Here is a 144,179-nt window from a genome sequence, read left to right as displayed (position 1 = left end):
TCTCTGATTGTGGACAACTCCTGTTTCTTTGATGGAGTACTTTCAGGTTTTATCAGACCCTCAATTATGTAACAATATCTAATAGTTATACTTCCTTATTGTAAAACTTCATATCTATGAATATTAAATTTCATCAGTCATATACTTTCCCAACTGTGAACTCTGTGGTCACGACCATCTCTAATGATTTTACTAGCATCCTAGTTTAGTCTTAGCATGAGATCCACATTTGCAGTAGCCTCATCCATATAAATATTACGTTTTGTGGCCACTAGCGGCCAGTATTGAGCCCCAAAGACCAGACACAACTACACAAAGACAGGCCCGGGTACAAATTAACTTATTTTATTCTCACACAGGTACCCTTGACAGGCTTCTACTGACTCAGCAGTGCACAATCCAACCTTTTTATTTCTTCACCTTCTCTCATCCCAGCCAATTGTTGTCCTTGTTCACCCATCTCCAACTCTCCGAGCAAATGGGATGGCTCTCTTTTAAACCTGAGCTAAGAGTACCTCTGGTGCTCAATCCATTGTCTCCTGAAGCACTTCCAGGTCAGGCTGAACACCCTTCATCTCAGAGCACTCCATGCCCAACAGGTTCTCCCCAACGGAAACCAACAGGGCAGCTCTATAAGGACCACAACTCCAATGCTGCCCTGTGGGTGACAATACCAGAGAGCTTGCTAAAAAAGATACTGACATAAAGTGTATTGGGGAACAACATCTCCATGCAAGGCAGTCTCCCACTACCACAGATTTCTGGTCTCCTGACCAGGAAAGGAACTGCTAACCATTTTGATCTGGCTGTGCCTTCCTCCAGTACGCCAGACTGAGTGCCTTCACTGTTGCAGTCGACCTCCATGCCCACCTCCTGGCTGGGTAGGGAACATCATACCTATCTTCCTGACCATCCTATACATTGGCTTCCTGGCCAGGCAAGGGAACAAGGTCCACCCCAGCTGGGATTCAGGGCCATCCACCACAGCTTATAATATTTAATTTTGTCTGATTACAGTCCATAAACAATTTTTCTACACCCAGTTTTTGCATTAGAGGGTTGTGGGGAGCAACATTTTACCTTAGAACATTAGAGCAGGACATGTAATGATGCCAAATATGAACTGCTGCTAAAGCCCATGTCACATTAAATGACTTTTCCAGTGATTTTCAGTTGTAGCTTTCATTTACATAATCCTAGCCAGTCAAAGGCAGTTGCTGTAAATCAATCGCCTAATGTGATACACCCAATGACTAAGGCAACTAGTCTGCCACTGGCTAGAATAAAATCAAACAGGTTTGCATTTCTTGTTAGTCTAAGGAGCAGGGTGTATATGTAAGAGAGCTGACAACCACTGAATGTTCTTCTAGAATTTGAGCGCAGAATGGAACAACGAGAAATAATGAACACACGTGTGTGTTTTCAACCTTGCAAACAGAAGAGAGGCTTGTCTTTCTGGTCTTGTGTTTTGCATAATAAAACTGAATGGAAAAAGGACAGAGACTGCAGCTGAACTTGCCACAGTTTTTAATCCATTGCACAACGCAAATCCCATCCGGCAGTACGCTATTGGCTGTTAGAAAAATAGACTAGCATTTCCATGCTGGAAAGTCAGAACCCGACTGGTAAAGTAGACATGCCCAGCGATTTACACTTGTGTAATTTTGATGTGGTACAGCGACGAGATCAGCAACTTGGGCCAGCAAATGTGACAGTCCCCACAACAAAATTGCTACATAATGTGATATCCGCTTAGCCAGACAATTTCTTCAGATTACTTTAGCCTTCTTTACACTGTTCATTGACACTGGGATAAATGGCCAAACACATTATTCTATTATTTATTGATAAAAATAAAATTCCAAAGAAGACACAAAATCTGTTAGGCTGTCACCTAACAAAAATACTGGTAAAATTGTCACTTTAATATTTTATTCTGACATTTAACACAAATTGGTATCCTTCAGAAATGAATTTTCTGCTGTTTGACCAGAATGTCATGCTGACTACTTATCTCCCATCTCTCTTCAGCTTCCTGGCTCCAAGTTATTTTAATTCCTGTTTGCCTTTTTCTGATTCTTCTGTTGCTGATACTGCTGTTCTGTGTTTACTACAGGAAAAAAGGTGAGTGGAGAAACGCATTTGGCCATATCTCACTGAGGGGAACTGTTTCTGCTCTACCGTATTCCTTTCTCAATGTAATAACTAAGTAGCAAATAAAAATAACACAGAAAAATATTTATAAATGTTCCACTGAGTCCAGTGGTTTTAATCATCAAAAGGCAGACAAAAATATGGACAAATAACAAGTTATGCGAAATCCTAACAAGGTGTAACACCAGGACACTCCCAGCAGAACTAAATTGAGCTCGCAAGCTGACTTAAGTAGGCAGGTGCCTGCCCTGAGTAACTAGCTCCCAAATGAGCACTAGAACACCACTGTACATATACAGTTAGGTCCATAAATATTTGGACAGAGACAACTTTTTTCTCATTTTGGTTCTGTACATTACCACAATGAATTTTAAATGAAACAACTCAGATGCAGTTGAAGTGCAGACTTTCAGCTTTAATTCAGTGGGTTGAACAAACGATTGCATAAAAATGTGAGGCAACTAAAGCATTTTTTAACACAATCCCTTTATTTCAGGGGCTCAAAAGTAATTGGACAATTGACTCAAAGGCTATTTGATGGGCAGGTGTGGTCAAGTCCAGGCTCTTAAAGTTGACAGAAACTATATATGCAAATAGCAGTGCAGCAAATATATTTAGATATCCTATAAATAATTCCTGAATAAATAACTACCAATGTCTATTTCACGTACCCTGTTAATTGGCTTTTGTTCAGCTTAGCATCCATAAGATCTTCATCTCTCTCAATGAAAAAGCAAAAAGTTCTTATTTTTGGACACAATCAAATGAAATAGAAGGGGAGGACAAAGGTAGATTTTCATTGAGTGTTCGGTGCGACTTTACTGTTATGTTCTGAAACAGCAATGGCAAATCTGCTCTGTTTAACTTCTTCCTACAGGGTGACAAAAACACTGTGGACTGTAGAGTACTAACAGAGTCACTTACAAACACCAGTAACAACCATGAACAGTCTCATCTCATCTCGTCACTACTACAAGTTTATATAGTTAACTCTAACCCAGAACAATGAATACAATTTTAAGTGAACAGTGCAATCACATCTATATTTTTACAAAGTAAACACTGATAGCTATTGTGGCTCAGATGTACACTTTAGAAGACAAGCCACACTGTTACTACAATGCATTTAAAATTAAATATGCGTCAAACCTCAGTCACAGCTACCACACCACAGTCATGAGCTCAGATAAAGTGATTTTATTTACAAAAGAAATTATAACAGGTTGTCCAGCACAGCACAGCACAGCACAATACAACCCCAACTCCCACAGTGAGGTGAGGAGGCCCATTTTATCCCGGACCCGATAGTACCTCTGGTGCCGGGACATTACACAAAGGAAGTACTTCCCGGTCTGGTGAAAGCTCCTCAAAGCAGGGATGACCCTTCTCTGCGGTTTCCCCTGGTGACACCCATAATACCCAGTTGGGCTGCCCATTAACAGCAACAATTTATTTTTTGCATAGCGCAAAATCACACAAGAAATACCGTAATGGACTTTAACAGGCCCATTTTTTTTGTTAGCCCCTCCTCCCCCAGCCTTGACTGCATAAGAAAACAAGAAACAACTCCCAAAAAAATCCCTTGTAGGGAAAAAATGAAAGAAATCTTGGAAAAGACAATTCAGAGAGAAATCCCTTTCCAGGTAGGTTGTGTGTGCACTGGGTGTCAAAAAATGGGGTCAATACAATACACAGAACAGAACAGATGTGAACCTCTTCACAGATACAGATGGCCAATCTATCATTATCTCCTCAGGGATACAATACAATAAATAGTAATATTACAACTACAATACAACACGCAGGAATAGATGATACACATTACACATTAGGATTTAGATTTGCTCAGAATCCTGGAGACCTTGGCCATCAAAGTGCCTCCCCCTATTGGCCATTCCATAGATGAGTCAGTGCTGGGCCAGCCAATCTGATGAAAGAACCTTTCTACCTGATCATTTCAGTGCTCCTTTATCAGAGATGACTTTTCCATAGGCAGGCAAACAACTTGGCAGTAGGGCAGTAGCCCCACATGTCACATTTGAATACAAAGAAGAGAAACAGAATAAGTGAGGGTTAGTAACATATATAAATATCATATTACGTCTGTTTTAGTGCTAATGGCTAATAACAGAGATGTAGTATGTACAGTTAATCAGCAGTTGTTAGTTTGTTTAAAGACAAGTAGTTCTCATCCATCAACTCCTTTCGTTCACAGAGAAACTTAATTTGGTCTAAAAGAAAGGTATAACGGTATCATCTATGTATGAGTGAAAATTAACATTATGTTTTCTAATGATAGATCCCAGTAGAAGTGGTAAAGTGAAAACAGTAAAGGACCAGTACCAAGCCCTGCGGGACACCATATTTCACGTCTGTGTATAATGATGAAGTACTGTCAGCACATTTCTGTATGTACTGGAATCGATTTGATAATTAAGAACGAAACCAGGCAAAGACATGATCTGTAACCCTAATGTCATTTTCCAGCCTGTGTAGTAAAATAGAACTGTCAACGGAGTCAAACACTTAAGTCTAAAAACATAATTACAGTGGAATTTCCTTCATCAGAGGATATCAGAATGTCGTTTACAACAGAATATGCAGTTTTCACTGTGATGCAGAGATCTGGGTTCATAAAGTTCAAAAGTAGTGTACTGCTAATGCCTGTTGGTATTTCACACTGTAGTTCTGAATTCTCATTTGTTAAATTAGCCACTCTTCTAAATAGTACATGAGAACTGCATTTCCCAAAATACCCTGTGGATATATGCATAGGAACTCTAGTCCAGCCATTTTATGGTCCCAGCCGGGAACAGAAACACCATTCACCTGAGCCAACACATCAGTCCAATGCCACCTCCCATTACAGCATCATTATAATTTTTAATATTTGCTAATAAGTCAAATGGCAATTTGCTCGCTGATACTAGCAACATATAGTCCGTCCCTGAAAACACACAAAGAATGTCTAATTTTAACTTAATGGATGACTAAAGATGTTTACTATTTTTTTTTTTTCATTATTTTAAACTCTTTTCATTTTCAATGGCAGGTTCACCTTGCATCAGGAGTAATAAGAGTGGGTAAGTCACTTTAAGAATTTTAAGAACATTCTATAAGATAAGATGCATTTTCTTTAATGATAATCAACCTTTGACTCACTGAGTAATCTTGAGTTATTCACTTAGCTCCATTTTTAGAAAGCACTTTTGGCAATATAATGTGCAGTGACTATAAAAAGTATTCAGCACTTTTCACAGTTTATTGTTTTAGAATACATGGCAGTGTCCATATGTGCAAATGTCATGGAGAGAGTCCTGTGCCATGACAGACTCAGGTCTGTCATGGCTGTCACCTATTAAATACTTAGGTTAGGGAATTACTTTGATTCTTGTATTTGTAGTGGTATATATGGGAAGCCGGTGTTTGGGATCCTCTCCGATCACATCACCAGTATGGTATATAACTTGATCATTTATACATTATTTTGATATATACAATATGTATGTGTATATAAATATATAAATAATATTCATATTAATTACTTTATACATTATTAATTATAAATGAAAACTGTGTTAGATATAGATATATAATTAATTAAAGATTCATAAATCATTAGTTAGATCTAAATAAATATCTAATTACACACTCAAAAAGGTTTCGGGCACCCACCCGTATAATTTCCCTGGCTGCAAATGGGTTTTGAAATAAGCACAGATGTGTATGGATTGGAGTCCGTAACTGAACTGGTCAAAAGGCTGTAAAAACTGCGGCTTTAAATGCCAAGACCGGAAGTGAAATTCTTCTGGGAGCTGGAACTGGAAGTGATGTCTTCAGGGTCGAATCAGACAGGTTTTCCTGTTTTTGGTCTGCAGAGATAACAGAAGAAAGTTTAGCGCACCCTGCCGCCCCCTGGCCTGCCATGTCATTACCATCACTTGGTCCATCCAGTTTCCTCCTACTTGCACGTGTGTGACAATACATAAAACATGATAATTCATATTCCATTATCCAGTTTCCATGCACAAAGGATGATAACACAATTAAGATGTATAATTAAAATAAGAAGTTTTGTTACAGAATCACAAGTGAACCTTGTAATAATTTGTTCGCGAATTAAATAAATAAGAATCATTAGCCAGATTCTCGAGCAGTGACTCGTTTGTGAATCAGAGTCGAGACTCGTGATTCAGGAAGTTTTTACACATGTGCTTTAAACATCTTACTAGAATCAGTGAAATGAAAGACGCTGAAGACATCACTCAGAACACCTAAGCACTACCATGGAGCTCAACTTAACCGAGTTATTCATGCTCAGGAATCGATTTATATAAATTAAGTGATTCACTGAAAAGAGTTATTCATAAAGAAAAAAATCATTCACAACTCGCCCATCACTATTATAAAGTAGACATCGTGATGCCTGGTATATTTCGAAAAGTATGTTAAGGATAGATCTGCCAGGCAAGAGGAAAAGAGGAAGGCCTAACAGAAGGTTTATGGATGTGGTGTGAGAGGACATGCAGGTGACGGGTGTAACAGAGAAAGATGCAGAGAATGGGAAAATATGGAACAAGATGATCCGCTGTGGCAACCCCAAGTGGGAGCAGCCAAAAAAAGAAGAAGACAACGACTATTATAAAGTACACATTGATTGCTTTTTGTTGCATTCATTAAACATATGGTTGTGTATGGAGCTCTCTGCGTGCAATCTTTGTAAAGAATAAATACAATATGTCTAGAAAAGCTGATTGGAACAGACTGTGAGGTAGCTAACACCAGAGTACACTTGTTCTGAAAACACAGCCCAGTTAAAAGACAACCAATGATAGCATTTCTAATTAGAAGTTTTGAATTCCCAAATGGGCGAGTCATACAATTTCAGTAACTACAGGTAGTCTAGAATGTTGTGTGCGGAACAGAAAAGGCCAAACGACTCTTGCTGCTGTTCACAGACAACGTTCACTTCATAATGAGCAGCACTTTACAGGCACACAGTTGCAGTTCGCTGACTTACAGACATTTTCTGACTACAAGATCATGACCAGGTGAAGTCGCTTATACACCGACCCTCAGTAAAAGGAATGATAATTACTGGGAGATATACATTGTCAACCAAACCGAGGTCAAAACCGAAAATCAAGCCAATACCTGACACACCAATCAAAATGAAAAATCAGAGGCAGGAGCAAAATTTCAATAACTGGGAAGACAAAAGCGAAAAATCTTTTCGAAAATCGATATTGTTTTACGGTTTTATCCGCAAAATTATTTAACAAGGAAAAGCCTGGCTTGACGTGTAAACTGTCGCACCTCTCTTGTCACAAGAGTCGCACACACTGTGGGATTCTGGGTAGTTCATTATGAGAACACTTCAGAAATGGCACAGCCCAAATGAAAACAAAAATGGTGTTGCAGCAACAGGTTAAAAAAATTACAACTTTGTCAGCTTACTTCCAGTTCAAAAACTAATGGTGAAATTATATTATTTGGGTCAAAACCCCCACTAAATCGATGTATAGATCAAGTTTAATAATGTAGGAATCACCACAAAAAAAATGATAAAACCTGACTATTTAGAATAGCTTGTTTGAAGCTGCAGGGTAAGGCAAATGTGAAGAGCAATGGAGCACCTTGGTGGCTTAAAGGTGGTGGTTTAAAGTCTGATGTTTAGTCATTAGGACAGAATAATCACAAAAAAGAAACAAAAAGGTTTGAGCAAAAGGTCTCAATCCACTGAAGTGAAAGAAATGAATCGACTTAGTGCGAAGACCTTAACAATATGTGGTGATGTTAATCAAGGTCTCAGCATTGCAAGGAGTTTGACAAAGCAGCCCCTTAAAACATGTCTAATGAGCAGCAACACATAAGCCAAAAGACCCCATGTGGAAGTGTGCTTCTTTATACACATTTCTCACCCTCAGAAGAAGGCTGGTGGGACACCAGGGTCACACAAATTTGATTATGCCGATGGCGTCTTCCTGACTGTTATTCTTATGATGTCTCTCTCCGTTGCGTTTTGATTCATGCCAAGTGTTTCTCATAGGGGAAGAGAGAATGAAATTCATGTGCCTGCTACGGGTGGAGAGCCATCTGAAGTGAATCAGTCGTCTGTCCAGAAGGAACTTCTCGATGAGGCTGGTGCGTGACTGATGTAATATCATAGGTATTATGGAAGACCTCCATTGAGGTGGAGTAAGAATCTAGATGAAGGCCATTAGGATGTGTGTCTCATAAATGGACATTCTAACTTTTTCAAATATTTATCATTTCATCAAAAGTAAACTAGAATTCTGTTTTGTAGCACAAAGTTTATTTTCTTATTGTTTGTTGTAATTGAATATGAATATAATGGAAACACTATATAATTTTCACCATCTGTGACTTTGTAGGAAAAAATGAAGAAGTCATCTACTCGGACATGGTAGATCTTCCCCAGAATAGCACCCAAGGTTAATTCACTTCTTCAAATTTTGTTTGTGTTGCTGATTTTTCTCTTGCCTAACACCTCTCTGTCTTTTACAGGAACACCACTGGTGAGCCCCACAACTTTGGTACTGTACTCTGAAGTTAGAGTTCCACAATGTTCAGGCTCAACCTACTGATTTCCCAGTTACCATAACCTGGAATGACAGGAGTTAATGGATGTTCACCAATGTAACCCATTACAAGTTCTTCTTAACATTCTATGGGATGCTGATAGATGCTCATTGGAGTATTTTTCTTTTCGAACATTACAGAATTAATCGTAGACAGAGGAAAAAAAATCCCTATTATTTTACACTAGGAACACGCAAGTGTACAAATGAAATTGGAGAATGGACCATGTATTATAACTCTGGACCAAGAAAAAAAGAATATTCCAGATTTGATAAAGCATTATTTTTTTTTTCATAAAATATTTTAAAAGTTTGCATTTTTTGCTTTTTTATGTGTTAGGATAACATTTGAATAAATCTGGTAGAGAATACTTTAGGGTTAGGAGTGAGATTATTACTATTCCCAGGTGGACAGAATGGGCTTGTCCTTATTGTATTATCGTGCAGTTTGTGAGAATCACCAGGTATGTTTATCAGGTTCATTAACTTCCACCCTTAAAGATTAACACACACACACACATAGTTATCCTATCCAGACAAAGTCTCGAGTGGTGCCAATTGCCAGTCACTCTGCAGTTATCTAAATTTTATCAGGCCGCTAGGTTACTTGCAGCTTTTAAAAACACAAAAAATATTAATTAAAAAAAACTGAGCTTTGTGACAACCCAATCAATACAACTCCTCCAAAAATTGACTTCATGAGCCCACACTGGCTAACCGGTGCCAAAGAAAAGTCTTACTTATTCCAATCGCGTATCTACAGATCGATTGACCAACCTCCTTCTGCAGCCAACGCCGCCCTTATGAAGAAGGTTCCACACCTCCATTCTACCAGCACTTACCTTGGGATCTACCACTTCCTATATGCGGAGAGAGTTGGGTACTTTTATTAACCCTTCAAACATAAACAAAATATAATATAACTAATCCGCACATAACCACAAAAGGAACAGAACACAACCTAACAAAACTCAAGGGTCATTAATGAAAAATAAAACAATAACAAACCTTTATCAATCAATCAAACTAAACTGATAATCCAAACTCCCCCTGTGGCTGTCTTTCTGCGCTCCAATGAACTCGATACCTTCACTGCTAATACATGAAGGCTGCCATCAGTAACGTGAAGCGGATCATCTGATCACTGTGGATCATCTGCTGGCTGCCCCTTGTGCTGTACTAGCAGCATGGTGAGTCTTGTGGAATTTTATTTGTGACAGTAATGACTCTAAAAAAACCTATAATCTATAAAGTATTTCTCAAAACTAAGATATAACCTTCTATATTTTATAGTCAAAGGCGGAAATGCTTACGTACTGGTAAGGCCTTGACTGGAGTACTGTGCTCAGTTTCCAAAAGACTCTACCTGTGGACCTCCAGAGCGCCACTTCACTGAAGAAGATGTCTCCTTATGTTATATGTTAGTGATACGCCTCGTTACACTATAATTAAGATTAGGGTTGGGGGAGGGTTATCTGACTCAATTCATGTAATCCAGGTGACAAAAACTGGCAATCCAATTAGCTGTCCAGCAGAACTACTGATTCATGGAGATGAAGAGGTCTGCTGCTGGATCCATCTCACAGTTTCGGTTTCTTGATGATATGATTTGCAATCGTCTTTATTATTTTCTGGGGTTTTTATTTACAGATAAAAACCCAAACCACCTCTTTTGGGTTTTTTTTTCAGCCCAATAAATACAATTATACTGTTTTTTTTTGTGATTTACTACCTGATTTAAAACTTAATCATTTTTTACCCTCATTTTCACTGCTATTTTGTTTTATTATCAAATGTCTCATTATGAGAGGCGAGTATGTGCCATTCGTATAGCAATTTCCCATGATTCATGTGCTCATCATGTGTGAAGGTATAAAGGTCACCACAGGACTTTCTTTTCTACCCAAGACTGGATAAAAACAGAGATTACATTCGATTCATTTACTGACTTTGTTATTCATCGCTGCCTTTCTGTGTGACTACTATTCTTATAGTTCATGTGTGGTCACTTTTCTTTGATCTTCTGGCATTGTCCTTGTCCTGATTTTTCTACAATTTTCTCTCAGTTTCTCTGACTCAGTCTGAATATTTCTCTAGTCAGTACACTGGGCTACAAAAAAGACAGAGCAGCACTAGAGAAAGTCCACAGAAGAGTGACTAGACAGACTCCGGCACTAAGAGGTATAAGCTATGAGCAGAGATCGAAGGAGCTCGGTCTTTTCAATTTAAGCAAAATAAGTTTAAGAGGTGAAATCAAGAACACGGAGACAACGTCAATGTCAAATTTATTTATATAGCACATTTAAAACAACATAGGAATGCTGTGGCCAAAGTGCTTTACAATAATAGAATAAAAGAAAAACATACAAATAACATGAATAACAAATAGAAATAAATGAACATAAATAAAAGTAATGTTACATAATGACAATGAGGAAACCATCAGTATTACTGAAGGTCATGGAATGCAAGTGAATAGAAATAAGTCTTTAATCTCGTTTTGCACAGTTCAATTGTAGTCGACTCCTTTATGTAATGAGGTAAAGCGAGGCGAGGAGCAGCAGCTGCAAAAGCCCTGTCCCCCTTAGTTTTACACTTAGTATGAAGGACAACAAGAGACAACTGACAGAGACAAAGTTGGAAACTCATTAAGGGGTAAATTTTGCAAACATTAGGAAGCTTTTCTTCACACAGAGAACTGTAGACGCATGAAATAAATGACCAAGTACCGTGGTGAACAGTAGGACTTTAGGGACCTGCAAAACTCAACTTGATGTTGTTTTGGAATAATTTGTTGGATAGGCAAGCTGGCAATCTTTGTTGGACTGAATGGTCTGTTCTCATGTTCTAAAAAGCTGAAACTCTGCAGAATATAGAAAATCCATCTCATATAATATATCTCACTATCTCTGCTTTCATCAAGTAGTTATACACCAAAGCTCTACTTTAGCTAAAGTTCTCTGTGCTTGGCTTCTCTCTACTTTGTTTTAAATATCAGACATCTTCCAGCGAAATTCTTCATTTAGGATAAACGTGCTGCTTCAGTGACATCTTGTCAGGAATGTTTCCAAAAAAAGGTTGACGCCTGTGTAATGGTATTTGAAGCAAGTTTTTTTTTTATTATTTATTCTTTTGGACAGCAGATCATTGGTTGTTCCCACAGTAATGTCTGTCTATTGTCTACTCGACACTTCTACAATTCCATTGATTTTGCATATCAAAACATTAGAGGGATGTTCAATTATAGATCGATAGACAGCTCTTTATTGCTTTGTCGCTTTTACAAAGGAACAATGAAATTGAAGGTGCAGTTGACTCAGTGTGAGGCATGAGTTAAAAAGACATGAAGAGAGAAAATAATAACAAACCGAATAGTAATAAAAGTACTTTACAAAATATACAAATTGCACAAATTGACTTAAGGTCTATATTGCACATTGGGAGAGAATGATAAGGAGCAGTTTTATTCTGAGTTCAGGGCCATGATTGCTTTTGGATAAAATCTGTTTTTAAGGCAGTTTGTCCTGGTTTTCATTGCTCTGTATCTCGTGCCCGATAGCAAAAGCTGGAAGAGGCAATGACTGGGATATGATGAATCCTTTGAAATGTTTATTGCTTTTTTTGCGGCATCGGGAGGCGTAGATTTGTTCCAGAGTGGGGAGGGTACAACCAATTGTTCTCTCTTCTGTCCTGATAGCCCTGTGGAGCGCTTTCCTTTCTGAGGAAGTGCAGCTGCCGCACCACACACACAGTTCATACGTGAGGACGCTCTCGATGGAACAGTGATAAAAGGCAAGGAGCAGATTTTTAGGGAGATGGTTCTTTCTGAGGATTCTCAGAAAATACAGTCTCTGCTGCGCCTTCTTCAGCAGCTCCTTGGTGTTGGCGCTCCAGGTCAGGTCATCCTCCAGCTCAATGCCCAGAAACCTGAACACCGGGACCCTCTTCACACAGACCCCGCCAATGATGAGTGGCTGGATGTCAGTTTTGTTTTTTCTAAAGTCAATAACATGCTCCTTCATTTTTGTGGTGTTGAGGAGCAGGTTACTGACTGTGCACCACTCTGACAGCCGCTCCACCTCGTCCCTGTATGCCAGCTCACCCTCCTTGCCAGAGATGAGTCAGACCACCGTCGTGTCATCCGCGAACTTTATGATCTTGTTGTTATGGTGAGAGGGGACACCGTCATATGTGTAAATGGAATCCATTCGTTAGTCCAAAACTGATTTGTCTTTAAATGTCTTAGAGAATAGCAGAAGCAACACAAGTGCTATTCAGACTGATTAGCTCTTTTTCATGCTGAAGCCAAAAGCAGAAATGAGACTGTTATTCAGCTGCCGTTGCACAACTTTCATGTCACAAGCATTTGACCAAGAATCCAATTACTGTCACTTTTTAAAAGGATCTTGTGACTATAAGAATTTCATCTTTTTTTTCTTTTTTTAGAAAAAACAAAACATGTTGACTAGTTCTCTATTTCCTACAACAGGAATGCATTTAATACATTCTTAAGGTCTGTGCTTGACCGACTTTATGGTGTCCTCCGTCACCTGTTCAGTTTATCCCTAAGGCTCCAGAAAGTGCCACTGCTGTATAAAATGTCCTTCATTATTCCTGTTCCAAAGAAGGCAGGAACCTCTTCACTCAATGACTACAGACCAGTGGCACTTCTCAGTTCTCACATCATGAAGACCTTTGAGACACTGGTCCTGGACTATATGGGTCCTCTTGCGGTAGACCACCTGAACCCGCTGCAGTATCCCTATTGGACAAAGATTGGAGTGGAGGATGCAGTTATCAGTCTGTATTCTATTCGGAGTATTTCTAGTTTCCAGCTTGGTGACTGCAACTCACATGACACCAAATGACATTTTATAGATTCCATTCTTACATTGTATTAACTTATTCATGGTAGAAGTGGATACAATGGGCGTCGTTAACATTGGTATTTAGCATCTATCACATTTAGGTCTTGACTGAGTAGAATGTGGAGGTACACATACAAGCGGGTTGGAATCCATTAAGAAATTAATAATACTATAGCAAAATAAATAGTTTGAATAATGACACTATTGAAAAAATCTGAATCTCCAGTATAAGATGTCTACTTTATAAAGCTGTGAGTTCAAACTTCTGACCCAAGCCTCAGTATCACAGGTTAAAGGAAGACATTTAGGTGGTTACCTCTGGACAGCAAAACCTACCAAAGCAAATTTGTTCAAAATAAATAAGCTGTTATAATTGAGCCAAGTTTCATTCCAAACAGCGTGATTTGGTTTTGAGTAAGCACGCCTGTTGACTCACATCCTGCTGTACACACACACACAAACAGATATTACTTCACAGTTGCAAAATTTGGTTCCTTTGAAAATGTGAAGTCAAGATAGTGACCATATGTGTTTCCCAATGTTGGTTCTACTGAACCCCAGAGATCCTTGAAAAAATTCAAGGGTTCTAATGACTCCAGAAGACACAGCACTGCAAAAAACAGACATAAGCCCATGCAGGGTTTTGATCTCATTCCCTTCATAATTGATTCCAAGTTCCATGTTAAAACCTGTTACAGAAACCAGACAAATTGATGATTCCTGATGTTTCCCATCAGATCCTGGAGACCTCCCTTCCAATCGGATGGTCTTGAATGCCTGTTTCTGAGGCACCCTCTGAAGTAACTGGAGCTGTTCTCGAGGTCTCTGCCCTAATGATGGCTTTTCCCCATGTACATAGTCATTTGGTGGGCTTCTGCTGTCTACAGCATGCGTCTGTCTTTGGCTCTCCACCTTTATTGCTCTATTCGATTGCTAGTGGGTTTCTCTTCAAGATAAAAGTAGAAGAGTAAAATAAATGTTTCAACATGACATGTAAACACTGAGTGAGGCATAAGCAAACTGCAGCACACTCACTGCGGTTTTCTCACTGAGATCACTGTGGTTTGTGGTTTCCTGAAAATCTAAAAGCCTTGACACAGAGGCTTAAGTTATACATTTTTTTTTCTGTAGTCTTCACTTCTGGTTAAGCTTAAGGGAAGGATGTAGCCTCTTGTGGTTTCCCTCATTGTTTTTAATACCCTTCTTGGTTTTAAGCTTATTAAAAAAAAATTCTCAGTAAAAGATTTGTTTTCTTTATTATAAAATGCTTTGCTGAAATAACAAATATTAATTATATGGAGATGACAATTAATGAGAGTCGCTGGTGTGTGGGGAGGCACGGCATCTCACAGTTCTAAAAACTCTAGTTCAAATTCTGCCCTGGCCACTGTCTATGTGGAGTTTACACGATTTCTCAATATTCATTTAGATTTTGTTGGAAATTCTAAATTACTGCAACATCTCGGAGATCAAAAGTTTAGCCTGCTTAGTGAATCTAATTCCGCTTGACCTGATTAGGTGCATCTTCATGAGTTTGTGTGTACCAAAAATGGATTTGGCATCCTCTGCAGTGTTGTTCCTGCCTTTTGCCTAATTATTCTAGGGTTTAGGGGGTGTAAGATAGCACGTCTGGAGTTGTGACAAAGACTTACCAAAATGAAGTGAGGTGCGTTTTCCGACTTTTTTTCTATCATCTTACTCAGTAGCGTGTGGTCAAGTGACCACCAGGGGGAAGTAACTTTGGGGACTTCAGAGGGTGCCTGAGAAACAGGCATTCAAGAGCATTGGACTGTAAGGGAGATCTCCAGGGCTTGATGGGAGTAGATAAACCAGAGTTAATGAGAGAGACACAGACAAAATGAAAGATTTATTAAAATAAAGTGTAAGAAAAAGTTTCAAAATGGTGTTATATGCTTTCTTTGGCACCCTTTACCTAATATCATGGGTACCTGTTATTACATACGTTTTACCTTAAAGATCTGTAGTCATTCATTGTTGTAAATGTAAAAAAATGAAGGATATCCAGAAGGGGCTGTGTAGATACTTTATAAAAATATGTTTTTCTTTAGACTACAAACAGCTTCTATCTTGTTGAGACTAATCAGGTCACATACTCAGTTTGAAGCTCTTAGTATGACCTTTTCATTTCCGCCTTTATACAGGTCACACTTGTCACAGCTGATTTTATCTTGTTCAGAGTGTCACTTTTTATAGGTTAGTGACAGCTTAGGAGAAGAGTAGTCAGAACTGAGTGGGTTTCATACACAGGAACTGGATACGCTGTTACCAAGAAACTCCAGTTTTACTTCCACTGATGGACTCAATTAACGTCTGCTGTCAATCAGCACAGAAATTATTTTTAGAGCACTAAAAAGGACCATAAACACATGGAATTAATCATCTTACCAAGTGGTGTAGTAGAAAGAAGTAGTTTAAGGACCTTCAAAATCTCAACTTGATGTTGTTTTAGAGAAACTGAGTGCATAAGACTGGCAAGCCTAGTTGGCCTGAATGGCCTGTGCTAAACACAGAACAGCAACAAAATAATAATAATCACAGCACAGCACAAAAATACTTATATTAAATAATCATTTAGTGCAAAATAAACATCAGAAAGAAACAATAACCCAGAGTATAAAAGGAACTGGATGAGTAGAATTATACAGAAAACCATTTCTCTCACAATATATCAGCATATTAACACAACATAAAATTAATCAATAATATTAGTAAAAGAACTACATTTTATTAAAAGCAAAAAACAGAAACTTATTGTGCATGTGAGAAGATCACTACTGCCATAAAAGGAGGGTGCAGCTTATTGTTGTTCTAACAAATATGAAGATCAATTAGGTACTGGAGCCTTCAGTCCTTTGAGCCTGGTTAAAAAATAAATAAATAAATAAATAAATAAAAACAGATTAGCTCATAAGTACAAACAGATAGATAGATATGACAGGCAGCACATAATAGATAGATAGATAGATAGATAAGGCACTATATCATAGATAGCGTTTCTTTGTTCGCAGGAGAAATTTGGGTTTTTACAGAAGTTCATTTAATAAACACATAAACAGATAGATATATAAATAAATAAATCTACTTCTTCTCCTCTTCAGCTTTTCACACTTTTATGTGGGGTTGATGTGCTTAATCAATCTTCTCCAAACAGCTCTGTCCTGCACCTCCTAAATAAATAAATGCGTAACTCTACTATATAATAAAGCACTAAGGTATGTGTGTCCAGTTCCTCTGAACAATCTGATTGGCCAGTTTAGCTTTGGTGACACAATCAGAAGTTGAAGTGCGACTGTGAGATGCACTAGGAGGAGTGAAAGCACATGAGCCTCACAGAGAGTTATCTTCAAAGGTGGCAAGTGTAAAAGTGGACAGGAAGTGAGAATGGCACCTTGAATATAATGACATGACCAGAACACGCTTCACACACAAGTGAATACAGAGGTAATGTACCGAAGGTACATGGGGAGAGATGCTAATAGCAATGACCACATGCTGGTTATTTATGCCATGATTAGTGCTCATAGCAGAGTCCAAATCCTGGTGTGGATATGCGCTGGCAAGCTTTACATGATTACTGCTATGAATACGTTCTGTATTTGTTTTTTTGTACTTTATTGTTAATCTTTTTTCAAGTCTGACCACTCATTTTGGGACTTTTTTTTAGCATCCGATTCTGATTAGAGCATTACTGTTGTGGTGTGAAATTTTGTACATAAGTTGATAAATATTTTGTATGTTTTTATTTGCAAGTGTTATATCATTGATAATAACAGCAATGGTTTGATGTTTACGGACCCCTCCGGCTTAGGACTGAGTCTTTGTAATTTTATGACAGGGGTCTGGGGAAGGGGCTTAAACCCAGTTTGGCAAGTGATTCTCTGCAGGACTCTCTCAATTAGCCACCACTCGGAGGCCAACTACCTAGCTGGCAAGCATCAGTTTAACAAATGGGGGGCAGGTGTGAAACCATTGTGTCACACCAGAATTCTATTGGTCTAAAGTTGCCTATCTGGTTTCAAATCAGAAGCCATTAAATACCATAAAGCCCTATTGGCTGTAGGGTTTGGACAGAGAATCTATAAATGTGCTTGCTTTACCCCTCCCTCTCTATCTATCTCTTTCTTACACCATCACCATAAAGATGCATCTCACACACCGTGGTCTGAAAAAGAAGATCAGCACGGCAGCCATATTGAGACAGGCCAATGGCCTGTTCTTAAGAAAGCTGACTAAAAATGTTGACTTAATTAAAGTAACTGCAAGTCTGTGTGCCGCCTGAAACTACATTTGTCAGGTTGTACGGTTGCCAGTGTTCACTTGTACTTTACTTATTGTTATTTTTGAATATTATGAATAATATTATTTAAAGTGTAACTTAATTCTTGATGTCTTTTACTCTACATAATTGCCTTAAGCTATAGGTGTAGAGGGGAAGGTGGGGAGACGTTATAAAGTACAATACCTTATAAGCAGTGGTAAGTCTATGAGATTTGAGGTATTCTGACAAAGGCTACACATTAAAAAATACAAAAGGGGAAAGTAGAGTAATATAGAGCCAAAATATTTACTTTAGGTTTTCTTAATTTATTTAGGAAGATTTCATCACCATTTTGGTTATTTTCACCACGCCATCTTTGTTCACCTTGTTGTGAGGAGTCTACACCATATTATTAAGGGTTTGTCTTCAGAGATTGTAACCTTTGGTGAGTTTAAAAGGTCTTCAATGGAAGTTCATCTTATCCAAGTTTACGGATTCAAAAACCATTTTGTGTTGATTGAGCTCTTTAAAATCATTTTTTTTAAAAAGCTTTTTTTTCTGGTTTCTACCTGTGCTTGATATTTTTTAAAATTTCAATTTGGCTTTAGTAATGATGTGGCAGGCTTTTTTTCAGTTCATTCAGTTTCGCTTTTCCAGGCTACTATCATAATCCTCTTGCTAGTTTTCACTAGCATAACAAATAATATGATTTTGTGCACAGAGAGTCTTATTTTATTATTTTCACTCCTAGCTGAAGATTTAATGTTTATTAGGTTTTGGGGCGCAGGTGATTTTGTCCATAAAAAAGCCCATTTGTCATGTTCTGTTTAATTTTTGGTTTAATAAACCAGCTTCTATCAGGGAAAACTGAATGAAAAGCACTTAAACTAACACACTAGGATGTGTAATGACAGCAAATGACAGATTACTGTTTAAGAATACACTCCTTAAAAGCAAAATGAAGCCTGCAACACTTCTACTTTCACCTTTCCTCCATAGTGATTTTATACGAAATATGGCTACTGAATTTACGGCACCATTTAACTGCTCCCAAATCTCTTAACCCTCAAAATATCTTCTAATGCTGACCCAAAGCTGTTCATTTCACCTCTTTTTGACATCCGTTTTTACCACCTTAATCATAGTAGCGATTATCCTAAGTTTTAGTAGAGATGACTGTTAGGCTATTTTTTTTTATAGGTTGCAAACAAATTTTAAAAATGTAGAAGAAACTCCATTAAAGTCAATGGAGGGTCAAAAGTGATGCCGAGGACATGGCAGTGTTTTAAACATTGTTTTGCTTTTTTTGTACAGTTAGGGCAACGTACTGAAAACATTCACATATCTAAGCTAAAAGATAACATTTTGGATGTTTTTTTCTTTTTTTAATTGTAAACAACAAACCACCCTAATTGCAATGACAAGTCCATCAAAGTACATGACGGGTCAAATCTGGCCCATTAGACATGGCAAGTAAACATTTTTTTTAAAACTGTACAAATGATGCTTTTTTTCCTGTTTATATGAGGAAAATGTAGAAAACATCACAAGGTTTTATCCTGAACAAATTCCATTTATTATGATTTCTTCTTCTTCTGGCTGCTCCCGTTAGGGGCTGATACAGCGGATCATCTTGTTCCATATCTTCAAGTCCTCTACATCTTGCTCTGTCATCCATTTAGTATGGTTTACTGATTTTAAGTAGAAAATGGAAATCTGTTTTGTTATCTACATGTTGATCTGGCAAAATTTTTCACCAGATACCCTTCCGTACTGACCCCTACTCTCTCTTCTGTTTCTTTTTCCGGTTTCTTTGTGGTGACGGCCTATGCCACCACCACCTACTCAAAGCATCATGATGCTCCAACATTGGTGGATTAAAAGCCAGAAGTCTACGTGACCATCATCATCAAGTCCTTCCATGAGAACCCTAAATCCAAAGAGGACTGTTTCCTTTATGTTAGGTAGAATGCCCAGAGGGGACTGGGCGGTCTCATGGTCTGGAATCCCTACAGATTTTATATTTTTCTCCAGCCGTCTGAGTTTTTTTTTGTTTTTTCTTTCCACCCTGGCCATCGGACCTTACACTTATTCTATGTTAGTTAATGTTGACTTATTTTATTTTCTTACTGTATCTTTTATTCTTCTATTCTTTATTATGTAAAGCACTTTGAGCTACATTTTTTGTATGAAAATGTGCTATATAAATAAATGTTGTTGGTGTTGTTGTTCCTGACGTAACCCTCTCCATTTATCCAGGGTTGGGACCGGCACAAAGAAACACACTTGGCTTACTGATTTGACCAAAACACACTGTAAGGGTTAATTACCTAATGCAGCACCACTCTGCACCCCTAAGCAGGAGTTAAATGGCAATCTGAGCAATTGAGATAAGTGACAGAACAAACCATTCAGCCCAGTAATCATCCCACTTTTGCAAGTTCAGATCTCTTTCTCAGCCTGGATGAGTTCAAAATATACGCACCATCGCCGGATTTATTTTGCTTAGTGCACTCTGACTCTGAGAAATGGTTCATCAGAATGACCAACAGGACTATCAGCAGAAGACCTGATAAGGCGAGTCGAACACCATTCTCTACCGAAAAATCCTCTAAAATAAAGGAGAGAGAGAGAGAGAAATTAGTTAATGGCATATAAGAGAGCAAATCCTTGTTAGAGAACAATTCAGCAGTCTATTCTTTCCAAAAGGACTTTCATTCAAAGAAGGTAAAGAAAATATTTACGTTGTGGCTTTGCAAGATGTTAAACTCAAAGCTCTTTTGCTTTGGTCCTCCCTGTGAATTTCTGTTGGTTGCTGGACTTGTAGTTGGCTGCTTGGTGGCTCATTGATTGTTAGCCGATTTACTTCATCTTTATGGAATTGTTTTCATAATGTAGAGATGTCAGTAAGCCATCATTCCTATTTACAGTTCATCACACTGTGTTACCCCACAGACTGGTGTTGGACCCAACTTTATCTATACCTTACTATTAGGAAATTTAACTTAAACATTAACATTAACATTCCTTCTGTCCTGACAACTTACAGCCAATCGTTAGTTATGTCATTAGCCATTTTAGTGAGTTGAAATAGTAATTGAGGGGGAAATCAGTTATCTTTAACTTCAGACATAAGAAGTTATATTAGGTGGCAGGAATTATGCAAACAGGAAAACCGGATGGCTCATAATTCAAAGAAATTAAAATTTGATTGAATCCACCAAACTAGATCTTAAGTAAATTAATGCAAGCAACTGTTAATTGTTACAGGAAATGTAAATGTTCTATCTGAATACACAATGAATGGCCTGAAAGTTGAAATTATGAGAAGGGACTGGGAGTCGTAGTGGACAGCAGACACTGCATAAAAGAGACTAAGAAAGCTAATGGGAGGTTAGCGTGATGTGAGCAGTACAAGTCAAGAAAGGTTATGCTTAATTCACACAACACAATAGTGACACTTCACCTGGAGTATTGTGTTTGGTTTTGGTTTTGGCTCTAACCTCTCTCTCTCTCTCTCTCTCTCATTTCTCCTAGGGCACAAAGCAGAAAATGGCCGACAGTGGGGTAACTCGCGTTGAAATCGTACTTGAGGAACTCCAAGCACTTGATGAACAGATTCAGAAACTCCTGTCCCGACGGAAATACCTGAGAAATCTGAAGGCCCGGCTGTTGGAAAAACCGTCCTCACCATCTGTAATCAGAGTAACATCAACCCCGCGTTGTGCCGACCTCACCCCCGCGTCTCGTAGAGCGGCGCGCTGCTGACCTCGGTGGATTTCAGCTATGCAGGCGGGGGTTCAAGGCCAGAGCACCTCCATCGGCACAGGCGAGCATTTTATCTCAGAACCGGTTTGACCCTCTCCGCGTCCCCATTTCGCCTTCAGCACCTGGTGATGTATTAGTGGTAGGTGATTCTATCGTTAGAAACCTTAATGTCGCATGCCCTAATGCAAAATCGTTTGTTTCTTGTTTTCCCGGTGCTCGTGTCCGAGATGTAATGAAACGTGCGCCAGCAGTCTACGAAACACAAGGAGAGGGCAGTTGGATCAATCGTCTTGCATGCCGGCGTAAACGATATAAGGCACCGACAATCCGAAATCCTGAAGGCTGACTTCGCAGCTTTGATTAAAGACACGAAGGAGAGGACCCCATCGGCAAAGATCTTCGTTTTCGGGTCCACTACCTCTCGTCAGACGATCCAACGAGTACTACAGTCGTCTGCTAGGGTTGAACAACTGGCTACAGGGTTTCTGCAAGAAGAAGGATGTCGGCTTCATCAACAATTGGAATCTCTTTTTGGAAAGGCGCGTCTCTTCAAGCGTGATGGCCTGCATCCGAACAGTTTCGGCGCCCGGGTCCTCTCCGAAAACATATCGAAGGTAATTCGTTTTTCTTGACTATCTATCTCTGCTCTTAACCCCTTCCGAAATAATACTGCTGTGCCAGGACATGATGAATGTTTAATAGAGTCTTCCGTTAAAGTGTACACCATTAATACTGTAATAAGCAATCTCAATGCACGTAGAAAACCTAGGAAATACGGCATAAACTCCAATAATCTAATTAAAATCACTATTTTAGAGGAACAATGTATTAAAACTATAAAACAGATCACAGATTAAACAAAAATACACAGAGCGCTAATAATAATAATTTAGTTCCTATTCCAAATAACAATAACGCACATAGTACTCATCTCTGCACCTCCAAACATTAAATATGGCACTATTAAATGTCAGAGCTTTAACTAACAAAACGTTTTTATCAACGATCTTATTAGTGATAAAAAATAGATCTTATTGCACTAAATGAAACATGGCTTGAATTCAGATGCGCGCAGTTTTAATCGAATCTGCCTCCGGATTACAGTTTTACTCATGCAAACCGCCAGGGAAAAGGGGCGGATTGGCTAACATTTACTCGAGCCGATTAAAATGTAAAGATGTCAGTTTTGGTAAGTTCAAGTCCTTTGAGTATCTCGCCGTTGTTATTCATGGAGATTCTCAAGTTCTAGTACTATCCGTGTATAGACCTCCTAAATATAACGCGTCATTTTTTGAGGAATTCTCTGACTTAATGTCAATTTTAATTACTAACTATGACACACTCCTAATAGTTGGCGACTTTAATTTTCATATAGATAATCAGTGTGATCTAAAAGTAAAAGAATTTATGAACCTCCTGGATTCTTTTGATTTGAGACAACTCATAAATCAGCCTACACATAAAGCAGGTCATACATTAGACTTAGTGATTACTAAAGGACTGAAAGTTGATATAAAACAGATCATTGATATTGGTCTATCAGACCATTTTCTTCTACTTTTTAATATAGAAATAATGATAAAAACACTCATGAGAAGCATATTGTTAAAAACGCTTCTTTGATTCGCAGCAGCTTTAAAACTTACAAACATTTTAAGCAATCAGTCCGTTTATAGTGCCAGCTATAATAGCGAGGACAATGTAAATAGTAAGGTGGAAAGATTTAATTCTAAAGTGAGAGCTGCTGTTGACATAGTTGCACCTGAAAAGACAGTGAAAAAATCTTCTAGCATTGTTATACCATGGAAGACCCAAAGAGTGTCTGATTTAAAGAGAACATGCCGTAGAGCTGAGCGTCAATGGAGGAAGACTAAACTTACTATCCACCACGAAATATTAAAAGTCAAAATAACAGAATACAATAACACTGTCCGTCTTGAGAGACGCTGCTATTTCTCAAGATTATAAATAACAATGCTAGTAATCCCAGAGTCTTATTTTCAACAATTGATCGCCTACTAAACCCAGGTAGCTCAAAGGAATGCCTCCTAAGTGCTTCCAGTGAAACCTGTGAGGCTGTCGCTGTATTTTCAATCAAAAATTAATGATATTAGAAATAACATAGTATATCTCCCCAACACTAAGGATCCTCCTAAACCCCAGCATCCTGTTATAAACAAATTAAACTCTTTCACTAGGATAGATTTACCTGATTTACAAAAAATAATCTCTCAATTAAAACCCTCCACCTCGTCCTTGACCCGATACCAACAAGGTTTTTCAAAGAAGTATCAGGCGTGCTAATTGATAATGTTCTGACATAGTAAATTCGTCACTAGATACTGGGGTCTTCCCAGACTGTCTTAAGACTGCTGTAGTTAAACCCCTACTTAAGAAACATAATCTTGACCCCTCAGCTCTTGAAAATTTTAGACCCATCTCTAACCTGCCTTCTTAAGTAAAGTTCTGAGAAGGCAGTCATTATGCAGTTAAATGACCACCTAAATAAACATGCTATTCTTGATAAATTTCAGTCAGGTTTTAGAACAAATCACAGCACAGAAACTGCACTCGTTAAAGTAGTAAATGACTTGCGGGTAAATGCAGACAGAGGCCATTTATCTGTTCTCATCCTCTTAGATCTGAGTGCTGCATTTGACACCATTGATCACAACATTCTTAGAAATCGCCTTAGTCAATGGGTGGGCCTCTCTGGCAGTGTCTTAAATTGGTTTGAATCCTACCTGACAGGGAGAAAATTTTTGTTAGTTGTGGGAATTACAACTCAAGACACATGATATCCAATATGGTGTTCCACAAGGCTCTATCCTGGGTCCGCTGTTATTCTCAATCTACATGCTTCCGTTAGGTCAGATTATCTCAGGGCACAACGTGAGCTACCACAGCTATGCTGATGACACACAGCTGTACTTATCAATAGCACCTGATGACCCGATTCTATTGATTCACTAACACAATGTCTGACTAGTATCTCAGAATGGATGAATAGTAATTTTCTCAAGTTAAATAAAGAGAAAACTGAAATTTTAGTGATCAGCAATAATGGATACAATGAGGCTATTAGAAATAAACTGGATACATTAGGATTAAAAGTCAAGACGGAGGTAAAAAGCTTAGGGGTGATTGTTGACTGTAATCTGAATTTTAAATCACATATTAATCAGATCATTAGGACAGCATTTTTCACTTAAGAAACATAAGTAAAGTTAGACCTCTTATATCACTGAAAGATGCTGAGAAATTAGTTCACGCGTTTGTTTTCAGTCGACTAGATTACTGTAACGCACTCCTCTCAGGACTACCCAAAAAGATATAAATCGTTTGCAACTAGTGCAGAATGCAGCTGCTAGAATCCTAACTAGGAAAAGAAAATCAGAACACATTTCTCCAGTTTTATGTCACTACACTGGTTACCTGTGTCATTCAGATTGACTTTAAAATTCTGCTTATGGTTTATAAAGCCTTAAATAATCTCGCCCCATCTTATATATCGGAATGTCTGACACCTTATATTCCAAATCGTAACCTCAGATCCTCAAATGAGTGTCTCCTTAGAATTCCAAGAACAAAACTTAAAAGAAGTGGTGAGGCTGGCCTTCTGCTGTTATGCACCTAAAATCTGGAATAGCCTGCCAATAGGAATTCGCCAGGCTGATACAGTAGAGCACTTTAAAACACTGCTGAAAACACATTACTTTAACATGGCCTTTTTATAACTTCATTTTAATCGTAATTTAACTTAATCCTGATACTCTGTATGTTCAATTCATCATAACAACTATTCATGGTGGCTCTAAAATCGGTACTGACCCCTACTCTCTTTTCTGTTTCTTTTTCCGGTTTCTTTGTGGTGGTGGCCTGGCCACCTCCACCTACTCAAAGCTTCATGATGCTCCAACAATGATGGACGGATTAAAAGGAAGAAGTCTACGTGACCATCATCATCATCAAGCCCTTCCGTGAGAACCCTAAATCCAAAGAGGACTGTTTCATTTATGTTAGGTAGAATGCCCAGAGGGGACTGGGCGGTCTCATGGTCTGGAATCCCTACAGATTTTATTTTTTCTCCAGCCGTCTGGAGTTTTTGTTTTTCTGTCCCCTGGCCATTGAACCTTACTCTTATTCGATGTTAATGTTGATTTATTTTGTTTTATAATTATGTCTTTCATTTTTCTATTCTTTAATATGTAAAGCACTTTGAGCTACTGTTTGTATGAAAATGTGCTATAGAAATAAATGTTGTTGTTGTTGTTGGTTTTGGTCTCCATATTACAAATGAAATGACAGCAGCGCCAGAGAAAGTCCAGAGAAGAGCAACTAGGTTGATTCCAGAACTGAGAGGTGTGAGCTATGAGGAGCTAAAGGAGTTTAACCTTTTCAGTTTAAAAAAAATGGAGATTAGAGAGACAAGATAGAAGTGTGTATAATTATGAAAGGAATTAGTCCAGTGGATCCCAACTGTTATTTTAAAATGGGTTCTACAAAAAGAACATTTTGCACAAATGTTTAAAAGTTTCGCTACGTGCAAAGAACCTGAGACACATGGAATAAATTAGTAAGTACAGTGGAACCTCGGAACCGAAGCAGTTTCCCCCATAGGATTGTATGTAAATACAATTAATCCGTTCCAGACCGTACAAACTGTATGTAAATATGTAAAAATATGTAAAGATTAAGCACAAATATAGTTAATTACACCATAGAATCCACAGTGTAATAGTAAACTAATGTAAAAACATTGAATAACACTGACACAAAACACCCAGGCTCCCTGATCAGCTACATGAGCAGGCTCGCTCGCGCTCTCTCTCTGTAGCACACACACCACCAAAGCCCCTCCCTCCCTCCCTCCCTCAGCTACAGGAGCAGGCTGGCTCACGCGCTCTCTCTCTCTGTGTAGCGCGAGCGCACAAACACACACACACACACACACACACACACACTTATCCTCCCCCCATCCCTTCCCTGTCAGCTGCCCTCTCTCTCTCTGCGCTTGCTCGCTCGCGCTCTCTAATCTCTCTGTAGCACATGCTCGCGCAGCATTTTTTTTAAAATGAGTTTTAAGCACAGCAGAAAAAAAGGAACAACAAATCCGAAGCGCTTGCAAAAACCAACTCACAAGCAAACAAAAAAGTAACATTGCAACAAATCACACGATGAAGTCCTCCATGTAAACAATTTTTTAAATTAGTTTTAAGCACAGGGAAAACCATGAACATTTGAAAAAAAAAGGCAAATCACAGCATGATCTGAAAAATTAACTTTTGAAAAATCAGTAAAACAAAAACTACTGTACAGTACATACAGTACCACCAAGAAAACTAACCTTGCATGAGTAAATGGGTGGAGAGGAGGTTACAGTTTTGAGGGAGAGTCCGGCTCCGCGATGGAGGGATGTTTTCTTTCAGGCATTTTCTCTGTTGTGCTTTCTTGGGTTTCTGGTGTTTTTAACCGTTTAGCTGGTGGATCAGACTTACTGAAATAGCGGTCTAATGTGACTTGCCTTTTCCTACGCATTAAAATTTTTCGGAAATGCGAGACGACATTGTCGTTCATCATGTTTATCACTCAGTTCGTAACCGCTTTGTCAGGGTGGTTCTTTTCAAAAAAATCCTGGCACTCGTTCCATTTTTCCATGATGGCTTTTATCGCATCACTTTTTATAACTGTCCTTTCCTCTTCTTCCCCGGAGGACTGCTCCTCGGTGAGCAACCTAAGCTGCTCCTGCTGGAGTGCAGCGAGTTCCTCCGTCGTCAGCTCCTCCTTGTGATCCAGGACCAGCTCCTCGATGTCCTCATTGTCCACTTCAAGACCCATGCTCTTGCCCATGGACACAATCTCATCCACAACAGGAGGCTCAAAGCTTTCTAAAACCTGTTCAGGAACGCATTCAGGCCAAAGTTTCTTCCAGGCGGAGATCAATGTGCGGTGTGTGACGTCTTCCCAGGCTTTATCAATGAGGCCGATGCAATGAACGATATTAAAATGGTTCTTCCAGAACTCTTTCAGGGTCAAAGACATCTCCTCGGTCACATTAAAACACCTGGTGAATAGTCCTTTGGTGTACAGTTTCTTGAAATTTGAAATAACCTGCTGGTCCATGGGCTGCAGAAGAGGAGTCGTGTTGGGGGGGAGGAACACGACCTTAATAAAGTTGTACTCCTCGACCATATCGTCAACCAAATTTGGCCACTTTCAGAATGCTCTCACCTACAATTATAAGCGTGGACCTTCAGAATGGAACTAGAAGGCTTTATGGAGATCATTCAAGGATCATATGGTTTTAATTGTGTGTGAAATAGTGATCCGTGCATATGTGCAGTTCAAATTACTTGGTAAAGAAGCCATACACAAAAAAGGGGAGAAAAAGGTTGAACTTTCTTTTAGGATTTGGTCAGATTTTTCCAGGGTCATCCTGTTGACAGTACTACTTAGTCATAAATGCTCTATAAGCATTCTCCTTAAGACTTTATTGGTTGGGGCTGAATGTTAAAGTTATAATTATATGTTAAAATTCTAATTTAGTGGGTGACAGTGAAATAATTATTCATTAAAATGGTTGATTAATGCCAGGAAACAAGAAGCAACAGCCCGTACCACTGAATTAATAGTCTCGAACATGCCCTTTGTGTCCTGTTATGTTTCATTTAGAGGCTAGTTATTGTCTTTCAGATTTTGTGCAAGATAATGCTGAACTTTAAAAGTTGCTCTGAACAAATTGCATCACCTTGCACTCTGATCTACTAACTTTCCTTCACTGAGCTGAGCTGATAAGTTTGTGGTTGACACTTCCTCTTCTACATACAGGTTGGGAGCATACGCTGCCACACTCAACACCCAAAGAACCACCTGAACCGGAACCCAAGAGTAGCAGGTGACACCTCAGCACCACACTGGAACAAAGTGAGGTTTTTTTTAAAGGTGGCTGAAGTGCCAATATCTTGCCACCAACCCCCAAGTTTTCCTTGTAAGTCAGCATTTCTCAACCTTCAAGTATTTGCGACCCGAGTTTTCATAACAGTTTTAATTGCGCCCCCCTAACATTTTTTTGAAATGTAGATGCATATTTTATTATACCTACTTAACTGTTATCGACATTTGTCTAACTCTATATTTATTGTTCTAGTATCAGACTGTAGTTTAAGTTAATTTGTTTTAGCTTCAAGTTTTCTTTTTTTCACATCTTCCTGCCCCCCCTTTTTGTTACTTTGTGCCCCCCTAGGGGGGCCCGCCCCACAGGTTGAGAACCACTGCTGTAAGTTGCAGGACCTGGATGCAGATTAAACGCCATAACCAGGAGGTATGTATGTACAGTGCAAACAAAATAAAACCTAATACATAAAAGAGAATCTAAAGAAATAAACAGATATTGGCGGAGCCGATTAGTGTATTGTATTCTTTTTTCCTTTCACTTCACTTTTGCTTAACTTCATTTTCTTCTTCACTAGTTTTTTTCTTTTTTGCCACACTTTTATCACTTTCATTCGCAGGGCGTTTCAATAGAAACCTGTCCAAGGAGCTTTGCTTCTTCCTCCCCTTTAGAATGTTTCTGAAATGAGTTTCTTTAAATAGCGCCGCTGCACAATTAGTTGCAACTTTTTCAGGGCGTTTCTTTTCAATAAAGTCCGAAACGTTTTCCTACATTGCCAACACTTCCTTTATCTCACTTGAAGAGATAACCTCCTCCGCGATACCAAACTCCTGCAGAACCTTTGTATGTTGCTGCGTCTGTAGTTCTGTCAACTCCTCTGTCATCAGTTCCTCGAAATTTGCGGCGACAAGCTCTTTGATGGCTCGTATCTTGAATCCAGGCAACTCAAGGCAAAAAAATGCAACCTAGTGATGGCTCGTATCTCAAAAATCTCCTATGTCGGGGCACTCAAGGTATCACTGTATTTATTTCCTAAGCTATTTCTTGTGCAACAACCTTCCAAATTGTAAGTAACGTCAAATACATTTTCCAAGTAAATGGCCAGAAGTTCATACCAAATATGTCTATTCTATCATCATCAACACTGTGATTACATTACCAGGCATAAGAAGTCAATAAAGATATGATGACACTACCCTCACTCAGCTAAAACAAAAAAAAAAAATCTCAGACCCATTTAATGGAATTTAAAGTTAAGTGAGATCAGACCATATCCCCAATACGGGGCTAGTTCTAGGTCTCACTCGTGCACACACCCACTCACGCTTTGCCAATGTGGCATTACGAATTAACTTAACAAAGAATTTTGAAGAAGAGGTAGGAAAGCTGGGGTAACCACAAATAAAACAAATAAATTAAAAAAACACAGAGAAAGGAAAGAATGTGCTTCATGTCATGTGCATGCACATTTGGGACAGCTGAGGGGTTCTAGTGACCGTAATTCTACCACCCCTCGAAGGGTTGGTGCCGTGGCCCAATGCCTCTCTCTTTCCCCCTCTGTGGACCAGATGACTGATGTCACTTCTGGTGTTGGTCCACCTGGACTCTCCTCTTATTGCCATAAGGATACAAAACCAGAAGCACCGCTATCTTTGACAGTTCTGTTCTGAACTTTGCATCTGCAAAGACGACTACGTAATAATTGTGTGTATTTTGCTTATTTTCTCAAGACCAGATATATGGGGTGGCCAGGCTGGTATTCCAGTTTTTTATTGTTGCCATCTGTTTCTCTGATGATGGACAACTACTGGGATGGGGTTTCAAACCCAGGATGATGGTTCCATGAGGCAGGAGTGCTAACAATTGTGCCAGCATGCCAACACAAATCAGAGGGAGGCAATCATCGTCCAAGTATTGACCTTTACTAACCAACTGTATTAAGTGTTTTAGTTTTCGAATTAGGCAACAATTTAACAACAGCACTTTTTGACTATGATTTTGGTTTGCGCTCTGGTTTTGGAAAAAGATAGGCCTCTGTTTTTTGACATTCCTAACTTTGTTTCTTTTCTTTCTTCTGTCATTGTCTGAATTTTGTCATTAATTCCCCCTGTGGTCTTTGTGTAATATATCTTGGTAGTATAGTTGACTCATGGTATCTTATGAAATTATAGGTTCTGGTTAAAGACCTGATAACATTCACTGAGAGAGATATGTGATAATGCATAACACAACACAAACAAAACTGTCAAAAGATGCATTTGAAAAAGCATGGCTTTTAGACATGTATGTCTCAACCAGGTTGTACCGATTTACCTTTGACATTATGGTCCTAAACTAAAACTACTAAAAAAATGTACCCATTAATCTTCTGAATAACTTTAAACATTTTTGGATCCTGGTGAACCACCAGACAACCCAGAATCAATGGATACAAGGCAAGGCATACTCGAGCACAGACACACTTATACCCGGCCATCACTGGTACGAGGGCAGAGACTCCAGGACCAATAAAATTACTACGCAGTGAAATTTTAGTGTCTTCAGCACATTTGGAAATGACTATTTTTATAATGGATGGACAATTTTTGACTTTATCACTGTTGTTTGGAAATGATACATCATTTGCCTGAATTTTACAGTGCTTTTTATGCTGAATTTTCAAAACCACTTAATTCAATCCAGGAGAAAAACGTCAGACCCAAAAACAAAGGCTAGAAGTGAGGAAGCCATTTTTGTCATAGAAAGGATTCATTCTCTGCTTCAAAATCCAGGCTGAAGACTCACAAATTCAGTCCAGTACACCCTGATTAGAGCTGCTGATTAGCTGTGGATACTGCATTTCTGTTTATCAGTCATTTGTACAGATATATAAGTAACTTAGTATTTATAAACCGTTATTCAGATTCCTTATTCATTTTGTTCCTCTTCTCAGTACCAGAATGTGGCAATTGGTGCCATTGCTGTATTGCCCGGTTGCTTTCCTGCATATGAAAATTCATCTCGGATAAAGGAGCATTGCAATAATCTGATGAAAAGATTCTCTCTCAGACTGGATGGCCAGCACAGACACCATAATGGAAAACCCAGCAGTGGGTAGGAGGCCAACTGGACGAGGTCTCCAAGACGCTGACTTTGTTTTGACATTTCTCTTTTATAATTTTAATCTCCACCATTGACAACTAGCAGTAGTTCATCAATTAATTAATGCACAGATATTGCTGGCTTCCATTTATGTTTATTCTGTTCTTAACTTGTTTTCTGTGTGTATTAACAAATCTGCATTTAGAAACTGCTCAAAAAAGTGAAAGGAACACTTTGAAAACACATCAGATCTCAATGGGGAAAAAAAATCATGCTGGATATCTATACCATTATGAACTGGGTGAGGAAAGGATGCCACATCGTTTGATGGAAATGAAAATTATCAACCTATAGAAGTCTGAGTTCAAAGACACCCCGAAAATCAAAGTGACAAAATTGATATGCCCCTCCACACCATCACTGACCCCCCACCAAACCAGTCATGCTGAACGATGTCACATGTGCTCAGGGTGAACCTGCTTTCATCTGTGAAAAGTACAGGGTGCCAGTGGTAGACATGCCAATTCTGGCATTCTATGACAAATGCCAATCGAGCTCCATGGTGACCACTAAAGGACGTCGGGTCCTCAGGCCAACCTCATTAAGTCTGTATCTGATTGTTTGGTCAGAGACATTCACACCGGTGGCCTGCCAGCCTGCTCGAGGTGATTTTGTAGGCTCTGGCAGTGCTTATCCTGTTCCTCTTTGCCCAAAGGAGCAGATACCAGTGGGTCCTGCTGATGGGTTAAGGGCCGTCTACGAGGGGCCGTGTTCAGCTCTCCAGTAGTAACTGCTTGTCTTCTGAAATCTCCTCCATGCCCTTGAGACTGTGCTGGGAGACACAGCAAACCTTCTGGCAATGGCACGTATTGATGTGCCTGCCATCCCGGAGAAGTTGGACTACCTGTGCCAGCTCTGTAGGGTCCAGGTATGGCCTCATGCTACCAGTGGTGACACTGACCGTAGCCAATTGCAAAACGAGTGAAAAACAGATGAGGAGGGAAAAATGTCAGTGGCCTGCACCTGATAAACCATTCCTGTTTTGGGGGGTCGTCTCATTGTTGCCCCTGTAGTTTACCAAAGCAGCTGAAACTGATGAACAAACCCCTCAGCGACTTCACTGACCAGATCAAGAGCCCACACGTGTCATTGTCTTGATGCGATACTCCAATTAAAAAGGGGTTCTTTATTATTTTTTTGAGCAGTATATGTGTCCCAGTGTATTTAGTAATTAGTGTCATCCAAATTGCACTGTAACTGAAAATTGTTCACAGCATTCTGCGCCTGCACTCATTGAAGAGTGTTCTACAAAAACATATATTGTAATTGATTCAAATTTTTACCTCTATCTAAAATGTTAAGACAAATTCAACCCAATTTAGTCACATTTCAGACAAACTCTTTGACTAAATTAGACAAGAGTTGGAGGAGCCCATAGCTCAAGAAGCCCTATTGGAAAAAAAAGATCTCTTAGAGTTCTGGTGAATTGGAGCAAAGCATCAAGACTTTCATTCTCATTCAACCTTTTGATTTATACCCATGTTTTACTTCTTTACTTCTAGTTTGGCAGGGATCTCTCCAACGCTATGCCTGTTCTTACCTTCCATTACAATCTCTATCTCAGTGCTGTATTCCTTTCGTCCTCCTGGTGACTCCACGGCACACATGTAATTCCCAGCGTGGCTTTTATCAAAGCTCTCAATCCTAAACTCAGTCGAGTCTCTACTACTCCACATAAGCACCTTGTCTTTAAAGAAGCTGATGGTGAGGTTTGAACCTGTGCTTTCATCTGGCATCCATGAGCAGTTGAGCCGGAGAGAGTCTCCCTTTTTCAAAATGCCTTCTATAGATGCTGTCAAAGTGACAGTCATGCCTAAAAAGACAGCATGACAAGAATTAGCGTGTGAGTTTGTAGTACTTCTGAGTGACAGACAAGGAAGAAATCCTCCACTCAACGACTGGTTCCTCATCAGTAACTTTATGCTGAATCAAACAAATTGTATTCAAGGACACTATACATCAACCCATTGAGATATTTGCATTAAATTCTATTCACATTTTCTCCTACTTAAAATTATTTTTAAATCGAAAATGAAAAAATCTCATAAAATTTGATTGCACTTTGGCTCAATTACTTCATTTAACATTTCACTTATCACTTCTGTTTTTATTATCCACACAGTTTAACAAATCATCAATAACTTAAAAATACTCTGTAACAATCCTCAATAAATTAAATATACACCGTTTGAGAGTGGCATTGTGCTAAGGACACCAACTTTGCATGGCAAAACTCCCCCCATCACCAAGCACCATTAGTGTTAGCTATTTGACTACTTATCAAATGGATTACATAACAAATTCCATTAGAACAAAGTGCTCAGAGCTCAAAAAACTATTTTGTTTTAATGGAATTTGCACAGAATGTGGTCATTCAGCATATGCGGTTGACAAAGCTGATGCTGGAATGAGAAACTTGAAGGGAACATCTTTTTTACTTTCTCGTATACGACATATAGGTAAAGTATTGAAATTCTCCAAAAATGTGATTTCAAGATTTTGATGAATCTTGACGTTTTAGACCTCCTCGATGGTACATGATAAATACTTGTAGTGATAAAATGCATTGTGTGTGTCACTCCAACAGATGGTGCATCACAAACATTACCACTGCTTTTCCGAATCCCATACTAAATGGTGTATAATAGAGACATACACATTACATTGCATGGAGCACTGCAAACAATAATGCAGAGATCTACGTTGATTATTTAGACTTCAACACGTCAGAAATGGGATAGCACAGACTAGTAGATAAATAAATAAGTAATAAATAACAGGTAAGTGAATAGATACTAATAATTTAAAGTAGATATAAATGAATAAATAATAAAAAATAAATAGTAAAAAAAACAGCAGTCGTAACAAGTGTAACTACATATAAATAAGCTACAAGAAGCAGAAGTGAGGGCTGGGGAGGCATCGTCTTATCCACATTAAGAGACAGATTGTCGCATCTTCATTCTGTAAGGTGACTCATCCCCATTGCTGATGAGACCTACCACTTTTATGTCAGGGCAAGTGTAAAAGGATATTATTTAACTTTAATTTGCCCCAAAATTCTTCTTTAAGTTATCTGTACTTAATTTCCCTTCTGATAACATTATTTAAAATATGTATTCTGCATTTTTCTTCTTTCCTTTAATCTTTGTCCCAGCTGCTACATTGCGTGCCAGTTCGTGTCAGGTTTGACTGAGCAGAAAGGTTGCAAACTGATTTAAGGCTGATTGTAATTTTTTTTCTCATCTTATTCAACCCCCTTTTGGATGCCCCTGAATAAAAGGCAATCGAACAGCAGTGGGACCACGTGATTATTAACACAACACAGAGTAGTGGCCATGTCACAAGTGCTAAAGCCAGGGACTGGATATACAAGACAATTATCATTGAGGCTGATGCCTTGCTTAGATCCCTCAAATGAGAGCCCCAATCTTTTATAGCAATCAGCAGCTGAACTACAGGACTGGCATCTGACATGAACAATATGGTTGTGCCCATGTCCGTCAATATTGTAAATGGGGGAACTTATTAAAAAACGGCAAACAAAATGGTGACACAATTTTATTGGAAAATCAACAGCAACATATTATCCATCCATCCATTTTCCATTATTCAAATAATTAAAGCAAATATTCCCAAAACTAAGTTAAATGATGCAACTCAATAATTAATGGGTTCCTGGCAAATCCAGCCATGTAAAGTGAAGAACATCTAGAATTTCTAAAGGCAACTGTCTAACCCAAGGCAAGTCAACCAGTGTATACAGTAAAATCAAACTATTCAGACCCCTTCTCTTTTTTTACATTATTTTATGTTGCCAGCAGTTAAATTTGTGTTCCGTTACATGAAAGAATACTCAATATCTCAGAATGACAAAATGAAAACAGGCTTTTAGGAGTTTTCCCAAATGTGTTAAATAATAAACTAAAATATCTCACTCACAAGTATTTACATTTGACATCCACCTGAAGCTAAGCCTGTTCAGGCCTGGCCAGTATTTGGATAGGAGGCCATTGAGGAAAAGCTTGGGTTGCTGCTGGAAGAGATATCTACAAGGTCAGCAGGGGGCGCTTACCACTTGCTATGAAAGTGGATCCCAATGTTCCAGGTCAGTGACAGGGGGACTCTGTGCTGTAAAAATGGTGCAGTCCTTTGGATGAGACTAAAAACCAAGGTCCTGACACTCTGTGGTCATAAAGATCCATTTATTTGAGGTATACATCAGCAGACCATAATGATAATATTATGAAAATACTTTTCGGTTCTGCATTCATTGTAGGTTGTGTCCTCACTGCTAGATTAAACAGATTTTAGTGATATATTTCACAGATTGGGTAGTGAGGGGGCATTGCCCCAAGCATATCATGCCCCCCTTGCATCACAGGCTCTGTGAGTGTTAGTTGTAATGATTGGAGCTCGGGAGATACAGAGTGGGGTAAAGATCTCTGAGTATTGTGGACTTGGAGTATAATTTCATCTCAGGGAGCAGCCATAATTTTGGCCTCAATAATCAGTTCAGCATAGTTGGCAGACACCTCCCTTACCCTCAAAAGCACTTAAAACAGCACTGCATCACTATGATCCAATAAAAAACTAGTTCAGTTTCTCCTTCTTCATGGACTTGAATTATTTCATTGAGTTTGATATTCCAAAACATTTACACCAACTCAAGGCAAAGTCAACTCTGTGGGGTTTGTTCATCCCTAGTGGTGACCTGGAAGAGCAGTGGCCATGTAGTTAAACAACAGTGTGGCGTGAGGAGAAGAATAAAGTAGTAGAAATGTAAGCTAACAAAACATGGATGAACTTGAGATCTGGAACATTAGCATCAGTACAGACTGAAACAGTCATTCTGTTACCTCTAGACCCTGAGGACATCACAGCCATCAGCTCTTAAAGAAAGAGAACCAACTTAGAGAAGCACCATTCGCAGATGGACTTTAGACCCTTTCTATATGCAGAAACACATTTCTAAGGTCTGTCATTTTGCATTTATGGAGAGCTGGAATGTGGAAGCAGATGTGCACTCACTGGCCAGTTTATTAGGTACACCTGTTCAACTGCTTGTTAGTACAAATCTCTAATCAATGAATCATATGACAGCAACTCAATGCATTTAGGCCTATAGACATTGTCAAGACAACCTGCTGAAGTTCATCATCAGAATGAGGAAGAAATGGGACTGAAGTGACTTTGAACGTGACATGGTTGTTGGCGCCAGACAGGATGGTCTGAGTATTTCAGAAACTGCTAAACTGCAGGGATTTTCACACACAACCATCTCTAGGGTTTACAGAGAATGGTCTGAAAAAGGGAAAATATCCAGTGAACAACAGTCTTCTGGCCGATCATGCATTGTTTATGCCAAAGGTCAGAGGAGAATGACCAAAGCTGAAAAAGGAAACAGTAAGTCGAATAACCCATCATTAGAAGTGAGGTACAGTATGCAGAAGAGCATCTCTGAACACACAACACATCAAACCTTGAATCAGATGGGCTACAGCAGTAGGAGACCACACCGGGTGACTCCTCTGTCAGCTAAGAACAGGCAAATGAGGCCACAATTCACATGGTCTCACTAAAATTGGACAACAGAAGATTGCAAAACACTATCTGGTCTGGAGAGTCTCGATTTCTCCTGCGACGTTCAGATGGTAAGGTCAACAACATGAAAGCATGGATCCATTCTACCTTGCATTAACGGTTCAGGCTGCTAGTGGTGGTATAATGGTGTGGGGGATATTTTCTTGTCATATTTTGAGCCCCTTAGTTCCAGCTGAATATCATGTAAATGCCACAGCCCACCTGAGTATTGTTGCTGACCATGCCCATCTGTTTATGACCACAGTGTCCCCATCTTCTGATGGCTCCTTCCAGCAGGATAACGTGCCATTTCATAAAGCTCAGATCATCTTGAACTGGTTTCTTGAACATAACAATGAGTTCACTGGACTCAAATGGCCTCCACAGGCACCAGATCTCAATCAAATAGAGCACCTTTGGGATGTGGAGGAACGGGAGAGTCGCATCATGGTTGTGCAGACGACAAATCTGCAGCAAGTGCTTGATATTATCATGTCAATGTAGACCACAATCCCTGAGGAATGTTTCCAGTACCTTTTTGAATCAATGCTATGAAAAATATGGCATTTCTGAAGGCAAAAGGGGGTCCAACCCGGTACTAAAAAGTTGTACCTAATAAAGTGGCCAGCGAGTGTATATATTAAGCATTAGTTCTTTTGGAGAACCTTTCATATATTTTGTTACTATTTTAAGGTAACTGTACTGCAACAATGATCCAAACCCAAACAAAAAATAAATTGTGCAGTCTCAAACACTTTTTTTTTTTATTTCCAAGGTAAGAGTAACTCATTTTGACTGCAATTGCTATCAGTCTTGAAAATAAAATTCAAAAATGCCTGGGCATTTAAAACATCATTTGGTATGAAGAGGAGAAGCACAAAGCAGCTGGCACATGAGCTAATAGTGAGGGGGATAAGCGTGAAATCGGGAATTGGAGTGTTGGCCTCAGAAGACACAGCAATAATCGTTTGGTTACCTGTAGACACCGAAGAGGACGTCACAGATGCAAGATCTGAAAGAAGAAGGAAAAATCTTAGATAAACTCAAAAATGATCTATGCACAACTTGGAGTGGGATTTCCGACTTTAAGTAACGTCTATCGGGGGCATAGGGGCAACTGCCATGCCCAATCCTGGAAAAAAGTGTAGAACATTAAAACATTAGAACACTCTAGAGGAGAATAGGCCATTCAGCCCAACAAAGCTCATCAGTCCTATCAACGTATTTATTCCAAAAAAACATCAAGTCAAGTTTTGAAAGTCCCTAAAGTCTTACTGTCTACCAGACTACTTGGTCGCTTGTTCCAAGTGTCTATTGTTCTTTGCGTAAAGAAAAACGTACATGTTTGTGCGAAATTTACCCTTAACAAGTTTCCAACTGTGTCCCCGTGTTCTTGATGAACTAATTTTAAAATAACAGTCTGGAAGGGTTTATATATGTACTCACTAGCCTCCTTAAGAACTCGAGGATAAATATGATCTGGTCCTGGGGCCTCATGCATAACGCCATGCATAGAATTCGCACTATAACATGACGTAAGCACAAAAGCCGAAATGTGTTTATGCACAGAAAAATCCAGATGCAGGAATCTGTGCGTACTCCATCTTCCACGTTCTTCTGCTCCATAAATCCCGGTCAGCGTGAAAAGTAACGCTTGTGCAAGTGACTTCTGTCCCGCCCCCAACACCTGCCAGAATTACGCATCTATGAATATGCAAATCAATATAAATCGCCCTTAAGCTCAGCCTTCTATGAAAAGACAATGGGAAAAGCACGGGGGAAAATAAGAATTTCAGCGAATACCAAGTTGAGGCAAGGAAAAACTTACTATTTGTTGGTTTAAACAGTGCTATAAACAACAAAAGGAAGCTGATCTCCTGACATAGTCGCAAAATAAAACAGAAGTTGTCACATATCAAAGTCGCGTGAAAAGGCGAGTTGTAGCCCACTGTCTGAGTGTCATATGAAAGCTTATTAGGGTACAACAAAAAAAAAAAAGGCACACAGTAGGAAAAAAGCATGAAATGTCAACTTCAATCTCGAAGTTAAATGACCACCTCAATAAACCTGCTATTCCTGATAAATTTCAGTCGGGTTTCAGAACAAATCACAGCACAGAAACTGCACTTGTTAAAGTAGTAAATGACTTGCAGGTAAATGCAGCCAGAGTCATTTATCTGTTCTCATCCTCTGAGTGCCGCATTTGATACCATTGATGACAATATTCTTAGAAATCGCCTTAGTCAATGGGTGGGCCCCTCTGGCAGTGTCCTAAATTCGTTTGAATCCTACCTGGCAGGGAGAAAATTATTTTTTAAATTGTGGTAATTACAACTCAAAGACACATGATATCCGATATGGTGTTCCACAAGGCTCTATCCTGGGTCCGCTGCTCTTCTCAATCTACATGCTTCCGTTAGGTCAGATTATCTCAGGTTACAACGTGAGCTACCACAGCTATGCTGATGACACACAGCTGTACTTATCAATAGCACCTGATGACCCTGACTCTGTTGTTTCACTAACACAATGTCTTACTTGTATTTCTGATTGGATGAATAGTCATTTTCTCAAGCTAAATAAAGAGAAAAATTTAGTGATTGGCAATAATGGATACAATGAGGTTATCAGAAATAAACTTGATGCATTAGGATTAAAAGTCAAGATGGAAGTAAAAAACCGGTAACTCTTGATTGTAACCAGAATTTTAAATCGCATATTCATCAGACCACAAGGACAGCATTTTTTCACTTAAGAAACATAGCAAACGTTAGACCTCTTATATCATTGAAAGATGCTGAGAAATTAGTTCACGCGTTTGTTTTCAGTCGACTAGATTACAGTAACGCACTCCTCTCAGGACTACCCAAAAAAGACATAAATCGTTTGCAACAAGTGCAGGATGCAGTTGCTAGAATCCTAAGTACGAAAAGAAAATCCGAACACATTTCTCCAATTCTGATGTCACTACACTGGTTACCTGTGTCTTTCAGAATTGATTTTAAAATTCTGCTTATGGTTTATAAAGCCTTAAATAATCTCGTTCCATCTTATATATCGGAATGTCTGACACCTTATATTCCAAATCGTAACCTTACATCCTCAAATGAGTGTCTCCTTAGAATTCCAAAAGCAAAACTTAAGTGGTGAGGTAGCCTTCTGCTGTTATGAACCTAAAATCTGGAATAGCCTGCCAATAGGAATTTGCCAGGCTAATACAGTGGAGCAATTTAAAACACTGCTGAAAACACATTACTGTAACATAACTTCACTTTAACTTAATCCTGATACTCTGTATGTTCAGTTCATCATAATAACTATTCATGGTGGCTCTAAAATCCGTTCTGATCCCTACTCTCTTTTCGGTTTCTTTTTCCAGTTTCTTTGTGGTGGTAGCCTGTGCCACCACAATCTACTCAAAGCATCATGATGCTCCAACAATGATGGATTATAAAAGCAAGAAATCTGTATAACCACCATCATCAAGTCCTTCCGTGAGAACCCTAAATACAAAGAGGACTGTTTCATTTACGCGAGGTAGAATGCCCAGAGGGGACTGGGAGGTCTCATGGTCTAGAATCCCTGACATTGAAGTAGAAATATAAATGAATTAAATCTTAGTTGTTAGTTTCAACAAAGGCCACCACCATCTCTATCACTTTCACCACATTAAACCATTCATTTTGTGTACACTTTGATAAAGAGAAGATAGTTTATGATATATATTGCGTATATATGCAATATGCATATTTTGATAGCAACACCAGGAATGCGCTACTGCTGATTCTGGTACGAGATGTTTGGAAGAAGTCTATTCTGATCTTTTGGTCACCTTGGGTCCAGGCATTATGTCCAAAGGTTTTAAGTGTGCCATTGTGATCCATGAGTGTTAACCTATGTTACATTATTTTACCTCAAGAATGGTAACTGAGCCCGTTGTTGTGACTTGAGTCCCAAAAGCTCTTTCAAGGGTAGGGTTTGGGATATCCTCAAAACTCGGACTAGATACTATGAGCCTTCAATATGAAAGTTCAATATGCCGGCCGACAGTGGCATCATACCACCGAAATAAGTACGTACATTGGTTTTGGTTAGCGCAGGAAAGCCGCCTACCAAATTTCGTGAAGATGGGGCCATAAATAAGAAAGTTCAACATGGCGGATATTGTCGACCATTACGTGTAGAATTTTGAAATGAAACCTGCTTAACTTTTGTAAGTAAGCTGTAAGGAATGAGCCTGCCAAATTTCAGCCTTCTACCTACACGGGAAGTTGGAGAATTAGTGATGAGTGAGTGAGTGACTTAGTGAGGGCTTTGCCTTTTATTATTATAGATGTACAACAATATACAGTGGTACCTCGGTATACGTCCTTAATCCGTTCCATATCCTTTGACTTATACCAAACAAAGAAATAAAGGGAAAATGATTAATCCATTCCCATGAAAAAAAATCCTATTGTTATTGGCATATTATACATTAATGGGGTTGTATAAAACAATTTAAACACTTCTTAATACTAAAATATATAAATACAAAAGCAATTAGATCAAATAAATGAAAATTCAACCTCAATTTACTTTTTAATAATGTCTTTGTTTTTCACAATCGTAGATACTGTCATTCTCACCATATGGTATGCAGCAGCCATGTCCCGGATACACGTGCTACCTTTATACTTTTCAACAATCAATTCAAATTTATGTGAAAATTCACATAGAGTTATAGCGCGGGTTGTTCATTAAATGCTAGCAACTGCTGTATTGACGCTCGTGGTCAGTCGTGGTTTGTCTCGAGAGAGGTAAACAAGGGTAGCGCGTGACTCGTATTCCAAACAAATGTCGTATAGCAAGCAAAATTTTTCGCGTCCGAACAGGACATATACCAAGTTGCACTTATTCCAAAGCGGACGTATACCGAGGTACCACTGTACATTTTTCCAAATACAGTCATGTCATCTTCTTCTGTAATATTGTCATAACTCTCCACATTCAAACCCTGAATTTCTTGCTACTCCAGCTGCTTTTAGGATCTTCCAGGATCGATGTCTGATGAATGGTTCGATGTGGTGAAGCAAAATGCCAACATACAAATGTATTCATGTTGCTTTTATATTCAAGCATGGCATATTCCCCAAAGTAATGATACGATACGTTTTAAAAGTCTCACATCTTCTGTGCCGTCTTTTTTTTTTTTTTGTACCTTCACAATACCATCAGAATGTACGGTGGCATATTTGAGCCACAGAGAAAAAATAAATAAATAAAATAAATAAGGACATAATTAAAATGTCTATTTTGTAATTAAAGTGGAAATTTTGGTTTTAAACTCGAAATGTCCAGTTTAACCTCGTAGTTTACTTTATCATGAAAGTAGACTGTCGTAAACGTCATCTTAAAACCGACCCAGTTGTTAATCAATTAGTCACTTCTGGGGCTTCCTCCTGACCTGACAATAGCGACAAGCAGCATCGTCACACAGCACACATTAAATTTATAACATTCCAGCTCTCTGCACGTTTACAATTCTTAGATTTATACTTGATATCACTTTCATGATGAAATGAATTAAAGTATGTATGTTACATTTTACAGATAAGTCATTAACTTTGTTTAAATACTGTAATAAATACTGTTAATAGTTACACATATGGGGGTGGCACAGTGGTAGAGCGGTAGCGCTGCTGTCTCGCAGGGAGTCACATCGCTGGTGATCCCTGCCTGGAGCTTGCACGTTTTCCTGGTGGGTTTCCACACTTTGCTCAGTTTTCCATCCAAAGACATGAAGGTTTGGGGATTTGGTGAAGCTACAATGACGCTAGTGTATGAGTGTGTGCTTGTGTTCACCTTGCGATGAGCTGATGCCCCGTCCAGGGATTTTGTTTCTGTATGGCGACCTATGCTTGCTGGAATGGGCACATCCCCGAATTGATGGATGTAATCATTAAACACCCTGTTCAGAGATATTGTGGCAAGGTGTCCTCGGAATTTAATGGATGTTTCTGGCACACGCGTTGCATCGCATGAAGTATAAACCTGGCCTTAGGCTCCTTACTTTTCAGTTAACGATCTTGACTAGGGGCTTATATTACAGAGCAGCCTGAAAATTATGCTAGGGCTTATTTTTGGTGTAGGTCTTATTTTCAGGGAAACACTGTAATAATAATAACAATAATAATAATAAATAATAATAATAATACATTTTATGTATATAGTGCCTTTCCCAAGCTCAGGGCACTTAAACGCTCTCCTCCCTAGCACATTTGAAATGAACCACCAGGAACTATGGAAGGCCCTCCAATAAATAGGGTGGAGGGCAGTTCCTGATGGTGATTGACAGATGGCCCCACCCCTTGAGGAACCACCCACAAAAGATATGAAATGTAATCAAATAAACGCAAAGAATAAAATACATAATAAACAAAAGAAACATTAATACAAAATTAGACAAATGGACAAAAAAGCACAACTTTGAACCCCAGCTAAGGGAGAAATGCTGACAGAAACAGGACAGCCCTGAACAGTCATGGCTGACACATGGAAGCAGAGTAAGTGAGCTAATAGGAAGAGGGACAAATGGAGTGGCTGCTAAAGGATATTAAAAGAGTGCTGGTGTGGTTCTTGTTTGGTGATGGTCAGTTTATGGCCACTGGTTACTATTTAAAGTTTAACTGTGTTAGGAAAGAATGAATCCCATGTTTGGCAATTGTATGTTCTTACTTTGCAACCAAAGAACGTGAAAGATGATATAAAAGCACCGACACATCTTAAGCTCAACTTATGGACAGATGAAAGACTGCTCTGTTCCTCATGCCTCCAGTACTCTCAAAGTGGTCAGAGCCGATTACCAGATGCCCCTCTACTGCATCGTGCTTGGCCAGGAGCTTCCTTCAACATATGATTTATTGGGAGTGTTAGCTGATAATAAAAGAAGCTAAAAAAGTGCATCCTTTCTTTAGTTTTACTTTCATTATTTCTTTATCTGAGAAATGCCACCCTGTCACTGGGGATGGATATATATTTCATGTTATTAAAAAACATTCAGAGTGCATACACCCCCTGCTGGATACATAAATATTTTTTATAAATTTGACCTCAAGAATGCAATCAAGATTTGCAGTTTAAGTCCCATTTTGAGCTGTTTTGGTGATTTTTTTTTAATGTACAAAATGTTGATCATTTACTCACTTGTTTAAGTTTAGTGTCTCAGAAATGTGTTCTGCATTGAGTTGGGCATGTGGGCACCATTACTATCTGCTTTCATGTACTGTATGTGCTGGCATGTGAAGCTGCAGTAATTTTTTTTTTTTAATCTCAGCCACCCAACTTAATCTTACAGTGTAGAATTCATTATTCTCTTCAGGTTTTCAATTTTCAGATTACAATGCAAGCTAACTGACTTGCTTAAAGACATACAGTGATTTTCAAGCAGAGACTACTGCTCAGAAAATAATACCAAGAATTTGGAGGAATAACAAGTGAGAAGAACATTAAGATGTAGTCTTGAAGATATGAGGACAAAGCAAACCTTGACATACACACTGGCCATAAAATCAAAGAGTAAATACAGAGAAATTTTCATTTCTGCTCTAAGATACAAAAAAAAATGTGAGATGTGAAAAATTTTAGCAAATCTGACCAAAGTGACATTGGCACAAGAAATGAGTGTGAGACTTGAACTTGGAGTGATGACGTCAGTGCAGACCCCTTACCTTACCTTTAAACAGTGCTGAGGATGTCACAGCAGTCAGCCCTGAAAATATTAAAAACAAAGAACGGACTTTAACTTTTCCTGTTCTCATTTATAGTTCCTTTCTGTTTGAGAGGACCCAACATCAGAGTTAATAGCAGTTGTCTTATAACAGGAGTTGGAGAGTGAAGAACACGGAGTAAAAACATGTACATTACAAAAGTCAAAAAGGAAAGTCAAAGTGAACTTTGTCATCTCAACCATAAACAAGTATACAGATAGACAAAATTGCGAAGCTAAAGGGTCCACAGTGTAACATGAAGTGCAAATAAAAATTTAAATTAAATTAAAAATAGAAATGAAATTAAAGTTTTCATTTAAAATTTAAATTAAAACACAAATAAGACAAGATTGATGCAATGTATGGTATTATGCAATCTAGACACATAGACAATAAATATGTAATATAATAAATAAATAGATATAGATAATACAGAAATTATCAGTGTATGATAGTTGTTTAAGACGTGTAAAAAATGTCAGAATGTTTCACAGCAGAAGAATATCAAAGAATGTCAAAGTGCAGTGTCAAAATACTTAAAGGTCAGTATGAGATTTTCAGTTCTTTTCTCCATGCACACTCATCTTTGCAGGAAAGTGGATTGCATGTATAAAAGTTCTGTTTTTAGAGGTGGTTGAGGCCGTGTGGAAGATCCCAAGGGGAAGCATGGTGTTAAGGAGTCTAACAACTTGGGGGTAAAATCTGTCCTGTAGCTCTGGCAGATCTGGCTCTGATGCTGCAGTATCTTCTATGAAAAGTCCATGTGAGGGGTGTAAGGGGTCCCGCACAATGCTGCAGGCCTTGGGGGTACTGCATTTGTAAAATATATCCTGTAGTGAAGGGAGAGGCACCCCAATAACGTTCTCTGCTGTCTTCACTATCCTTTACAGGCGCTTTGCAGACAGTGATGCAGCTGATTAGAACACTCTCAATGGTGCCTCCGTAGAACATGGTGAGGATGGAAGGGGGAAGACTTGCTCGCTTCAGCCGCCTCAGGAAGTGTAGTCACTGCTGGGCTATCTTGATTAGTGATAAGATGTTATGCATCCACGTTAGTTCCTCAGTTATGTGCACACCGAGGAACTTGATACTCCTAAGAGTCTCCACATCTAAACCGTTGATGCTGAGTGGGATGTGCGCAGGATATGATTTTCTGAAGTCCATGATTATCTCTTTGGTCTTGTCGACATTGAGAGATAGATTGTTGTCTTAACACCATGCAGACAGCCATTCCACCTCATGTCTGTATGCTGTTTCAACATCCCTGCTTATCAGTCCCAGCACCGTCATATCAACTACAAACTTGATGATGTGGTTGATGTTGTGCATGGCTGTGCAGTCGTGAGTCAGCAGGGTGAAGAGCTGTGGACTAAGCACGCAGCCCTGCGGTGCTCTAGTGCTAAGTGTGATGATGCTGGAAGTGTTGCAGCCCATCCGAACTGACTGGGGCCTCTCTGTCAAGAAGTCCAGGATCCAATTGCAGAGGGTGGTGTTCAGGCCAAACCTGCTCAGTTTTACACCCAGCTTTTGAGGGTTGATTGTGTTGAAGAAAACACAACATACCACTCTGATGTTTGATGCGTCATAATCACGAGATAGTATTACTTTAGAAGCAGGGGAAAGAAAAGAATGGAAAACTCTACAAAACTGTCACTTATAAAATGCACCAGATCTGCACAATTTTTACTCAAAGAATGCAACTTATTAGGATACAGAGAAAACAACAACAAAATAGGGACACAGTGGAAAGAAAAGCGTGAAATGTCAACTTTAATATCAAAATTTCCACTTTATTGCCAAAATAAACTACGTGATTAAAGTAGAACGTCATAAACTTCATCTTAAAATCTTTTAATTTACTAGTCTCAAATACCATTGTAACCAAAGTAGCATGTGCTCTGTGTGTGTGAATCACTACGTGCTTCTTAAAACGCACTCTTCCTCCAACAGGACAAAGAATCCATTACATTAGTGATATTACAGCTCTCTAAATAATTAACATACAGTACTAAGATGTATACAGTAGTTGATTTTCATGATGATAGGAATTAAAGCAAGTTATTAAACATAGGAACACAGTGGCGCAGTGATAGTGATGAGCTGGCACCCCGTCGACAAATTGTTCCTGCCCCCACAAGATGCTTGCTGCACTATGCGTGACCTTTAATGAAATAATTTATTGCAGCAGTACTGTTTCTTTCAAACATACTAAGCCCCGATTCCCATCCTTCCTTTTCTTTCTCCAAGTAACTAATCGCCACACATTCAGCTCTGTAATAGACGTAAAGCCATCTGCAAGCTTAAAACACTGATTTTTCAAAAATTTTAGGGAACATTGAAATATCTTCGTAGTACATGTTTAATTACCCTATCCATCCGGGGTTGTGCCAATCCCAGCAAGCATACAGCGCGAGGCAGGAACAATCCCTGAATGGGGCGCCAGCTCGTCACTAGCGCTGCAAAATCGTGTCCTCACATGTGTAATTATTAAAAATATAGATTTAAATGATGTTAAAATTTTCTGTATAATGTAATAAACATAGCTCGCTGCATTTCATCTTAAAAATTATATCAAGAGCTCTAAAAAGATAGCAATTGGAAATCTAAATCTTGTTCTTGAGATGAAACGGTTTCTGAACCGTGAGGTCCCTACAGGAAAGGCCCTGGAGCGTTTGCTGTATGGGAACAGGTCAAATAGACTGTGCGCATGGCTGAGGCAGCGTGTGCTTTATGCTATATACCAATAATTCTCTTTCTGATCAGCTGCTGTAGAGCTGTGATTCCACACTCAGATACAGTGGGATAAATACTCCAAGTGGTGCAGTGAGAGTAACAACGTTAAAGCAGCTATGAATAGTTTGGCCATTTCATGGACCGTTATATTGTTACAGGTTAAATACAATCATATGCTTTAAACTAATAAACAATATGCGGTTAATTTCAGTATATTTGATAAAGCTGCGTCAGGGAAGTGGATCTGAAAAAGGGAAACCACACTGGAACAGTAGCACTGCTTTGATGCTTGGTGCCACCAGTTTGCAAAACCAATCGGAGAATTAGTGTACGCCAGGGCTGGCGCGAAAATGTATATGGCTATTTGTTACATTTTAAAACGGTCCTCAAAACTTAAACTAAACTTAAACTGGCATACCAATTATGAATTTAACACTGTTACTGCCTGCTATTTTTGTATGTTTGCTACTACCCCTGTACTACCCCTTATTACTATTTGATTTTATCATCTTCTTTGTTTTTATATTTTATTAATGTTGTTTCATTTCATTGTAAGGTGACCTTGAATTTTAAGAAAGACACCTATTAAATACAATTTATTTTTATTATTCCAAAACCCTTATTCATCCTTCCACCTCTTTTCTGGTGTTTCACAACACCATGTCATTAATGAAAAGCCTGCAATGGGGGTAAGGATTGATCTTTTATCCCACAACTCCACACCCAAGAAAACAAGAAAAACAAAATATGAACACAACTCCAGTTCTTGAATCCTTACACTGCCTGCCAGTTAAGTTTAAGGCAGATTTCAAAATCCTCCTTTTAACACATTGAATAGCCAAGGTCCGGCTTACTTGTCTGAACTTATCATGACTTACAAACCAGAGCGCACATTAAGATCTCAAGATGCCGGTCTGCTTGTGATTCCAAGGATTGATAAAACAGTGGGAGGTTGAGCTTTTAGTTACCGGGCCCCTAAAATGTCGGCTGGTCTGCCTGCTACTATAAGAGATGCCCCTTCAGTCTCAGCTTTTAAATCCCGGCTGAAGACGCACTACTTCAGTTTAGCATATCCTGACTAAAGCTGCTGATTAACTGTACAGACTGCATCTCTGTTGGTCATTACCACTAAAACATGAGTAAAGTGATAGTTAATTTGTTACTAACCCTTACCTATTCTATTTCTCTTCTCAGTACTCAAATGTGGCACTTGGTACCACTGCCCACCTGCCAAGTTGTTTTTGCCTGCATAAGGTAAAGTCATTTCTGATGGAGAATTGCAGGAATCGTCGGGTAGAGGGGTCCTTTAATTGGATTGGCTGGCCCAGCACTGACTCAGCTGTGGAATGGCCAATAGGGGGAGGCAGCTTGATGGCTGAGGTCTCCAGGACTCAAAGTCAGAAACAGAAAGAAATCTAAATCATATTGTGATATCATCTACTGTTAAATTCTGCTTAATACTTGTAATATTTTTATTTTGCTATTAATCTGTATTGAGAATTACTTGTGTTTTGTTCTGTGTATTGTATCGACCTCCTTCTTTTTGACACCCACTGCAAGCCCAGCATACCTGGAAAATACATCTCTTTGAACTGCCCTTCCCAAGGTTTCTTCCATTTTTTCCCTACAAGGGTTTTTTTGGGAGTTTTTCCCCTCTTCTTAGAGTCAAGGCTGGGGGGCTGTCAAGAGGCAGGGCCTGTTAAAACCCATTGCAGCTTTTGAGCTATACAAAAAATGAATTGTATTATATCCATAATCAGACCAAAAGACACGAGTACAAAAGATCCCTGGTGCAGACCTCCTCTAACTGGGATCTTGTCTGTTGCCCCAACAGGGCTTTCAACCCGAATTCCAAAGATGTTAACTTTCCAGCCTTTAAGCCTGTTTATCTAATACCCTGCCATCTAACGTGAGACCAATTGATATTTGTCTTGCAAACATCATTAAAAACCACTTGCATTTTTTGTTGTCAAAGGGTTTATTTATAACAAGGATAGCTTCAAAGACTTGACAACTATGCATTCTGTTTAAAAATGTAAAGCTCTACTTACAGATGATGCAGTAAAACTCCCAGGTCTGCATCCTGCACCTTTTCTGAAGCAGAAGAGAACAGCTCAAATACAAAGCAGAATATAGAAATCTAAAACCAGAGCTGAAAATAAGCAGTCTTCCTGTTATCAGCGAGAAGCCACTTTGAAGATGTCCAAATCTGTGAAAGTCGTATCAAAGGTACTTGTCACACTCTTAATATAGTAAGATGCATGTCAGAATCTATCCAATTTGAAAGTTTTGGATTTTGACCAATGTGACATTAGGGTGCTCTTGTGACAACCCCTTGCACCTAGAAATCACACCAATGAGGTAAAAGAATTAATAAAAATGATTCATTTATTAAATAAAAATAAACTCAAGGGAGGGAAGATCACAGGGAGAACTCCAATGACAAATAAAGAAAGTCAACATTCTTAATTCTTCATCTCCTCTAGACCGAACTACAGGGTTTGGAATCCGGTCACTCTGGTCGAGTGACTCACCCACTTGCAGACTGAAGTAACAGACCCTTGGCACTCCCTCTCTCATTACCAGTCTTTGCCGTTCAGACTCTGGATCCAAGTACTCCCATCTTCTGAGTATTCACACACTTTCCTTCTCACTATTGATTTCTGACCACTACCAAAATACACCAGAATTAATATCTTTCTATTGTCACCCACGTGTGGATGGGAGGCAGCTAAAGGGTCTGAATGAGAGTAACTCCATGCCAGACCAGGGGATGGCAGAGTGCACTTACTCTTTTTCTGACTTCTCTGCAGACCATTTATGGGAAATCCCCCCCCTGGCCCTGACAACGTCACTTCCGGTCCCAGGGCCCACTGATGAAGTCACTTCCTCCACCCTCCTTTAAAGCTGCCATCTTTGTGCCAACATGGCAGTTCAGATGTGGACTCAAACCTGTACAATTCTGTACCAAAAAATTATCCATTGCAGCCAGGAACAATATATGGGTGGTTGCCCCAACCTTTTTTTTTGTGTGTGGCTCTGTCTTACTTATGACACCATATAACTTTTAAAATGTGTTAATAGTTAAACAATATATCTTAAAATATCAAGAAATATATCCTGAAAAATACATCTTAAAGTATGTCAAATTTCTTGTGTTTTCATATACTCATACATATTTTTCAAAATAAAAATTAAATATTGTATCTCAATATTTTCCAAACAAGTTCTCAGACGACTATATACCCTTGCTGAAATTTCAGTTCTCGCTGGTGTACAAGGCCGTACTCCAGGCCGGTTTTGTCGACATTTTTTCCACCTTAACCAAACTCTTCTAATTTACTAGGGTTCAACAGAAGTATTCAGATTCTTTAATGGAAGATGTCCACGTGGATCAAGCTTTTTTTTTTTTTTTTTTTAATTTTATAAAGCTTTTTGCAAGCTGACAAAACAGCTGTCATCTAGGAGTACAAAGTATAGTGGCAAAAACATCTGCTTCTGACCATTGATTGGCACTATAAAAGAAATAAAGGAAAGATATAATATTTATGTGTTGAACTGTACATTTTTTAACCATAAAATTGATGGTCATCTTATCTCAATTTTACAGCCCTGAGCCAACAACCTAAGCTTATTTACCTTAAAAGTTAAAAACAACTCTGGGCAGCAAACACCACACTTGGAACCAACAATATCTAAGTGAGGAACAAATTTATATTTACAATTATATTATACAAATACAATACTGTAAACATACTACATAAATACATACTGTCCAATTTAATAAAAGAATAAGTGTCTGTATATCTGTGTCTTGTTCCTGTTGCTATGTCTGTCATTCCAAGACAGCAAACATTTGTAGTAACAAAATGTTCTGTGCTTGTCATTCCAACAGGTGGCACATTGCACACTTTTGTAGTACTGCATTGTATTACATAGTGCTAAAAATGATCACAGACAGATATTGACCCTGACTGAACTATTCAGACTTCTTAGCATTTTCATTTACACCTGAGAGTCTACTTCAAGTCCATATTGCCCAATGTTCTGTTCTGCAGTGTGGTCAACTATGGCGTAACACCAGCACATGGGATATAAGACACCTAGATATACTGAAGGGAAGGGTATCTGCATTAGAGATCGGGATCTGGACTCAATGGAGACAGTGGCAGAAAAAACATCAAAAGTAGAGGCTATCATGAATAAGGTCTTCCAGTTTCCTTTTTCTCCAGGACATGTTCTCCTGCATGGCTTATTCCAACACAGAGGTGCTACTTCTACTCTTTGTTCCCTGCTTCCATCAAACTGTGTAATCACTCCTTCCATCTTCACCCTAGGCTGTTGTAAAAGGCACACGGTAGTGGAAATAATAAAGTATTAAATTTTTTTGGCCTCACTTCTTACCTTCAGGCATAATTTTCTGCCTTTACTGTTTTTCAAACTTTGTTTCATCAGGAGATGAAAGGGAAAATAATGGTCAAACAATGCTAAGGTCTGAGCAAAAAAGTCTTAAAGATCCAAAACCAAGAAAAAAAAAAAAAAAAAAAGGAAAACAAAAGAAACGCGAGCATCACACTATTTATTTTACTTACCCCAAGATGCAGAGAGCACTGCATTGTGATCTTTTATAGGCAAACTGACAGTTGTGGGGGTACAAAATCTGTAAATTTTGGATTATATTTTTATTATATTTTGTTCAAGACAACACAACAGATGAACTCAATACTTGCATGAACAGTTAAGATCAAAGGCAATCTGTTTTCCTAAATCACGGCACCAGCAATTCAGAAGACTTCCCAGGCTATTAATTACTTTAAAACCCGAGATCTGGAACAACAAGTTGCTAAACTGGTTTACAGCCTGGGGAAGGAAGAAATGCCAGTAGGTACTAAGCAACATCAAAAGTTTTTGTTTGTGAAAAACGGACATACTCAAGATTAAAGAATCTGAGCGAATCCATTCATCATATTGACAGCCAGCCAATCAGATGTATCTAACCGCGTAGAATTTTATAATAACTATGCTTCGTCTGAAGAGAGACAGAAGGTATGAAGACACCAGGGGTCTCATGTATAAACAGTGTGTATGCACAAACATGTTGTGCACTCCCATTTCCACTCTCAAATCACGATGTATAAAACCTAAACTTGGCGTGAAGCACACATTTTCACGCTAGCTCAAACCTTGGCATACGCAAGTTCTTAGCTCGGTTTTGCAAACTGGCGGCACCCAGCGTCAAAGCAGTGCTACTGTTCCAGTGCGGTTTCCCTTTCTTTTTTAGATCCACGTCCCTGAATCGGCTTTATCATATACACTGAAATGAACTGCATATTGTTTATTAGTTTAAGGCATCTGATTGTAATTAACCTGTAACATATAATGGTCCACAGAATGGCCAAACTACTCTAGATACCATAGCTGCTTTAGCGTTGTTACTCTCACTGCACCTTCTTTCAGCGGAGTTGCCACAGCGGATCATCTTTTTCCATATTACTTTCACTGCACAATTCAGAGTATTCATATCACTGTATCTGAGTGTGGAATCACAGCTCTTCAGCAGCTGATCGGAAAGAGAATGATCAGGATACAGCATCAAGCACATGCTGCCTCAGCCATGCTGTCTGTTGAACTGCCCTCATGCGACAAACATTTCAAAGCCTTTCCTGTATGGACCTCGCAGTTCAGAAACAGTTTCATCCCAAGAACTATAAACGCACTCAATTAGTCCATCATGTGCTCCTTGTAGAACTGTTTGCACTTATAAGTACAATTACCTCACTGTAAACTTGCGATACAGTTAGAATATTGCACAACATAAACCACTTTATAAAGCGCGTATTTACATATAATTATATTTTTAAGATGAAATGCAGCAAAATATATTCATTACATTATACAGATAAAATGTTATCATTTAAATAATCTATATTGTTAATAATTAAACATGTGAGAACACGGTGCTGCAGCGCTAGTGAGATGCTGGCACTCCATTCACGGATTGTTCCTGCCTCGCGCTGTATTCTTGCTGGGACTGGCATGGCACTGGAAGGATAGAATAATTAAACATGTACTACGAAGATATTTCAATGTTCCCTAAAAGTTTTGAAGAATCAGCGTTTTAAGTTTACAGATGGCTGAACGTCTATTACAGAGCTGATTGTGTGGCGATCGGTTACTTGGAGAAAGAACAGGAAGGACAGGAATTGGGGGTTAGTACGTTTGGACGAGACAGTACTGCTGCAGTAAATTATTTCATCGAAGGTCGCGCACAGTGCAACAAGCATCTTATGGGAGGCAGGAAAAATTTCTGGATGGGGCGCCAGCTCGTCACTATCATTGTGCCACCTTGTTTCCGCGTTTAATAACATGCTTTAACTATCATCATGAAAATGATACCAAGTATACATCTCAGTATTTTAATTATTCAGAGAGCTGTAATATCACAAATGTAATGGATTCGGTGTCCTGTCGGAGGAAGAGAAAGTCCGTTTAAGAAGCATGTAGTGATTCACACACAGAGCACATGCTACTTTACTTATGATGGTATTTGAGACTAGTAAATTAAAAGATTTTAAGATGAAGTTTATTACATTCTACTTTAATGACAAAATAAACTACGTGATTAAAGTGGAAATTTTGAGATTAAATTTGACATTGAGCTTTTTTCTCTCACTATCTCCCTATTTTTTTTTCTTTTGTCTGTACCCTAATAAGCTTTCATATGACACTCGGACGGTGGGCTACAACTCGCCTTTTCATGGCGACTTTGATATCTGACAACTTCTTTTTAATTTTGGGCACTGTGCGACTTTGTGAACTTGAGCTTTCGAGTTTCTCTGACACTGTCACTCGATCAACTTCCTTTTGTTGTTTATACCACTGTTTAAACAAATAGTAAGTTTTTCCTTGCCTCCACTTGATATTTGCTGAAAGTCTATTTTTCACCTGTGCTTTTGCCATTGCCTTTTCACAGAATGCTGAGCTTAAAGACTATTTATATTGATCTGCATATTCAAAGTGGCCTAATTCTGGGAGGAGTTGGGGTGGGGGCAGTAGGCGCGTGCGTTACTTTTCACACTGACCGGGATTTATGGAGCGGAAGAACGTGGAAGCTGGCATTTGCACAGATTTACGCATCTGGTTTTTTTTGTGCGTACACACATTGCCACATTTGTTCGTATGCCATGTTTTAGTGTGAATTCTACGCATGGCGTTATGCATGAGGCCCCAGGAGAAGAGTACAGAGTGACGTCAAAAAGAGGGCACCAGCAACGTGCAGCCATTTCCATCTGATCGTCAGAAAAGCATCTAATGAAAAACTACGAGTGCTTGATCACAAGCCACCTGCGACATTCATGCTTGTCATCATTTTATATATATATATATATATATATATATATATATATATATATATATATATTAATTATATTTGCAGCTGGAGATCCACAAAGGGAGAAAATGAATCACGTATCATAAAGTAGTTTTTATTCCTGAGCGGAATACACAACCTATCCAAAAGACAGCTCTCCACCACAGAACACAATATTCTCTCCAGAGGATTAAAATTCAACTACAAAGACGCATCTAACATGAACTTCCTAGGTGCCATGGAACACATCCTATTAACCGAAAAAGTACCGACAGAAAATGCACAAGAAATAAGGTGCAACGTCGCCAGCCAGCTACACACAGGACAACCGACCAAACAAAATTTCTACAAGTGAACAAAAAGCTCTACGATCGCTACAGAATGACAACAGCATCATCATCACACCAGCCGACAACGGAGGCGCAATTGTCTTAGTGTCAGAAAGCATTTCTTCCATAGCTGTGGTGTATTGTTCTTTGTCTAACACTTATCAACAGCTGACTAATGACCCAACGAAAACTACACTTAATAGAATAAACACTACTCTGAACAAACTCCGGAACAACAACCACCTGGATGCACAGAATTATTACAAAATGAAATCCAACGATGCTATCTGCCCTGAATTTCACGGACTCCTGAAAATACTTAAAACACCACTGAAATTCAGACCAGTGGTCAGCCTAATAGGCGGACCATCTCACAACTTGTCAAAAAGACTTTTCCAGTTACTCAAACATTTAAAGTTATGACTCAGAATATTCTGTGAACAGCGCTGAGTTGGCATTACAGTGCTTAAAAGATGTATCCGTCGCCGAGGATAAAATCATGGTCTCTTTTGACGTTGTGTCGCTATACGCCATGATACCGATTCATCTGGCTACAGAAACACTATTAATGAAACCACAGAGACAAGAACTAAACCGTCAATTAAAGACATAATGCACCTAATATTACTCTGCCAAAAAACTCACTTTCATTTCAATGGCAATACTACACTCAGAAAGAAGGCATGCCAATGGGATCGCCGTTATCAGGACTTCTAGCACAACTGGTAATGCAGCGATTTGAAAACGTGGCTCTCTCAGTGCACATCCAAAATTTGGATACGCTATGTAGACAACACATTTGTCATAATAAAAAATGATCAGCTGAATGAATTCTACAACCACATCAACTCAATATTTCCTGCAATCCTATTCACAATGGAGAAAGAAATTAACCGACACATCAGCTTCCTGGACATCTACAAGTGTTTACCGTAAAGAATGCCACGCAGACAAGATTACACCTCTCCAGCAACCACCCCGTATCTCATAAACGGAGCTGTGTTAAAACTCTATTCAGAAGAGTCCAAACCCATTGTAATACGAAGGAAACAAAAATGAAAGAGTGACGCTATCTCTTCCACCTTTTCACTTCAAACGGATACTCAAAAACATTCATTAATCGAAGCCTACACAGAAGACACCAAAAAACTCAGCAAACAATTGACTTGAATCAGAACCCCCACCCTGCCTGGCACTCACTCCCTTATCACCACAATGTGTCTGAAGGTGCAGCACGCATCCTGGCCAAGTCAGGTGTCAGAATAGCACACAACCCCACAAACAATCTGCGCACAGTCCTCTTTAATGCTAAAAACAAGAGATCGACAGCAGAAACACGAAACGCAGTGTACAGCATTCCAGGCAGTTTGTGCTCAGCGGTATACATTGGACAAACTTCAAAAATAATCGCAACACGTATACAGGAACACCGCAATGCCGTCAGAAGAAACGACTCACTATCTTTGATCTATATGCATACTAAATCAACAGGACATACATTTAATTGGGACAATGTACAAGTAAAATTTAAAGCCAATACTAAAAGTGCCAGAGAGCTGGCTGAATCCTGGTTATCAAATGGGAAGGCCATCAACAGACACTTGGACATAAATCCAGCATATGCAAACTTAAGAACTTATTCATAATAAACAAGACTTTACAGCCAATAACCCCCGCCACCCCTCGACAACCCGTAATTTATTGCTATATATTGCCTTTGATTCTTGTAAGTCTAAGCATTATCCTCTGATGAAGACCCCTGGCAGGGGTTGAAAGCTCAGGAATAAAAACTACTTTATGATACGCGATTCATTTTCTCACTTAGTGGATCTCCAGCTGCAAATATGCAAACCGTATCACAGACCTTCTCTTCCATATATATATATATATTTGGTTTATATTTTTTATGCTTTTCTCTACTGGTATTATTCATGTAATAAATAGAACGCTGCTTTTAAACTTTCTATACTTTGTCTTCATATTTAGAGTGATTGAGGTAACAAGGTGAATTTCTTTGAGCACCTGGAGCAGTGCTGAAGTGCCATATGATCCAAGCTGCAACGTTTATCGAGCTGCAGACAAAGAGCTCTGTCCAGTAATGAACTGTGCGTTAAAGTAAAACATTCACTGGTTGATAAATGGCCTATAGCCAGGGATGTTGAGTCTTTGTATGTTTGAATATATTCTTGGAGAGCAAAGGTAATATTTAGGTCTGAGATATATGTAAGACATTGCACATTGTTCGCGCCTATGATAAGCAAGTCTTTTGGAGTGCTAGGGAAAGCAGACTGTGCTTGTTATTCATACGGTACTTGTGTGGGTTAAAGTGCTAGGGAATAACGTGCCTGTTTGTACGTCTTTCATACTGTACTTTTATGGTTAGATATACGCATACACACAGACCCTATATATGTGTGTGTTAGTAAGACAGCAGACCACCCCAGTAACAAACTTGACAAGTACACTTACCCTTAAAGAGAATGGATAAAGGATAAGTAGAGGGAAATACTACGATAATACACTGACAAAATGCACACATGTAAAAACACTCAAATGGCAGCAAAAAGTGAAAGAAAGTAGCATTAAAGATAAAATAAAAATAAAAAATAGTCCAGATGTTTAAAAATATTCAAAAAGTCATGACAGTTTGTTAAAGGTTTATACTGCAGATGAAGTGCATTGCCAACTATGTACACCACTGGCATATTCACTTTGTGTAACAACAACATTTATTCCTATAGCACATTTTCATACAAACGTAGCTCAAAGTGCTTTACAGGATGAAGAAAGAGGGAAAAAAAAGACAAAATATTAAAAGTAGTGACCAGTTAAACCTCAACGCACAGGTTCCGAGGTGTTTATAAACCAAAACCATACGCAGTACATACTGAGCCATGACCGTGTCCTCCTCTCCACCCTGATGTTATGTTCCTGCCATTACAAATCCCTTTCTCAGTTTTTAGGATTCTGCTTTGGCTTGTGTGCTTCATGGTTAGTGCCCTGCATCATGGAACCACCCTTGGCCATCTGAAATCAACTGGTCTTTTTATCTTCCTTTATTAAACGTTGTTTTATTTCAACAAATTTTTCTCCATTTTTGCTTCAGTCGTTGCTATTCACTACCCAACTTCTCATTCCTTTATTCACAATTATCCACTTAGAGTGGCTTACAAATGTCTGATGAATTATAACAAATAAAGCAGATAATTAAACCTATGTGTTATAATGATTCTAGAATCTATTTTCCATTCATTAGCAATAATTACTATAATATGCAATGTATATGTATTTCCACTTGAGGGCAGTGTTACTCTAGCAATGCACACTGCTGTTTCAGGGAGTCTTCAGCTCACAGCGTCAGGAGACTCCGGTCGCCATCTGCGTGGACTCCGCTCAGTCACCTTCTGTCTGCATGGTTTTTTTTTTTTTTCTCTGCACCTTACTTTCAAAATACATTCAAGTTTAACTGAATTGCACTGATACAGCTTCTGGCTTCCTGGGAACTGAAGAGGAATAAGTGAGTTCAGTAAATAGATTTATGGGTAGGGAAAGAAGAGTTTTGAAAATAAAATGTGATATTAACTAGTGTATTTATTAATCTATCCAGTGCACGGTATAGTGCAAGGACACAAGATAAGATTGTGAGAAAATGCAGTGCCTATAAAAAAAAAAGTATTCATCCTGTTAAAGTTTCCCCCTTTTATTGTTGTTCAGGATTGAATCCTAGTGGATTTAATTTGGCGTTTAACACTTCAACAGAAAAAGAACTCTTTAATGTCAAAGTGAAAAGAGATCTCTGCAAAGTGGTCCAAATTAATGACAAATGATTTTTAACTCTCGTCCTTTGTGTGAGATGGATGCCTAAACCATCCTTGTGCTCCTGGTTATTTCCATATTTTTAAATATTTGAGATATTTCGAATTTTATTAATTTAAATGGAACTGCCCAAATGAATACTTACAACATGAAGAAAAAAAAAACAAAAGGGGATAAAGGCCCCAAAGAAAGCAAAAGCAAAAGAAATAATTAAAATAACTTGTGGATATAGCAGACCTTAACAGATAATGGCCAAGCTCACAGAGAGCTGGCTGCAGATGAAGGTGCTGATCAGCCAGGATCTACCAGTGAAGCATGCATTCTCCTCCCAGTAATGTTTTCACTTCCAGTCTCTATCCCACAAATCACTTTCTGAAAAGCAAACCCAAACCGGCGGAGAACCTTGTCCCTACCAGTCACCATTACAAACATCTCCTGTGCTTCTACCACCTTCATGCCATTTGACTATCCAACGCCATCAGAATATAGCATAGAAGACGATGCAAATGAGGCTATGGCGCTGAAGCCACTGATTATCATAGTCTGGGTGGATGTACAAAGTAGAATATACAGAAGAACTGTGGATCCGAAGGTTCATTCAAGCAATAACTTTGACGCCAAGTTGAAAAAAGATCTAGGAAAAATGGACAACACAGAAGAAGAAAAAAAAAAAAAATGAACAGATTTGAGGATAACTTATTGGCAAATGCAATGTTCAGCCATAAATCATCAATAGGACCCCTGAATACTATGGGATATTTCGTACACTGCTTGAAATCTGAAAATTTTAATTGTATTAAAGAAAATTATTGGCTGTACGTCACATTGCTGGGATGACCAGCTAGGGAGAAAGCAACACACCACGCCGTGGATTCCGATTGCTCTAGTCTCCTTCATTTGCACTCCCAGGCATATTAGCTTCATTTGTATTGTAATCACGCATCACCCCAACCCTAAACTATAGAAGCCCAGTGCCACATTTTCTTTTTCTAGTGCCATATTTGTAATGATATATGCAATAGTAATCTACTTGAAATCGTAAAACTCATACTGATGGCATGAAAACCCACCACTAACTGGTAAAGGTAAGACATGTGTGAAGAAAAGTAAAAAACGTGACTGAAAAGGCCAAGTGTTATGCCTCGGGGTAGTGACAGCTGCTATGTGTTCATCCAAATACAAAACAAAAAAAACAAACAGTTGTGTGAAAAAGTAAGTACACCCTGTGGAATAATAAAAATTTTAATCAATATATTAAATAATAGTTGAACAAAGAATCTTGGGCTGAGGACCTTTTGACCTAGGGAGGGGAAGAAGATTTTGTGACTATGCCTTAGTGCAATGAAATTTTTGTACTTAGATAAACAAGTCTAAAATGCTTTGATTATGATCTTTGTGCATTTGGGTGGATGGAAAATATGTTATTATGCAAACCAGCTTATGCTACGAAAAATGTATATGTATATATATATTTGCAAGTATAAGAGTTCTTTGTGTTAACTATATGAATGCATTAAGATTGTTAAAAGAGGAAAACCATTACCTGTATAATCATCTTAACAAAATAAGTATATTACTAGTTTGTATTGACAGGCTATGGATTAATTGTTTATTAATAAGACTTGCATATAAAAATTTAGTTTGTACGCAAAGCTGAAAAAACAAACTTGCAGCATTTCTGTCAAACTGCTGACCTTTTAGACTGTACTCAGGAAACTGTTAATCTTAACAAACATCTAGGATTGTAAAAACAACAGCAACAGACTTTTTTCACTTCATCTTTAGTAGTTGAACAAATGTGTTGTAATTTTTGGATATATAACAATCCCCCCAGAGAATTCTGTAACCTTGTCTCGTGATAGGCTCTCTCTGTAAGATGTTAAAAAGGAAACTCGCACCCCCCCAAAAAAGATTGAGTTATTGCTGGTGGCTGTCAGTGACACTAGCAGACAGGTCTGGAGTGGTCTCTCTGCCACCAAGAATAAAGAAATTGCTTTTTACTTTACATCTGCTGTCTGCCTGCTGAGTGCCACGAACCTTTGTCCACAACCCCATGGAAACCGTCGATTTCATCAACATATTTGAAGTGTCAACATTAGATCTTCATGCAAACAGGCCCTACAGATAAAGGTGATATACTTGAATAAAAACAAGAAAAATGGCCGTTTCAATTATTTACTCAACAAAATGATCAATTATCTCAGATGTCGACTCTCATATTTTGGACCACTCCTCCATGCAAAACTTTCAGTTGCAAGGGGTTTGTGGAATTTCTTGCGTGTCCTGTCCATTTCAAATCCCCTCACGACATTTCAAAGGGATTCAAATCAGGGCTTCGACTAGACCAGCCCATAACCCTCCATTTCTTTTTTCAGCCTTTTCCTTGGTGGATTTACACATTATACATATCAAGTCACCATTTTGTCATTACAGTAAGATGAAAAATTCTGTTTTAGTTATACAATACAGTTTACAGTTTATTTTTGTATAGCCCAAAATCACACAGGAAGTGCCGCAATGGGCTTTAACAGGCAGGTTATGTGTTCAACATTTCTTGCTTTGCATTTCATGTCATCCTAAATTTACTCAAATCACTGTAGATACAGAACACACATGAAATGTATGTATTCATAATAACAATATATTATTAAACCTATACAATTTCAAACAACTCACTGCCAGATAAAGCAACTTCAGCGTCTAAGTTGACTTCAGCTGCCTCCCTGGGTGGGATGAGTGAGCAGGCTGCCTGCTGCCAGTGCCGATCGACACATTTGCACGACAAAGATGCTGATGACGAGAGGTGTGAAAGAATTTAAGGAGGCCCGGGACTATGACTTTTTTGGTTGGCTTCAGGGATTCTAGTGTTAAAAGCACAATACACGATATCAAACAATCCAAAGTACAAAGTTAACAACAAAAGGCAATATTAAAAAGGTTTTAAGTCTAGATTTAAAAACAGAAAATGAGGTACATGCACAGAGCTCCAAAGGCAGGGCATTCCATAGCCGTGGCCCTGATACACTAACAACAACATTTATTTATATAGCACATTTTCATACAAACAGTAGCTCAAAGTGCTTTACATGATAAAGAATAGAAAAATAAAAGACAATAAGAAAACAAAATAAAACATTAATTAAAATTAAATAAGAGTAAGCTTCAATGGCCAGAGGGGACAGAGAAAACAAATAAAACTCCAGATCGCTGGAGAAAAAATAAAATCTGTAGGGATTCCAGACCATGAGAACGCCCAGTCCCCTCTGGGCATTCTACCTAACATAAAGAAACAGTCCTCTTTGGATTTAGGGTTCTCACGGAAGGGCTTGATGATGATGATGGTCACGTAGACTTCTGCCTTTTAATCTGTCCATCATTGTTGAAGCATCATGAAGCTTTGAGTAGATTGTGGTGGCGCAGGCCACCACCACAAAGAAACTGGAAAAACAGAAAAGAGAGTAGGGGTCAGTACGTATTTTAGAGCCACCATGAATAGTTATTACTTAACTAAAAGCCCTGTCACCCCACATTCTCTTCAAGGACACTTTAATGTGATGCATAATTCATAATTGACTTTATGACTAGAACCTGCCCAGACCCTGAGACAGCAAGCAACCCCAAACGAGTACATTTCCTCCACCATGCTTTACAGTTGGTATGAGGATCCTCTGCTGAAATGTTGTCTTCAGTTTTTGCTACATGTATCTACTGTTACTGTGATCCATCTTCCCCAGAACACATTGTTCCAGAAGGTTTAGTATTTGCAGAGATGTTCAATGGCAAACTGTGTTCTTGCTGTAATGTTCACTTTGGACAGCAAAGGCTTTTCATGGCACACCGTATGCTTGTCATATTTATGCACTATTTCCAATTGTAAATTAACTTTGACACCTGCTGTTACAAATGTTCCCTGCAGATCCAAAAACAATTGATGGATTCTTGGAGACTTAGTATTGAATGGCCAGCTCTTGGGATGAATATGTGTGAACAGCCAGTCCTGGTCAAATTAGCAGTTGTTTGAAATCTAAATCACTTATAGATGATTTTCCTATAAGTGGAATGATGGATTAAAAAAATATATGTATTTTTAAATCCCTTTCCAGACTTCCAGGCATCCACAACCTTCTTTCTGAGGGTCTTAGAGAGCGTTTTTGATCTTGGCATCAATAGCAAAGGCAACACCAGACCCTCGATATCTGCAGTTTAAACAAGACAGTCAGGTCCACGTGCAGTCTCCCTAAGGAGGTTCTAATCCTTGACACCTCATCTGGAACACCCGATTGCAATCTGGTGGGAAATGGAGAGGTGGACTTATTTTCCACTTGACAAATCTGCGTTTTTTTTTATTAATTTAGATAATCAGAATGAACACATCATGTCATTCAAAAAGTATATCACTTTATCCGTAGCCACTGTTTACATGAAGATCAAATGTTTGAAAGTTCAAATATGTTGAAAAAAGTTCATTAAGTGTACTTACTTTTTCACATTTTTGTAGCTTGCTTCTAGGGAATCCATTCCCGGGAATCCTGGGCTCCCGGGGATGACAGAGTACACAGGCATCTCACATGTAAACGGTTTTAGAATGACCTGCACTTATTTTTAATAAAGCTACCGCAATATGTTGACACCAATAAAAGACTAACCTTAACTACAAGCAGTTCATGCGGTCATAAAAAAGTACATGTATCTAGTTAGTTGCGGTAATAAGAGCATAGAAAGCACAACATGCCGAGCGTGCAGTCGTCCAGGCGAGAGTGCACCTTCGTGCAGAGTACACCAGCCGCTGAGAAAGCACGCTCTGCCTCCACTGAAGTAGGCGGCACAGTCATCAGATACTGATACAATTGTTCTAAACAGCACCCGCGCTTGCCGTTGCTCTGAAACACCGCCATTTCAGCTTTTACTGATGCATCTAGTTTATCGTTCTGTGATGGCAAGTTTCTTGGCACAGATAATGCGGATGCAACAGACTGATGCATTAGTTTCAAGTTGCTGTTCAAAGCTGTTGTCTGATGAAGTGCAGACTCCTCCCAGTCCACTGTGCTCAGTCTTAGTGGCAGCCGGGAGACTGACGACTGCTGCTGGTCTGTTGTTGACTGAATTAATGAGCAACACACTACACCGTGGGCCAAAAAAACTGTGCCTCTTATTTTCAACTATAACTGTTATTTCTTGATCGATTTTTACACGCTATATATGCAAGCTTGGCCGTTCCCATTTGTCCGGGAATCCCGGGCTCCCAGTAATCGGATTCCCTACTTGCTTCATACATAATTACATGCAAAATCAGTCAAACAGAAAAATGATTGGGTTTTACATGCTCGTTTGTATCTGCGGATTGTCGTAAGCTGACACCACTGTAACCCAAAATCTGTCTGTCTGTACTCATACTAGTCTGGGGTGGAGCTACCATAAGGACATGCTGGGTGCACCCCTATGGTCCCATGATGCCGAGGTCTAGTCTCCACACTTAGAAATCAAAAGGGGCGAACTAGTCCAGCTCAGGTCGATGAACCAAAAATCACAAGGACCCCCAAAGGTTTATGAGATGGTCGAGTGTCAGACTGCAGTCAACAAGAGGACAATTTGCTTGCTAAAATATTCAGGTCTCCATTAAAAGTGGGAATTACCACATTGCATTAAATGGCCAGGTGTAACACATGCTGCATTGTTTAAATTAAGATCAGCTCTTTAAGGAGCTCTGTTCTTAAAGTTGTTCATTAGCCTATGGGGGGGTCTTCATCTGGCCTTGGTATAAGTAGTAATAACACTATTACATGAACGGAGTTTGAAAAAAATTCTCACTTACACGTCTAACCCACATGCAATACGCCACCATTATTTGATGCCATGATAGACAAGAATACAGGAGAAGACATGTCATGCTATTTAAATGATTCAGTTGCGACTGGGAGGCTTTATGCACATACTTCATTACGATGTTGCAATCCACACCGTTGCTGATCAAGCTGAAGATATTGAAAAAAAGATTTCAGTTTAAAGTTAACAGCTGTTTAAAGAGTAGACTAAAAAGTGACAGTGTCTGGCTTTTGAAACTGACACTTGGCTTAGGACAGGATGTGGTTTCTTCAAGTCGGATATTTCTCTGGTTTTAAGTTCCACTTCTCTTTCACAAAATGCATGATGAAGCCACTACAACATGACTATGGCCTTTGAGCACCACTTTTTTTTTTTATTCCGAGTTTTACCTTTTTGAAGAAAGTAAGGTGAGCACCAAAGAATTAAATGATTAAAGTGTCACAGATTCAAAATCTGGACAGCTGGTGCCCCATCCATGGCTGGGGTCTAACTTGACCCTTTACTGCTAGGACAGGTAATGCCTTTCCATGGCCCTGTGTCCTGGAGTAGAAAATCTACATTAGAACACTCTAGACGAGAACAGGCTATTCAGCCCAACAAAGCTCATGAGTCCAGTCCACTTATTTATTCCAAAAAAACATTAAGTCGAGTTTTGAAAGTCCTCCAAGTCTTACTGTCTACCACGTTACTTGGTAGCTTAATCCATGTGTCTATGGTACTCTGTGTAAAGCAAAACTTCCTAATGTTTGTGCAAAATCATACCCTTAACAAGTTTCCAACTGTGTCCACGTGTTTTTCATGAACTAATTCTCAATCCACTGGACTAATTCCCTTCATAATTTTTAAACACTTCAATCATGTCACCTCTTAATCTTCTTTTGCTTAAAGGCTCAGCTCTCTTAATCTTTCCTCATAACTCAACCCCTGTAGCCCTGGAATCAGCCTAGTCGCTCTTCTCTGGACCTTGTCTTGTGCTGCTATGTCCTTTTTGTAGCCTGGAGACCAAAACTGCACACAGGACTCCAGATGAGGCCTCACCAGTGTGTTATAAAGGTTGAGCAGAACCTCCAGTGACTTGTACTCCACACATCAAGGCGCTATATAACCTGACACTCTGTTTGCCTTCTTAATGGCTTCTAAACACTTTCTGGAAGATGCTAGCTTTGAGTCCACTACGACTCCTAAATCCTTCTCATGAGGTGGACTCTCGATTTTCCGACCTCACATTTTTACTTCCTATGTGTAATACTTTACATTTATTTCATCGGCCACAAACCTGCCCAAGCCTTTCTGCTGTCCAAGTCCTTCTGTAACACTTTAATGGATTCCAAATTATCTGCCAATCTACCTATCTTGGTGTCATTTGCAAACTTAAGCAGCTTTACTTATATATTTCTATCTAAATTATTTATATGTATTAAAAACAGCAGCGGCCCCACCACTGCCCCCCGCTGGTCACCACTCTTGGCATTGGCCAATTCTGATGAAGTTCCTCGCATCATCACCCTCTGCTTCTTGTGTCTAAGCCAATTCTGCACCCATCTAAATACATGACCCTGAACTCCCACTTCAAACTGCAAAACGCTTATATTAAGTTTTGAATTATTTTGCTCAAACATAACAGAAGGGATTGTATTTAAAGGACTTTAGAGGCATTGCAAACATCCTCTCTCATACATTCTTCCAGTGTTGTACTAGGAAATTATAACCTTAGTACATCTGGTGTTAACTGGTTTACAACTTAATGGCGGAGAGAAAAGGTGGAAAGTTCACGCCACAGAGCCCCAGGACCACTTTCAATTAGTTTATAACAGATGGATGACACAGGACTAGAAGTTACAGAAATTAGTTTAAAGGTAGAGAAAGAACTACTTCAGACTGCTTCAAACTAGAACGTGGTGCCAGACAAGGATGCCCCTTGTCACCACTGCTTTTTGCAATCGCCACAGAGCTTATCGAAATGCTAATGAGATAAAAGGGGAATTATCAGAGGACGACTTGAACGGAAAAATTTCACTACAGTATGTAGATGATATGGTACTGTATATATCAGACCCACTAAATACTGTGCCTGCAGTCCTAACAGCACTAACAGAATTTCAAAAGATTTCTGGCCTCAGAATTAATTTGAATAAAAGTGTACTCTTTCCAGTGAGCTCTCCAGGACACAATATTAGATTGGACACCTTCTCTTTTATCATCGCAGATCAGTTTAAATACTGAGGGGTAAACATCACAAGAAATCATAAAGCACTTTAACAGAATTTTGCTGTCTGCTTGGAAAAACTGAAGCAAGACTTGCATAGATGGTCTACCCTTCATCTCATGTTAGTTGGACGATGAACACTGGCAGGATGAATATCCTCCCTAAGCTTGTTTTTCTATTTCAAAGCATTCCAATATACATCAACAAATTATTTAAGAAGTTAGGATTCAATTGTAACATCATTTATTTGGATTTCAAAACATCATACATATGCAGCTTTCGATGTCTGGAAAACATTCGGGATTCAATCACTTGGACAACGTCTTCCCATTCTACAAACAATTACACTCCAAATTCCTTCCAGCAAGAGATTTATTTCACTACCTTCAAATCAAAAACTTTGTTAAACAAAAAAATGCCCAACTTTCCTCACCTCCCACCTACTTCTACACCGGAAAAAATATTGATCAGTCTTGAGGACTCAGACACCATTTCTCTAACATATAAAAACATTTTAAAGTCCGTTCCTTTCAAAGATCCCAGAGTACATTGGAAAAAGGATCTCTCACTCAACATTTCGGAAAAGGAATGGAAGGCAGCAATGCACAGAATTCACTCGAGCTCCATATGTGCAAAGCATACAATTATTCAACTTAAAAATCATCTTTCGAGCGCGTCTGTCTCGTTTAAAATTGTCCAAAAATGTTTCCAGGGCAAGATCCAAGCTGCGAACATTGCAATCAAGCCTCACTGGGCCATATGTTCTGGGCGGCGAACACCAAATTAATATCATTTTGGACCAAAATCTTTAAATGCCTTTTAGACAGCCTTGGTGTCCCAATCCCTCCTAATCCACTAACAGCTGTGTTTGGTGGGTTACCAGATGGGCTTAAAGCGGAGAAGGAGAAAAAAAATGGTCATTGCCTTTACTACACTATTGGCACGGATACTTATTTTGCTGAACTGGAAGAATCCTAACTCGCATCTTTTCAGTCGTTGGGCAACTGATTGTAGCGGCTTTAAATTGGTTGCTGATGCTGTAAAGGAAGACAGACATACATACCGATATCCAGATTCTGCAACAACGTCATCCAACTACAAGACAAGCAGTAAGGGGCACAGTCAGCACACGCAGCGTCAGGTGCTTTCTCAGTCTCCTGCAAAAGCATCATCGAACTTTTTTTTTTTACATATACTGTATACACAAATAAAAATTTAACAAATATATATAAACAATAACAAAGGACAATAACGTTGCAACATACCTACAAGACAAGCAGTAAGGGGCACAGTCAGCACACGCAGCGTCAGCCGCTTTCTCAGTCTCCTATAGCAAGCCAAACAATATACTAATGAGGCTGGATCTCCGTTAAACCAAACACTTTTAAAATCCATTTCTTGTCGACCAAAAGTGACAACAGAACCTCAAGACACATCAATAATCATACGACGTGATGTTTCCATGCAGGTTCAGACAGAAAACACTAATTCAAAACTTGTCAGCTTACACGAGAGACGGAGAGTATTGAGAAGCACCTTACCTGCAGAAGCGCTATTGAACTTTTGCCAGGAGTCTGCTGTACACTGCATGTGCGTCCTGTGGGTGTGACATTAATTAAAGCCCCCGCTACACCAGGCAAACAGGAACTATATACAAAAGATACAATTTGATTGCATTCACATTAAACAAAATTCACAATATATAAAACAGAAGAATTTCAGTATAAAAAAAAGTTTTGAAAATGTTCACAAAAATACCGTATAAAGCATAATAAACTAACTCATCCACATGATGTTATATACTATTTGAATCTGGAAAAAAAAATGTAATTCTCACTTAGAGGATCTGTGCAAAAAATTTTTTAAAAACCTGGCAGGATATAATTAAAAATATTTTATAATAAGCATTTAAATTGAGGAAGCAGATTGTCTTCCCCTTTTACTTACTTATCTTTTCTACTATTAAAGTTTCACTGTGTTGGCCTAGCTTGCTTTCTCGTGGTGTTTTTTGGGAGGGTTTGATTTGATTTGAATCTAGTTTGGGAAAATTTGACTTGCTTGTATGAAATGTTTGATTATAATAAATTCAATAAAATGTTTAAAAAAAAAAAAAGCTAGAGAAAGGAGTGTGGCAGTACTTTAAAGATCGAACACTCTGATCAGGCAAAATGACATCATATGATGGGTATTCTGTATAAAGTGTGATGCACTTTTAAGAGCTCCAGCACTAAGATTACATTCGCATCACCAGGCTGAAGTGAGTCAAATCCAAATTTTTGCCTTAATGTGACACAAATTTGATGTTTTCAGGGCTGTGTGGACATAGAAATCTAATCTTTTCAAATCAGATTTAAAGTCACTTTCATATGTGATCCAGTGTTAGATGCGTCCGATTCATGGCTATGCAGCGTGAATGAGAACGGTCAAATTGGAATTCATGTGTTTTTTTTTTTACCTATAGGAATTGGCTCAATAATGCCATCAGCCAGCTCTGGTACTACGGCAAAACAGTGGAGAAGAGCTACAGCTGTGACAACAGACATGGTGTAATCAGAATATAAATTTAATGTCACTGTGCTCTGTGTAAATATTTTAAATCGGTTTTTCTTTTCTTTCTACATGCACAGCTGAGCCAGATTTAGTACAAAGGGGCTCAGCATTTAGAACTGCTAGGCCAAGCATAGGACAAGACAGACAAAGACAAATGGGCAATGTGCACCGTCTGTGTGACAGAGTCAGCATGATATTGTCAGTCAGTCATTGTCCAACCCGCTATATCCGAACACAGGGTCACGGGGGTCTGCTGGAGCCAATCCCAGCCAATACAGGGTGCAAGGCAGGAACAAACTCTGGACAGGGCACTAGCCCACCACAGGGCACACAGACACACCCACGCACTAGGGACAATTTAGGCAGCATGACATTGGATCTTCTTTGTCTTGTTTGGAATGGCATGATTTTACCTAAGAAAGGGCCTGCACATGGAGAAAAAAGTATAAAGCCTTGAAACATTGCCCAGTTTATATTCCTATCTGCAACTCTGCAATAAATCAACTGCACAACTGTCTTTCTCAACTAAGATCCTGGATGGCTAATAATTTTCTTGATCTGAATCAAAATAAAATGGAGGTGCTTATAGTGGGTCCATCAGCTAAAGCCCAAATTGCTCTTGGACTTCTCGGCTCTCTGTCTTTTGGAGACCTCAAGTCCTCAATCTTGGCGTTCTTTGACAGTAACCTCTCTTTTGAGAAAGAAGTTAATTCTGTAGTCAAGAGTTGCTTTTTCCAGCTTCGTCTATTAGGTAAGATCGAGCCTTTTTTATCTTCTAGGGATCTTGAGAAAGCTACTCGGGCTTTTATCTTCTCTCGCCTTGATTACTGCAACTCGCTGTATTCTGGGATTAGCAAATCTCTGATACCCAGGTTACAGTTGGTCCAGAATGCTGCCGCTCGCTTTCTGGTTGGGGCAAGCAAGTCCGAGTCTGTTTCTCCAATATTAGCTTCTTTACACTGACTGCCTGTCAGTTTTCGAATTGATTTTATAATCTTGTTGCTAGTTTTGAAATCTTTACATGGGCTCACTCCTGCCTATTTATCTGAATTGTGTGCTTTACACCAGCCATCCAGAGTGCTTAGATCTTCTGGTCAGGTGTCTCTTGTTGTCCCTCATGTCAAACTAAGGGGGACAGCTGTGGCACCTTATCTGTGGAACTCTTTACCTCATCACATATTTACATCTACAATTCAAAATGAGATTATCCATCATATCTTTCAGAACTCTGCTCATTAATCCGGCGGCGCCACGAGCAGGCAGTGGCTAAAAGCGCTCCGGGGAATTCAGTGTTTTTATACTGATTCTCGTCCGTTTTGTGTACTTTTCATTTTGTTTGTAAACAAGTAAGATGCGTATCACTTACGACAGAAATATCCTGCTTGAAATCGGAAGGAAATCCACAATTCCTCCGCCGAATCTGCCGTTGGAGATGTTACGGAGCCTGGGCGAGACAACAAAGCGCAGCTGGCCGAAGCGTAAGCGCTGTTCCCGGAAACAGAAGCGGGGCAAGCGTGCAGGCTTTAGCACGAGGCTAAAAGCTAACCCGGCCCGACCGGCACTTCCATCTGTCCTGCTCTCCAACGTCTGCTCGCTAGACAACAAAATGGACTTTGTGGCTCCAGCAATCAACCCAGCGTGAGATAAAGATGCTGCATTTTTATCTTCACGGAAACGTGGCTAAACGCGGACATCGCGGACTCGGCTATCCAGCTCAACGGGCTAGCATGCTATTGGGCCGACAGAGAAGCCTCTTTGTCCGGTAAGAGCCGCGGAGGCGGTTTGTGCATCTACATCAGTCTCTGGTGCACGAACTCTGCTGAAGTGAGTCGCCACTGCTCGCCACAGAGAGTTTCTAGCCGCAAAGAGCCGCCCGTTCTACCTGCCGAGAGAATTCTCCGTGGTGCTACTCGTAGCTGTTTACCTGCCGCCTAGCGCTAATGCTAACCTAGCATTAGCCGAACTGTACGAGGAAATCAACAAGCTCCAGACCGCGCACCCGGACGGCTTTTTCATCATTGCCGGCGACTTCAACCACGCATACCTGAAGGCAGTTCTCCCCAAATTCCATCAACATGTGGACTTTGCTACGAGGGGGGAGAACTGCCTGGACAAAGTTTACACCAACGTGTGTGGTGCCTACAAAGCAGCACTGCGCCCACACATCAACTCTTCCGACCACGCTGCAGTGATGCTGCGACCCGCATACTCGACGCTGCTGAAACGCACAAGACCTGCCAGGAAAACCATCCGAGTCTGGCCCAGTGGAGCGGTCTCAGCACTCCAGGACTGTTTTGAATGTACGGACTGGAATGTTTTTAGAGAGGCGGCGACGTATGATGGCTGTGTTAACCTGGACGAGTTTGTTATGCCGCATAAATCGTTAAATCATTATGTGATTTCTTACCGCTGTATCACTAAGGGAGGAATATCGCCTCGTTATAATATCTATTTAGGTTCAGGTTACTTAAGATGCCACAGTTGCAAAAGAACTTATTCCAACCAGGAAGCTAGTGCCCCCTGCTGGGTAGACCTCGTCCCACCATTGCTGTCTCCTTTTTTGTACCCACGCATCTCTTGGTCAAGCAGTACCAATAATAGACGCAGAAAGCCGTGTAGCTTTTTTTTCCCCCCCCTCTTGACCTAATCACGTACAGCTGATGAACTGTTTGCCACACTCCAGAGAAAAATGCAATGCTAATACGAGCTACTAGCGCATCTGTTTTTTTGACTTTAATACTATGAGTCATCTGACAAAGTTTGTTTTGATGCAAATGACTCATGCAAATGTATCAATGTGCACATGCATACCATTTCTGAGGACAGATGCATTCACATTACAGTCAGACACGACAGGTCACTTGTAATTATAAATGTGACCCATCAAGACAGAGAAAACCAATCTGAGCAAAATATCATAATTGAGCAACGAGGCTCATAATGTGAATGTAGCGATACGGTTCTATTCTGCAAAACTTTCTGCTGCAAATGTTTGCTTCTGGACATTGAGAGAAGGTGCTAGCGGCTGAGCTGTTACAATATATTGCTCGATGATTTTCTATTTAAGTTACGTTTGCATCTAAACTGGAGTAGATCTTCTTTAAAAGCTTTTTACAGTTTAGACTTGGGGATACATGTCTTTCATGAAAAGCAAATGTTAAATCTAACCACATTTCAACAAGCAGGCAAACCTGTTCTTACTTTTTGTTATGTGCCCACTACACTAAATGCCTAAAAATGTTCTCCCCGCCACAGCGACTCCACTGTCCAAAATGGACGACTGTTTTGCAGGCATTATGTACCACAAAAAAAAAGCTCCCCGTTTGTGGTGCAGCTGGCCCATGCAGGCTGCCACGTGTTGCCGACCGTGGGTTAGCAGCACCTGCATGGCAATACTGATTGCAAATCGGGACATTGCAGTGTAGGATTTTTGGGCTTTTTTTTTTTTTTATATATAAAAAGGGACAAATGATTTTCACTGAAAAAGTCGGAACACTTGGATAACCTGAAATCTGGGACTGCCACGGAAAATTCAGGAACGTTTGGGGAGCCGACATACCGTATTGCCATAAATTTGGGTAAAGAAATAAAACCCAATTTCTAAAAATAAATTCAAACACAAAAACGTAAAGTACAAGGAAGACATAAGAAAAAAATTATATACCCATTATACCCCAGTGTCTTTTTAGAGGACAGCTTCTCTCACGTTACTTAGTTGTAACTTTGATGTAAATAACTTTGTTAAAAATCAAATCTGGAACAATCATAGGAGGCCACTTTCTTTTTGCACACGTAGTGTTGTTATACACCTGCGCTGGTTGATTAGTTAGGTGCTTTTACCTAAGAAATTTCTTATTGAGCATTTTGACATTCATAATGCCGAGACAGACACTCAGAGGCCCCATTATTAGGTGTCAGATGATCTGTTAGTCCACGCCATTGAAAGGTCTTGCAGAAGTGGATTAAATAAATGGGATTTCCAAAAGTTTACAGAGGGGATGTCCATGGAATCGTTAGGGGATGTCCAGCAAGGAGCTAAGACTAGTTTTGCGGTTTATGAGGGGTGAGGCACAGACGATGCACAAATCTAAACAGGGTATAGGCCCATGGTGGGGTGTTCTGAGGATGCAGAGATATTCTTTAGTATAGCTTTCCATGAGATGGGGAAAACGGAGACTGAAAATAAGGGGAGAGGTCTGTCAGAAGCCTTATGCAGACTTTTGCAGATTGTGATGCCACTGGCTTAAAGTTCAAGCAGGAAAAGGAAGGAGATTGTTACCCAATTTCTCATGTGTTTATATTACAAGTTGCTCGCCCTACACCGGATGCTACTGGGGGACCCTCCGACTCCCCATAGCTTTAAGCTGGACAGATTTTTTGGAAATCTAAGGTTTTTTTTTTCCCCACCATCCCTACAATCTTTTTCATTGTGGTCGTAAAGTTTTTAAATTGCACACAAAGAGGACACGTTGTGCGTTAATCAGCAAATTGTGAAACATCCCATTTTTTTTTTGACAACTGCAGCTGGCACCAATTTCCTGAAAATGTGAATAGATTTTCTGCTACTTGTGTTCACTTTAACTTGAAGACCACTGAAGGATGCAGACCTATGGGCTTTTCTTGTTTCTGTGTAAGTACAGTAAGTCTTTATTTGGGATACTTCAAGGCGCATGTTACTTTTGCTAGTCATGAAGTGTATGGAGCTCTTAAGGGGGGCAGGTGGTTCAAATCTGATGGTCTTTAGATCGGTTGTCAAAAACAATCAATGGAACAAATGATACAGATGGCAAAGTGAAAAAAGCAGCCCTCAGATATGATACACTATTGCCAAACATTTGACAAGTAAGCACAAATGCAACTTTTTTTCGGCACAAATTTTGTCTGAATTCTTCAGGCTGTTGGATTAGCACTAAAATATTGACTTTGGTATCAATACCAGCTGGTACCAAAATGGATCAAAAGCATATAACCTGCCCAAGGTCTCACTCCATCCTCCATAGTGTGTAGCCCACCTCCCTGCCTTGACACTCAGCAGTTTGTGATGGCTCATGCCAGCAGCCCATGGCATCATCCCTTGGTGAGGCATCTAGTATTTTGTTGACCAAGAATGAACCAGTAGCAAGTGAGAGCTTCTAATAAGTGTATAAGTTTAATATGTCACTGTGCACTGTGCAAATATATTTTATAAATCTACTTTTATTTCTACTCACATACACAGTTGATACAGAGCCAGATTTAGCACAGGGACTTACCATTTTGAACAGCTAGGCAAGCATTATAAGATAAGACAAGACAGACAGACAACTGCGAAATGGGCAGTCAGAATGAGGACCATTGTATACTATTTGTGTGTCAAAGTCAGCATGAAACTTTATTGCCTTGTTTGGAATTTCATGATTCACCTAAGTGGGGGCCTGCACATGAAGAAAGAGTATAAAGCCTTGAAACATTTGCAGCAGTGCTACTATAAGTTAAAACTGCATCTCCCAGCAGTCCCTGCAGAGGCTCCGATTGGTTTTCTGTCTGGGGTGCAGGGGCTGTTGGGGTCAAAGGTGGTCAGAGTGGCTCTTAAAAGGAGGGCCGATGTCCAAAGAGAGGAGAGTGGTTTATTTTTTTTGTAAATCTGTGTTCCGTGTACCTGTCTGTCTGCCTTCTGTTGGATTAACTGTACTTAGTCGTTGTGTCCTGAATTGTTTCATTGTTGGGGCCTTCTGTCTACCTGGGTGCTGAGGACTGATATTGGATTCATGTCCTTCCAGCATGAAAAGGAGCGCTCCTGAATCGTCCACCCGTCTTCACCATTTTTAGGGACTACCGGTAGGACTGTTTTTTCATTTCCCTTTCAATCTTAACGGCATTGGACTGCTACAGATTTTGGTGAGCCGGGTAGGAGCCAGGGTGTTTTTTTTTTTTTTAACACGTTCCCTTCTAGTCAGATATCACTTGCACCCACACAGAAGTCATGTCTGTTGAAAGCGCAGTGCGGGATGAGGAGCTTGAGCCAAGTGTACCGCCGAGTGATATGCGTCCGACTCTTAGGTCACGTCACGCCACGTAACAGTCAGAGCCCCTCAAGGAGGAGTTGAGCCTGCTGGATACCCTGTGTCTCTAGTCCGGAGCAACCCGACACCTACGAGGAACGGGCTCTGCAAGACCCGACGCTGCGCCTAGAGCAGTTACACACGCGGGTTGATCACCTGCAGTTTTATCAATCGGGATGAAACCATCCATGACCTCATCGATGCCATGGCCGCCAGAGTTTCCGGCGAAGCTGATGTGAGGGTGCAGCGTCTTGAACAGTCCTTTGCACGGTGTGTGCAGTTCCTGGAAGCAAATATGAGAGAGGAGATCAGGAGGCAGGTGCAGGAGAGCAGGCGTGCCACCTTGCAGCCACTAAATAAGTCAACCTCCTCTACAAAGTCGACAAAGCTCGTGGGTGCACACTAAGGGGCCAGCTTAGGAAACTCCATCCACAGCACCGCAACGGACAAGGACAACTGTCCCCAGTCATTCCCCACTCCCGCTACAGGAGTCGACGGTCTTAGTGGCTGCGAGAAGGGTCACATGCATCAAGGACACATTGCAATCTCTCTTTACGCATGTCAGATCTCCACTTCAGGCACAATGCACACCATTTAGTTGCTGCCTGAGCTACTGTTCGCATTGAACACGCCGGTGCACGAGGTTACAGGTGAGACCCCTGCATTGTTCGCTTTAGGCAGACAAATGGTCCACTGGAAAGAATCAATCACAATCCACCCAAACAAGACACATCGATTCATGATCACTTACAAGCCTTACAGCAAATTACACAACAGGTGAAGGATGGTGAGGTCCCAGTCCAGACAGTCTATCATACAACCAGAGACATAAGCTTGTAAAATTCTCAGTTGGGGAGAAAGTCTGGCTCAGGATTCATCCCCTCTGCAAAGCATCAGATGAATTAATGGCTAAACTGGCTCCGAAGTTGTTTGGCCCGGCAACTGTTGTCCAACACAGTAGCTACTGTAAGTGTAACTCAGCATTCACTTATATGATGTTATTACAAGACATTTTATCAGAGGTTCTTAGTGATGTATAGAGTTATTGAATCTGTCAAACATTTGCTCCCATTGCATCAAGTGTGAAGTGTGCAGTCACTGCACTATAGCAGACCTCTCAGTGTATCTCTCCGTGTTTTGTACTTGCTTTTTGTTCATAAATCATGTAAAATTGTTTTCTTTGGTTTTCTTTTACTAGTTTTCAAGTAGTTATTCCTATAAAATGCTTTATAACATTTGCGAAAATTTCTTATTTTTGATCGTTATCGCCTTTGGAATCCAACTGGACACTAAAGCACTACCTGCATAGGAAATCCCAGGTGTGTGGCCAGCGCTGTTCATTTACAGCTAGGATGCGCTCCTATCAATGAGAACAGCTACCAGTTACTCCCCGTGTATTACTAATATACCGAACAAATTCAAATCTTTCAAACCCAGGAAGAAAGGAAAAAGGTGGACTACGAGTACATCTGAGACAGAGAAGTTTTAAAACACCTTTGCCAACCATCATCATGAGCAACGCACAGTCCTTGCGAAATAAACTGGACGAGCTGAGAGCATTTACGCGATACCTCCATGAGTACCGTGAAAGCTGTATGATGTGCTTTAAGGAGACCTGGTTTAAGAATACAGACTCAGATACAGCAGTCGAAGTAGATGGATTTGTTTGTGTACGGCAAGACAGAAATCCAGCTTCCGGTAAGCAGACGGGTGGTGGGGTCTGCCTTTACATTAACAAAAGGTGGTGCAGGAATATCACTGAAAAAGAGCACATCTGCACACCAAATATTGAACTACTCACCGTCGGACTTCGCCCATACTATGTACCACGGGAGTTTAATCAATTTGTGACAGTCGTTTACATTCTGCCGCATGCTGATGTGGAAGCTGCAGTTGAATTGATTCTTGAAACTGCTCATAAACTTGACGCCAAATCACCTGGTTCTTTCAAACTTGTGATGGGTGATTTGAATTTATGCAATCTGGAGTCAGTATTACCAAATCATCATCAGTATGTGAATATTAACACTAAAGAGGGCAAAACTCTGGACAAGTGCTATGGAAATGTCCCCGATGCCAGCATATCGCATCAGAGAGCAGCCCTGGGTGCATCTGACCACGTCGTTGTTCACCTACTCCCGAAGTACAAACAGAAACTGAAACAAGAAAAACCTGCCATGCGAATAACACAAAACTGGTGCAAGGACAGTGAAGAGGAACTGCAGGAATGCTTCTCCAGTACAAAGTGGGATGTGCTGACATCCTCACAGTCACTGAATGAGGCCACTTACACCGTCAGCGAATATATGAAATTGTGAGTCTATGATCATTAAGGAAAAAACTGAAGTTGTACCCAAACAGTAAGCCATGGATCACTAAAGAGGTTAAAGCATTACTATTGGAAAAGCAACATGCACATCAAGAAAGGATTAACAGGTTAAACAAACAAAATAAAAAGATGGGAAAAAAAAAAAAAATAAATCAAGAGGTGGTTTAATAACAATCCAAAGGAGGTCTGGAAGGGACTAAAAACAATTTTAGGACCGGCCGCTAAAAAGAATGTGAATTTTCCAGCTGACAAAGACCACAAGCTTTTAGCAGATGAACTGAATAACTTTTATGCCAGATTTGAAACAAGTGATTTCAGCACCCAAAATACAGAAATAAAGGAGATGCTTTATAAAAACACCAGGAATTCTGCTGTGATGGGGTTCAGTTTAACTGAAGTGTAGAAAGGCTTGCCACAGGCCAAAACAAACAGTTTTGTAATAAAATGGACAAAATTGAGCTGGTCTTGAGTAAAAACAAGGTCAGTTTTGGGAGAGATGCTGGATTTAGCATTTGGATTCTGGAAAGGTTTTAGCCCAGATTTTCTGGTAGCAGTTATAAAAAAAAAAAAAGAGAACACACAGGCAATGAAAAAATAGAAGAGTAGCGCTGGAAGACAGGAAAGGGAAAATAGTTATCCGTTTCCATTTTCTGGCCTTTTGTAATAGTGCAACTTCTATTGTAAGGTTTAATGGACTTTGGGTTGGTGCAGGTAATAAAAAGTGAAGGCAATTAGCAGAGTAAAATCCATGCAGAAGATTGGGTTAGCATTAACACATTGGAGCAGAATGGCAGCGTGGCCAAGCTGTTCCAACTGAATGCCTGGAAGCAAAGTTTGAGTGTTGGCACCAGGTTAACAACCAGGAAGATGAGATGGACAGAAACTGCTTTGTCACCTTCCATTTTGCAGACCTGCCTACATAGCAGAATGAAAAAAAGAAAGATAAAGAAAGACATGAAGAAGAACAGCAAGAAAAATACACTTACTGGGGTTTAAGTGAGTAACAAGTCCACAAGTCATGAAATAGGACTATTCACAATAGCTATAGTTTAAAAGGAAACGTTTGTTCATTACTGCAGCAAATTTATATTCCAAGGGGTGGAAACTGAACAAACCAGTTAGGAATGCCAAAATAAGGGGATTAATGTTGAAATGTAGATTCTGGGTATTAAGTGGGATAATTAATATAATTAATACTATTAAGGAAAATGTATACTAAGAAATTGGTGAACTTTCAGGAAAGCAGGTGCAGCTGGTATATTTGCAAGTCATATGGGCTCTGATGTTTAGGTATAGTCGAATTGGGAAAATACAGAAGCCCTGCTGAGGTTGTCAGCTGTGGTACAAGCAGAGGACCAGTGGGCCAATTCTGAACCGAGGTGTTTAGCACAACAAGTATGCATATGGTGAGCAAACAACTCTTGGGGTGGCCTACAGGGGGAATGATGAGAGTTGCATAGCTGTGATGTCAGCCTATACTGTTAAAGGCTGATGGCAGTCAAAGGTTACACCATAGGTAGGAAAGCACAAGAGGTAGCTAAGTCAACCCCAAATGTGCAAAGAGGGGCTACAAATGTTGGTTTGTGAACAGTTTATGCAATGGCACATGTACTCTCACTCGCACCTGTGGTATATGTTACCTTCCAAATTTTGATGTTAATTGTACAGCTGCATATGCTTAAACAGATAGTTTGGGACAGGGGTCTAAGTAGCAGTTAGACACAAAACCAGTACAGATGAAGAATTCCCACAATAGACTTAAATTTCAGTGGGCTAGTTTAGTGGAAGGTGCGTACTTGTCTCATTTTGAACCACCAGATCTGATGACATATATAGACTGCAGAAAGCTAAACAAACAGTTGAAGAAAGCCGGAGCAGATACAAGTCATCAGGAGCACTTCCAAGTTCTTCAGATTGTCTTTGAAATAAAGAAGATATGTAACGGACAAATGGTCACGGATAACTTAACACTGGGAGAGTAAATACTGCAAATTAAAGCACAAGTTATGCAACAGACTCTAAACAATTAAGACTGTTTATAAAGACATTGTACAAAACATTCATCGGGGTGGAGTGTTGATGTGAGATTTTGCATATAACTTGATAAATATTTTGTGTCTTTATTTGCAATTTACGACAGATGGGGGAAGGAAGTGCTTGACACAAATGTTTCTCTGCTAGAGTCTTTCAACCCCCGCAAGGAAGCCAGGTTAGCTTAACATATGGTCTTGGGGGGTGGCAGGTGTTAAGATGTACTATTTCCCCCATTGGTCTGAGGTATGGCTGTTTGGAATTGGCTTGTCTCAGAGGCCTTTAAGTACCATGATATCCTATTGGCTGTAGAGGTTGGATAGAAAACCCATAAATCTGTTTGCTTTATCTCACTCTCTCTCTCTCTTACTAACATCTGAAAGAAGCATCTCTTACTAACATCTGATGATTAAGACAACAAAATGAAGAGCACAGCTCAGCAGACATATTGAACAGGCTTGTGGCCTGTTCTAAAGAAAGCTGAGCACCAATGATGCCATAACTAGAGACGTTTTAACTAACTAACAAGTCTGTGTGCCGCCTGAAACTACACATCACCATTTAATCTGGTTGTATGATTGCCAATATTAAAAAGTACTTTGAATTTTGCTATTATTTATGAATATTAATACATTACTTTGTGTAACTTAACTCCTGCTTGTCTTTTTACTACATCTAATTGCCTGAGGTTATAGATATAGAAGGGAAAGTGGGGATAAGTTATATACAATAATACCTTAAACAGTGGTAAGTCTGTGGGATTAGGCATTATGACAAAGGCTAATTCTTAATAGGGCAAAGTAGAGCAATATATATTACTCTACCAAGATAAAATATGTCAGAGGACTATTTTTGGATTTTTCTTCATCGTTCAGTAGTATACTATACAGCCTCATATACTGATTGGAAAATTGAACAGTATGAATGTAAACCCATTTATTACACTATGGATTCAGAACTTTTTTAAACCGTTCACAGACAGTTAAAGTTCAGGACACTTTTTCAATAGTCATTCATTCAAACACAGGAAGTCTGCAGGGCTGTGTGTCTTATCACCATTACTGTTTACTGTGTACACAAGTGACTTGAGACAGAACAATGACTGCTGCTCACGGTAATTTATCGCGAGAATTGGAAAGTCTCGCCGTTATCTGTACCTGTCTTCAGTTCTTTTGAATCCGTTGTTTGTCAACTCTCAGGTCCTGTTCCAACTGTTATTGCTGTTATTTACCGCCCTCCAAAGTCTACTTCTGTTTTTATAAGTGATTTTACTGATCTGCTGACCCACTTGGCTACTGTTTCTCCTAATATAATACTACTGGGAGATTTCAACATTCATATGGACAATAGTAATCATCCTCTTACCAAAGACTTTTCATCTTGCCTCGATAGCTTGGATTTTAAACAATATGTAAACTTTCCCACTCATACTAAAGGTCATACTTTGACCTAGTTTGTTGCTCTGGACTTACTCCTCTCAACTGCAAAGCTGATGAACTGTTATTCTCTGATCATTTTCTTCTTTCTTTCAATGTCAAAATGACCTTTTCTATAACCAAGATCCCTCAAACCATTTCTTTTCGGAATATTAAGAAAATTAATCCTGATATCCTCTCTTCTGCTTTCTCTAGTCTTTTGCATTTTAATGACTTGTTCACCCAAGAGGATTTGGTTACCTATTATAACAATAGTCTCAATAGTATTTTAAATTCTGTTGCACCACTAAAAACCAAATCTGTATTATTCTCTCAGTCAGCACCTTGGTTTACATCTGAACTCAGGCTTCTGAAAGCAAAAGGTCGACGGCTTGAACGTCTCTATAAGAAAACTGGTCTTACTATCCATAAGGAAATGTTTAATAATCATGCTTTGTATTATAAGGAGTGTATTAACCTAACTAAATCTGCATATTACTCTACCATTATTCGTTCAAATGAGGATTCTCCCAAGTTACTGTTTTCACTGTTCAATTCTTCTTTCAGGTCACCAGATTTTTTACCTGCCCACCTCTACTCATCTTCCTTTTGTGATTCTCTAATGTTATTCTTCATTGAGAAAATTCACAAAATACACCAAGATCTGGCCTCTGATGTCTCTTGTAGTTTTCCCTTTGTAATCCCACTCCCATCACACTGTTTTTCTACTTTCCAACTTCCCTCTGTCACTGATATCTCAGATCTCATTTGTAAGTCAAAACCTTCTACTTGTCAGCTCGACCCCATTCCTACAGTTCTGGTTAAAGCTTGTTTACCCTCCTTGCTTTCCCTCATATCTGCTATCATTTATTCTTCACTTACCACTGGAACTGTTCCTACTTCTTTCAAAGTTGCTGCCATCACCCCAATATTGGAAAAAAAATGGATTTAGATCCCAATAATTTTCCAATTTACCATTCATTTCAAAAATTCTCGAAAAGATAGTTGTTGCACAGATCCACTCATATTTAACTAATAATAATCTGTATGAACGGTTCCAGTCTGGCTTTCGCCCCTTTCACAGCACTGAAACAGCACTTATAAAAATAACCAATGATCTCCTTATGGCAGCTGACTCCGGTTTACTTTCCATTCTTATTCTTTTGGATCCGAGTGCAGCTTTTGACACTATTTCTCACCCCATTCTACTTAGTAGGTTAGTCTCAATCGGTCTCTCTCATACTCCTCTAGCCTGGTTCAAAATCATACTTGTCTGATCGTACTCCGTTTATTCGATTGAAATCATTCACTTCTCAGTCCTTTCCTCTGGTCACTGGCGTCCCCCAGGGATCTGTCCTGGGGCCCCTTCTTTTCATTATCTACCTTCTCCCGCTTGGATATATTTTTCGTAAATATGATATTCAGTTTCACTGTTATGCTGATGACACCCAGCTTTATCTGTCAACCAAACCTGATTCTGCTCTCCCCCATCCTCCCTCACTCTGTTTAGTTGAACTAAATACTTGGTTCTCTTTTAACTTTCTGAAACTCAACAGCAATAAATCAGAACTTCTCCTGGTAGGCTCTAAATCAACATTATCCAGAACTAATAGTTTTTCTATTGTTATCAATAACTTGCCGGTCTCTGTTTCCCCATGTGTGAAAAGTTTGGGTGTCATCCTTGACAGTACTCTGTCTTTTAATTCACACATCAATAATGTCACTCGGTCTGCTTATTTCCAGTTGCGTAACATTAATCGTCTCCGTTCCTTTCTTACTCCACAGGCCACTGCCATTCTTGTTCACAGCCTTGTTACTTCTCGGCTTGACTATTGTAATTCACTTCTTTTTGGTCTTTCTCAAAAATCAATTCATAAGCTTCAACGTGTTCAGAACTCTGCTGCTCGTATTATCACCAGGACCCCTTCTATTCACTACATCACCCCTGTTCTCCAGAAGCTCCATTGGCTTCCGGTCAAATATCGCATTAATTTTAAAATACTTCTGTATACATTTAAGGCTGTTCATCATCTCTCTCCTCCATATCTCTCTGATTTGGTACAGATCATCATCCCATCTCGGTGTCTCAGATCCTCTTCTTCTCTTTCTCTCTCTGTCCCTGTCCGTCTTGCCACTATGGGGAGCAGGGCTTTCAGTTGCTCTGCTCCTCGACTTTGGAATTACCTACCTCCTGAAATAAGAAACATCACCTCTTTCTCTCTTTTTAAGTCTAGACTAAAAACTCACCTATTCAAAATAGCTTATCCCACATAACTTTCTCCATTTTCCTATCTTGGAACTGTCTTATGTTTTATGTTTTATGATCTTGTAAATTACCTGCTCTTTTGCCTGCTTTTTATTTTCTTACTTTTATTATTTTTACTGTGTACAGTGTCCTTGAGTGTTCTGAAAGGCGCTTTCAAATAAAATGTATTATTATTTATTATTATTATCATCAAGTATGCGGATGACACCAGGCTCATAGTGGCTTTCATCCTCCCCAGATATACACCTTATCTAAATCAAGTGGACTGGGTGGTAAACTGCTGCAATAAAAACTCACACTGAATGTAAAAAAGACCAAAGAAATGATATTTGATTTTAAGAGACAGAAATCTGTATGTTCACCTATTGTAGTTCTGGGAGAGGAGGTAGAAATAGTGACTGAATATAAATACTTAGGAACTTACCTAGATAACAATCTTAACTGGAATACAAATACAAAAAAAAAATTCATTCTCTAAATGCAACCAGCGCTTATTTCTGCTCCATGAACTCAATCTATTTAAAGTAGACAAGGACCTCATGTTGTCCTTTTATCGCAGTCTGATCCAGTCTGTGATCATGTTCAGTTTCATTGCCTGGTTTAATAGTCTGACAAACCAAAACTCAAAAAAGCTCCAGCAGATTACGAAGTATGCAGCTTAAGTTATTGAGGCTGATGGAGATATTGGACTAGTGTGTGTGTCAGAGGGCAATGTTAAAGAAACTGGAAATCTCAACTGATGACAGTCATCCATTACATGTTGAACTAAAGTTCAGTAAATCAGGAAGGATAGTCACTTTGAAAACCCACACAAATCGCTCCACAAAATCCTTTCTTACTAGTGCCTTACGACTTTTCAATAAGAAATATCGGAGATGATTAAGGTTTTGATATATATCCTGTAACCTTTTTTTGGTGTAAATATGTATTATCTAACTGCCTTACCTTAACCTTTCTTGTTTCCATTTGTCTGTTTTATTTCATTCTGTCTGTTATTAGATGCAACTGAGAAAGCAAATTATGTTTTCCTTGTGTAAACGTGACTAAATAAAGAAACCTCATCATTGGCACGATGGTGTAAAAGCCTTCCAATCACACTGCCTCACTGTCTACATTTCTGGATATCTAAAAGAGTTTTGGTGTCCATAATTACCGTGTTTCCTTTGGTTTTTGATTTTGCTTCATCTTTGACCTAAACTATGGTTTCCCCTTTGATTTAATGAAAAATATGCATTGTTTTCCTGGTTCTGATATTGAGCTTTGTTTACTTTCACTTCCTGGTCCTTCCGTCTCTCCATCAACAATCGCCAATAAATGTGGAGAGGTCCGTTTACAGATGAGCGTGTCATGGCAGTTCAACTCAGCAGACAGCTGTGAGGACAAGACCGACCCTCATGGAAATACCAGATCATAAAAGTACAAAAGATTCTCCAAAGAAAGTGTACATTGATATGGAAGCAAATCGGGGGTGTAATAAAAAAAAATAAATAAATAAAAAAATTCAAGCTTAAAATGGGGATTTTTTTTTATGCTTAGATTTTTGCTATTATATGAGAAAAATAATAAACTTAAGATGTAGGGTTGTTACAATGTTTAATAAAACCCAAAAGGATTAGCTTAGCATTTTTGATCAGAAAAAGTACATAAATATTTATTACTTTGGAGGCATGTGTTGTGTGTCAGGTACCTTCTCCTCTTTTGTTGATCAAACTATGGCGCCCCTACCACTTGCTTACCTTCCGTAGTGCTGTTGTATCAATACTGGCGTTTCAGTGGCATGACCTACTTGTACAAGAGGTGGCTGAAGTACCACTCGGATTTCTCCTGTTCACACATTCCAGTTTCAGGCTCTGTTTTTCTTTCTTTCAGGGTCATCTGCAGTATGGAGGCCAGCACAATTTGCAGGTAATACAGAGGTCTCCATTGTTTTTCTGATGTTCATTTCTCCCTCTTCTCTCTCCCCGACAGCTGTATTGAATTCTTGATGACTTTGTTTTAATTGCATTTCATGACGCTTTAGTCTCCTAAAAAAAGTAAATCCCTATCAGATACGCCATGGTAGCAACTCCTTAACCTAGTGATGAGTGAAATTGAAGATCAAGTTTGTTTTATATGCAATTTGCATTCACAAAGCACTACATTCACTAAATGGGGTTTTTGTTTTGGGTTGGAAAGCAGGGAACATTATACCCAGGGGACTCATTCACACTTCTACATTTACCTGCATTTGTTTTTTGGATTTTTTACATTCACTTGACACAGGTAATCCACAGCACCCAAGTAAGATCAATTAAATTCCAAGCCTCTCATTCAAATTACCATGGAGTAGCATAATTAACTTTATATATAAAAAAAAAAGTGATATATTGCATAATTTCTGCCACATGAAACATCAGAATGCACCATCATACACGTTACAGGATTTTCTCCACAGAATAATGCACTACACAGGACACCCGCCCGATTTAATTACCTAGCAACAACCTTTTCCTGTATCCTATTTTCAAGGCGGAAGATATTCTGCCACCATGGGCCACGGTGGATTGTACCATGCATCACTTTTGTTCCTGATGTGCATCTAAGAATATATTCACCAGGGTTGTTATCATAATTGGCAAACTGGGCATCATACTACAAGAACAAACCAGTGTCATGAGTTTTCTCCCAAATAAATTTGACAAGATTAATAATTCCTGACCAGATTTTTGGACTTGGAAACAATGGTTTTATAGTTTCTAGAACGTTTCCTGCCAAGTTCTCTATTTTTTGGTGCTCTATAGGAGTTAGATAGTGTTATTGTATATTTTTATTTTCATTTTGTTTCTGGAATGACCTCTTATTTTCCGTGGGTGCTGCCATTTAGGGGACTCTGTTGCCTATGCAACTTAGGGTTGCAGTCCTGTTTGTTGCCGTGATGTTTAAATACCTGGATGACACATCACCATTTATCTGCGATTTGGATAGTAAAACTTTATACCGGTCTCTTATATTGTTGCTCTGGAATTTTAGTTTTTTCCTTCAACAATCTTTAGTTTACATTGTTGTGTTGGCATTACTGTCAAGTTCGACTCTCGCTTGTAACTATTTTCTGTGTTTTGACTGAATCATTTCCTAGTCATGTGCATTCAAATGTTTTCTTAGTGTTCAGTTTGTTGGCAGTACACCCTGGTACAACCATAGCAAGTTTTATGGCCCAACACAATGTCTACACGAGACAGGAAATTATAGTTGTGATTTTTTTTTTCCCCTTCATGGACAGGTCAGTAGATCCTTACAGAATTAGCATATGAAAATGCTTCCAGACAAGAACTGAACACCTTTTCTGTCCGTTTCAGGTTTCTCTGCAAATTCAGTTTTTCAGAAGTTACTAGAGCACAGTGTTCATTTTTGAATTTCTCTTGGTCTTATGACCTCTATTTTTCACAAACCAACAGACAGCCGGACATATCTAAGATATGACAGTTTCCACCCAAAGCATATAGCCAGGCAATACATTACAATCGTGTTTGCTCAGACCCAATGGACCAAGACACACAACTGCAGAAACTCAGGATAAACTTCAAACAAGGATACACTCCCAAATCAACAGACCTACAAATCAGGAGAACTACGGCTACATCCAGAGAAAACCTTCTGGAATACAAAAGGTGCAGAAACCAAGAACCAGGTCCCAATAGTTGTAACTTATCATCCACATCTGGAAACACTTCGCAAAATTATGAAAGAGCTTCAACCCAGGGTATAGAAAGACAATAAGTTTGAAGGATATATTCCGAGAACCTCCCCTCCTTTTATACAGACAACCACCAAACCTCAAACTACTGATTGTCCGAAACTCTAAGTGTGGCTCATCAACAAGTGGCACATCTCCCTGCCTACAGAACAGATGTGGCACCTGTGCACATATATACACACACACGACAGGTCAGGTAGTTACACGCCATTGCCAGCAGGAGCATAAAATAAAGGGTCTGTTCACATGCAAATCTGCTAATGGTCTACGTAATCATGTGCATAAGCTGCCCCAACACTGGACTGTACCGTAGGGGGAAACTGGTCAGACACCGCGCCAGCGAATTAACTCACAGATTTCATATTAATCAGAACAGTGTTGATCTTCCGGTGGCAGCACACTTTAACAGTAATGGCCACAGCAAAAGTATAAAAGGGTCAACTGTGCTTATGGGTAATTTCAAGACCCAACAGGAGCAGAGAGAATGGGAATACAAACTTAAGCTTAAATTCAATACTCTACAAAATGGTCTGAATAGAGACAAGAGTTTTATGACCAGATATGTGATGGATTGACCAGCTGACTACATCAGTGGCCTATCTTACAGACAATGCACTTCAAAAAACCTTACAGGACTTTCTTCTAGTGATGGTTCTCTTATCTCTACATTTTATTAGTTTATTGTTCTCTTTAAGGGGTTAATTCATCTAAGGTTTATTAATTTTGTTAACATTTGAACAAAAAGGTTAAGATGAAAGGAAAAAAAAAAAAAAAATCACTTTCCTGTCCCAATATAAATTTGTGTTTTTCAGTTTGTTACCCCTTGCCTGATGAAGGGGCCTTAGCTGCCTCAAAAGCTTGCATTTGTAATCTATTTAGTTAGCCAATGAAATGTGTCACTTCACCCTACCTTTTCCTGTGTCTTGGTCTTCTTGAATGACTTTCTCAGGAGGCCATCATAAATAGGTTTTCATGTTGTGTTGTTGTTCAGTCTTCTGGTTGCTTCAGTGTGAACTGATGGAAAATTACATTAGGGAAGGAAAGAAGTCCCATGACTAAACTAAAAAATTGAAAATCTGTAAAATAGGTGACAAATGAAAATCTGCACTCCAGGAAACATTACGCTGCTCCTCCTGAGCCTTAAGATGAATTCTGCATGATAAGCAGATCTTCACATTCATGTTCAACTCTTCCCATTAAGAATGAAAAAATAAAAGCAATGATGAGCATTAACACGCGACTGCTGCTGCTATGAAAACCAGGTAAAGTTATTCCAGACAACAATTTAAAAGCAGTATGTGATTTAAATATACGAATGAAATGCATTTACTGTGAATAATAATAAATGTGTTGTCTCTTAAAAAAATAAAAAATAAAAAAACCAAAAAACAAATGAAGTCACCTTATAGGAACATGGAACAGAAAATGTGCGTATCAGCTTCTGCATAGCTCGGCTGGGTCTAACAATCTTACACAATTCATCGTAACCGAATATCGCAGTTTCCATTTAAACTTTATAATGGTGAAATGCTAATCTGTGAGAGGTACTCAGTTTTGTGAAAAATAACGGTTATCCAAACCAAGGCTAATAAGAAAAAAAATGCAACTCGTTCTTATTCCAGACACCCTCTATGCTCGATTTACATCGGTTACCCACAAATATTCTCGTGTTTGGCAGTACATCCCCAAAGTCTGTCCAAGATAACACATAGTAACCGATAGTAGCTACTATGTAGCAGTGTTAAAATATAAACTCATTCCAGTTATCAGTAGAACATCAGCAGTTAAGCAGATTCTCTTCACCTCAATTTTATTCTTTAATTCTGATCATTTTTCCTCTCTACAGAGAGACCAAAGGCAACCCTGCGTATGACAACTCAAGAGAAACTCTTTCACTTTGGGGACACAGTGAATCTGGAATGCAGAATTAAGAGTGGCCTTCCCAACTGGACATTTCGCTGGTTCTTTGGGAACCAGACAGAAAAAGGGAAACAGATCGAAGGCGAAACTGAAGACAATTACAATATTCCCTATGTAACGGAGTTGGACAGTGGAGTATACCGGTGTGATGCCTATGTAGCCGATTCTTATAATTCCTCACAAACCAGCAATGTGATCACACTGAGGATTCAGGGTGAGTGTGGGACTCTTGGAGGGTCAGCCGTGAAAAGTGGTTTAAGTAGTCAAGAAGTCCCCTGTAAAAAAGAGTCCCTTTGTGTTGGCCATGACCAGTTATATAGTTTGTCTTGTAAAAGTCAGATGGATTACTTTCATGCATACTGTACATGACATACAATTCTTTTGTACCCATTGATCAGGAATGGGATAGTTCCATCAATGATATTTTGCTGCCTTTTACGCACGGCTTAGTTTACTATGGCACATTTAAGTATCTAGGTGTGTTTCAATATGTATAGTTTGCTACTTCATATTAGTTATGTTAGGTCAGACAGTCAATTCCTAAGACTCACTATTTCAAAAAAACAAAAAAAAAGGGTCATGGAAACTGCTTAGCAATTCCAAGACAGATGAGTTACTTAGGACTGTGAGGTAAGGCATTACAGGTGATCCCGTCTCCACCTTCTACATACTTTGTTGCTGACTAACTACAATATGTCACCTGATAAACCACAACCTGTGGCAAAGTTCAGTTTGGGTGAAAAGACTCTTGTTTCCGATCAGATAATTCTTTGAAGTTTTTGTATACTTTCTTGAAGTGGCCCCAAGTTTTTCTTGGGGTTTTCAGATCTAATTCTGCATTTCAGTTTTTACGTCAAAAGCTCTTTCAGAAAAAAGAAAAAAAAAATAATAATTCACTTTATCTTTTGACACTGTTGTGTTTGCACAACAGGCGCTGCTATTTTGCAAATTTCATGTCATCCATTACTTAGGTAATGTTTCCTAAATTCACTGGCATGGTGCAACGATGATGTTATAGACATAACTATTTAAACGATTTGACCTTTTAAGTTCTAATTTAAATCAGAGATTTGATAAAAGCCAGTGAACTCCTTTTCAATTGTTTTTGTATTTTCTGGCTTTAAAAAGAACTGTTTAAGTTTTTACTATGGTTTGTTTTACTAGTTTTTATAATAAAAGATTGGATTGCCTTCTAGTTAACAGACTTGACGAGTCTCTAATGGTCCTTTTCAAAAATATTTGTGTGGCTTAGGCAGGACTTCCAAGCAAAGGTGACCTACTAATCCCCCAAGGTTTACCAGCGACTTGATTCCTTTTTTTGGTTTTTGTGCCCCAGAGATTCCACCTTGTGGTTGGTAAGACAAGATTTCTTGTGGTTTGTGTGTCTCAGCTTAGTTTTGAGGTACTTGGTACAATTTTTCATGGTGCCATTTAGTTAACACCCAAGATTCAAAGTGGCTGTGTTAAATTCTATTCTATGCTCAGTCCAGATGAGTGAGTTGCTCATGACTGGTGGAACAAGCTGCCCACCTTCATTGAAACTGACGACTCCTTGTTTGGTGAATTTCTCTAACTGAAAAGGATTTTGTTAGGTTCTTGTAACCAAGGAGGTGTAATCAGCTAGCATTTTGTTCCAAGCTCTTCTGTTTCTTTCTAATTTATTAACTATCAGACGGTTCAGATTTATTCAGTAATTCTATTTTTTTTTATTTTCTTTTTGGGCAGAAAGACCAAACGCCATCTTGATACTCAGAAATCAAACGAACCTCATCTCAATTGGAGACACAGTGACTCTGGACTGCAGCATTGATGGCGGGTTTACAGGGTGGCAGTATCGCTGGTACAAATTTGGTTCAAACAATGATTGGGAAAAGTTTATAGAATCCAGTGGATCCACCTACACAATCAAATCTATAAGTCACGCTGACAATGGAGAGTATCTGTGCGATGCCATAAATGAGACCCCACCTTGTGGTTCACAGGCCAGCAATACCATCACAGTGAACGTCAAGGATGTTGGGGGTGAGTATGTCATTTCATAAGCCTTAAGAGAAAGCAGTGGCCCCTCAATATTAAGTGCAGACTGAGAGGAGACAAAAATGAAGGGGAAACAAAAACAAACTTAGGATTTTAGTATTGCTTGTTTCTTTATATTTTGTTTATCCTTAGCCTTATTTTCTCATTTCCATTTTAGTTTATTAAAATTAGGGATGCACGATAATATTGGGTTAATATCTGTATTGGCAGGTAATGGGTTAACATTTTCATCGGCCCGATGGCAAGATTTGACTAATAATTCAAACCGATATTTGATGACGCATTCATGATGTTCATTTAAGCAAAAATGAGCTATTTTGCGAAAACGTCAGCCGTGTGGAGGTTTTACAAAGTAACTGAAAGCAGCATAAAATATGCTATTTCTAATACTTGTTTGACCAATGTCTTACGTGGAGGGACCAAAGTGTAAAATTTCAAAAATACCAACTTAATTTCACATCTGAAGACACACCATCCTGACAAATGTGCAGAATCCCTCACAGCAAAAGAGGAGTCCTGTGCCACCACACACAAAATCAAAAACTGTAGTTGCTCAGCCTGTTTATCAGGTTATTGGGGGAAAAAAAAACAAAAAAAACAGATATATAGCCCCTAAAGCTAAAAGAATTATTGCAAAGGTGATGGATTTTGTTGTTCTGGACGATTAGTCATTATCTATTATAGAAGATATGGGAAATTGAAGACTGGTTGAGTATCGTGAGCTCCAATACTGGATACCCAGTCATTGTTATTTCACTGACATAGTGTATCCACAATTGTTATACAAATCAATGCTACATTTCTCTGTAACTCTCATCCAAACAGATCAAGTCTCATTTTTCTTCTTGTATCTTATAAATTTGTATATTGGCATCTCCAGATAAATACATAGGCATTATTGAATATCAGCATCAGCCCAGAATTTCCTTATAGGTGCATCTCTTACTAAAAGTGCATTTAATTATAATGATTTCATTCAATTTATTTCCCACCAAGTTATCACAATGCCATTCAGGTAAGGTTTACGTATGGCCATCGCAAATGTGTTATCAATCGGTTATCTACGACATGATCCAACATTTTGTGACGTTTTCACACTGCTGTTATACAAGATGGTGGTTCCCTGCTGTTATGATGTATAAAATCTGTACATTTTGGTTTCCATTAGAATTTGTTTGAGACAAGACAACAAATGAAGTGAGACAAATCAAAGCAGGTTCTCTTCCCTTACACCTTTACTTTTATAACAGTTGTTCACAGCTTAGTGCAAATTTGGTATTACAGCCTGGGAAAGGAGACTGAGCTGATACCTCAGGCTATTGATTACTTTATGGATGGACATCTTGGACAAAAATTGGGTTTACGGCCTGGGAAAAGGAAAACTGAGGCAATATCCAAGAACTTTAACCTGGGGAATTAATTCAACCATTTTGACAGCCAGCCAATCAGGTGCATGTGTTGTGAAACCAAGGCATGACATTTCATGATAAATATGCCTTGTTGGAGACAGAAGAGAAGAAGGAGAAGAAAGTACAGAAGGAGAAGAGGAGGAACGGACGAAGACGGCACTAGTCGTTACAAAGGCATCATGAATATCGATTGCTAAATCAAATGCCTCCCTGGGACATTCATCCTTGTCATCTAGCTTTTTCTAAAGACTATACAGTATATATATATTCAAACTTTCCTATCAGTACCTATTTTCTAGTATTCTTTGTTCCAGTGGTATTATTTTGTAATAAATACCATGCTGCTTTTAACTTTCTATGCTTTGTCTTAATGTCTAGGGTGATTAAATTAATAAGTTAGATTTCTTGGAGCACCTAGTGTAGCCAGATTTTTTGCCATTATATCTGTGCTGCAAGGTTTATAAGGCAGAGCATGACAGCGCCACTCAATAGAAGGGACAGTACGAGAAGAAGGTATTTTTGGCTAATAAATGGCCTATAGTTAAGAGTGCTGAGTCTTTGTATGCTTAAATGTATTCTTGTAGACCAAAAGTAATATTTAGGTCTGAGATATCACTAAAACATCGTATGTTGTCCGTGCCAATAATAAGTAAGTCTCTTGAAGTGCTGAGTGACAGGCTGTCATTCCTATAGCACTTGTGTGGTTTAAAGTGCCAAGGGTTAATCAGCGTGTGTGTGTCATTCATGGGGCACTGTTGTGAATAGGGTATGTGTGTATGTGTATAGCTACGTATGTGTGTGTTCATCTTAAAGTGCAACAGTAGACCAACCCGATAAATGAACTTGACGAGAACACTTACCCTTGAGAAAACAGGTAAAGGGTAAGTAGAGGGAAATACTACGATAATACACCTGCTATCCTTTCTCTAGTTCTTTATTTTTCTCGAATGTTGGTAGCAGAGAGAAAACTAATAGGTGCTTTCTCAAATATTTAGCATTAGGACTTTTGCTTGATTGTTGGACCACAATTTGTGCTTTCATTTGGGTTTAGACAGATGGTTATGGTTTAGCCAAGGTTCTTTCCTTGGCTGTGTTTTTTTTTTATAGTATTTTGTTGCTTTTAATTCATTTTCTATCTATTAGTAACTTAGTGTGTATTAGTAATGTTAGTCTTTTGGTGTCTTGCACTTTAAGTTAGAGCATTTAGACTACATTCAGCCACCTTCGGTTTTTAATCACATTGTTATGTTGTAGCCTTATGCTAAATTTAAATTTATTTTTCCGCTCATCAAGTAACTCTCAGTTCCACAAAATGACAAATAAAAAAAAAAAAAAAAAAGATTTTAAGAACGTTTGCAATTTCTCATTGTCACAAGTATTTAGACCCTTTACTCAGTACTTTGTTGAAGCTCCTTTGGCGGCAGTTCCAGCCTGGAGTTTTCTTGGCTTTAATGCAACAAGCTTCTCAAACCTGGAATTGGGGATTTTCTACCATTTTTTCTGTGCAGCTCAAGCTCTGTCAGCAGACGGTCGATTGGGTTCAAGTCTGGGCTTTGAAGGACATTCAAAGAGTTAACCCCAAGCTTCTTGGGTGTTGCCTTTGATTAGTGTCCTGTCTTAAGGTAAACCTTTGGCCCACTCGGAGGTCCGGAGTGGTCTGTAGCAGATTTTCTTTATGGATATCTCTATACTCGGCTCGGTCCAGCTTTTTCTCGACCCTGTTTAGTCTTCCAGTCCCTGCCACTGAAACAAACATGATGCTGCCAACACTATGTTTCATCACAGGAATGGTATTGATTAGCAGTGCCTGGTTTTCAACAAATGTGACTCTTAGAATTGAGACCAAACAGTACGGTCTTTGTTTCATCAGACCAGAGAATCTTCTTTCTCATAGTACCAGAGTCCTTTAGGTTCAAACCCAAAACAAGTTTGTGTTGTCTCACCACTCTACAATAAAACCCAGATTAGTGAGGTGTTGCAGCACTTGGTTGTCCTTCTGGGCAGTTATTTCATCTTCACAAAGGTTTTTTGGAGCTCTGCCAGAGGAACTATTAGGTTCTTGATCACCTCTCTTATCGAAGACCCATTTCCCCTAGTTACTCAGTTTGGGTAGGTGGCCTGCTCTAGGAGATGTCATGATTGTTCTTACATTTAAGAATTCTGAAGGCCACTGTGCTCTTGGGAACGTTCAATGCAGCAGCAATTTTTTGTAGCCTTCCCCAGATCTGTGCCTTGACACAATCTGGTCTCTAAGCTCTGCGAGAAATGATTTTGGTTTTTGCTCAACTGTGGAACTTTCTATAGACAGGTATGCGGCTTACCTAATCATGAACACTTAATTCTTATTGACCATAGGTAGAATCCCAACAAGGTGATTGACAGAATGGGATGGACCTGCATCAAATTTCACGTGTCATAGCAACTAATCTTAATATTTAAGTCAATATTTCATATTTAAAAAAAATGTGCATACATTCTTGAAATGCTGTTTATGCTTTGTTATTGAGTGATGTTTGAGGAGGGAAAAATTCATTCAAAAAATCTTTATCAAAAGGCAGCAATATAACAATATGTGGAAAAAAAGCAAAGGGGTCTGAATGCCTCCTGAAGGTACTATTATTACTTGTAGTGTGTATGGCAAGTGGTGGGACTGGACCACTTACTGCTGCTGCAGCACTAGACTCATCCCTAATGCAATTTAAGGGAAAGCAGCCGATAAAGGACTTGCCTTGGCATTTGAAAGACCTCCCCAGTTTTTTCAAACTACACTTTTGTAATTATTTGTGAATTTCCAAGCTTTTTGACATCTCTCATATAATTCTTACATTTGATAATCTCCAGCTTATTTTAGTCTACCCTATTTAGTTCAATTGATTTTTACTTGTGTCCCTGTTCTAAATGCAGAAACTTTTCTTTCATTTATCCAGTAAAGTTAACAAGATCAACAAACAAGATTTTTGTGGGTAAAGAAAGACTCAACATCAAAGACCTAAACATAATCCTGCCATGAAACTAACTAAGGATAAAATCCTAAACAAAACTAAAAACATTTATATAAAAAAAAAAAAAAAAATACACATAAACAAAGGAAAGATTTGCTTGTTAAAAACCCCAAAAAGTAGAATAACCAGAGGCTAAGCTGCCATCTTTATATATGCTGGTAGTGATGATGTCAGCAGTCACAAGTGTGGGGTCATATGACCAAAAACAGTCGATCAAGCCACAACAAAGATGGCCACCAAACTGAAACATGACCTCACCAAAATGGCAGCTGGCTGACGTCTCGATCACAAAAATATAAATAACAGTCATAAACACAAAATAACAGATGAAACTGATTAAAAAATATATAGACGATGTGAGGGAAAATATTTCAAGAAAACGATTAAAAAAAAATTTTTAATTGAAAATGAGTGCATATTATTGAATTTATTAAAATTAAATAACATTCCATACAAGCAAGTCAAGTTTTACTAAATTAGGTTCGAAAACAAATCAACCCCCACCCATGAGAAACTGAGCTAGGCTAACAGAGTAAAACTTTAATAGTAGGAAAGATAAGTACATAAATAAATAAATAAATAAATACAATAAAAAAGGGAAGAGAATCTGTTTCCTCAATTTAAATGCTTATTTTAAAATGTTATTGATCAGATCCTCACAGGTTTTGAAAAAGTTTTGTACAGATCCTCTATTGATTTTTTCTCAGATAATATATAACATCAGTTACCCACTGACTTAAAAGAGGAGAGTTAGAATTTTTTCAGTTGAGCAAGATAAGTCTACGTGCCAATAGCGTAGAAAAGGCAATTACAATTTGTTTGTCCATCTCCACTTTAAGCCTCTCTGTGAGGCCACCAAACACAGCTGTTAGTGGGTTAGGATGGATTGTGACTCCAAGGCTGTCTGAGAGGCATTTAAAGATTTTGGTCCAAAATGATGTTAATTTGGTGCACATCCAGAACATTGTGGCCCCAAATGAGGCTGGAACTTGATTGCAACGTTTGCTGGTTGGATCTCGCCCTGGAAACACTTTGGACAATTTTAAACGAGACAGATGTGCTCGATATATAATTTCAAGTTGAATGATTGTATGCTTTGTGCATATGGAGCTTGAATGAATTCTGTGCATTGCTGGCCTTCAACTCCTTTTCTGGGATGTTGAGTGAGAGATCCTTTTCCCACTGTACTCTGGGATCTTTGAAAGGGAGAGACTGTAGAAAGTTTTTATAAATTACAGAAATGCTGTCAGAGTTCTCGAGACTGATCGATATTTCTTCTGGAATAAAGGTTGGTGGGAGGTGAGGGAATTGGGCAGGTTCTGTTTAACAAAGTGTCAAATTTGAAGGTAGTGAAAGAAATGTGTTGCTGGAAAGTTAAATTTAGAGTGTAATTGTTCATAGGATGTAAAGACATTGTCTATGTACAGATCTCTAAGTGATTTAATCCCAGATGTTTTCCAGACATTAAAAACTGCATACGTTTGAGAGGGTGGAAACATATTATTGATTTAATCGAGATAAAACAGCATACAGACTACCTTCCTGTCCAAGGTTGTTTCTAATGTTCATGATTAAAGTTAAAATTGAGCTTCTGAATTGAAGATACTACTCTCTGTAGTCATTTGTTCGTGGTTAAAGTTTCAGGAAAATTATGAATGGATTTGGTTCTTAATAAATCATCTAACAGTGGCCCATTGGGAAAGTTAACAAAAATGGTAATTTTCAAAAACAAGCATTGCAGCATATGATATGACAGGCAGAACGTTGCAGATAGGACAGTTCTGTCTGGTGCTTGCAATACAAGTGTTGTCATGGCTGGGACTTTCCTAGAGAATGTCTTGTTTATGCTGAGTCCCTTGTAGGGGCATTAAGCAGGGTACCAGCCTGATAGAGAAGGACAAGTAACATCTGGGAAGAAGCAGAATGTATCATTCCAGGATGCTAGAAGATGGAGATACTGTTATCAGGCTTGCCTGAACCTTGCTGAATAAAATTGAGTAAGGACAATGAAGAAATGTCAGATGTGATAGTAATTTCTGGCTTCAAGAGGACATAAGATCTCAGAAGAGAAAATAAGGGGCTATCTGTCTTCAAAAAGAGCACAAGCACTAGAAGACATGCATTTTAGATACTATATGAACTTTGTAGACTATTGCAAGACTCAGGGGTGCAGGGGCACAAACAGCTGCTGAAAGGAGTTGTAGTGTGGTGGCCAAAGAGGAGACAGACGTTTGTCCCAACTACTGAAGTGATTTCAGTGCTTGCCTAAAAGTGACCTCAAGATGATCAGATGAAGAAAGGCAAGGGTATTGAAAGAGTAAAAAGAGAGGTGGAAGGTGAAGAGGTAAGTGCTTTTACGTGCTGGAGAAGTGGGTGAACCTCACCAGCAGATATGCCGGATTTTAAGACATTGGTCACAAATTGAGTACTGTCATGCTTTGACTTATGTCTCCATTTGGAACCGGCCATTTTTCTAATTATCAAATTAGCTGTATGTCAGTCACAAGGAATGCAGGTCGTTGCTATTGAAGCTGTTTGGGTCTGGTGGGGATCCCTGTTATCCATTTTCAACTGCTGGTACAGAGTAGTACAAACCGATCTTCCAGTCTCTGTGTAAGGCACTGTTTTTCAACCACTGGTCATGCCACTGGTGGGCTGGAGGTAGCTATCGTCGGTTCACAAGTGGGTCGCCTAAGCCAGTGTTTCTCAGCCTTTGGGTTGTGACCTGGGTGGCCGCCAGTAGGTTGCTGGTTGTCGTCACTGGTTCACAAATGGGCCACAATGGGCCTTCTAAGTGATTGGCAGAGGTGTATGATGTTTCGGCATTTCTAAGTGAGATTGTTTTAACCAGAGGGAAACCTCCGCTGATGCTCATTTAACTAAGGAGACTGTTTGCAATTGCTGCTAGTGGGTCATCTTTGAAAGTAAAAAGGCAAAACTGGGTTGTGAGGCCATAAATGTTGAGAAACACTAGTATAAGGGAAAGTGGTATGGGCTAGATGCAAAAGAATTAGCTACGTGGAGCAGCATTGATCAAACCAAACCTTAAAGAGCCCTCCAAGTGTCAGAAGACATATGAGACCCTGTGAAATAGCAATAATAATAGCAAAAGATGTATTACTGTGGATGGTTTTGGTGACTCCTATGGCCCTCAGCCATAAGAAAGAAAAGCCTTAACATGGTCAGTCATAACTAAGTGCATTACTGTACATCAGGGTTTTTATTGACTGTTTGTGAAACTGTGGACAAATTGACCTTCAGTTTCTTGAAACACCTCAGATATGCATAAATACAAGAGGAATTTTCTTCCTGATAATGTTTTCACATGCCTTTCTTTAACTGTTACAATATATCTGTAATACTGATACCATGTGTCGTGGATGGTAACCAGTGAATGAGCTGTTATTTGGAAGGACTTCTGAAAAATGAACAAGGGGTCATGAAGGACTTCAGTTCAGCTCAAAAATTCATTCTCAATTCGTTGCATTGTCCTTTCATTCATGAGAGGATTTTTCCAGAAATGGTTTATTTAACAATATTTCAGCAACAAATATATATGTTTGGGACTTTGTGAATATGCAACTGGATCTGTGTCATATTGATTATAGGACTTGCTACTTAAACAGATGATTGGCATGGTTTTCTGTTGTTCAGTGTTGGTTACCATTGATGCATATTCCATCAGGAATTTTGTTATCTCTGTTCTCTACAAAAACATGAGATTGATCATTTTTCTTTACTATTGCTACAATCAAAACAGAAAAAGTAACATAAAAAAATTATCATTTTTTGGGTGGTTTATTACTTTAATGGAAGGCTTGGTCTACAACAGTAAATATTTTAGCAGTTTTCTTCAAAGGGAATGTAAGGGTCAACTTGTATTTTTAAAAGATGATTACTTAATTTACAGTCTGCTGGCCATCCATCTTTCCTTTCATTGCCTGATCTTCTTTTTCCAGTACAGGATAATGCTTTCTCAAGGTTTGTTCTGCTAATTGAAAATTACTGACTCTTCTTTCTCTATAATTTCAGTGAGTTATACTACAGTGAATGGGATTCGATATGGAATATCAAGCCTGGTGCTAATTGTCCTGCTGATCATTCTGATTGAGTGTTTCTGGCACAAACTTCACTCCATCTGCAGACCTACGGAGGACGTGTGTTCTCCTGGACCACAGGATTCAGATATCTATCTCAACATGTGAATGAAACTGAGACGAGAGCCTGCTTCAACTGTTCCTGTTTATTTTAAACAAAATGTAGAAAAAGAAAGTCCAAAATGCAGGGCTACATGTGAAGGAGCTAAGCAAAAAAAATCCCACCCCCTAGTTTATAGTCTAGTGTCCTATACTTACTAACATTAGAATTTATCTTTCTGGTAACCTTTTTTTAATTAGTAAGTCACACTCATTACACTTTAAAACATTCCTACAATAAAACAAGAAGAAATATAGAAACAGTAAAGTAAAAGGAGTATCTTGGAAGCATTCACTTTCTAAATGTTTACATTTTGGACACATTAGATCAGGGGTTCCCAATACGCGATCGCGATTGACCGGTAGATCGCAAAGGTAGTGCAGGTAGATCGCGTTGCATTTAAAAAAATAATTTTTTAAACATTAGTCTATCATATATCCTTCATATAGCATTTGCCACTTCATTGGCATACAAGGCGGCCAGTCTGAGATCTCTTTTCTTCTAACAAACTGGTCATCCCGCACACACGATCAAACGCGTAAGCTACTGCAAAACCCTGGCTGTGTTCTAGTTAGCCTTCCAATTTATATCGACTAAAGAAGGGATTTTAAAAAGAAATAGTTTGTGGAGGGTATGGGCTGGATGTGGAATTGGAAGAGGATTTTTTTTTCACAATGTCACAATCGAAGTGCATTTGTTTGAAGTCCGAGGTTCGATCCCCAATGAGGGGTGCAGTGGAGTGTGCACGCCTGATGAGCCCAAAATAGGGCAAAACACATGTCACGTACTCTTTGCGTTATTTGACAGTTAACTATGTAACATTCTATGATCTGCTTCTCGCAACTGAGCGGGCACCCGTGGCGGATGTCTGACGACTTTCAGAAAAACCACACACGTTACCTGGTAGGTAACCACCCATACAATCAGATTTTGATACAGACTTCAGACTTCGAATGTTTTATATATATATACTGTATATATATATATATATATATATATATATATATATATATATATATATAGTTTGTAATGTAGGTAGATCATTTCGACCTGGTCATTTTAAATGTAGCTCGTAAGCCGAAAAAGTGTGGCCACCCCTGCATTAGATCATCAGGAGATGATTAATTATGGCCTGTTTCATATAAAAATGATTCCTTTTCTGTGACTGTCAAGGGTGTTGCGCCAATAAAGACATAAGATTCGGAAAACACATTCACAACTCCAAATAATATTTTTATTTATCTTTTAAAAGAGAAACATTGCTACTTGTTCTTTTCAGCATGAGATTTTTATAGGTTTATACAGAAATATTGTCTTTCTACACTTTGACTGCTAAATATAAATTAACTCGTTCATTGGTAATCTATAGAGAGATTTTCTTGTAAATCATAATCAGGGCCAAATATGAGCATACAGTAATTATGGATAACAAATGTAATTAGAGGAGAGGGAGCATCTGAAATAAGAATGAAAGTGTGTCATCACAGAACAGAATGTTTCACTTTCAGTTTGTAGCGGTTGTGAGGATACTAAAATTCACACTGAAGACGGTGAGTTATTTAGTTTATTACATGAACCCTAGAAACACACCCACCCTTGATCTGTCAAGTACACTCCCAAACGCAGAGACACTTATAAGCAGCTCAATAAACCAACAAATAGTAATGAATATATTAATCAAGTACTAAAAAAAAACAATATTACAAAGAACATGTACACAAAAGCTCTTTCCAGTTCCACAATGGTGATAATCATTAAAAAAACCAAAAACAATTAACAGTAGCCACAAAGTCTAGCACAGTCCAGTACAGCAGGAGCAGATGATGATGAATGTGAGAAATGGAATCCCTGTGACTGGCCCTCTGAAAGAAATGTAAAGTTTTGTCCTACCAGTTTCCCGTTGCAGCCTTAGGACTGGAAGTGATTGGGAGAACTCACCAAACGAAGACAAAGCCAACCAAGATGAATTCACTCCGACAAGTAGGCATAGGACAGTACATACATCCAGACAAAATTGTAATCCAATTTAGTTGTAGTTTGTAATCCAATAGCGTGTGTGATGAGTAGAAACAAAAGTGACAGATAATCACAATCCCCTCACCATCTTTTTGGTTCCTTTTTAAAGAGCCTGTCTGATTAATCTTCTTCCCAGCAACCACTGAAATCTTCCAATCTGCCCAATAGTGTTATACTGCCGGGGCTGCTGGGAGATGTAGTCTATCATAAGTAGCGCTACCACAAGTTTGTTTTTTATTAGCTACGTTTTGGATAACGTTTATTTTTCACAAAATAATTTACATGTGCAGAACCAGAACCATCTGAATATCTCTGAATGATTAGCCCTTATCACGACGAAGTTCAAATGGACAATGCAACATTCAATTGTAACAAATAGTGCAAGATTTACATTGTCAGACCTGGCAAAGTCATTGTGCAGCTGGAGTGTACAAAGAATTTTCTGTTTCATGACGTAACTCAAATAAATTCTTTTCGGAGACGAAATACATTTTTATTGCTATGTTTGCTTCATAACAAAATGTAATCTAATTTAGCAAAATTAAAAATACACCCTGAATTTACATTGGAGTCAGGAACAAATTTACATATTTTCACAGTGGCAGTCAATGTTAAAAGAGAAGTGTAAAGTCCAATATGTTGAACTGCCTGGCCTTCTTCTTCATTATATTTATGGTGACTCATCTACCAGAGGAAGGCCTCCAACTGTGCTGGAGTGTGAGGTGGATATGATAAGAATGACTTCTACCACACAAACTCATCTTCCATTACTCCACTCTCAATATATCTCTCACTCTTAAACATCTTTTACACAGTTCTTATGACACAACATATTCCACAGTTTCTGGTGGCGCACAAACATCACAATTTCAATTACTATGTTCTCTATAATAACTGAACTAATGTGTCCCACCTTTACATTCACCTCTGACTTCTTTTGCAGGAATATCACAATTTTGATCCACTAAAAGACCCAACGTGAGTCTCCGTCCAAGCAAACTGAACCACTATTACGATTCATATCTAACCACACAACACTGAACATGTGTCCAGCAGCAAATCATGATGACAGAAGTGAGTGGAATTCAGACTCTGTAGCACTGATTTTGAATTTATTCTCCAATTTGACTTCCTCTAGCAACTGCACTCCTATCATTAATGGAGTCACCACAGCTGTATGTACTGCTTGGTCCCAAAGTTACATAAAACAATGAGATACAGCTACTCGGCAGGTCACACTAGCAAGTGAAGCACTCATCATGTGATATCTCCTTGGAGCAGGGATTGGTGGGTATGTCCACTTCACCTTGCTAATTGGCTACTGGAAGGGAGGGTATTTAGGAGTCAACCTTCTGCTGAGAGTGGCTTATGCATTTAAATGCACAATGAAACCAATAATGAAGATCATATGATCTTCATAAAAGCAAATGTTTCTTTAATCAATACTGTAAGCATTCTAGGAAGTTATGTGGGTGAGTTTCATAAAATAACAAATACATACCCAGGAATCATAATGAAACAAAACTCTACTGGCCCCTATGGGTCACAGTGAAGTGGGACTCTTCTGGGCAGGCTGGTGAATGTTATGTTCTGTCCTGCCTTTTGTGGAGCTTTTTGGAAGCCTCACACCATTTTTGCTGTGTTTGTGACTGGTAATCACAACAAGCATGTTACAGAGAGACATGCTGCCAGTATAAAGATTCAGCAAGCCCTTGATGCCATGACTTACTACATTTTATTTTTTCTTCTGGGTGATTCAAAGATGATGATGATGATGATATACTTTAGTAAATGCTAATCAATTGCAAAACATATCACCATGTTACATAAAAGAAAACTCATTTAGTAAAAGCATGTAATAAAACATCATTTTGCGGTATGAAATTATGTATGTAAGTTGATAAATTTGTTGTGTCTTTATTTGTGACTCAGATAAATCAATTTATATTTGTGTTAATTCATTGATAAGAACAGCAATGGCTTGATGTTTAAGAACCCGCAGTCTTTAGGACTGAGTGAAGAATTTTATGACAGGGTCGGGAGAAGTGCCTATGACCAGTTTGGCAAGTGATTCTCTGCAGGACTCTCTTGGTCAACCTTCACAGGAAAGCCAAAGTACCTAGCTGGCAAGCATCAGCTCAAGAAACAGTTTTGGGAAAGGTATTGTGTGCCCCCACTGGTCTGAAGTATGGCTGTTTGGGATTGGATTGAATCAGATGTCATTCTGTAGCACAATGCTGTATTGGTGTAAGGATTTAGACAACAAATTGTTTTACCACTCCCTCTCTCTTAGGCCGGAGTTATACTTCATGCGACGCGATGCATGCTGCAGCGGACGCTCCTGCTACGCAAGCGTTGTAGTGTTTATACTTGCGCGCGTACTTTATGTAAATCTGGAGGAATCCACCAGGTGGCAGTGTGAGATATTATCACGGTGAGAACATGTTCGGCTTCTCTGTGTTGTGAATTGCCTAAAACACCTACTAAATTCCGATAACACCTTACCGCAATATCTCTGAAAAGGATGTTTATTGATTAAATCCATAAATCCAGGGATGTATGTGTCCATTCCAGGAAGCATTGGGCACGAGTGAGAAACAGTCCCTTGACGAGGCCTCAGCTCATCGCAAGGTGAATACAAGCATACACATACACTAGTGTCATTTTAGCGGCACCAAATCCCCAAATCTGCATATCTTTGGAAGGAAACCGGAGCACATTTTGGAATACAAGCAGGAAATACCAGCAACATAACTCCCTGCGAGACAGCAGTGCTATCGCTCCGCCACCGTGACACCCCCATGTGTGTAATTATTCCCCCATGTGTGTATTTATTAACAGTATTCATTATTTAAACGAAATTATATGTAAAATGTAACATGCACATTTTAATGAATTTCATCATGAAAGTGATATCAAGTATAAATCTAAAGATTCTAAATGTGCAGAGAGTTGGAATATCATACATTTAATTTGTTCTGTTTGGCGATCTATTGCTGCTTTCTGCTGCTGAAGCAAAATGCCGACATACAGATGCATTCGTGGTGCTTTTATATTCAAGCGTCGCATATTCCCGATCGTAATGACACGATATATTTTAAAAGTCTCACATACCATCTTTTGTGCCGTCTATTTTTTATTGTTTTACTTTACCTGCCGTCAGGTCCAAGAAGCTCGTAGCGATTAAAAACAGGGATGACGCTTACGACCGTCTGCTTTAATGATAAAGTAAACTACGAGGTTAAAGTGGACATTTCGAGATTAAAGCCGAAATTTCCACTTTAATCACAAAATACACGTTTTCACCGTGTCCTTTATTTTTTTCTCAGTGGCTCAAATACAACGCTATACATTATGTTGCTGTTGTTAAGTTGCAAAAATTAAAACATAAAAAAGACATATATAAATGACACGATACATTTTAAAAGTCTCACATACCATCTTTTGTGCCGTCTATTTTTTTTTTTGCAACTTCACATCGGCTACATAATGTATAGCGCTGTACTTGAACCATTCGTCAAACAGCAAAATGCGCACATCGATCCCCGTAGGATCTCCATAGAGGCTTGCTGTCACATGTAGATAGTAAACAGAGACTCTGATGTCACGTTCCGACTTTTACCACACTGCGCCCCCCGACTTTTTGCTGGTACTGCAACTCGCGCACGCGTCGTGTTAATTTCTGAGGACCTGCTCAGAGGACGCGTGAAATGAACACTGGGAACGCGTAGCAGCCATGATGCGGGCGCGTACGCATTCTGAGCGTGAAGTATAAATGAGCCCTTACACCATCATGATGGAGGAGCATCTCACACACCATGGACTGAAAAGAAGACCACGCTGAGAAGCACAACTCAGCAGCCATATTGAGACAGGCATGCGGCCTGTTCTGAAGAAAGCAGACCACAAATGAGGACTTAACTAGAGACATTTTAAGTAACTAACAAGTCAGTGTGCTGCCTGAAACCACACATCAGCATTTATCAGGTTGTATGGTTGCCAATATTTACTTGTACTTTGCTTATTGTTATTATTTATGAATATTATCAATAATACATTATTTTAAGTTTAACTTGACTCCTGCTTATCTTTTACTCTGTGTAATTACCCGAGGTTATAAATGTAGAAGGGAAGGTGGGGAGAAGTTATAAAGTACAATACCTTATAAACAGTGCTAAATCTATGGGATTTGAGGCATTCTGACAAAGGCTACACCAGGGGTGCCCATTACGTCAATCGATCGACCGGTAGATTGCAAAGGTAGTGCAGGTAGATCACGTTGCATTCCAAAAAAAAAATTTTAAACGTTAGTCTATCATATATCCTCCCTATGGCATTTGCCATTTGATTGACATACAGGGCGGCAGTCTGAGATCTCTTTTCTTCAAACACACTGGTCATCGCGCGAGTTACTGCAAAACTCCGGCTGTATTCTAGTTAGCCTTCCAATTTATATCGACTAAAGAAGTGATTTAAAAAAAAATGTTTGGGGAGGTTATTGGCTGGATGTGGAATTGGAAGAGGATTTTTTTCTCTCACAATGTCACAATCGAAGTGCGTTTGTCTGATCTGTCAATCTATCATTGCTATTCCATGTGAAAATGTGGAAAAGGCACTTTAGAACTGATCATAAAAACTACGAAACTGACTTTCTTCCAAAAAGCGATCTGAGAAAGAGAAAGAAGAGGGAACTAAAATCGCAGATAATCAGACAGCCGTCATTTTTTACTTGATTCAAAAGCTCCTTGACTGCATTATTTGGCTCTACTTACTTATGCGAGTCAGCCTTTTCCCACATGACGATTATTAAATGCAACTAGAGTAGTGGCCATAAATGTATTGAATTGTTATTGTCCCATAAAGGTTATTCAGTTATGCAAGGTACAACAACATATATTTTATGTATAAAGTATACTCAATATATATATATATAGCATTTTTAATTTAGATAGATCATTTCGACCTGGTTATTTTAAAAGTAGCTTGCAAGCTGAAAAAGTGTGGGCACCCCTGGGCTACACAATAAAGAATACAAAAGGAGAAAGTAGAGCAATATAGAGCTCTACCAAGACAAAACACACATTTAATGAAAATTCAAAACATGTCTGTTTAGTTTATTTTTATACACAATAGCAATATATACTGAAGTCAGGTGCAAGCGTTTTCACTGATTTACAAACACAATATAGCCATTGAAAAACAAATAAATCAAAGCATATAAGAATTCATTTTTAAATGGATAGCAATTGCAAGTAGGAGAAAGGCTGAATTTACTTATAAGACTGGACTTTTGGGTTCTACAATGAAGTGCAAATAATATGTTTAAACAAATTCACATCCATTTAATTGTTAATTGTGTAGCTGCAGTCACTTGCATACAAGAGTATTCATCCTGTTCCACCGTCGCGATAGGCCGCTGTCATGAAATCTTGACTTTGAAAGCATAAGGGTGCAGATCATGAGCTTGATATTCCAGGAGTCCCATGTGAAGCCAGAGTCCTTACATCTGGTAAATTAAAGAGAGTCAGAGGTAAAGGACCATTAGTAGCTGGGACTATTACAGTGGTCCTGCAAGACCAGGGCTGAGTAGTTCTGGTTCTGAAATGTCATGAAGGCTGCTGGATTTCTTCCTTTCTTAATGTAATGTAAATGTTATTGTTGATAAAGCTACTCCTTTAACCCCTGGAAAAATGAGCCAATTACGTGCAATTTGTGTTATGTTAATGTTATTATGTGTAATAGAAACAAATAAACACCAAAACATCAACATAAATACAGGAGGGAAGGTATGTCTGGTGTCCAGTGCTGTAACGATGGAGCTATGTTTTGAAATAGTCACCAACACACAACCCGACGTCACAATCGGAGTAGATGATGCGTGTTTCAATGCAGATGTTCTTATATTTTTGCTGATTCTTGCACAAGAGAGATTCCATTTTCAGTGCCTGATCCAAACGATCGATGCTGCCTATTGGGTTATTATAGGCTGTCACAGTGCAAAGCATTCTGACTTCAACATTTTCCAATGACACAAACATTGACAGTTGCTGCATTGTGAACAACAATTAGGGGCCTAATATGTATCTTGTCCTTCCACTTGATTACAATCATTTTACCCTTTTTCTACCCGGAGAATTCACTGAATTCACCAGGCATATCAAGGCGGTTTGATCAAGCAGTGCCGTATGCATATCCGTGTCAACGTCTGATAACCAAGTCCTATTTAGTTAGTCCAGATTCAGTTTGTTCTAAAATTGGCTTTACATTGTTTCAAGGTTCCTCCCCACTCATGAATACCGATGAATTACCATAGAGTGGCAAAACACATAGAAGTATTTGTGATTGGTTTGCAGTATGATGTTATTTTATCCACTAGATGGCAGTAGCATACTGTCCCAAGTGCTGTATGGTTTAACTCTGTACATGTGAGCAATGCAGCTTAACCTGAAAGAATTCCAAGCCTGAGAGACACTTGCAGTTAATGCCAATGAGGTTAATCAGAAGACTCACTCTAGTTTGCTGTCTGCCTTCCAGGAAATTAATAATAATCTGACTTTTATTTGTCTTTAGAACATTAGAATGCTCTAGACGAGAACAGGCCATTCAGCCCAACAGAGCTTGCCAATCCTATCTACTTATTTCTTCAAAAAAAATTCAAGTCGAGTTTTGAAAGTCCCTAAAGTCTTACTGTTTACCACACTACTTGGTTGCTTATTCCAATTGTCCATCGTTCTTTGTGTAAAGAAAAACTTTCTAATGTTTGTACGAAATTTACCCTTAACAAATTTCCAGCTGTGTCCCTGTGTTGATGAACTCATTTTAAAATAGCCATCTCGATCCACTGGACTAATTCACTTCATAATTTTAAACATTTCAATCAGGTCTCCTCTTAATCTTATTTTGCTTAAACTGTAAAGGCTCAGCTCTTTTAATCTATCCTCATAACTCAACCCCTGTAGCCCTGGAATCAGCCTCGTCGCTCTTCTCTGGACCTTTTCTAGTGCTGCTATGTCCTTTTGTAGCCTGGAAACCAAAACTTCAGACAGGACTCCAGATGAGGCCTCACCAGTGTGTTATAAATGTTGAGCAGAACCTCCTTGGACTTGTTCTCCACGCATTGTGCTATATAACCTAACATTCTGTTTGCCTTCTTTAAGATCTAGAAAAACAAATATTACTGTTCTTTCTTTTAGCACACAGGAGTCTATTCATTTTCTACTTTTTGTGCCTGATTTTGATTTAGTTGCTTGTAAATATATTTAATGAATAACTGAAAAATGCACTTTGTGTCACTTTCCTCTCTATGTGTCATTGCCATGTCGTCAAAACTATTAGCAGGGGTCATTATCAAAAAAGTCAAACCGATCTGTCGTCAAACCAAGAATGTCACACGAAATTTAAAGACTGAAATGCTTAAAGAAACAAATGTATTCGGAAATGCTGTAACAGAAACAATCTTCCACCTAAACACTATACTTTTACATTTACATTTATGTTTTGAGCGAGGAATTCCTGTGCTGACCTTTATAGGTTTGCACAGATAACGCCATGTGTTGCACACTCCCATATGATTATGGGACTAATTATCTTAGCAACGTTTGACGCAATCATTAAAAAATGGCAGTGCCCATAAATAAAATAACAGACACTACAAATCTGTACAGTAGCTAGCTAAAAATAAACCTCAAAATTAGATTTATTGGTTAAAAAGTATATTCATCTATCCATCCATCCATTATCCAACCCGCTATATCCTAACTACAGTGTCACGGGGGTCTGCTGGAGCCAATCCCAGCCAACACAGGGCGCAAGGCAGGAAATAAACCCCGGGCAGGGCGCCAGACCACCACAGGGCACGCATACTCACACACACACACACACCAAGCACACACTAGGGACAATTTAGGATCGCCAATCCACCAAACCTGCATGTCTTTGGACTGTGGGAGGGAACCGGCAACAACAAAAACAATTTAACTGTACAGATATCCCCAAAAACCCCTGGAGAGAAATATTTATGAACAACAATTTTGGTAACACTTTAGTTTAGGTACTGCAAAAATGCGTCTATTATGCATTTACTGTTATGTAATGTTGCAAAGTATCAGTAGATAGATTACCCATCTCTGGCATATTTACATGATGGTAGAATTACTTATTAACATGAAGGATTCACATGTTTTATAATAAATTAGCTGTGTAAGCCCGTGCTGTAAAAAGCCCAGGGTCCTACAAACTATTGAAATCGTCAGAAAAAAAAATGAAATGTAGAGATGTCATTGTAATTGAAAGGAACTACTCTGGGAGTCCCTCTCCTAGGAGAATCTGTTTTGCCGATATGCTCGCCTCGCTTGTGCATTAGTGGTGGGAAGGTAAAAGTAAAAAGGATACCATTTTGCCGATGCTAGCAGCTAAGCGACTTTGTCTTTCTTCGGAGTTTATATTTTGCAGACGTGCTAGCCTCACTTGTGTTATTAGTGGCTAATCAAGTTTTCTGTTTCCTTGGAGGTGGATCTCTTATCCTGACTCCACCTCTCACTTCCGGGCGGGACAGACAGATAGACACACTTCCACGCGTAGACGTTTATATAAAAGATATATAAGATCAAGAGCAACGCGTCTCAGTTAAGCCACCTCAGACCACTCCAAAGTGAAGTTTTGTTAGTAGGTCACATCGCAGAGATGAATAAACACTTTACTGATGTTTTCTAAGTGTTGTAATGTCCCAAAGAAGCCTCTGTTAATGTCTTGTTACATAAGACTAAATGAGAAATAGATGCATTTTTGCTGTACCTAAACTAAAGTGTTAAACGATTGTTATGACATTTTGACCAAATCCTTAGTTTGTTCAGTCGCCAAGCAGATGGCAGTGCAATGAACCTGCCAGATCAGTTCAGGAGAGTCATGCCAGAAAAACCTCATGATTATGCATTAGCACTGCTCTGGCCAGGTCATATAAAATTGTCCCTAAGTTAAAAAAACATTCCTAATACACTACAGTTTGCGTTAGATGTTACATATTATGTGCCTCCAGCTCACTAAGTTTATGTACATGAAGGCAATGACTGAAAATTACAGGAGGAGTCGTCTAATGTGACATGGCCTTTCATTGCTTTTAATGAAAGATTTTGAAAATAAAAAGAAAACAAATGTTGGTGAATTGATGGGTTTTAGTCTATCTTAGCCTGCTTGGTTGACAGAATATCTAATGAAACTTGTTAAGGGTAAATTTCGCACAAACATTAGGAAGTTTTTCTTTACACAAAGAACGATAGACACTTGGAATAAGCTACCAAGTAGTGTGGTAGACAGTAAGACGTTAGGGACTTTCAAAACTCGACTTGATGTTTTCTTGGAGGAAACAAGTGGATAGGATTGGCAAGCTTTGTTGGGCTGAATGGCCTGTTCTCGTCTAGAGTGTTCTAATGAATATGTACACTTAAAACACACGAATTGGTTTTCTAATTAAGACATTCATTTCTTTTAACAAAAGCCTGCTGTGACTGCGGCCATTCAGGACCAGGATTGCCCACCTCTGTGACAGACCAAGAATCAAAGCACTGGGAGCCTTCATGCTTTTGGTGGCTGCCTCTATGCAAGATGGGGAATAACAAAATATCTTTACAGAAGGTCTCTCCCTCTCCCCCCTATTTTTAATATTTATTATTTTACAATTATGAATGGTTTTAATGTTATTAATTACTAATGTGAAGATGTGGCCGCTGGCTTGTTACTATAAATTTTTGAATGGATTTGTAAATTAAATTGAGGAGATTCTTCCGTCAACGCAGAATGAAGTGTCATCTCTCCTCAACTGTGAATTTGAGACACAGTCACAGGACGTTCCTAAAGGATCTGCTGGCTACCTACATCTGTAAAACCTGAAGATGTAAGAGACTCTGCAGAGCATAAAGTGGTTTATAGTAAATATTCCTGTATTCACCTGGTAGCACTAAAATCACTGCCGTCTAAGGCATTTCTGTACACCCTATTGGTGGAGCAGCTCGACTGAAGATGGAAAGGACAATGATCAGGTGTGAGGATAAAAGTAAGGTGGAAAGTATTCAAACCTGACCTGACTCCATATAACGAGAAGTGTTTGATTACATTTATATGAGTTGTATGTACTGTTTACATCTCATGATGGGTCACAGTGAGTACAGGTCCTGTGACATTTTGGGTACTGCAGAGAGCTGGCCTAAACGCCTCTTATTTCTGATGTTATTTTAATTCTGGAATACAGTGGAACCTCGGTTTGCGAGCATAATTCGTTCCGGAAATGTGCTCGCAATCCAAAACACTCAGTATATCAAAGCGAATTTCCCCATAAGAAATAATGGAAATTCAGATGATTCGTTCCACAACCCAAAACTATTCATATAAAAAGGATTAATACAAAATATAACGTAAAATACATAATACAAATTAACCTGCAATTTACCTTTAAAAAGAATCATGGCTGGTGTGAGTTTCTAAACTCATGTGGAATTCCACCCAACGGGACGACACGCTGAAGAGTGTCCCAAAGCAATCGCAGTCTCCCAGCGCTGTAGCAGTTCGCCGTATAAGCGCATCCAAAAAGATCAAGGAACATTATAAAGATCCCGTTGCAATAATTAACAGCGCTGTTGCTGTTTCAAACTGAATAAACTGGTGTTTATTCAGCTGGTGTGAGTCTAGTACTGAGACTCAGCTTTGTGTTTTGGGGAGCAAGATGAGGACTCGCACTTCACAGCACACACGCAGTCACAATGCTGTAGTAAACAGAGAGAAGATAAGAAGAGAGAGAGAAGCGCTGTAAATAGAGAGAAGCGAGATAAGAAGAGAGAGAGAAATAAGGAGAGAGAGAAAAGACGATGAGGGAGCGAGCAAGATAAGGAGAGAGAGAAAAAGAGGCACTGGGCGAGCGAGCGAGAGAGAGAAAAAGACACGATAAGGAGAGAGAGAGAAAAAAAAGACGCACCGATAAGAGAGAGAGAAAAGACACGATGAGCAAGCGGCGAGCAAGATAAGGAGAGAGAGAAAAAGACGACGGGCGATGAGCGAGAGAAAAAGACGCGAGCAAGATAAGGAGAGAGAGAGAGACCAACCACCATCAGCTCAGTTGTGATCACATGACGCTCAGCAGACAAAGTGTATCCATACTACTCGTATTGCAAGACATCGCTCGTTTATCAAGTCAAAATTTATTAAAAATTTTTGCTCGTCTTGCAAAACACTCGTAAACCAAGTTACTCGTAAACCGAGGTTCCACTGTAGTTCCATTCGATGGATTGGAAAAAGCAGGAGCAGGATTGAACATTTATGTGGATAAGCAACAGTGAAAATGGGAACAGAGTACAATTAAAATTAAATGTGGACTGAATTTGGCCACATCACTGCCCAGGAACATAAGTAATATCATCCTTGCTAATTCTGCAACAGACATGATTCACTCTGTTACCAATATGTTGATGATGAATCATTCTGAATTCTGGTGACTTCAAACAAGGGAGCAAGCGTTTATTAGTCATATTCCATTTGTGGACACTACAAGCTGGAGCTGCTATATTCAAATGTTACTTACTTTTAATATAAACCTGTGGTATAATCTGGACAGGCCTGACCATCTTACTGCCATTTACGAGCCTGTTATTGGCAGCAGCAGCAGCGCCAGAGGTTCTTATGTGTGTTTGGGAGGTGCGTTTGTTTTTATTTCAGTAAATATATACCAGCTGTGCTACATGTCTAAGACAAGTCGAGATCTAAATAATGAACGTAAACCTCAGTGTTGACGTTTGCAAGCAATACTTATGTCTCTGTACATGCTATTTGGATTGGGATTCATAAAAGCAGTGTTAAAATGTATGATGCTCAGTCTGCTGGAATGCCAAATGCAGTGCACTTTATTACTCAAAATGGTAGTGATACGCCATCTTTTGGAATGACAGAGACAGAGAAACCCAATGGAAACACAGATACACAGACACTTGTCCTTTAATATATTTAGTAGCAGTGCTAACCATCTAAGACAGGTTGAAATCTAAATAATCAACATAGACCTCGGCATTAAAGTTTGCTGTGCACCATGCAATACCTGTGTCTCTGTTATATTTTATTTACGATGGGATTCAATAAAGCAATGTTAAGTTGAAATGAAATTGATTTATTTACTTAAAACGTATGGATACGCCATCTATTGGAATGGCAGAGACAAAGCAACTGGACGGACACAGATAGACACACAGACACTTATCCTTTTATTAAGCAGAATATATATTATATATACAGTATAAGTGGGTTGGAAAATGACTTAACTGTGCTATATGTCTATGACGGGTTTAAATCTAAGTAATCAATGCAGATCTCAGCATTAACATTTGCAGTGCACCATCTATTGCAATGCCCTTTTTTAATGCATATTGGATTAAAATTCATTACATCTGTCATTCCAACAGATGGCACGTCATAAACATCTCTATAATAAAATGCATTACTTTAAATGTTTGTAATGCACTATCTATAGGAATGACAAATGCAAAGCATATATGTCTGTTGTACATCAACTGGAATGGGATTTGTAAAAGCAGTGTTAATCTTTGTGATGTGCCATCTGTTGGATTGACAAATGCAATGCACTTTATTGCTACAAATGTTTGTGATGCATCTGTTACAATGATATACACATAGCAACCAGGTGGCAACACAGATACACCGACACATAACCTTTTGTACAGTATACTGTATATACTGGCTCTGCTATATACTGTATATACTGGCTCTGCTAAGTAATCAACATAGACTTCAGCATTAATGTTTGCAGTGCACCATGCAATACCCATGTCTCTGTTAGATAGCATTTGCTATTGGATTTATAACAGCAGTGTTAATGTTTGTGATGCCAACTATTGAAATGACAGATGCAATGCCTTTTATTACTGAAAACATTTGTGATATGCCATCTGTTGGAGTGAAAAACACAATGCATTTTTTTACAAAAAATGTATGTAATGCGCCATGACTTGAAATGATAGAGACACAGAAACTGGATGGACACTTAGGCAGACACACGGACACTTATTCTTTTATACAGGTATTTTTGAGCTGCAGCAAATTTGAATTTCCCCCTAAGGACAAATAAAGTATCAACTATCTACTAAAATCCATTACCCTGTTGTGTCTTGGAAGAACTGTAGCATAAAGGGCACTGGTATCACTTTCACGATGGCCACCTGTGGAAATCAGAATGGTATATAATAATTACAGCAAGAAAACATCAAGTGAGGATACAGAAAACAAAATCACGTTCCTTTGAATTTCGGTAATAACTTCAGTAAAAAGACCTCTCGATATCCTTTTGTTTCTAACAGGGCAAGATAAAGGGACAACATTAGAAAAGGAGACCACTTTACTGCTTAACTGGGATTAAATGTACTCTTCGCACTTATTGATCTGACTGACACATACTGTACTACCAGACTGGGACACAATGAGTCTTAGAAGTGTAGATACGAACCTGGAAAGACTCGGACCTCGGAGTAGATTGACGCAGGGCTGGTCTCCGTATGATGTTTGCCTGTGAAACAAAAAAGACAGCTGTAAAGTGGGTGAAAATTAGCACCTCAGACAAAAAAATAAAATAAAATGAAGGCACACACCTTTATTATTCCTTGTGGAAAAGTCCAGTAGTTCAGAATATGTGACATCTGAATGATCAGCTGAAATATAATGAATGTACATTACATTTTATTCTGAACTTCTGTCAACATGCCACAAAATAAGTAAGGTTATAATTTTAGAGTATGTTGATTGAGTTTATTTTGTCACTATGCATATTTTTGTGTGTTGTGTGTTGTGTTATTTAACTGGCAACTTTACATTGTTCTTAATATCCAAAATGCCTTCTTCATCACAATGTCACAAAGAGAGTGGTCAGGTAACTGATTTGTGTTCATGTGGGCTCAGGTTTCTTATTCTCCCACTAAGAATGGAGGCCGAAATGACACAAAGGCAATACTGTGAGCTCTTAATGATTTTTTGAAGCCAAATTTGTCAGGAGTATTTTTTTTTTTAATCATTTTTGTTTCTTATTGTTTTGGATTTTTTTCACAGTTTTGTAAATGATGTCATCATGGTTACCCGACACACACAAGTACCGTGGGTGAAGCCATCACTGAAGTCCTATAAAAAATGGTGACTAACACTTTGAAAAAAAATAAAGGAAAGACTTTTGTTACAAAACTGGCACTCATCACACACACACAAAAACATAAAATAGGAAAGAAAGAAAGAGCAACACTCTTGTTTCATTTTGTGACTTAAGAATTTAGTCATTTTAACATGTTGTGATGAAGCCTCATTTTTGTATTCTTAGATACACCACTATGTTATTTTCGTTTGATGTTTCCGTAATGTTTTGCTTCTTTTCAGTGAACACAGCTGTATTGTTTATGGCCACTATGACCAGTGCAGATCACATGAAGCATTTAGAATATAAGAACATCGGAAATGAGAAATTTGACAAAAGAAAGAAGACCATTCAGTCCATCAAGCCCATTTGTTTAACTAATAGCTAAGTTGTCCTAATATCATCTCTAGATACTTCTCAGAGGTTGTCAAGTTTTCTGCTTCGACTTCATGACTTAATCAATTGTTCTAAATTCCAACAAATCCTTGTATAAAGAAGTGTTTCCTGCCTTCAGTCCTAAATATACCTCCCTTTAATCTCCATTGGTGTCCTCAAGTATGAAATTCACTGTTAGGTTGAAAGAATGCTGCTGGATCTTTTTTATTGATGCCTTTTGAGAATTTTGAACACCAGGACCAAGGCCCCAGAGCAGGCTCTTCTGCTCAAGACTAAACAGTTTTGAACTTATTTTGTCAGAGTACAACATGTCCTTAAGTCTTGGGATTCGCTTAACTGCTTTTGTCTGAATGGTTTCAATATCTTTCTTGTAGTGTAGTGACCAGAAATGCACAAAATACTCGAGATGCAGTCTAAGTAGTGCATTATATAGTCTAAACGTAACGCCCCTCAACAATTTTTACAATGTAACATTTGCTGTGTCACCTAGGAACTCCCAGTTAGATTTAATGTTAATAGGACACATATGGTTTGTGAAGTGTTGTTGCAGGTTGTGTAAGCAATAGACTTTTCTCCGCTATGTTTATCCCCACACACCTCCTCTGAATGTCACCACCATGAATGAATGAATTTTGACAGTGTTTCTATAATGGGGCTCATCCCAACATATCAGATGGTTGTCATGGACTGGTTTTTAAAGTCACTTAGATAGGCTTAGATGATGAAAGTTTTGTGTCAACATAAACCCCTAAATCCTTCTGAAAGGTTGCTCCCTGTAGGACTCCCATCTTGTATCTATTATTGATGTTCCTTTTGGCCATGTGTAGCTTCTTCAAGTCCTTTCAAATTCATTTTGCTGCCTCCGCAATGTCTGCCATTCCTCCAATTTCAGTATCCTTTGCAAATTCCACAAGTTTACTAACTCTACCAGATTATCAGTGTCTTTACGGTAAATCAGAAAAAGTATCAGTACCAGGACAGACCCCCAGAGGGACACCACTGAAGACCTCCTTCTCCTGTTATCTCCACTCTTTGTGTTCTGCCAGTTAACCAACTTGAGATACATTTTTGTAGGTTACCTCTGATGCCTACAATTTCTAGTTTCAGAATTAATCTTTGGTGTGGAATTGAGTCAAAGGCTTTTAGAAACTCTTAAATAAATTATGATGTATGCCTTCCTTTTGTCAACTATTGCAGTCACCTGTTCAAGAAAATCTAAAAGATTGCCTTGATAAGATTTTCCTCTCGTTAACACATGCTGGCTGTTATTACATGTTATTTTCATATATCTGTCACCCCTATATAAGATGGAGGCACAGGAATATGAACATCCAAAAATGTAGCATTTGCTTATTTCCAAATGATTGTGATTTATTTTTTCTTCTAAACTTTGTAGTTTTTTTCACTTACTGTGGATTCTTGACTGGCACTCATTTTTTATTGGGCTTTCACAATCATTCTTAATTCCTGGTAATGACTTTGCTTGTATTTTTGGCTGTTCTTTTGTATTTGTTCTTTGCTTTTCTTCTTTGGTTCATCTGCCATTTTGTCCTTTTGAGGACCACACTGTTTTTCATTAAGGTACTATAGCATCTTGTCATCTGAGAACTGAATACATTGTAAAAAACAAAGAATAAAATTGATAGAGGGAAGAATTCTACTGATATTTTACAGACTTTTTGTCTGTTTATTTGACTTTGCATATTGTTTTGTATTTTGCATTTTGTTGATTATTTTTGGTTTTCCCGACTCCGACCTGTTAATAGACTATGAGTTTGTCAGATTCTTGTGTCACCACTACTTCCCAATCTTTGTTTTAGCCTGAAAATAATTATAATATTAATTAATAATAATAATTTATTAATCCTCTTGGGATTAATAAAGTATCTGTCTAAAAATGCACTTCCTTGCTAGGTTAAAAATTAAGTATGATTTCTCTGTATAACACCACTCTGTGCTAATAAGAATTTAAGAAATCTGACAAACGAGAGGAGACCATTCAGTCCATCAAGCCCTTTTAACTAATAGCTACGCTGTCCCAACATCTCTTCCAGAGTCTTCTTAAAGGTTGTCAAGGCTTCTGCTTCTATTCCATGTCTTAGTAGTTTGGTTCAGAGTCCTACAACTCCTTGCTTCAGTCCTAAATGCACTTCCCATTATGTTCCACTGATATCTTTTGAGCGTGTGATTCAACCTTATGGTGAAAGAATGTTGCTGGATCTACTTTATCAATGCCTGTGAGGATTTTACATACCTGGATTAAGTCTGCATGTGGTCTCCTCTGCTCGGGACCCCTCAGGTTTAATTCTCTGAGTCTGTCACAGTAGGACATGTCTTGAAGTTCCATGATGCACTTGGTTGCTCTTCTCTGCACCACTTCAAATGCTGCTATGTCTTTCTTGTATCATGATGACCAGAACACTCTAGATGAGGTCTTGCTAGTACTTGAATAGGACATGGCTCAACTTAAATTCAACAGTTTTTATGATGATTAACCTATGATTTTATTTGTATTTTAACTGCCTCTATGCATTGCTTAGTCGATGAAAATGTTGCATCAACATAAACTCCTAAGTCATTTTCAGAGGTTGCTTCCTGTAGCTCAGTGTGTCCCATTTTGTATTTATAATTGATGGTTCTGTTTTGCCCACATGTAGCACTTTTCTACATTAAACTGCATTTTACAAATGTTCACCCAGTTCTGAAGCTTGTTCATGACTTTTTGACTTCTTTTTGCTGCCTCCTCAATGACTACCATCCCTCAATTCTAGTCTGATCTGTATAATCCCTTGGAAGAAAGATTTAAATAACATTTTGAATGCATCAGGTCCCTTTATTTTTAAGCTTTGCTGTTTTTTTCTGTGCTGTTGCTTTGCCATTTTACTTATATTTTAGGCACTTTACTCTTATGTTAGTGTTTCTCGCTTTTCTTTCTGTGTTCCAGTTGCCACTATTATGTTTTCGTTTTGCTCTTAGGTTATAAGTTTAAAACTAAGTACCCTTTCACTTCTGACTATATGGGGCAACTGATAAAAGCAAGTCCTTGCAGACTCAACCATAAATATATTATACCTCACTGGAAGGAGACAGAATTTTTAATGAAAGGGACCATAAAAAGAGACCTTAACTTTAATCTGTCCAAAGCTCATTACTGGGACATCAGTCCTACCTTTTAACTAAACTCAAAAACCACATATAAATTGGACTCGGAAAGCAGTTTGCAAAGATCAGCATACTAAAGCCAAACTAAAGAATTGCACTCCCTAATTGTGAAGTACATAACCCAACTTTGAATGATAAGAAGTGCATTGCATTAATCTGTAAACTGTAACGTTAATGACATCACACAGCACTCACTCCCGGAGAGTCTTTGGTAACAAAACCATAGCAAAAGTAAACAAAATGGTGGCACCCATAAAAAAACTAAAGCCGCTGCAGTAAGACGTTATCCTAAATACATTTTAATAATTGTTTAAGTAACAAATTGAATTCTACATGTATTCAAACCCACAAAAGGGGGAACTTAGAGCAAACATGACACAGGGGAAGGACAGAAAAGCATTTAAAATAAATTCAAGAGAACAGAATTTAGTTCTTTGTTTTAAGTAATTAACATGTCAGGTTTTTTGTTTTAATATCACATACTGATTTCTTTGATTGTCTCTGTAATATTGATCAAAATTGTTGGCCATTCCTTGGCATGTTATGTGCATATAGGTATTTTCTTTTTCATGAGCCGCTAAATAAGAAATTCTCATTCAGGCAATCTTCTAGTACATAATGCCACTGATATTCACTTTTAGATATCAAATATATTACATATGAGTGTGTCTTAGTTAAATGCTCTAATATGACTTTTCTTGTGTTACCCTCAGTCCAGCTTATATTTTTGACTTTTTGGATTTCTGCACTGTTTGTCCCAGCTAGGACACCTTTTCCAGTTCAACTAGACTCACTTTCACAAAAATACTCACTTTCTTTTTCTGTTACTCCGAAGTTATCCATCTGTATATCAGAATCCTCCTTTTTGGGGAAACTAGCTTCTCTTCTATGTCCTGTTGCCCTAAAAATTACCAAAATACAAAATATGGTATACTCAGAATGCTCTTTGTATTTAGTTTGTACCTTTAAATTCAAGAAGAATCTGACAACATTGCAAAGTACTCTAAGCTGCATATGCTGTAGGGCTTGGGCTTTAGGTTCACACATTTTAAAGCCGTCACAGGCATCACATTTAGAGATGCCTCTGATAGGCTTGTTTGAAAATCAAATTAAGTAGCAAAATATTTGGCTAAAAGTAATGTAATTGTGTCATAGGTAGGATCAGATACAAAAGAATAGGGAGCAACAGCAAGGCTTCAACAATCCCAATAATACCCCCTGAGCATTAGAGGGTGATGTTGGTAATTCTGTCTTCTCTTAAACGTCAGCCATCTGAACACTAATGTCAGAGGGGGGACATTTTTGTACACTGTGTCATTCCATTTCTCTCTTAGGAAAAGAAACATGCAAATATTACATTTAAAGCCCAGCAGATGAACAGGCAATAGGCACCCATTGTTGGCAGTGGGGATGAGAAGTTAAAAGGCTGTCTGCAGATTGTAGGTATTTGCTGGATTGCATAGGAGTCACCATTTTGAAGTTTATGGCTGATTGAGATTTGCAAACAATACCACGTGTGATAACAGAACTGCTGCATCCTTGGAGGATCCTGGATAATCCAGTTACTGATTGTGTCAGGATTGTTTGTGTAAGTATCAGCTGTCTTGCAAAGGAGTCGCCGCTTTGAAGTCTTGCCTTGGAGGATTTCTGGATTTACCTGACTTGGCAATTAACATTTTTGACAATATTGATTTCTAAACAGCAGATCTGTACTCATTCATGGTTGGTAACAATACATTTTGTTAACTCGTGTTTTCATTATTTGTTAAACCCAGGAAATTTAGCTGTGCCACTTGTTTAATCTGGTTGTCCAGGACTGATAATTGCAGGGACTGAGGGAGATTTAAGCCCTGACCAGGAGAAGGCAAGAGAGGAGGTGGACGATCCTCTGAGAGCACTGCCAAGACACTCGGACAGAGCACAGAGGCTCGCAGGCTGACAAGGGTACGTGGCTGGCACGACGTGAGGCACAAGTACGGCAATACCCCCAGGGAGGAAGAGACAGCTCTACAAGGAGACGCCGGTTGTGGGTCCAGCGAGAGAGGGAAGCCGCATGAAAGGACCGAGCAAAGCTGGCAGACAAGAAATAAGGCGTGCCTAATTCACAGCAATACAAGGAGCCCAGAGTGGAAAAAAAGGAACAGCGAAGAGACGCCAACAGGGATTCCATGATTCTCTTGGAAACGAGTGTCTGGTGAACAGAGTGCATCCGTGGACAGTTGAACAATTAAGTGTTGGGGTAACACTGAGAACAAACAGGACTTTGCACCACTACAGGTTGTATTATCCAATTCATGTTTTTAATGGACTTTTAGTGTGTGGACTGTGGGCTTTCTTTTCTAAGATAAGAAATTTTCTTCATGATACTGTTAGATTTGGTTTATGTTCATTTATCTTTTTCATGTACTTATTATTGTCTAGTGTAATAGAAGTTACTTCCTGAAATTGCTGTTGTGTCTTTCATTGTGTGTTTACTCACCGCCCAATTTAAAGAAACCTGTGTGCTATCATTGGTAAATTTCAGGAGTTCCCAGTCTCTTAATAAAACTGGGTGGCATAGTCGAATATTTGGATGGTGTCTAGATAGATTGCCTGTAAGTGTGACCTGACACCTCTTACACTAACATCACTTCTTCTACTGTTAACCAAGAAGTTTCGCCAGCATTCAGTTGTGGAACCTGCGTTCAAGAATACACTACTGGCTCTTCAATATTAAATCATTGTGTTATTTTCTAATTATGAAGACTTGTATGGCCATTGACTGTTACTGTTATTTTATTTCATCATTATACAGGGCATACTCTAATGGTACCCAAACTCTTCTTCCTGTGTTTTCTCTAGACACAAACATTTCAATGTAAGAGACAGACAAAACAGTAAGATAAATGAAAAAGTTAATATCTCCATAATCTAGTTAAAATCAACATATATTACTTGTAAATAAAACAAATCCTTTACATAAACCAAAAATACAAATCCTTAAACAAAAACTAAGTTTATTACTACCTGAATTATTCCAAAACAAATAACAAACAAACTCTCAAAATTCAGATCTCTGATTCTTAAAGGATGTGCGTTCCGACCTTTAAATGTTCGATCTGGCGACGTTGTACGTGGCGCATCTCCTAATGACTTCTCAGTAAAATCCTCACGGAAAACACAAAATCTTGAAAAGCGGGGTGCCCAAAATAATGATTAAAAATTATAATACTTTTTAGAAGCCATTAAACATCAAACTAATATGAGAAACAGCTTTTCCCTGAGGTAAAAAAAAACACCCGAATGAGGAATAGTTGGTTTCCACAAGATGCAGAAAACACATACAAATTAAATAAATAACATCCATTATAACAGACCAGCAACGGCGCACTGCACGTTATCGTGCAGTGAATACACTTGACTTATAGATTTCCTACTCTTTCCCTGTATGTTTAGTGTTTGTTTGCTCAGAGTTTGATGCATTTGCTACTTCCTGAGCAGCTCTTCTTTTCTCCACCCTAGCAGCTGCTTCGTCTCTTCTTTCGTTGGCATCTTTTTGCGTTAAAACTGTCAGTGTTTGTGTTGCAATTACAAATTTTCTTTAATTTTTCACTTAAGCTGGCATTTAAGTCTTCAATTTCCCTCAAGAATGATTTAAGATATGAAGAGGTAGGGGAAGTGACAGTGAAGGTGGTAGGGATGAGAACAGCGCCTGTATGCATTTGTCTCACGGTCACCCTGCTGATAGCTGCCGAGAGATGATTCTATAATAAAATAAAATAAAAAAATAAAAAGAGGAATAACCTTGGATGTCAATCATCACCCCAAAAGCGGACAGTAGAAGTCACGTAATATTTGTGTACCAAATTTCAGGTCAATAGTTCAAACGGTTTTCGAGCTGCAGGTGATTTAAAATCCTGGACAGACAAACGAACAGCCATGGTAGCGTATTATATATAAAGAAAAGTCAAACCGTATCAGCAATACCTTATACAATATTCTTAAAATAAAAAGTAAAAAAAAAAAAGTGCCTGATTATACATGTTGTCACATGTGTACGCATAGAGTAAAGCTGAGGGGCCCTCGTGACTGCAATTCTACCACCGCTTCAGGGGCTGGCACTGCATCCTATTGCCTTCCTCTCTTCCTTTACCAGTTGATTGACAGCTAGATCAACTCTGACTTCACTTCTGATGTTGGACCAACTTGATCCGTTTCTTCATGTCAGAAGGGCCCAAAACCAGAAGCTCCACCATCTTGGGACAGTTCTGTTTTGAACTTGCAACTGCAGAGACAACTCAGCAATAATTGCCTGATTTTTGTTGATTTTGGTGAAACTAGTTACAGTGCATTCTCAGTTTTTTTATTTTTGATACATTTGCAAAAATCTCAAGTAAACTTTTTTCACGTCATTATGGGGTGTTGTGTGTAAAATTCTGAGGGAAAAAAAATAATTTAATCCATTTTGGAATAAGGCTGTAACATAACATAATGTGGAAAAAGTGATGCGCCGTGAATACTTTCCGGATGCACTGTATCTAGGTTTAGCTGTACGGCTGGTTGTTTTCCTACTTTGGGTGATAATAAGATAATAATTTCTGTGATAAGGAAATAAAAAGATTTCTTTGTTGGGCAAGTCAGAGGAATAGTCCGAGTCTTGGCTGGTTCCCCAACTGTTTATTGCTGTTCCCTCTTTCTATTACAATAGATATAGAAAAAAAGGAAGAAAAATAAGTTGTTTAGGGTGTTTACTGGACTTGTGGTGTCTGTTACATTTAAAGTAAAACTTTTATAAATAAAAGCTTCTAGAAGCAAGTGAAAAACATTCTGTACAATTATGAAAAAGCATCACTTTGTAGCGGTCAGAAGCCGCTAAGATTCACACCGTCGTGGAAGACGGTGATTTATTTATTTTATATGAGGATTACCAGGGACAACCCCAGCCTTGGCACAATACACACACCCACACACTACAGAGACAAAGAAAACGCACTGGGAACTTAAACGGAAAAAAAGTATAATGAAATTAAATTAACTAAATGAAAACAATAATACCACCCCTGATCCCTTCGGCGATATTACAATTAACAGAAACACGACAAACACGCAGTAAAGTCCATGTATGAAATGATCAGCGGTGAAGTTATGTCCAGTGATTTGTATGAAGCGCGGGAAATGGAAAAACACAGTCCTACCGGTAATTGCTGAAGTATGATGACCGATGAATGGTTCAGGAGCGCTCCTTCTTCCGTGAAAGCCAATGAATCCAGACAACGTCCTCAGTAACAGTAAACAGGTAGACAAATGATTCCAGACCCCAACAAACAACACAATCCAGGACACGAAGATGTAAAGCAGGAAAACGACAGGCAGTTCCACAGATAAATACAAGCACAAAACGACCAAAACAAAACTTTTTTTCTCTTCGACCCCTGCCCTCCTTTTAAACCCCTCTGGCCACCTTTGACCCCAACAGCTCCTGCTGGGAGATGCAGTTCTAATTAATGGTAGCACTGCTACAACTTGATATGTAAATTTGTTGTCGTTAATTAAAGAATGACTCACCTGCTATTCTTGCTGGCACTGCAAGGTAAACCTGGGATTAAAACAGGGAAAAGTTTACATATCTGCAGCTGTCAAATATGAATAACTTACATCTTTAAGATTTTAATAAACATCATCTCAGAGACAACTCTTTACTCAGTTAATAAAGCCATCAGCATCTAGAAAACGTGAAGTCAAATGGAAGTAAGTGGCTTCATGGGAAATTTATAATGAATACTTTTTAATATGCACAGATGCACTGAATAAAACAGTTAGGGGTAGACATTTCAATTAATTCTCCACAACGATGTTTCAGTATGAGCCACAAGTGTAAAAAAGAGGGTAACAGGAGGGTCTTTCTTGGCTATTGTGTCATTGCTGTGTGACTGTCAAAGAAACACTGTGTAGTTGACAGAGCACTCCACATTACCATGTGACCATATTAGCAGCCCACTCACCTTGAATCCTGTGATATGCATAGAACAGCAGTGGGAGTATCACAAGACCCAGAAATATCCCGGCACTGACTGCAACAATAGGAAGATATGTGTCTGCAAAAAGAGGAAAGAGGTTCTGTCATTAAAACATCCTTCAAGTAGCCAGTGTGGTGTTCTGCACTGTGGTCTCCTGGGGAAGCAACCTGAGCTCAAAAGAAGTACAATGCCTGAACAAACTTATCAGGAAAGCCTACTTCATCACAGGATGGTGGCAAAATTAGTGTCATCATGGAAAATCCTCTACATCTCCTCCAGGAAGCAACCTCTTGGAGCACTTTTAGCCACAGGCTCATTCCACCATGGTGCGCTAAAAAGTGCATTTTTATCATTTGTTTGATGGGTAAGTAAGAGGAATAGAGTCCTGGCAGAATTCAGAAGTGAGAAAAGAAATCCAAGCAAAATTGAAAAGTAAAAATTTCTAACCCTAAATATCATCTTCTGTAATTGACCTTCATAGTACTGGTATTTAAAGAAATACTACATTGCATGGTAAGGATAATGATAGATATGGCCTGCCATCTTAAATTGCTACAGAGAGGTTATAGCATATGCCACACCCATGTGACGGCACACATCACTCTCATGTGATTGGCAATGGGTGTCATTGCTATTAACAGTGTCACTCCAGCCATGAGAAAAGTAAACAACATGGAGTTACAGTATTCATAATGGTGCTATAATAATGAAAGTATAATGTAAAAAAAGAAAGATGAATAACGTGTGGCCTTGAGTGAGCAGAAAATCCTAGGGCAATATTTGGGCATGGAGTTCTAAATGAAAGGGTAGTACCAAGAATAAGGAGGGAGGAACTAAAAGAGACACTGTAAAGAATGAAGAATGGAAAGTCAACAGGACCGGATGGAACACCAGCAGAAGTGTGGAAGAGTTTAGGAGGATGTGGAGTAAATGTGTTGTGGGATGTAATGAAGATGATCTATGAACAGGAGAGAATACCAGAGGAGTGGAGAAACCATGTGATTGTACCCATTTATAAGAATAAGGGTGATATTCAGGATCATGGAAACTATAGATGAATAAAACTGAAGAAAATATGGGAAAGGGTTACAGAAAGAAGTCTTCGGAAACGGACCACCACAGGGGAGAGGCAGTTTGCTTTTATGCCAGGGAGTGAAACAACGGATGCAGTCTTTGCATTTAGACAACTCATAGAGAAAGTTTGAGAAGAACAGAAAGGTGTTTCATTGATATGGAGAAGGCTTATGGTAGAGTGCCATGTCAAGAGGTCAGGAAGTGCCTGGAAGAGAAAAGAGTACCAGAGAAGTAGGAGAGGATTGGCCAGGATATGTATAAGTAGTGAGGACTTGGGTTAAAAGCAGTGTTGGGGTTACAGATAAGATGCCAGTTTCAGCAGGTCTACACCTGGAATGAAAGTCCAATCCCCCTGGTGGATGATTTTTTTCCAATAACATAGTGTTGTGTAGCACTAGAAACGAGGAATTGGAGTGGAAGTTGGAAGAATGAAGAAGGGCTTTGGAACATTGAGGACTGGAGATAAATAGGAAGAAGATGTAATATTTGAAGTTTAATGATGATCAGAATTCAGTAATCAATCTGCTGGAAGAGCTATTGAAAAGAGTGGATAAATTTAAGCATCTAGGATCATTGGTAGTCCAAGATGGAGAATTAGATACAGAGGTAACTCATAGAATACAGTGTGAATGGAGGAATATTGCATTACTGAAGAATTAAGGTGAAGGTTAAAGGTGAGGTTTCTAAAACAGTGGTAAGACCAGCAATAATTTATTGAGATGAGACATAGACAGTTAAAGAGTACAGCAGGAGGTGAAGTTAGATGTGGAAAAGAGAATGTTGGGATGGATGTGTGGAGAAAAAATACAGAAGAAGAAATGAGACAATCGACGGTACACCAAAGTGGGAGAGATATCTAAGAAAGTACAGGAAGGTAGGATGAAGAGGTGTGGACATTTGATGAAGAGAGATAATGAATATGTTGGCAAAAGAGTGATGGTAATGGAAGTCCAGGGGCCTCATGAGTAAACGGTGCAGACGCACAGAAAGTTGTGTACTCCCGTTTCCACTCTCAAATCGTGATAAAGCCACACACATTTTCACAACAGATAAATGCTTGCCGTACGCAAGTTCTCCACTTGGTTTTGCAAACTGACGGCACCCAGTGTCAAAGCAGTGCTTTTGTTGCAGTGTGGTTTCCCTTTCTTTTTTAGATGCACATCCCTGACTCCACTTTATCAAATACACTGAAATTACCTGCATATTGCTTATTAGTTTCAGGTATCTGATTGTAATTAACCAGTAACAATATAATGCTCCAAACTATTCCAAATACCATAGCAGCTTTAGCGTTGTTCCTCTCAAAGCACCACTCAGACTATTTATCCCACTGTATCTGAGTGTGGAATCACAGCTCGCGGTTCAGAAACAGTTCCATCCCAAGAACTATAAATGCACTCAATCAGTCCATCAAGTGCTCCTTGTAGAACTGTTTCTACTTATTAGTACAATCACCTCACTGTAAACTTGAGATGCAGTTATATTGCACAACCTGAGCCACTTTATAAAGCGTGTATTTACATATGGTGACGATATCATTTTTAAGATAAAATGCAGCACAGTATGTTTATTATATTATACAGATAAAAGTTTAACTTCATTTAAATAATCTATATTGTTAATAACTAAACAAGTGAGGACATGGTGGCGCAGCGCTAGCTAGTTCAGAGATTGTTCCTGCCTCGTGCTGTATTCTTGCTGGGGCTGGTGTGACACTGGAAGGACAGATGGATAGAATAATTAAACACGTACTATGAAGATATTTCAAGGTTCCTTAAAAGTTTTGAAGAATTTGGCGTTCTAAACTTACAGATGGCTTAACGTTTATTACAGAGCTGATTGTGTGGCGATTGGTTGCTTGTAGAAAGAAAAGGAAGGAGGTTAGTACGTTTGAGAGAGACAGTACTGCTGCAATAAATTATTTAATCGAAGGTCGCGCACGGTGCAGCAAGCATCTTGCGTGAGGCAGGAATAATCACTGGACAGGGTGCCAGCTCGTCACTGTCACTGCACCACCGTGTTCCCATGTTTAATAACATACTTTAACTCCTATCATTATGAAAATGATATCAAGTATACATCTCAATTTTTTAATTATTAGAGAGCTGTAATATCACCAATGTAATGGATTCTGTGTCACATACAGCACGTAGAAGAACACATACAAAACAAAGCATTTAACATACTTTTTTAGTTAAAATTTGAGAAACTAGTAAATTAAACAATTTAAAGATGACGTTTATGATCTACTTTAATGACAAAGTAAACTTCATGATTAAAGTGGAAATTTCAAGCTTCTTTCTCACTGTGTCCCTATTTTTCATCTTTTCTCTGTACCCTAATAAGCCTTTATATGACACTCAGACGGTGGGGTACAACTCGCCTTTTCACAGCGACTTTGATATCTGACAACTTCTTTTTTATTTCGGGCACTGTGCGACTTTGTGAACTTGAGCTTTCGCGTTTCCCTGACACTCTATGTCACTCAATCAACTTATTGATATACCGCTGTTTAAACCAACAAATAGTTACTTTTTTCCTTTGCCTCCACTTGGTATTCGCTGAAATTCTTCTATTTTCCCCGTGCTTTTCCTTTTCACAGAGCGCCAGCCCACGCATTATGTGATATCATCTGTTGTTAAATTCTGGTCCGTATTTGTAAAAGTTTTGTTTTATACTGTATTGAGGATTTGTTCTGTTCCATGTATTGTATTGTATTGACCCTCTTCTTTTTGACACCCACCGACGCCCAACCTACCTGGAAAGGGGTCTCTCTTTGAAATGCCTTTCCCAAGGTTTCTTACATTTTTTCCCTACTAGTTTTTTTTGGGAGTTTTTCCTTCTGTTCTTAGAGAGTCAAGGCTGGGGGCGACAAAAGGCAGAGCCTGTAAAAGCCCATTGTGGCACTTCTTGTGTGGTTTTGGGCTATACAAAAATAAATCGTATTGTATTGTATTGTATTGATAGCTACCTGGCAGTATAACTTTGTTGTTATTTAAGAATCCAAAGGTAATATGACAAATTCAATGTGATTGCAAATCCTAGTGAGGTTGCTACTTATTGTTTATCTGCGTTCACTACCCATTTTCATACATGCTAAATAAGAGTGTTGAAAAGTTGGAATTTTACCAGGAACCTAACTATCTAAGATCTCATTACAGAGCACACTCAAACACATTTTCACAATGACCATGGGACAATTGCATCATTCTTACGTGTCTCTAAATTGCTGAAGGAAACCCGTATTAATGGATGAAGGCCATTCATGTTCCATAGAGGACATACTAAGTCACACATTGTAAGCCTGCAAAGTCTTGTGTCTCAGGACTTCATAATCTTACTAACCACATGTCATTCTTTTCTGTTTAACTTGGTGCACAGGTTTAGCAGCAAAAACAAAGTACCTTCGACTTCAATCGTTATTTTATTGCTGTACTCCTTTTGTCCTTGTAGCTCCACTGCACATGTGTAACTTCCAGTGTGGCTTTTATTAATTTGGTCTATTTTGAATCGTGAGTGGCTGCTATTCCATACAATCTTGTCGTCTTTTAGGAAGAAGAAAGTGATGTTTAAGGCAGAGCTTTTCTTCCACGCTGATTTGCAGTTAAAGCGAACAGAATCTCCCACTTTCACAGAACGTTTTAGAGATGCAGTCAATGTCACACCCTGAGCTGAGAAGGGTACATGAGAATAGTTAGTGCAAGGGAAGGTGTTATTAAAAAAAACATGAAAGATAAACTGTTCACCCAAGACTTAAATAATTTTTCATAAGACATAAAGAAGAATAATGAAATACTGATATCTTTACTGGAAATTGATCATAACAGGCAAATATCTGTGATGTTTGACAAAAGTACCCGGTATTGACTGAAGGACGTATCTAATTGTGCTATTTAGTAGGTAGGTACTTTTGTGCTTATTTTATTTTTTCAACTCTTGGATCTTTAAACTATGAACGATTATCCATGCCAAAGTTAAATGCAATCCAACATGTTAACTACATTGAAATGCAATAATTATGTACAACTCCAATTCTAAAAAAAGTTGGGACACTGTCTAAAATGTAAATAAAAAGAGATTGTATTTTCAAATCTCATAAACCCATATTTTATTCACAGTAGAACATATCAAACATATCAAATGTTTAAACTGAGAAAATGTACAATTTTAAGAAAAGAATAAGGTCATTTTGAATTTGATGGCAGCAACACATCTCAAAAAAAGTTGGGCCAGGGCCGTGTTTACCACTTTGCAGCACTCCTCTCTTCTTTTAACAACAGTCTATAAACGTCTGGCCTTTCTATAACTTCACTTTAACTTAATCCTGTTACTCTGTATGTTCAATTCTTCATAATAACTATTCATGGTGGCTCTAAAATCCATACTGACCTCAACTCTCTCTTCTGTTTCTTTTTCCGGTTTCTTTGTGGTGTCGGCCTGCGCCACCACCACCTACTCAAAGCATCCTGATGCACCAACATTGATGGACTGAAAGCCAGAAGTCTACGTGACCATCATCATCAGGTCCATCCATGAAAACCCTAAATACAAAGAGGACTGTTTGACTTATCTTAGGTAGATTGCCCAGAGGGTACTGGGTGGTCTCGTGGTCTGGAACCCCTGCAGATTTTATTTTTTTTCTCCAGCTTTTGGAGTTTTTTTTTGTTTTTTCTGTCCACCCTGGCCATCGGACCTTACTTATTCTATGTTAATTAATATTGACTTATGTTTATTTTTATTGTGTCTTCTATTTTTCTATTCATTTTGTAAAGCACTTTGAGCTACATTTTTTGTATGAATATGTGCTATATAAATAAATGTTGATTGATTGATTGATTGGTCTGGGGATGGAGGAGACCAGCTGCTAAACGTCTGCGAGAGGAATGTTGTCCCATTCTTGTCTCATATAGGAGTCCAGCTGCTCGATAGCCCTGGGCCTTCTTTGTTTTCATTTCATGATTTTTTCAGTTGATGAAAGGTCGGGACTTCGGGACTGCCAGGTCAGCACTCGGACTCTTCTACCACGAAGCCATGCTTTTGTAATTGGTGCAGTATGGAGTTCAGCATTGTCTTGCTGAAATATGCAAGGCCTTCCCTGAAAAAGATGTCATCTGGATGGGAGCAGATGCTGCTCTCAAAACTGTCCATACCTTTCAGCACTGATGGTGCCTTTTCAGATATGCAAGTTGCCAATTGCATAGACACTAATTCATCCCCATATCAGAGATGCAGGCTTTTGCACAAGCCGGATAGTCCCTCTCCGATTTAGTCCGGAGGATGTGGCATTCATGTTTTCCAAAAAGAATTTCAAATTTCAATTCATCTGACCACAGAACAGTTTTCCACTTTGCCTCAGTCCATTTTAAATGAGCTTTGACACAGAGAAGATGGCGGCATTTCTGGATCATGTTCACATATGGCTTCTGTTTTGCATGATAGAGCTTTAACCTGAATTTGTGGATAACACAACAAACTGTGTTCACAGACAATGATTTCTGGGAGTGTTCCTGAGCTCCATGGCAGAATTAGGCCTGATTTTAGTGCAGTGCCACCTGAGGGCCTGCAGATCACCGGCCTACAATATTGATTTTGGCCTTGTCCTTTGTGCACAGAGATTTCTTCAGATTCTCTGAATCTTTTGATGAAATAGTGTACTGCAGATGATGACATATTCAAGTCTTTGCAACTTGTTGAGGAACATTATTCTGAAATTGTTCCACAATTTGTAGATGCAGTTTTTTGCAGATTAGTGAGAGTCTGCCCACCTGTACTTCTGAGAGACTCTGCCTCTCTAAGATGCTCTTTTTATACCCAATCATGTTACTGACCTGTTGCCAATTAACCTAATTAGTTGCAAAATGTTCCACTAGCTGTTTCTTTTTAGTACCACTTACTTTTGCAACCTTTTGTTGCCCTTTCCCAACTTTTTTGAGATTTGTTGCGTCTAATTCAAAATGAGCTCATATTTTTCAAAATGACCTTATTCTTTTCTTAAAATGGTACATTTTCTCAGTTTACACATTTGATATGTTTTGTCTCTTCTAATGTGAATGAAATATTGGATTATGAGATTTGCAAATCGTTGCATTCTGTTGTTATATACATTTTACACACCGTCCAAACCTTTTTGGAATTGGGGTTGTAAATGGAACCTTTAATTTTGCCAATGTTTTTATCATAATATATCATCCAAATGATTGATTTTTTTTCACCATGGCACTCAATTTTCATGTCAGGTTAAAATGTAATACAAAAGCGTATTGCATTTTAATTCATGTCCACAGATTGTGACTCGTTACTAAAAGCAAGGCAGACCTATTGCCTTTCTCTTAGTGACAGCTTCATGTGTACTGAATTTCAGTTCGATGCCACACTTAAATTGTGCCAGAACTAAAAGTAATCAAATGACCAATCAGCGTCAAAACGTGGCGCAAGGACCCGTCAAATGAATATAGTGAATTTCAGAAGGTTTCACTCCCTCTGACCCATTGGCTTGTCCATGTTCATCTAACCTTGGCTAGACTAGACTAACGCCAAAGTGCTGCATTCAAATGACCCATGTGTTGTCATATGTTAGCTTCTGTCCGTTGTAATATTCAATTTGCCTTTACTTTTTAATATAATTATCTGTATCAACCAATTTCCCTTTCTTACAATGTGTACATTTGATTAGGATGGTGTCTTTTAGTAAAACATTGGCAAAGTAATTCTATTGCAGCTTCTTTTTAAGCTCCTTCTGAAATCTTCCTTTGCCCAGATGTGATGATTTTCTGAGTCTGTTAATCAAACTAGAAAAGCCTGTAGCCATTCTGTACCTTGGACTGTAATGTTTATCCTGTTGCTGCGTCCAATTTCTTGCCCTTGTAAGTCCACAGCACAAGAGTAGTTCCCATTGTGGCCTGTATGAATGTTCTCTATGGTTAACACTGAAGTGTTGCTCTTCTGCACTTCTGTTTTATTTTGGAAAAAGCGGTAAGTAAGGTGTGAATGAGATGTTCCATCCTCCATCCAGCTGCAGCTCAGACGGAGATTGTCTCCCTCCTCCAAAAGTTTTTTCGGGTAGGCAGTTAGCACGGGTTCTGTGAAAAGAGTACGAGAAGAATTGAAGAGTGTGAAAGACGTACTGATGCTCGAAATGCTGAACATTTAATCTTGAAGGTTGCTATTGTTTTATTATTTTTTCCGCACCCAGACCAATTCAGTTTATGTAGTGCTGTCATCTGCCCCATAAGATACAGGATTGTCTCACATTAGGACATAAAATGCAGCATCCTGTATGGAATTGATAAGGGACATGGTGTTTTTTTGTATTTACGTACACATCTTTAAATATATTATGGCAGAATGCTGGAATGAAATGCTCATCAATAAAAATATGGGGTGCCAACGGTTCACCCCATTACGTTAAAAGAAAGATCAAAACAAAAAGAAAACACTCCTCAGACATTATCGCTCTTGTCTACAGGCTTCTAGCTGTGGATTAGGGTCAGTTTGCTCAGGAGCTCTGTCTGGCAGGTCGCTCTTGCAAAAATTAAGCCTCCTTCTCGGAAGCTAAGGGTTCTTATGGTTGGGCAACTGGAAGGGGCAGAGTTAGATGCCGTCAATGGGCAGTTTCTCAATGCCGCAGGGAAAGAAGGAAAAGGCAGTGTTAGCAATAGCTCTCTCCTAACCCTGCTGAGCTATTACCAGTGTCGTGCAAGTTCACACCTCACAAGAACTAGCTCAAAGTTCAGTTCTCACAGATTAAAATGAATAAATTCACCATTTCAATTCTGAACTAGTTCCTGTTTTAAGGAATGAGAATAAATGACCCATGAAATTACTTTTTTCAATTTTGCATGCCTTATATTAGGCTATTACAGTGTTCTTGAATAAAATACAATAATTATGAAGAGTTTTTTATTTAAATACACTTTATTGAGTTATACCCTGCAGCAAACATGTACAACTATATATGCTAATATCCTCCTGGTCAAAAAATAAATTAAATAGATGCAAGTATACATATAAATTACTGCTCTGTTTCCAACCGTGTGACACAAATGGTTATTGTGGAAGTCGCGTGTAGGTGAACTAACTTATTACGCTGCCAGTCAAAATTCGCATTACATATTGCACGTCCAACGGGGAAAAATATAAAGTGGCCTCGCGAAGTACAAATTTCCCTAAAAGTGAAAGCGGAGCTCCACCACGTGCTCGTGTCAGCAGGTTGCAGCTTCAGCACAAGCAGGCAGACACAGACAGTGCATATTTGACTGTACATTATTTTTTTTGGAATACAAATACATTTTTAAAAAATAAATATTCGTAAAAATCCACAATTTGTGCTTATCCGAATACCGGATTCAGATTCAGCTCCACCCCTACGTGACGGGGTAAAGCAAAACGTTTAATCAGGACCTAAACCAGATCCAGCATGTCACATAAACTGAACTGGCTCACATTCAAGTTCTTCACTTGCAAATATGTTACGCTAAGTTCACCTTTCTTAGAACAATGAGCTTGTTCAATGAACGCGCTCTTTTGAATTAGTTCATGCACAACACTGGGTATTACATATTTCAACAGAGCCCATATGGAGATCAGCTGATACGCATGTGTGATAATATACATGAGATCTGAAAAGTGCAGAGACTAACATAAGAAAAAATAAATTCAAACCACTATGGGTTCTGCACACTCATTTTTATCGTTATTTTGTTCTGCTGTCCCAGCGTTATCTCTGCCAACACACTGAGCTAAAAAGCTCTATGTCAGAATGAATTGAATTACAACATAAAAAAGATACAAAATCATGTGTGAGATGAGTTGCCAGTGTTTCTAATACAACTCTCTTTCCACACCTGCTAAAAACATTACAGTATGTGGCCAGATGTAAATGATTTGTAGATATCTCTGTCCACCATTTCCTATTAAAACTTGTAATCAATTTGTACCTTTCACTTTAATCTTCACTTGTTTACTGTTGTGCTCTCGACCTTCTGAATGCTTCACAGCACACCTGTAATTCCCAGCATGGCTTTTATTAAAGTTGTTTATGATCAGCTCTGGAGATTCAATGTTCTTCCTTACTGGTGCGCCGTTCTTTATAAAGGTGAAAGTAAAGTGCGACTCAGAGCTTACATTTACAGTTAATTTGCAGGTAAGTTTCAGACTTTCTCCTACACTTATAGTATCTCCAGGAGATGCCATCAGCGTCACAGTCATAGCTGATGAGAGAGAGCAAAGAAGAAGGTTAGTGCGTCTGTCAAGATGATAAATGTGAGATAATGGCTGCCTCTTGAGGAGGTCAAGATCTTTACTAAGGTTTCAGAACCAAAGAGAAGCACGATGAAGACTGGCTGTGATTTGACCCTTTTGTGAAGGACAGGACTGCAGCCGTGAGGTGTTTTCACGTGACTCAAGAATAATTTAACTGCCAGAAAGTTGCAAGCAATCTTCATACAGTTTCAAAAATTGGCAAAACCTAAATAGATGATTATCATTGTAGCATAATTCAATATTTTCTATGATATAAAATAAAAAGTAGTAAAGAATTTTGCAGTGTCAATAATTGTGCAGCTTGTATGATACTTTTACGACCAACTTTGGGTGCATTATTCATGGTATGATCTTAGGGAGATCTCATCTCCTTAACTGAAGTATTTTTCTCTAAAGTCATTAACACAGAGTTTCCCTTACATTTTCCATCCTGCACTGTTAATGATCACTCACTGTGCTTAATGAAGACCCGAGATGTCTAACTGTTTGTGTGCTATAAGCTTAGTCTGATTCTGTTTGACTATAATTGTGAGTTAGATGATGATCAGACCACATTTTATTAGTCATTAATCCAGAAATTTAGGTAAATCCATTGGTTTAAATGACCTTTACTTGCAACTGTAAGGAAACAGTGCTGTTGGGAGATGGGAGGAAATTAACAGTGAAATTTGTTGGTTTCCAAATCATGTTATGAGGATGTCTTTCATGTGTTGGGACTAAGTATCTTGCCAGAGTTAAAGGGGCAGTGGATGAACATAAATACCACACAATATTGCAGGAGAACTTGTTCCAGTCTGCTGTGAACCTACCGCTCAAGAGAAGATTCTTTCAACATGACAGTGACCGTAAGCATAAGGCCAAAGTGACACTGAAATGGCTCAAAAACCGTAAGGTGAATGTCTTGGAATGGCCAAATCAAAGCCCCGATCTTAATCTTATTGAGAGTCTGTGGCACTATTTGAAAACTGCTGTCCAGAACCGCCAGCTCACCAACCTATAGGATCTCTATAAATTCTAGCAAGAAGAACAGAGAAGGATCACTGCTGAACAATGTACAAAATTAACATACTTGCATACCCAAAAGAATTAATGCCATTATCGACAAATTATGAATGTGTAGGCCTTGAATACGTAATGCAAACACTCACTTTGGAGTTTTTCTTCTTCAGTTAAATATTGTGAGGATCAGGGCATGTACAGCTGCCCTAACTCAACACAAATAGACAACGACAGCAGCTCAGTCCAACAAAAAGCCTTTATTTTATGAAAAAGGCACTTAGATCTTAGAGTAGTCCTGAAGGACTGACACCAATTCTCCCAAATGGCGTAAGCTGTGCCATCTTTTCTGTAGAGCCTTGCAGTCTCTTCTTCACAGGTGAGACCCACCAGCCTTCTCCTTTGACTCTCAAATCTGGCTCCCTTTGGGAGGTGGCTGGCTCCATTTTAGGCCACGCCCAGGAGCCCACCAGGTGGTTCATTAAGGAGGTCTTGATTTGCTCCCAGGTGCGGCTGAGGCACCAAGTAGGGCTCTGCAGCAACTGCGGTTCCCACAGATCCTTCCTGCAGCATCCAGGGATCCCAACAGGGCTGTGCTGGCAAATAATAACTCCCACAGAGCCCTGCAGGAATCCGAGGCAGCATTGCAGCCCACGGGGGGCTGCCAAATAACAGTTTGGGGAAGGAAGCATGCCCTGGGAATCCGCTCCAACTATCCATATGCCTCGGAGGTATTCTGGCTGGGTATTTACACCAGTCGCCATCCATCACAACATCTACAAAAAAGGGTTTATTTTGATTTTTGGAAATGTTTTCTTACAACATAAGAGTTCACATTAAAAATATTGAATGGATAAATATGTGTACATTATGGTGACTTTTAAGGGGACTGAATATTTTTACATGCCACGAGTCTAAAAAGACCCCTAATAAACATATAAATGTATCTTGTGTGAGCGAAGAGCACATTGTTTGCATTAAAACTAAATGTAACCAGCTGCAAGGAAAAAACCTTTCTGTAACATCAGCTTATACATCATAAATGAGTTAGCGGTAAAAGTCAATGGTACTTCACTGCAGGTGCTGTTTGTGTTCTCTGTTGCTTATTTATGACAGTCATGTTGGAGTCGGTGCAAGACGGACAGAACTGGCAGGCATGTTCATGAAAATATGAATGCAAAATATGTGTTTGAAGTAAGTGATGTGTCACACCTCATCAAAAGGATTGCCATTATGAGAGTTAGTAATGCAGAGCCACAGGAGAAATAGATTTCAGTGATCAAAACACTCAAATCAATAAATCTGACTAACAACCCCAGTAGAAGCACAGCGAGGCTGCACAACTACCATCTGACTGCACATTTAAACGGATAACTAAAGGAAGTTAACATTACTAACGGGAAATGCAAATATGAAATGAGAGAATGTAGATGCAGTGTTTTATCACATAGTATATACCTGATCTACAATGCTTATCTAAACTCCATTTGCTTCTGAGATGCCATATCATGATGCAATAGTCAAAAATGACAGAATCATCTCATAGCAGACAGCAGCATGTCTCAAGCATGTGGAGTCAAGTGGAGGTCTACGTGTGTGTGTGTGTGTGTCTGTTGGTCTCCACTGTTCTATCAATCATTACAATGTACAAATTAACCATTACGCTTCAGTTATCTTCTGCTACCGAAAACCAGAAATAACAGCAATTGAAATGTTTTATTTTCTCTCATTATCAAGCCTTCTGTTTATTTTCATTTGCTTTCTCCCTGAAACCCTGGTGGTTTAAAGTGCACGGACTGGAGGAATTGAGAGAAGGTGTTTTAAGAAGATACCCCATGTGTGTAGCCTTTGCAATGGTGGAGTTCTCTGCTATTCACTACAAAGATTTTAACGTGTTGTCCCCTGGCATGTATTCTCATTGATAATCACATTTGGACCTTTAAGACTAGAAACACTTGGGCTAACTAATGTCCTATCACTAAACTCTTCTAGTGTGGCTAATAGTGACACTAAGGAGAGGGATAAAGACAAGAAGAAGACAATTTATCAATGATAAATGATAATAGTGATAGGCTCAAGAGCTCAAAGAGGGCAAGCAATGCTCAAAGAAAGAGCTTCTTTATAGTCCAGGATAGTTGATCATAACCAAAAATCAATGGGCTTCAGTAGATTACTACATTGAGTTCTAATTAGTTTAATTTTGTAAAGACTTTATCATTTTCCATTTTATTTTACTTTCTTATTAAGAATCTACAGTGTCCTGCCATTCAATTGCCTGCAAACTTGCTGTATGAAGATTGCTGACTTTCTGGATTTAAAATAATGATAAGAAAACTAAATATGAAAGTCAAGCATAAAATGCCACTGCAGACTTGAAGCGTCACTTCTTACCTGCAGACTCTGGGGAAGTCGCTGCTGTCAGCCCTGAAATATAAAATAGTAAGAATTTTAGAACATTAAAACAATTTTGACAAGAACAGGCCATTCAGCTCAACAAAGCCCTACCAAAATAACATCAAGTCAAGTTTTAAGGTCCCCAAAGTCCCACTATCATTAGAACATTACTAGAATCTGGACAAGAACAGGCCTTTCAGCTCAACAAAGCTCGCCAATCCTCCCCACTTAAATCTTCCAAAATAACATCAAGTTGAATTTTGAAAGTCCCTAAAGTCCTACTGTCTACCACACTACTTGGTCACTTATTCCATGTGAATTTGATTATCTGTGTAAAGAAAAACTTCCTAATGTTTGTGCAAAAATTTACCTTTAACAAGTTTCCAATTGTGTCCCTGTGTTCTTGATGAACTCATTTTAAAGTCACCGTCTCGATCCACTGGACTAATTCCCTTCATGATTTTAAACACTTCAGTCAGGTCTCCTTTTAATCTTCTTTTGCTTAAACTGTAAAGGCTCAGCTCTTTTATTCTTTCCTCATAACTCATCCCCTGTAGCCCTGGAATCAGCCTTGTCGCTCCTCTCTGGAATTTTTCTAGTACAGCTATGTCCTTTTTGTAGCCTGTAGACCAAAACTGCACACAGGACTCCAGATGAGGCCTCACCAGTGTGTTATAAAGCATCAGCAGACCCTCCTTGGACTTGTACTGCACACGTCAAGGCGATATATAACCTGACATTACACTATGGTCCACTATTTTCCATGGTGATGTTTTTTTCTCTTCTTTACTGTATCACCAGCACTTGCTTGCACTTTGTGTTTCAGAGACATTCGTGAAGGGTGAAGACAAAAGGTTAAGATGAGCTCTTCTGCACAGCACTGTACACGCTATCACAGCAGGAAGGCACCTGTCTGATGTACTGACAAGAGACAACTTCCTGCTATGTACGTAACAGTACAAGCAGGCTTGCTATTGAGAATGAATGGGGGTGGCGTGTGGCGATTCACCACCCGCCCACCACACAGTCACCTCCACTTGCATACTGTACTGTATACTGCCTGCAGCATCTGCCCACCGAGAGCAAACAGGGTGCAGCCAAACGCGGGTAGTGAATCGCCCACCACTGCCCCCATTCATCAGACAGCCACCCGAGGCACACTACAATGCTGCCCCCCGCCGCCCCATTTACCCTCAATGGCCCCCGTTCAGCCACAACCGGGTCACCGCTTGCAGCATCACCAGCCGCCCACCGAGATCAAACGGGGCAGCCATTCGAGGGACACTCATCACTCAGCTATACAGCATAAAGAGCAGGTGAGGACTCACAATTTATTGTATTAAGTAGATATAAAAGTAATGTATTCATTTGAATGCAATATAACCTCATGCACCTGTGAACAAATTGTGGGTCCCCTATAAAAAAAGGTGCTGCATGCCTGTGAGGAGATGAAAAGCAATTGTCCCCTGTGTACCTGCATACCTCTGAGATGTCATCAAGTAAAGCAAAGCTTGTGTGAAAGAAGAGATCAAGTATTGCTAATTCTACAAAGATCTTCTAAAATGGCCTGGATTCATTTGTTGGGTGCCCAAAAAGAGATCCGAAATAATTGGATTCAAGTGATGTTTCAAACTAGCTGTTTTCTTGAATTCATATCACACATCCCTCCAATGGTGCAATCAGTCATTAATCTAAATTAAATGGAGATAAATCATCACTCTGCTGTTTGGTTTCATTGTGTGTCCCGCACTGAACATGGACCAGATAAGACAAAGGACAGGGTTTTCTGAGGAGATCAGAAAGAAAGTGATAGACCAGCATGTTAAAGACAAAGGCTAGAAGGCCATCTCCAAGCAGCTTGATATTCCTATGATGACAGTAGCAAATATTATGAAGAAGTCTAAGGACCATGGGACTGTAGCCAACCTCCCTGCACGTGGCCACAAGAGGAAAATTGATCCCGGAATAGACAAAAATATACTGAGAATGGTAGGGAAAAAGCCAAGGACAACTTCCAAAGAGATACAAGCTGAACTCCAATGTCAGGGTCCATCAGTGTCTGATTGCACTATCTGTCTTTGAGTGACAGTGGGCTCAATGGAAGAAGACCTCTGAGGATTCCACATAAAAAAGCCAGACTGGAATTTGCTAAAATGCATATTGACAAGCCACAGTGCATTTGGGAGAAGGTCCTTTGGACAAGTGACACAAAACTGAAGCTTTTCAGCAAGTCATATCAGCTCTGTGTCCACAGACTAAAAAATGAAGCTTTCAAATTAAAGAACACTATGCCATACCTACTGTAAAACATGGCAGATGCTCGATTATGTTTGGGTTGCTTTGCTGTGTTTGGCATGTGGTTCTTTGTGACAATGCAGGAAACAATAACATCTTAAGACTATTAAGACTTTCAGTAGTGAAGCATATTGGCCAGAGTCAGAAGGCTCTGTCTCACCTGCAGGTCATGGACCCTCCAACAGGATAATGAGCCAAAACACACAGTGAAAAGCACCCAAGAATGAAGAAGAGCAAAACATTAGACTATTTCGAAGTGGCTGTCTATGAGCCCTATTTTGAATCCGATGGAACATGTATGGAAAGAACAAAAACATGCTGTCTGGAGAAGTACCCGTTCAAACCTGACCCAGCTGGAGCAGTTTGCTCAGGATGAGTGTGCCAAACGACCTGTGGACAGGCGCAGATGTCTCATGGTGGGCTCCTGGAATCACTTGTGTGCAGGGACTGCAAACTCCGAAGGTTATGCAACAAAGTCTTAGGTTTAGGGTCTCATCAATTTTGTCCATGCCATTGCATTTGTGTTATTATTTGGAACATTCTGCTGAATCAAAACTCGAAAACAAAGTCTGATTTTTGTTAAAAATGATGGATGCCATTGAATGTTCACAGTTTCAAGTTATTCCAGAGGCAATTGTAGGAAGGGTACCAATAGATTTGCCCACGTTTCTCAGCATTTTTACTTATGTCAAAGTGCCTTTTAAATTTTTGTTTTAGGCAGCTAATGAACTCTTGTCTGCTCAGTTCTCACAAATTCCCCATAAAGCTCTTTCATCAATGTACTAACACATTAATCATACTTAAGGTGTATTTATCTGCTCCAGTTTTGTAACAAACTGAAATTGCTGATAATTTAATTTAGTTCTTTTGTGGTTGGTTTCTTTCTTGCCTTAAATAACTTTTTATTTTCTGTTAAGCACTTTGCTTTGGTTTCCAATGTGAAAGGAAATATAAGATAAAAGATTTCTCCACTGGTTTTCTGTCAAAATGGCTACATAGGACCTACAAAAACTGAGGACTGCACTCCTCCTCCATTTAAAAGAACAGCTTTCTGTCAACTCACAATCCAAAAGTCACAGAGCATCATCAGCCACGGTACAGCCATCGGTACGGTGATCCATTACAATTTAATATACATTTGCTTTATTATCCTGTGTCTTACACATTAGAACTCAATGTCACATTTAACATCAGTCCCATTACTTAATTTAATCCCCTACATATAACTCATTTTCTAATAATATAGTTAAGATTAAAAACGTTACTTACAAAAAATCAGCCAAGGTATATGTCTCATCATGTCATATGTCATCAAGAGTGGAAGAGGATATGCTCAGAGATAAATAACAGCAGCATTTCCACTTCAGCTGTGTTTATTCAGGAAACGATCAAATGATCAGACCGCACTTTATGATAAACCCTCCACATCAAACATGTCACAATTTTCAAAAATGAATTAAACCGTGTGTGCCATTTCTTCAAGATGTACAGTACCCTCCATAATGTTTGGGACAAAGACCCATTTTTCTTTGATTTCCCCCACTGCTCCACAGTTTAAAATGACAAATCAAACAATTCAGATGTAATTAAAATGCACATTGCTGATTTCCATGTAAGGGGATTTGCACACATTTCAGTCACACAGCACTTTTTCTACCTGGTCCCCCCATTTCAGGGCACCATAATGTTTGCAAACAGCAATGGCAGGTCTTTTAAAGTTGTTGTTGCATGCAATGACTGCTTGAAGTTTATGATTCATAGACATCACCAGGTGCTGAGGATCTTCATTGGTGATGCTCTGCCAAGCCTATAAAGCAGCCATCTTTAGCTTCCTGTTTGTTTTGGGGGCTTGTCCCCTTAAGGTTTCTCTTCAACATATGGAAGGCCTGCTCATTTGGACTGCGGTGGGCTGGCGCCCTGCCCTGAGTATGTTCTTGCCTTGCACCCTATGTTGGCTGGGATTTGCTCCAGAAGACCCCCGTGACCCTGTAGTTAGGATATAGCGGGTTGGATAATGGATGGATGGATGAATGCAAAATTGGATTTAAATCAGGTGACTAATGGCCATTCAAGAATTTTCCATTTTTTAGCTTTAATGAACTCCTGTGTTGCCTTTGCAGTATATTTGTGTCATTAACTTGTTATAGGATGAAGTGCCATCCAATGAGTTTGGAGGCATCT

The 144,179-nt window shown here is 38.9% G+C and overlaps 2 protein-coding genes across 3 annotated transcripts; one reads left to right on the top strand and one right to left on the bottom strand.

Annotated features, from left to right (window-relative positions):
- Positions 1-85,808: 85,808 nt before the first annotated feature.
- LOC120519048 (Fc receptor-like protein 5) lies at positions 85,809-91,638 on the top strand. The gene is made up of 3 exons (XM_039742127.1): positions 85,809-85,848; positions 89,523-89,810; positions 91,322-91,638. Exons 2-3 carry the CDS (start codon positions 89,546-89,548, stop codon positions 91,636-91,638), a joined length of 582 nt encoding a protein of 193 aa, XP_039598061.1. The 5' UTR covers positions 85,809-85,848; positions 89,523-89,545.
- Positions 91,639-107,354: 15,716 nt separating this feature from the next.
- Positions 107,355-143,342, bottom strand: LOC120518865 (Fc receptor-like protein 5). Of its 2 annotated transcripts, none has more exons than XM_039741867.1 (12): positions 143,268-143,342; positions 139,701-139,733; positions 135,989-136,261; positions 133,868-134,131; positions 130,457-130,723; positions 125,964-126,056; positions 125,527-125,557; positions 120,795-120,883; positions 115,895-115,954; positions 115,769-115,812; positions 115,407-115,468; positions 107,355-107,763 (listed from the first exon to the last, which is right to left on the bottom strand). In XM_039741867.1, exons 1-12 carry the CDS (start codon positions 143,308-143,310, stop codon positions 107,625-107,627), a joined length of 1,398 nt encoding a protein of 465 aa, XP_039597801.1. In that variant the 5' UTR covers positions 143,311-143,342; the 3' UTR covers positions 107,355-107,624. The 2 variants fall into 2 exon arrangements, with proteins under 2 accessions (XP_039597801.1, XP_039597802.1); XM_039741868.1 differs by having other exon boundaries at positions 107,671-107,763; positions 115,753-115,812.
- Positions 143,343-144,179: the final 837 nt, after the last annotated feature.

The sequence above is a fragment of the Polypterus senegalus genome, chromosome 18, assembly GCF_016835505.1.
Source record: "Polypterus senegalus isolate Bchr_013 chromosome 18, ASM1683550v1, whole genome shotgun sequence".
In the NCBI taxonomy this organism is placed as follows: Eukaryota; Metazoa; Chordata; class Cladistia; order Polypteriformes; family Polypteridae; genus Polypterus; species Polypterus senegalus.
This window is presented reverse-complemented; position numbering and strand designations above follow the sequence as displayed.

What these genes read in the sequence shown, in the direction of transcription:
- LOC120519048 (XM_039742127.1), top strand. Translation starts at nt 89,546, where the DNA reads ATGACAACTCAAGAGAAACTCTTTCACTTTGGGGACACAGTGAATCTG. An exon ending in GATCACACTGAGGATTCAGG is followed by an intron (nt 89,811 to 91,321) that starts GTGAGTGTGGGA and finishes CTTTTTGGGCAG; the next exon opens with AAAGACCAAACGCCATCTTG.
- LOC120518865 (XM_039741867.1), bottom strand. Translation starts at nt 143,310, where the DNA reads ATGACATATGACATGATGAGACATATACCTTGGCTGATTTTTT. An exon ending in TGCATATCACAGGATTCAAG is followed by an intron (nt 125,558 to 125,963) that starts GTGAGTGGGCTG and finishes TTTTAATCCCAG; the next exon opens with GTTTACCTTGCAGTGCCAGC. An exon ending in CGGAGTAACAGAAAAAGAAA is followed by an intron (nt 115,955 to 120,794) that starts GTGAGTATTTTT and finishes ATTATATTTCAG; the next exon opens with CTGATCATTCAGATGTCACA.